Source organism: Mobula hypostoma, chromosome 10 (assembly GCF_963921235.1).
Source record: "Mobula hypostoma chromosome 10, sMobHyp1.1, whole genome shotgun sequence".
NCBI lineage: Eukaryota > Metazoa > Chordata > Chondrichthyes > Myliobatiformes > Myliobatidae > Mobula > Mobula hypostoma.
This window is the reverse complement of record NC_086106.1, coordinates 1,341,675-1,476,532: the sequence shown is the minus strand read 5'-3', so window position 1 is coordinate 1,476,532 and position 134,858 is coordinate 1,341,675. Positions and strand designations below refer to the sequence as shown.

General features: G+C 45.6%; 2 protein-coding genes and 1 long non-coding RNA gene across 4 annotated transcripts; 1 reads left to right on the top strand and 2 right to left on the bottom strand.

The window, feature by feature from the left end:
• Positions 1-18,011: 18,011 nt before the first annotated feature.
• Positions 18,012-35,843, bottom strand: LOC134352596 (cytochrome c oxidase subunit 7A2, mitochondrial). The gene is made up of 4 exons (XM_063059873.1): positions 35,690-35,843; positions 26,621-26,710; positions 22,425-22,509; positions 18,012-18,213 (listed from the first exon to the last, which is right to left on the bottom strand). Exons 1-4 carry the CDS (start codon positions 35,702-35,704, stop codon positions 18,155-18,157), a joined length of 249 nt encoding a protein of 82 aa, XP_062915943.1. The 5' UTR covers positions 35,705-35,843; the 3' UTR covers positions 18,012-18,154.
• LOC134352597 (uncharacterized) lies at positions 32,142-40,029 on the top strand. Its single transcript, XR_010019415.1, has 3 exons — positions 32,142-32,361; positions 38,904-39,282; positions 39,484-40,029. It is a non-coding gene; the product is annotated as an uncharacterized LOC134352597 (long non-coding RNA).
• A 201-nt stretch (positions 40,030-40,230) lies between these two features.
• Positions 40,231-119,788, bottom strand: LOC134352595 (synaptosomal-associated protein 25-like). Of its 2 annotated transcripts, none has more exons than XM_063059871.1 (8): positions 119,545-119,785; positions 86,150-86,288; positions 76,651-76,692; positions 70,988-71,036; positions 61,569-61,686; positions 52,338-52,472; positions 48,734-48,878; positions 40,231-47,295 (listed from the first exon to the last, which is right to left on the bottom strand). In XM_063059871.1, the coding sequence occupies exons 2-8, from the start codon at positions 86,219-86,221 to the stop codon at positions 47,227-47,229; spliced, it is 630 nt and encodes a 209-aa protein (XP_062915941.1). In that variant the 5' UTR covers positions 86,222-86,288; positions 119,545-119,785; the 3' UTR covers positions 40,231-47,226. The 2 variants fall into 2 exon arrangements, with proteins under 2 accessions (XP_062915941.1, XP_062915942.1); XM_063059872.1 differs by lacking the exon at positions 61,569-61,686 and adding an exon at positions 61,053-61,170 and having other exon boundaries at positions 41,115-47,295; positions 119,545-119,788.
• Between the last annotated feature and the right edge of the window lie 15,070 nt (positions 119,789-134,858).

Sequence of the window (134,858 nt, the reverse complement as noted above, 5' to 3'; positions counted from 1 at the left end):
GAATATTGAAAGGCCTAGATGGGATGGACATGGAGAGAATGTTTCCAATAGTGGGAGAGTCTAGAAACAGAGATGGCCATCACCATCATTATGTGCCATGGGCAGTCGTGGTCCTTCCATGACCATGATTGTTCTTGGCAAATTTTTCCACAGAAGAGCTTTGCCATTGCCTTCTTCTGGGCAGTGTCTTTACAAGATGGGCGACCCCAGCCATTATCAATACTCTTCAAAGATTGTCTGCCAGGCACAAGGGAGGCACAGTGTCAGAATATAAGGACATCACTTTAGAACAGGAATGAGGAGGAGATTCTTTAGCCAGAGCTTAGAATAATGAAGGAGGATCTCGTTGAAACCTATTGAATGTTGAAAGGAATAGACCAAATGTATGTAGAGAGCATGTTTTCAATAATGGGTGGATCTAGGACCAGAGGGAACAGCCTCAGAATAGAGGGATGTCCATTTGGAATGGAGATGAAAAGGAATTTCTTTAGTCAGAGGGTGTTGAATCTGTGGAATTCATTGCCACAGGCGGCTGTGGAGGCCAAGTCATTGAGTATATTTAAAGCAGAGTTCGACAGGTTTTTGGTTAGTCAGTTCATTGAAGGTTATGGGGAGAAGGCAGGAGAATGCGTTTGAGAGGGAAAATAAATCAGCCATGACTTATGAGCAGACTCAGTGGGCTGAATGGCCTAATTCTACGGCTATGTCTTATGGTCTTATGGTCTCAATAGGGATCTAATTAAAAACCTACTGAATATTGAAAGGCCTAGATGGAATGGATATGCAGAGGATGTTTCCAGTAGTGGAAGAATCTAGAACCAGAGAGGGGCAAGGCCTCAGAGTGGAAAGATGTCCCTTTAGGGCAGCGATGAGGAGGAATTTCTTTAGCCCGAGTTTAGAAGAATAAAGGAGGATTTCATTGAAACTATGGAATATTTAATACGCCAGACAGAGTGGATGTGGAGAGGATGTTTCCTAGGACCAGAGAGCAGAGCCTTAGAATAGTAGGTGTCACTTTAGATCAGAGAAGTGGGAAATTTCTTTTGCCAGAGGTGGTGAATCTGTGGAATTCATTCAACACACACAAAATGCTGGAGGAACTCAGCAGGTCAGGCAGCATCTAAGGAAATTAGTACAGTCGACATTTTGGGCCGGGACCCTCGGCAGGACTGGAGGGAAAAAGCTGAGGAGTAGATTTGAAAGGTGGGGCGAAGGGAGAGAGAACCATTAGGTGATAGGTGAAACCTGGAGGGAGATGGGTGAAGTAAAGAGCTAGGAAGTTGATTGGTGAGATGAGGTGAGAGAGGGAAAAGGGGATGGGAAATGTAGGAAATGGAGAAGGGGGTTGGGGGCATTACAGGTAGTTTGAGAAATCGATGTTCATGCCATCAGGTTGGAGGTTTCCCAAACGGAATACAAGGTGTTGTACCTCCAACCTAAGCGTGACCTCATCACAACAGTGGAGGAGGCCATGGATGGACATATCAGAAAGGGAATGGGAAGTGGAATTAAAATGGGAGATCCCACTTGTTCTGGCGGACGGAGTGTAGATGCTCAGCGAAGCGGTCTCCCAATCTATATCGGATTTCATTGATATACAGGAGGCCACACCGGGAATTGAAATTTTTTCAATTCCTCCATCTCTGCCGCATCTGCTCTCAGCATGAGGCTTTTCATTCTAGAACAAAGGAGATGTCCTCCTTTTTCAAAGAAAGGGGCCTTTCTTCCAGCACTATTAATACTGCCCTCAACTGCATCTCTTCCATTTCACAAACGTCTGCTCTTACCCCATCCTCCTGTACCTAGTAGGGTAATTGGTCATTGTAAATTGTCCCATGGTTTGTTTATGGTTAAATCAGGGTCTTCTGGGTGGTGCGGCACGGAGGGCCTGTTCTACACTAAATAAAAATAAAGGCAGGAGAATCGGGTTGAGAGGAAAAATAGATCACTTGGTCAGATGGTGGAACAGACTCAATGGGCTGAATGGCCTAATTCTGATCCTTTGTCTTATGGTTTGACTCTGTCAGATTCCTGGAAAACATATCCTCCTCACTGGGATGTGGCCATTCCATTCTCACTTTAAAGTAGACGCTTTTGTAAACCTGGCCACTGAATCTCATGTTTCCCTGAGCTCCCATTGTGGAGAGGTGTTTGATGGGATTACCTCTGGAGCTCTAATAGACAATGGCCTGAGTCATTTTTATCATAAAGGAAAGTAATGTATCAACCTTATATTCCCTCCATTATAGAAGAACAAGGAACAGCCTGGTGGTGTTTAAGAAGACCCCTCAAAGTTGCCGTGCAAGTTGAAAGGGTTGTTAAGAACAGGTATGGTGTGTTGGCCCTCATTAGTTGGGGGATCAAGTTCACGAGCCTCTAGGCAATGTTGCAGCTCTATAAAACTCTGGTTAGACCACACCTGGAGTGTTGAGTTTAGTTCTGGTTGCTTCATTATCAGAAGGACATAGAAGCTTTAGAGAGGGTGCAGAGGAGATTTACCAGGATGCTGCCTGCATTAGGGAACATTTCTTATAGGCTGAACGAGCTAGGGCTTTTCCCTTTGGAGCAGAGAAAGATGAGAAGTGACTTGATAGGAGGTGTATAAGATGACGAGAGGAGTAGATTGAGTGGACAGCCAGAGACTTTTTCCCGGGGTGAAAATGGCTAATACAGGGAAATAATTTTAGGTGACTGGAGGAAAGTATGGGTGGGATGTTAGAGGCAGGTTGTTTTTCAGCAGAGAGTGGTGAGTGTGTGGAACACCCTGCTTGGGTGATGTTAGAAGCAGATACATTGGGCATTTATAAAACTCGTAGTCGGGCACATGGAGGCTTATGTTGGATTGATCTCAGACTAAGTTAAAAGGTCAGCTGAACACCATGGGCAGGAGGACCTGTGCTGTGTTGTAACGTTCTAAGATGTGAGGGCTAAGTGTTTTACTCGGAGAGTGGTGGAATGCACATGGCGGTAGAGGCAAATATAACAGAGGCTTTTAACAGATGTTTAGATAGACTCATGGATGCGAAGAAGATGGAGGGAGATGGGCCATGTGTAGGTAGGACTGGTTTTCTTAGCCAGTTTGGCACAACGTTGTGGGATGAAGGGCCTGTTCCTGTGCTGACTGTTCTACGGTCTTCATGTTGTAAAGACCATTAGATGTAGGACCAGAATTAAGACATCTGACCCATCGTCTCTGCTCCTGTCATTTCATCATGGTTGTGCCATCTGTGACCACTGGCAAATGTACGGTATAGTGGACTGATATACTGAAGCTTTGACTATTGATCCCTGTCTGTCCCAATCTCCTGCCTTGTCCCTGTGTCCCTTCATGCTTTGACTAATCATGAATCTATCAACATCTGCCTTAAATATAGCAACACTCACAACACGCTGGAGGAACTCAGCAGGTCGGGCAGCATCCGTGGAAACGATGAGTCGAAGTTTCGGGCCGAAACCCTTCGTCAGGACTGACGAGGGAAGGGACAACCCTCCCTCCACCTTCTTTATAGGGCCTCTGCCCCCTCCCTCTACAGTCCTGACGAAGGGTTCTGGCCCGAAACGTCGACTCATCGTTTCCACGGATGCTGCCCGACCTGCTGAGTTCCTCCAGCGTGTTGTGAGTGTTGCTTTGACCCCAGCATCTGCAGATTATTTTGTGCCTTAAATATACCTAGTGACTTGGCCTCCACAGGAATTCTGGCTAAAGAAATACCTCTTTATCTCTGTTCAAAATGAAGGTCCCTCTATTCTGAGGCTGTGTCCTCTGGTCCTACACTCTCCCATCACAGGAAACATCCTCTCCACATTCACTCAATCAAGGCCTTTCACCATTTGATAGGTTTCAATGAGATCCCCTCTCATTCTTCAGAATTCCAGTGAGTTCAGGCCCAGAGCCATCAAGTGCTCCTCATATGGCATCCATTTCATTCCCAGACATGTATGCATTGGTAAAGAATGTGCAGGAGATTTGCCAAGATTTGCCTGGGATGCAACACTTTAGTAGCAAGGAGAGACTAGATAGACTGTGTTTGTTTCCCTTGCAGCGATGGAGGCTGAGGAATGCTGGAAAGGTGGTTACAAAATTATGAGGAGCAGAGATAGGATAGATAGCGAGAAACCATAAAGCTATAAGATATAGCAACAGAATTGGGCCATTCGGCCCATCAAGTCTGCTGCTCCATTTTGTCGTGGCTGATCCAATTTTCCTCTCACCCCCAATCTCCTGCCTTCTCCCTGTATCCCTTCATGTCCTGACCAATAAAGAATCTATCCACCTCTTCCTTAAATATACATAAAGATTTGGCCTCCACAGCTACCTTTGGCAAAGAATTCCACAGATTCACCACTCTCTGGCTAAAGAAATTCCTCCTCATCTCTGTTCTAAAAGAACACTCTTCTATTCTGAATCTGTGTCCTCTGGTCTTAGACTCCCCCACCACAGGAAACATTCTCTCCACATCCACTCCAGCAAGGCCTTTCACCATTCACTGGTCAAAGAACACTGAGGCTGTCTACAAGAAGGGTCAGAGCCGTCTCTATTTCCTGAGGAGACTGAGGTCCTTTAACATCTGCCGGACGATGCTGAGGATGTTCTACGAGTCTGTGGTGGCCAGTGCTATCATGTTTGCCGTTGTGTGCTGGGGCAGCAGGCTGAGGGTAGCAGACACCAACAGAATCAACAAACTTATTCGTAAGGCCAGTGATGTTGTGGGGATGGAACTGGACTCTCTCACAGTGGTGTCTGAAAAGAGGATGCTGTCCAAGTTGCATGCCATCTTGGACAATGTCTCCCATCCACTACATAAAGTACTGGGTGGGCACAGGAGTACATTCAGCCAGAGACTCATTCCTCCGAGATGCAACACAGAGCATCATAGGAAGTCATTCCTGCCTGTGGCCATCAAACTTTACAGCTCCTCCCTTGAAGGGTCAGACACCCTGAGCCAATAGGCTGGTCCTGGACTTATTTCCTGGCATAATTTACATATTACTATTTAACTATTTATGGTTCTATGACTATTTATAGAACTGTAACGAAAACCAATTTCCCCCTGGGATCAATAAAGTATGACTATGACTATGATAGATTTCTTTGAGGCCACCCTCATTCTTCTGAATTCTAGTGAATACAGAAACCGTCCACCTTGAGGGAAACCAGCGAGCACGCGATTAAAGGTGAGGAATAAAAGGATTAAAAGGAATCTGTGTGTATGTGGGGGGGAGGTGCAAAAATCAACCAGAGGATGCCTACAGTCTGGAGCACACTGCCAGAAGCTGTGGTGGAGGCAGACATTTAAACAGCATCTGAACGAACACTTGAGTTACAAAGATACCTGCAAGATGGCGCAGTGGGACGATGGATGCAGACTGGGCGCAGGCCTGCAGTGGGATAGCAGTGTGACGCTGAACTGACCACTAAACTGAATATTACTGGCCTGATGTTTGATGCTGTCCCCTCACTTTTTGTCGTTTGCGTGATTTGATCTCCGTCCGTGTGTTGGGTGCTTGATGTTTTCCTGAATAGGTTCCACGGTGTTTCCTTGTTTCCTGGCTGCCTGTGGGAGGACAGACCTCAGAGCTGTATTCTGTTTATATACTTCGATAATAAATGTACTTTGAACTTTGAACTATAGAAGGCTGTGGGTCAGTGCAGGTAAATGGGATGTGTAAGATGTGTACATGATGGATAGCACGGGCATGTTTGGGCTGAAAGGCCTGCTTCTGCCCTGTATGGTGTTTGGATTCCCTGTATTAGAACCAGGAATCAATTTTCCATTCCAAGACTACAGAAAACCTGAGATTCTGTCCCCCAAAGTGATCGGGGATCTACAAAACAATTAAATATTTGTTCAGCAAATCCATTTGGGATTTTAGAAGGTTCAAGTTAGGTATGATCTGATTGTATCAATTACATGGCACATTGCCAAAGTAAAGTATTGGTTTTGAAATTCTTCTACTGAAATATTCATGCCTGTTTTAACAAAGGAACATGAGAATATATTTTCTTACTATTCTGAGCTTTGAAGCAAGGTCACTGACTTGAAATGTTACCCTTATTTCTCTCCAGTGGTGCTGCAATCTAGTCTTTCCAGAATTTTGTGTTTTTATTTCACATTTACTGCATATGTGTTCTTGATTATTTTCCAAACTACCTCATGCTGTCTTTAAGATTTTAGTTTTAGACTTATTGGCCACGCACGGATTGAATATGAAATTCTATCTTATAATCACCCTTCCACAGAAGATCTGTTGTTAATATTTCATCAGAAGCCAGTTAGAACTTCTCAGAACTCTGAAACTTCTGTTTCTCTCTCCATAGATGCTGCCTGACCTGCTGAGTACTTCCGGCAATTTGGTTCAGAGTTTCTTAGTGATTATTGATTGGCTTCAACCAGACTAGATGTGGTTACTGAGCATTGGATTTGTTGAAATAAAAGAGAAATTTGTGGAAATTCTTACAAGGTTAGGCAGTAGCTGTCAAGAGATAAACTGAATTAACATTTCATAAAACCATAAGACAGAGGAACAGAATTAGGCCATTCAGCCCATTGAGTCTGCTACACCATTCCATCAGGCTGAGAATGACCTAAACCCATTCTCCTACCTTCTCCTTGTAATCTTTGATGCTCTGTCTAATCAAGAACCTATCAACCTTTGCTTTAAATACCCAATGACTTGGACTCCACAGCCATCAGTGGAAATGATTCCACAGATTCACCACCCATCGGGCTAAAGAAATTTCTCCTCATCTCTGTTCTAAAGGGACATCCTTGTATTCTGAGACTGTGCTCTCTGGTCCTAGACTCCCCCACTGTAGGAAATACGCTCTCCACGTCCACTCTATCTAGACCAGGGATTCCCAGCATTGACCCAACCATTAACTGAGGGGTTCAGGTTGGGAACCCTTGACCTAGGCATTTCAGTATTTGCTAGGTTTCGATGAGATCCCCCCTCATTCTTCTAGGTGTTGTGAATGTTCTAAGCGGTGGTGTGTAGGGGCAATGGCATTAACACGGGTGATGCCAGCAGGCTCAATAAACTGATTAGAAAGGCTGGCTCTGTTTTAGGACTCAAACGGGATACACCGGGGGCTGTGGTGGAACAAAGGACCCAACGGAAAATCTTGGAAATTCTGGACAATGTTTCTCGCCCTCTGCATGCCACCTTGGCTGAACAGAGGAGCACTTTTAGTAATAGACTAAAACCAATTGTGCTGCTCCAAAGAGCGCTGTATGAAGTCATACTTACCCTCAGCCATTAGGCTCTGTAGTGAGTCAACGTGTAGCCGGGAAAATGATGACTCCCATCCTGTCAGACTGTTTGAGGTAACTTATTTTTTACTCTTTCTTACTTCTCTTCTAATATTTGTATATCTGTGCACTTGTAATGGGGCTGTGACCTCTAACTTCCTTTGGGATCAATAAAGTATCTGTCTATCTAAACTGCCAGTGAGTACAGGCACAGAGAAATCAAATCCTCCTCCTACACTAACCCTTTCATTCCCTGGATCATTCTCGTGAACTTCCTGTGGTCCCTCTCCGATCCCAGCGCATCATTTCAGGCTAAAGTCGTTGCATAATTCCCAGGTAATGTGAGAAACCAAACATATTTGTACAGAAGAAGGAGGCGTTGAAGGGTACAGAGGTAATGTTTGTGGTAGGGTGGAGACCAAGGTGGTGCCAGTGGGGGCTGATATAACACAGAGGCAACTGGTTGGTGGAGATGAAGTCACAGAACATGGGGGTAAACTGCACTGACCAAAGCACCAAGTCATACTAATCCACACACTCCAGAGGCCAATTAATCTATCAACCAGAGGCACAACCTGAAGAAAGATCATTAAAGATCACCACTCCCTGCAGCAATAAATCTTCTCACTGCTACCACTGGGCAGGAGAAAAGGAGGCCTCAAGTTCCACACCAGTAGGTTCAAGAACAGATTCTTCCTTTCAACCATTCTGTTCTATAACCAGCTGGCACAACCCGGGTCACTAGAGTTTAGTAACACTGACACTACTTTGATTACTTTGCAATAAAAATATTCTTGTTTGTTCTAATGTGTTCTTTCTTGCAAAAATTGATGTTTATGTTTTTCTTGTGAACAATGAGTAACTAATACCCTGAGTCAGTGATGCTGCTACGAGTATGTTTTTCCTTGCACCTGTTCGTTCATATACTTGTGCAGATGGGGGCAAACTCTGCTTTGATTTTGACAACCTGAATGACCTGAATATCACAGATGACCTGACTTGGACCAACCAAGCAGAGTCCACTGCCAAGAAGGCCCACCAGCACCTTTACTTCCTGAGAAAACTAAAGAAATTGTCCCCTAAAACCCTCACTAATTTTTATAGATGCACCGTAGAAAGCATTCTTCTAGGGTGCATCACAACCTGGTATGGAAGTTGTCCTGTCCAAGACCAGAAGAAGCTGCAGAAGATCGTGAACACGGCGCAGCACATCACACAAACCAATCTTCCATCCTTGGTCTCACTTTACACCGCACGCTGTCGGAGCAGTGCTGCCAGGATAATCAAGGACACAACCCACCCAGCCAACACACTTTTCATCTCTCTTCCCTCCGGGAGAAGGCTCAGGAGCTTGAAGACTCGTACGGCCAGATTTGGGAACAGCTTCTTTCCAACTGTGATAAGACGGCTGAACGGATCCTGACCCGGATCTGGGCCGTACCCTCTAAATGTCCGGACCTGCTTCTCGGTTTTTTTTTTGCACTACCTTACTTTCCATTTTTCTATTTTCTATTTATGAATTATAATTTAAATTTTTAATATTTACTATCGATTTGTACTCCAGGGAGCGGGAAGCGCAGAATCAAATATTGCTGTGATGGTTGTACGTTCTAGTATCAATTGTTTGGCGATAATAAAGTATAAAGTATAAAGTATCTCTGAGATGTGGAAGAATTAGAATTAGACGAGTACAGCACAGGAACAGGCCATTCGGCCCACAGTGTTGTGCTGAACCAGCTAAAAAGCAAATCAAAGTCACCCAAACACTAATCCCTCCTACCTACATCATGTCCATATCCCTCCATCCCTCCATATGCCTATCCAAATGTCTTTTAAAATCCTCTAACGGATTTGTCTCCACCCACTATACCAGGCAGTACAATTCTCTGTATAAAAAACTTACCCCTCATATCCCTCCTGAACCTACCCCCTCTTATCGTCAATGCATGTCCTATGGTATTGGACATTTCAACTCTGGGACACAGATACTCTCTGTCCACTCTATCTATGCCTCTCATAATCCTGTAAATCTCTCTCAGATCTCCCCTCAGCCTCCGGCGCTCCAGAGCAAACAACCCGAGTTTATCCAGCCTCTCGTGTTAGCACATGCCCTCTAAACCTGGCAGCATCCCGGTAAACCTCCTCTGTACCCTCTCCAAAGCCTCCACATCCTTGCTATAGTGGGGCAACCAGCTCTGCATGCAATACTCCCGATGTGGCCTAATTAGAATTTTATAAAGTTGCGACATGACCTCTCAATTTTTAAACTCAATGCCTCAACTAATAAAAACAAGCCTTCTTAACCACCCTATCGACCTGTGTAGCCATTTTCAAGGAGCTTTGAACCTGGATCTCAAGATCTCTCTGCTCAGCAACCTTGTCCTTAACAGTGTACTATCTCCTTGCGTTTGCCCTACCGAAGTGCAAAAACTCACATTTATCTGAGTTAAGCGCCATCTGCCATTTCTCAGCCTATATCTGCAACTGATCTATACTGTGCTGCATTCCTTGCCAGTCTTCTACACCATCCACTACTCCACCAATATTGCTTTTAAATGCAAATTTACTAACCCACCCATTCCATTTTCATTCATGTTATTTATATACAGTACGTTACAAACAGCAGAGGCCCCAGCACAGATCCCTACAGAACTCCACTAATTACAGACCTCCGGCTCAAATAACCCCCTTCAGCCGCTACCCTCTGTCTCCTATGCACAGAGAAACCGGAATAACTCAGAGGAAACACGAGCAGTCACAGGGAGAACGTGCAAACCCAAACGGATAGCACCAGAGGTCGGGATCAAACCGGGATCACCAGAGCTGTGAAGATGCTGCTCTACCAGCTGCGTCAATGTGCCGTCCCGGCAGAAGAACCTACAAAAGCACAGCAGGGCAGAGGCTCATGCAGCCATCGGAGATGCTTTACCTCCTCCTGCCCTAAAGGCTAGGAACACAAGCATAATGTAATGCTTCACCTGTTCCAATCCAGCGTCCTGCTCACTCCAAGGTCTCCTTGGATTTGTCTGGGCAGGAGGTTATTTGGATTCACCTTCTATTTGGGAATTCTCCCATCTTTGCAACGTTACAGTCTGTACTCCCTCCCGTCTGCTTTAGTAGGAGTCCTGTTTTCTTACTGTTGGTTTCAGATGTATGTGCACCCCATCCAGTGACTCCTTTGGCAACAAAGAATTGGCTTCTGCAGCTTGCAAAGTAGATTTAAATGATGGCAGAGATGCAGTTGCTGCCCGTGCATCCACGTCTCTGCAAAATATCTGACATCTGACCACATTGGTCTTGGTGTTTGAGAGATGCATAAAGCCCAGATACTGTTAGAATCAGGAGAGATTACAGTTCCAGAAGAAAGGTCTCGGCTTGAAATGTAGACTATTTTCTCATTTCCATGGATGCTGCCTGACCTGCTGAGTTCCTCCAGCATTTTGTGTGTGTTGCTCTGTATTTCCAGCACCTGCAGAATCCCAGTTCCGCCCTTTTGCACAACTAGGAGCTAATGAAGCTGCAACAAAACAGAATTAACTGATTTCAGAAGCAACAGCAGTTTCGGAGAGCTGAGCTGACAGAGGAAAATGGGAATCTCATTCTCCTGTGACCTTGAATTAATTAGATTCACCGGAGAGAGGTTGGCTTTGTCAGTTTCCTGTCAATGTACACAGAAACCGTGACAATTCATCTGCAGTGAAGGGATGGTTATTCAGACACAGAGACAGACATTGAGATACCTGCCAGGACCAGTACACGTGTAAGTACTGAAATTATTATCTGTTCTGTTTACCGTAGAGTCATACAGTACAGTAGACCCTTCAGCCACTCGCTAGTTTACACTCCTGCTGGACAACCTCAGCTCAAAATGCAGACGATTTGTTGCCCTCTGGAGACACTGCCTGACTTGCTGGGTTCCTCCGTCATTTTGAGGGTGTTTCCAGCCTCAGCAGAACCTCCTGTTACTCCATTTATACCGACCCCACTTCGTTCTCCCTGTCATCTCCCCTTCGTTTCTGCCACCGGCCGACACACTCCGGAAAATTAGCCCAGCGGCCCACACCTCTGAGAGGTGGGAGGAAATTGGAGCATTCAGGGAAAACGTTGAAGAGAATGTTAGTTGTCGTTTCAAAAGGACTAGAATATAAAAAGAGGGATGCTTTGCTGAGGCTTTATAAAGCATTGGTAAGTATTGTGAGCAGTTTTGCAGCTACTACACTTTGCCCAAGGGTGACCTGCAGGTTAGTGAACAGAAGGAGTACCTCATTCCTCCCTTGGTAGAGATGTATTTTCACCCCACCACCAAATTTTGTGTACCTCTATCAAATCTCTCCTCATTCTTCTATGTCTTAGAGAGTAAAGTCCTAACCTATTCAGCCTTTCCCTATAACTCATGTCCTCGAGTACCCTTACAGGATCAAGGTCTCCCATTCTGCTGTACCTCATTGTGGCCCTTGTACCTCTTTCGTCCATCTGCACTCCATTTTCTCTGTAACATATCCTCTCGTACCTCTCCTCCTCTCCTCAAATGCCCATCTCCTCTCCCTGATGCCCCTCCACCTTCCCTTTCTCCCATGGTCCACTCTCCTCTCCCATCAGATTCTTCACCTTCATCTTTATACCTTTTCCACTTACCATCTCCCAGTTTCTCACTTCTAACCCCAGCCCCTACCCCACCCGCCTTGTTTCACCTATCAACTCCTAGCTCGTCCTCCTCCTCCTCCCCGACTTTATACTCTGGCATCTGCCCCCTTCCTTTCCAGTCCTGATGAAGGGTCTTAGTCCAAAATGCTGATGGTTTATTCCTCTCCGTGTGTGTGAGTGTTTGTGTTCTATGTGCATGCGTTTGTGTTTTGGGTATGGTGTGTGTGTGTGTGTGTGTGTGTGTGTGTGTGTGTGTGTGTGTGTGTGTGTGTCTGTGTTGTGGGTATTGTGTGTGAGTGTGTATGTGTGTAAGTGTCTTCTGTGTGTGACTGTGTGTTTGCGTTGTGGGTATGGTGTGTGAGTGTCTGTGTGTGTATGTGTTTTCTGTGTGTGTGTGTGTGTGTGTGTGTGTGTGTGTGTGTGTGTGTGTGTGTGTGAGGTCTGTGTGTTGTGAGTGGAGTGTGTGGGTGTGTGGAAGGTGTAAATAGTGATTGCTCTGTGGTAATCAGCAGCTACTCGGCAGTAACAGTATTGATTCCCTGCCCCTCAGCTCTCCCTTGTTCCTCACCACGGCTGTCGGCAGCTTACTCTCGTCCTTGACCCGTTGTAACCACAGATCCAGTTTAGAATCCGCTTTCACTGTTAAACGTATCAGGCCTTTCACTGAGTGCGATCCCTGCCTGCTCCAGTCCTCTTTGTCCTTGTTCACTGTTATTCAGTATTATTCCCATTTTTCCATCTCCAGTCAGAACAGTGTGGGCTCCTGTCTACCAGCATCTCTGTATCTTTAGATTAGATTATGAGGACACGCAGTCCTCTTTTATTGTCATTTAGAAATGCATGCATTAAGAAATGATACAATGTTTCTCCAGTGTGATATCACAGAAACACAGGACAGACCAAGACCAAAAAACTGACAAAAACCATGTAATTATAACAGTGCAAAGCAATACCGTAATTTGACAAAGAACAGACCATGGGCACTGTAAAAAAAAGTCTCAATGTCTCTCGAAAGTCCCATCATCTCATGCAGACAGAGAAGGAAGAAAAACTCTTCCTGCCATGTGCTTCCAGCGCCGCAAACTTGCCGATGCAGCATCCTGGAAGCACCCAATCACAGTCCGACTCTGAGTCCGTCCGAAAACTTCGAGCCTCCGACCAGACCTCCAACACCGAGCACCATCTCTGCTGAGTGACTCGACCCCACCTCTGGCTGCCAGCAACAGGCAAAGTTGAGAATTCAGGGCCTTCTCCTCCGGAGATTCCGGATCACACAGTAGCAGCGGCAGCCAAACGGGCATTTCAGACGTTTCTCCAGATGTTCCTCTGTGCTTCTCACGGCTGTCTCCATCAAATCCAAATTGTGCACGGCATCCTCCTTACAAATATTGATATCACCCAGCCATTCTGTGCATTAACATCTCACCCTCTGTCCTTGCCCACCTATCTTTCAATTCTCGCCATTTTCTTTGCTCTGTCTAGCAGCCTCTCCCACCTGATACCATTTACTCCCTCTCTGCCATATACTCTTTCTCTCTCTGTCGTATGCAATATCTTCCTATCACACACTTTTGTTCCCTCTCCATACTCCTTCTCTCCCACAACTTCACAAACTCCCCCTTTGTCCCAATGCTGTATATGCTACTCGGACGACAGAGTTGTAAACCCAGTCAGTTCCAAACGGGTGCTAACCTCCGCTGCATCGAGGACACGTTCAAAAGGTGATGCCTTGAAAGGGTGCCATCCATCATTAAGGACCCTCACCATCCAGGACATACCCTCTTCTCATTGCTACCACCAGGAGCCTGAAGGCACACACTCAATTATTCAGGAACAACTTCTTCCCTTCTCCCTTCCAATTTCTGAATGGACATTGAACCCATCAACACTACCTCAGTACTTTTCCCTCTTTTTTGCACTGTCACGTAATTTACTATATACACAATATATACTCACTGTAATTTACAGTTTTTAATATCATGTATTGCAATGTACTACTGCCACAAAACAACAAATTTCACAACATATGCCGGTGCTATTAAACCTGTTTCTGACTCTGACTCTGACTCTCATGTAAACATAGACATCTACGGCATATTACAGGCCCTTCGGCCCACACTGTTGTGCTGACCATGTAACCTAGAATTTCCCTAGCCCATAGCCCTCTATTTCTCTGAGCTCTCCCAAATCACTCACTCATTCTGTGCCTTTTTCCGTGTGTATGTATGTCTCTCCCTGCCCCTTTCTTTCTCTGAATATGTCTCTCTCTTGTCCGCCCTCTGAGACTGTCTTGCACTTGCTTTTTGTACGCCTGTCACTCTCTCTCTCTCACACACTCTGTGTAGGTTTCCTTCTCCCTCTCCAACCTTTGCTGACGAGTCCAACATCCCGCAATGCCCCTGTGAAGATGGTTGGAGAGGGAGATGCCAGCGAGACCGACCGCACTCTCTCCAGTGAGAATCTCCACAGGGCCTTTTCTCAGCACCAGTGAAGGAGCAGCAATGTAGGTCAGGTCCAGGTCAGGATGTGGGGGAACGTGTTGTTGGTGGTGGAGGTCTCGTGCACCAGCTGCTCTTGTCCTTGGATGTGGAGCTTACAGAATTTGGATGGTGTTATTGGAATAGCGAGGGCTGATAACCGCAGGGTATTTTGTTGGTGGTTTGCACTACAGACACTAGGCCAGTAGTGGAGGGAGTGAATGTTCAGGAAGATGGATGTGGTACCAATTAAATCATAGTATTATCCCGCTTTGAATTGAGTTGAGCATCGTGCAACCATCAATGGACATCTTCAGTTCCGACCTTCTGAAGGACAAAAGGTCATCAATAAAACAGCTGAAAATAGCTGGGCGTGGAACGCACTGGAGGATCTCCAGCGAGAACCTAATGCTGGCACAATTGTTCTTCAGCAACCACAACCTCTCTGAAAATTATTGCTATATTTCCCCCTCGACATCTATTAACTCCGTAGTAGCCTGAAGTCTTTGCTTGCACGTCTGAAGGTCTCGCACTCTCTATAGATTTGTCGGCAGGTCACTGACTTCATCGTTGGTGTTGGGACACCTCTCTCTCAATCTCTCTTTCAATATTACACAGATCTCTCCATGGGTGTCTGTGTATCTTGTTTTTGTGTGACCATTCTTTCCCTCATTTATTTATTTATTGAGGACAGCCTTTCCTGCCCTTCAAGCCATATAGCCCAGCAACCTTTCGATTTAACCCGAGCCTTGTCAAGGGACGCTTTACAATGACCAATTAACCTACTAACCGGTATGTCTTTGGACTGTGGGAGGAAACTGGAGCACCCGGAGGAAACCCACATGCACATGGGAAGGATGTATAAACTCCCTCCAGAGGATGCTGGAATTGAAATCTGAACTCTGACTCCGCAAGCTGTAATAGCATCACGCTAACCACTGCACTGTCATAGCACCTCGTCATGTTTAGCTGTCGCGTGTGTGTGTGTGTGAGAGAGTGACTGTGTCTGTGTGAGTGTGTGACTGTGTCTGTGTGTGAGTGAGTGAGTGAGTGTGTGAGTGTGTGTGTGTGTGTGTGACTGTGTCTGTGTGTGAGTGAGTGAGTGAGTGTGTGTGTGTAAGTGTTACTGTGTCTGTGTGAGTGTGTGACTGTGTCTGTGTGTGAGTGAGTGAGTGTGTGAGTGTGTGTGTGTGTGTGTGTGTGTGTGACTGTGTCTGTGTGTGAGTGAGTGAGTGAGTGTGTGTGTGTGTGTGAGTGAGTGAGTGTGAGTGTGTGTGTGTGTGTGTGTGTGTGACTGTGTCTGTGTGAGTGTGTGACTGTGTCTGTGTGTGAGTGAGTGAGTGTGTGAGTGTGTGTGTGTGTGTGAGTGAGTGAGTGAGTGTGTGAGTGTGTGTGTGAGTGAGTGTGAGTGTGTGAGTGAGTGTGTGAGTGTGTGTGTGAGTGTGTGTGTGTGTGACTGTGTCTGTGTGTGTGTGTGACTGTGTCTGTGTGTGAGTGAGTGTGTGTGTGTGTGTGTGTGTGCGTGCTCGCGCGCACACGCCTTTGCTTAATCAGTACACATCTCCAAGTTAATTTGCTTTCCACAGGCAGCTCCCCGTGACCAATCAGCCTGACTCTGGAGCTCAGAGGCCATGACCGGAGCCTGAGGTAGGCCGATGCTTGGTATCCAGGCAGAGGTGCCAGTGTTAGCAGCAACAGGGCCAGTTAACATCGAACTTTACAACACAGTACAGGCCCTTCAGCCCTCGATGTTGCAACAATCTTTTAACCTGTCTAAAATCAATCCAACTCTTCCCTCCCACATAACCTTACATTTTCCTATCATCCAAGTGCCTAAAAGACTCTTAAATGTCCCTGTACCTGCCTCTCCCACCATGCCTGGCACGGTGTTCCCAGCACCCCTCACTATGGGAAGAAGGGTTCTCCACCAGCGATGACACAAAGCTTTGCCATTTGCAAGCCACAACACAGTCGATATGTTCCTTTTACTTGGACACGTTTGAAAATCTCCCAATACCCTATTGTGATCGTCGACTTAAGACAATTATTCAAAAGGTATTGGGAGTAGTTTATTGGCTGGTGTTGGCCATCCTGTGACAGGACGTGGAAGGCAGGGGTTGGTTATGAGGCCACGCACTGGGAGCATAAAGAGTCTCACCATACTCGTGAAGCTACCTATCCTCCCATCAGACAGCCCGTGCCCTACTTGCAGACAGGTCTGCAATTCCCACATTGGCCCCCAAATCCACAAAACCAGAATGGAAGCAAGATATCTGTGATCCTGAGGGATGGGCTAAGAGGGGCAAAAGAGAAGATGTGAAGTTCCGCTAAAATAGCACTCAGGAAATCCCTCAGAGAAGGAAGTAGCTGATTGGTGTGCATTGTCCAATCCCAACCCACAGCCTTGTCCAGTGAGAGACCAGAACTGTGTGCATTGTCCATTCCCAACCCACAGCCTTGTCCAGTGAGAGACCAGAACTGTGTGCATTGTCTATTCCCAACCCAAACCACGTCCAGTGAGGGACCAGAACCCTGTGCATTGTCCATTCCCAACCCACAGCCTTGTCCAGTGAGAGACCAGAACTGTGTGCATTGTCCATTCCCAACCCAAACCACGTCCAGTGAGGGACCAGAACCCTGTGCATTGTCCATTCCCAACCCAAACCATGTCCAGTGAGGGACCAGAACTGTGTGCGTTGTCCAATCCCAACCCAAACCTTGTCCAGTGAGGGACCAGAACTGTGTGCATTGTCCATTCCCAACCCAAACCTTGTCCAGTGAGGGACCAGAACTGTGTGCATTGTCCATTCCCAACCCAAACCTTGTCCAGTGAGGGACCAGAGCTGTGTGCATTGTCTATTCCCACCCCAAACCACATCCAGTCAGGGACTAGAACTGTGTGCATTGTTCAATCCCAACCCAAACCTTGTCCAGTGAGGGACCAGAACTGTGTCCATTGTCCAATCCCAACCCACAGCCTTGTCCAGTGAGAGACCAGAACTGTGTGCATTGTCCATTCCTAACCTAAACCACGTCCAGTGAGGGACCAGAACCCTGTGCATTGTCCATTCCCAACCCAAACCATGTCCAGTGAGGGACCAGAACTGTGTGCATTGTCCAATCCCAACCCAAACCACGTCCAGTGAGGGACCAGAACTGTGTGCATTGTCCAATCCCAACCCACAGCCTTGTCCAGTGAGAGACCAGAACTGTGTGCATTGTCCATTCCCAACCCAAACCACGTCCAGTGAGGGACCAGAAAACAAACACGTGCAGCAGTACCAGCTCATCTAACCTCAATGCCAGCTGGTATGTACTGACCCTATGAGGCCTAGAACTGGAGGTGACAGGTTAAAGGTGAAATGTGAAATATTTAAGGGGGAACTTCTTCACTCAGAAGGTGGTTGACGTGCGGAATGAGCAGCCAGTGGACGTGGTGGATGCAGATTCAGTTGCAACATTTAAGAGAAGTTTGGATAGGTACGTGGATGGGAGGGGTTTGTAGGGCTATGGCCCAGGTGCAGGTTAATAGGACTAGGTAGAATAGCATTCCAGCATGGACTAGATGGGTCAAAGGGCCTGCCTCTGTGATGTAGCGACCTATGACCCAGTAAACACAAAAGACCTCAACCCATTATTTCTGAAAACATTTTAATAGTAGCTGGAAACACAAAGTACAAGAGACAGCATGGTGTCCCTCTCAAAGTCAATCATTTTTCACACACACTGTTGGTTTTCTCCATTTTCAGTAGAGTGACAGTGCGATGCCCAAAACTGGCTCCCTCATGCCTTTGGTCTGGGTAATGCAGCACGGAATAAATTATACAGGGAGAATATGGTTCCTGGGAAAAGAAGGAGAAGATGATGAGGAGGGAATCACAGGAAAGCTGTTGAACAACCGCTGGGGACAACGACAGGAGAGCACATTACATACGGAAGGAAAGGATGATCATTATTTGCAAGCAGGGCCACAATCATTAGACTGGTTTCAGGCGTGGTGCTGTTGCCACTGGGATGGACCTGCGTTTCTGGGACTTCAGAAGAATTAAAGGAGATTTTATTGAAATATGTAAATCCCCAGGAGTTTGAATTAGAATTGTAATCAGTTTATTATACAGTGAAAAGCTAGTCCTGGATGCTGTTTATACAGATCAGATCACTACACTGTGTATTGAGGTAGAACAAGGGAAAACAATAGCAATGCAGAATAACGTGTAACAGCTACAGGGAAAGTGCCGTGCAGGTAAACAACAAGGTACAAGATCAGAAGGAGGTAGATTGTGAGGGCAAGAAACCAATTTATTGTACTAGGGAACTATTTAGTCTGATATCAGTGGGTAGAAGCTGTGCTTAAGCCTGGCGTTTGACCTTTCAGTCGATTGTATCTTCTGCCCAATAGACGCTGTGAGCTTATTTCCTCAAGAATCTGAAGCTAAGAGGCTCTCACTTTGTGTAAGGTTAAGAGAGGGATGAGGAGGAATTTCTTTCTTTTCCAGAGGAGTTACACATTGATGAAAAGAGGAGAAGCAGACAGAAGGGAGTAGTAAGAGGTCCTTTTTGGATGGGAGAGGGGTGTTCAGCGGTCAGTACAGCAGACTGCTGCGACTTGATTGGGTGGCACACGATGTCCAAACTTGCAGAGGACAAGAAAAAGGCAGTGAATAATGAGAAGGGCAGCAGAAGACCAAGGAGATTTATATTTAGATTGGCTGAACTGATAGAACTCCGGTTGCACAGCTTTGACCCTGACATTGGGTTCTCTGTGTACAGAATGTTCGTTCTATGGTTCCCCCGAGTTCTCTGTCTCCTCCCACATCCCCAGGATGAGTACGCTGGCAGGTCAATTGATGATGATGATGGTCAAATGGCCGCTGCAAGTTGTGCCTCGTGTGTAGATATTTGGTAGAATCAAGGAAGAGCTGAAGGGAACATGGGGAGAGTAAAGCGGGAGTGGTTGATGTTTGAGTTTGAAACCCTTCACCTGGGCCTTTCATCCAGTCCACCTGAAGAGTCTCAAACCAAAACATCAGCAGCTGTGCATGGTGACATGTACCTACTTTGACAGCAAATTTACTTTGAACTTTGAATTAGATTATAGCTGTGTCAAGTCCATTAATGTTCCCCTCTCAATACCCTATGGTAACAAAAAATTCTCTGGGTGTCCCAGTGGCCCAGCCGATAGAGCCACTACCTAAAGAGAGATACAGCACAGAAACAGGACCTTCCCCTCTCCAAGTCCACCCCAAACATCAACCACATCCATCCTACGTGCTAATTCTCCACTCATTCTCATCCAGTCCCACCAGAGTCGAACAAAAGTTCAAGGGTTTAAAGGTTAATTTATTGTCAAAGTATACAACTCTGAAATGGATCCGTTCTCCAGGTAGCCACAAAAACAAGGAAGAAAAGACCGACAGCATGATCATCAACTCCCAAATCCCTCGTCCCGCACAAAAAAAAGAACAAAACGGATCGGGCACAGCGACCTCCCAAATCCCCCTTCCCGCACAAAAATAAAATGAGTACGGTCGAAAAAACATAGAATACGAAAACTATAAGTCTGAAAAAAAGAGTCTACAGTCCCAGTCCACATCCATGGATGCATGAATCTAAGGGGTAATCCATGGCCAAACTGCACACTTTAAGGAGAGGAAGGAAATGGGAGCACCCCAAAGGAGCTCGTGCGTTCACCGGGAGAACTACGGATTCTACCCAGACAGCAGCTGAGTTCCGGATCGAACCCGGGTGTCTGGAGCCATGAGTCAATGGCTCTACCAGCCGTGCCACTGTGACACCCAGAGAAATTATTGTTACCATAGGTATTGAGGGGGTATGGAACCAGGGTACATTAATGAACTTGGAACAGCCATTTTCTAATTCAAAGTTCCAAGTAAATTTTATTATCAAAATACAAATATGTCACCATGTACAACCCTGAGATTCATTTTCTGGCAGGGATTCACAGTTAATACAAGAAACACAATAGAATCAATGAAAGACCACACCCAATGAAGCAGAAAAACAATCAATGAGCAAAAGACAACAAACTATGCAAATACAAAAAGAAAAAAGATAGAAATAATAATAATAAACAAATACGCAATAATTATCAAGGACATGAGATAAAGAGTCCTTGAAAGTAAATCCATTGGTTGTCAGGACAGTTCAGTGTTGGGGTGAGTGAAGTTATCCGCACTGGTTCAAGAGCCTGATGGTTGAGGGGTAATAACTGTTCCTGAACGTTGTGGTGTGAGTCCTGAGGCTCCTGTACCTTCTTCCTGATGACTGCAGCGAGAAGTTCAAGAAATCGATGTTCATGGCATCAGGTTGGAGGCCACCCAGATGGAATATAAGATGTTGCTTCTCCAACCTGAGTGTGGCCTCATCATGACAGTAGACGAGGCCATGGAATGACATATCGGAATAGGAACGGGAAGAAGAATCGCAATTGGTGGCCACCAGGAGATCCTGATTTTTCTGGTGCCCAGCGTAGTGGTCTCCCGGTCTAAGTCAGGTCTCACCGATATACAGGAGGCCACACAGGAGCACTGGATACAATAGGTGACCCCAACAAATTTACAGGTGAAGTGTCACCTCACCTGGAAGGACTGTTTGGAGCCCTGATTGGTAATGAGGGAGGAGGTGTAGGGACAAGCATTGGCACTTGTTCCACTTGCAAGGATAAGTACCAGGAGGGAGATCAGTGGGGAGCGATGAATGGACAAGGATCCCAGCCAAAAGCAGAAACTGAGGGGAAGGGAAAGATGTGCTTGGTGGTGAGATCCTTTTGAAGATGATGGAAGTTATGGAGAATTGTGTGCTGGCTGCAGACGCTAGTGGGATAATAGGAGAGTACAAGAGGTACTTTACCCCTGGTGTGGTGGCAGGTGGATGGGGTGAGGGCAGACACACATGAAAAGGAAGAGGTACTGATGAAGGTAGTGTTGACGGTGGAAGAGCCTCTGCATCCAGCATATAGCTCTGGATTTGGCGTAGATTGGGAGACCACTTCACCCACCAGAAAAAGAAGGATCTCCCGGAGGCCACCCATTTCAATATCTACTTCCCATTCCCATTCTGATATGTCAGTCCATGGCCTCCACTACTCCTAATGATGCAACTACATTCAGGTTGGAGAAGCAACACCTTATATTCCATTTGAGTAGCCTCTAACTTGATGGCATGAATATCAGTTTCTCAAACCTCCAGTAATTGCTGCCCCCTTCACTATTCCTCCATTCCCATTTCCCTCCCTCACCTTATCTCTTCACCTGCCCATCACCTCCCCCTTGTGCTCCTCCCTCTTCCCTTTCTTCCATGGTCTTCTACCCTCTCCTATCAGATTCTCCCTTCTCCAGCCCTTTATCTCTTTCATCTTGTGGTAAACCATATATATGTTGTAACTGGGTTAACTGTCTGGACGCCCGTCTGCTGACTGCCCCTGTGGCTCCTCCTACAGACCCCTGAATAAAGGTGATTTTGCCTTGCCCCTCCTCGTCAGTCTGAGGGCAGACACTCAGCATGGAGGTGGTATTGTACAGCAAACAAAAGCCTTTCAGTATTTACCCGACTTCAGTCTTTTGGAGTTATTGAAGCTGCTTCACATCTATCAACTTCCCAGCTCTTTACCTCCCCCCTCCCCGCACCCAATTCCACCCATCACCTACCACCTTGTACTTTTTCCCCCACCTTCTTGCTTTAAATTCTCATCTCTTTTCCAGTCCTGGTGAAGGGCTTCGACCGGAAATGTCATATGTTTACTCTTTTCCCTTGATCCTACAGGCCTGCTGAGTTCCTCTAGCGTTTTGTGCGTGTTGCTGGGGTTTCCAGCATCTGCAGAATTTCTCATCTCAGAAGAGACCACGTCCTGGTTGGCAGGGATCCCTGATGATGGATGCTGCTTTCCTGCATCAATATTCGATGATGGGGAGGGCTTTACCAGTGATGGACTGGGTAAATGGTAGAGCAGGTTCAAGAGCTGAATTCCTGCGTCAGTATTCAGGGACCCTGTTAGAGAGGCGGGCGCAAGGTGGGCCCTGCTCACTAGTCCTACCTCCAATCGTGAGGGCCATGGTGAAACGATACATCAGAAGATCCACAGTACCGCCCTTCAGATGAACGGGAAGGTCGTTGTCTGCCTGCAGTTTGAAAGCAAAGTAACAACATCAAACTCTGAAATTCCCTGAAGGTTACTTGCTGTACACTTCCAACAGGTGGAATTCCTCTTTCTGTGATCCTCCTCTGTCCTCAGAACAACCCATGGTCATCAATGAGACCAGCGCGCCCGTGAAATACAGACACTGCATCAATACAGGCACGTCATTTGCATTAACATCAAAACGTACACTCAGTGGCCACTACATTAGGTACACCTGCTCAATAATGCAAGTATCCAATCAGCCAATCATGAGGCAGCAACTCAATGCATAGAAGCATGCAGACATGGTCACGAGGTTCACTTGCTGTTCAGACCAAACATCAGAATGGGGAAGAAATGTGATCTAAGTGGCTTTGACTTATAACCACATAATCATATAACAATTACAGCATGGAAACAGGCCATCTCAGCCCTTCTAGTCCATGCTGAACGCTTACTCTCACCTAGTCCCTCCGACCTGCACTCAGCCCATAACCCTCCATTCCCTTCCTGTCCATATATCTATCCAATTTAACTTTAAATGACAACATCGAACTTGTCTCAACCACTTCTGCTGGAAGCTCGTTCCACACAGCTACCACTCTCTGAGTAAAGAAGTTCCCCCTCATGTTACCCCTAAACTTTTGCCCTTTAACTCTCAACTCATGTCTTCTTCTTTGAATCTCCCCCACTCTCAATGGAAAAAGCCTATCCACGTCAACTCTATCTATTTCCCTCATAATTTTAAATACCTCTATCAAGTCCCCCCTCAACTTTCTACACTCCAAAGAATAAAGACCCAACTTGCTCAACCTTTCTCTGTAACTTAGGTGATGAAAGCCAGGTAACATTCTAGAAAATCTTCTCTGTACTCTATTTTGTTGACATCTTTCCTATAATTCGGTGACCAGAACTGTTCACAAGACTTGTGAAATAATTGTTGGTGCCAGACGGGGTGGTTTGATCTCCTGGGATTTTCATGCACAACAGTCTCTACAGTTTACCGAGAATGGTGAGAAAACAAAAAAAAACACGTCCAGTGAGCAGCAGTTCTGTGGGTGAAAATGCTTTGTTAATGAGAGAGGTCAGAGGAGAATGGCCAGACTCGTTCAAGCTGACGGGAAGGCGACAGTAACCCAAACAACCAGGTGCTACAACAGTGGTGTGTGGAAGAGCATCTCTGAACACACAACACGTCCAACCTTGAAGAGGATGGGCTACTGCAGCAGAAGGTCACACCAATTTCTACTCCTGTGGCCACTTTATTAGGTACATTCCTGTAAGGGACTGCCGATTGTACAGAGAAATGCATCATTTGCATTAACAACAAAAGATGATGATACCTTGATAACCTAACTTTAGCGGGAGGCCTGTGAGGTGTCAATCAGCGAGCAGAAAATAACAGACCCATCCTCCTACCTACCACTGACCTTTGCCCTGGTGATTCCATTCTCAGCTCCCTTTCCTATCAGAGTCTTTGCCCTTTGTGTTCCTGCTTCTCCTCCTCCAGCAACTATCTCCAACCTTCAGCCTCCCTTCTCCATACCTCGCTCCAGCCGTCTCTTGGTTTTTCTCTCTCTCTGTCTGCCTCTATTTATCGTCCACCTGCCTCTGTCTCCCAGCCCCATTCCCCCCTCCGCTTCTACACTTGGTGCCTCACCCTGCACCCCTCCTCAGTCCACACTCTGACTCCCCCTGTCTGGCCCACTCCTATCCCCCTCTCAATTCTGACGCAGGGTTTTGACCTGCAATATCGACAATTCCTTTGCTGCTCAACCCACTGAGTTCCTCCAGCAGATTGCTTACTGCACGGGGAAGAACTCTTCTCTTCAATGGACCCTTTTTTGCAAACCCAGGTGTCTTGACTTCCCAGGTGTCTTGACTTACTATAGGATCAAAAAGGTGGTGCCTCTGATGAAGCTGGACTTCACTCAAGTGACAATTAAAATTACTGTATGTGCACAAAGTTCCAGCAAAAGATTTCAAACATTGAATTGAATTGACTTTATTTCTTACATCCTTCACATACACAAGGAGTAAAAATCTTATTGTTACGTCTCTGTCTAAACGAGCAACATGCAATCATAGTAATTTATAATAATTGATAATAAATAGAACAGCCAATGTAACATAGAAATACACTCAAATCAGTGTGAGTTCATCAGTCTGATGGCCTGGTGGAAGAAGCTGTCCCGGAGCCTGTTGGTCCTGGCTTTTATGCTGCAGTACCATTTCCCGGATGGTAGCAGCTGGAACAGTTTGTGGTTGGGGTGACTTGGGTCCCCAATGATCCTTCAGGCCCTTTTTACACACCTGTCCTTGTAAATGTCCTGAATCATGGGAAGTTCACAACTGCAGATGCGCTGGGCTGTCCGCACCACTCTCTGCAGTTCCCATACCAGGCAGTGATGCAGCCAGTCAGGATGCTCTCAATTGTGCACCTGCAGAAAGCCCTTAGGATTTGGGGGGCCCATACCAAACTTCATCATCCGTTTGAGGTGAAAGAGGCGCTGTTGTGTGTTTTTCACCACACAGCAGGTGTGTACAGACCACGTGAGGTCCTCAGTGATGTGGATGCCAAGGAACTTAAAACTGCTTACCCTCTCAACCCCAGATCCATTGAAGTCAATAGGGATTAGTTCGTCTCCATTTCTCCTGTAATCCACAACCAGCTCCTTTGTCTTTGCGACATTGAGGGAAAGGTTGCTCTCTTGACACCACTGTGTCAGGGAGATGACTTCTTCCCTATAAAACACCTTGTTATTGTTTGAGATAAGGCCAGTCAATGTAGTGTCTTTGGCAAATTTAATTAGCAGATTAGAGCTGTGGGTGGCGACACAGTCATGGGTATACAGGGAATAAAGGAGGGGATTTAGTACACAGCCCTGAGGGGCTCCTGTGTTGAAAATCAGAGGGGCAGAGGTGAGGGAGCCCACTCTTACCACCTGCCGGCAATCTGACAGGAAGTCCAGGATCCAGCTGCACGAGGCAGGGTGAAGGCCGAGGTCTCTGAGCTTCTTGTCGAGCCTGGATGGAACTATGGTGTTGCATGCTGAACTGTAGTCCAAGAACAGCATTCTCACATAAGCATCCCTCTTCTCCAGATGTGTAAGGACGGTGTGTAGAGCAGTGCCTATTGCTCTACTGATGACCTGCTGTATGACCTACTGATTGAAAGCAGTGCCACGATCCCAGACGGAACCAAAGGAAATAGAGTGCAGAAAGGAAGTGCCTACCATCAAGTATTCCTCTGTGATCTTGTAGAAGGAATTAATGACCTCACTAGGACAGGTAAGGTCAGTTACCATATTCCCCCTATCATACACTAATTCAGCACCAAACAGTCTTGCAAATCTTTCCTGTTCCAATAATTTCTTGGCCTCAGTAGAGGAGACAACACTGGCCAACTGTTATGGGGTCTGCACCTCAACTTTGTGCTCCCACCTTCCTCAAAGGACTCTGGTCCACAGGTCACAGTGGGCATCCACCAGTGGAAGGTCTCAGAAGCCACTGCATTACTGGCTACCGCCCTGCCCACCCAGTCCTCAATAATACACTGGACCTCAGGGCATTCTCAATCAAACCAAGGGGTGCAGTTATCCTACTTTAAATTGTTCAGCATGGACTAGATGGCCCAAAGGGCCAGTTTCTGTGCTGTTCCCTATGTGACCCTATGGCTCTATTGGACAGCTTGGAGGGCATTCCCATGCTCTGTCCCTCCTGCTTCCTCGGGTAACAGTGGATCTTCTCTTCAGCACCCTGCAAACACAACCAGCTGAGGTGATGCTAGGCAAGCCCGGGTCTGCACACTCATTTCCTCCTGCCCGTTTTTGGAAGGGGTACTTTAAACCCTTAATGCACCTACAGAATGCTAAAGGATCACCAGACAGAGGGGGCTTGCGAGTTGGGTCCAGGAATCGGTTGAGGCATCCTTCGACCTGAAGCTAGTGCGTTCCAAGAGCAACAAGAACCCAAGAACAACACTGCCAACAAAAGAAAAAAAATCACCAGAAATGACTCAAACAATCCACGCTTCCCTTTTGTTCGCAGTGATTAATAACTCGGGCCCCGCAGTTCATGTGAGAGAAAATGTTGAATCACGTGGCTGATACCTGAAAGATTTTCTGATTCTCCAAGACTTTGTTCCTCAGCTGGTCTCGGACCGAGGTAGAGAAGGACCGAGATGCCAGGCGGTGCAGTGTCTGCGGGGAGAACAGAGGCACGAGCTGTAAGAGACACGGACACCGGGGGAACCTGGGTCCTAGTAGTCTCTGCAGTTGAGCTTATACTGAGCACAATGCGGCCAGGGCGAGCTGTAGGTATAATGATAAACTTGCATGCGGACACATAGGGAAAGAGAACACACAGCAGCGAGGTGGTGAGTGTAGCACTATTACAGCTCAGGGTGTCAGAGTTCAGAGTTCAGAGTTCAATTCCAGCATCATCTGTAAGGAGTCTGTACGTTCTCCCTGTGAAAGGTGCGTGGGTTTCCTCTGGGTATTCTGGTTTCCCTCCCCACTCCAAAGACATACCCGTTATGAGGCGGATTGGTCATTGTAAATTGTCCCGTGATTAGGTTAGGGTTAAATCGAGGGTTGCTGGTTGACGTGCCTTGAAGCGCCGAAAGGGGCTGTTCCGCAGTGTATCTCTGAGTAATAAATGCAAATTATACAAGGACACAGAGAGAGAGAAAAGAGTCAATCTGTAATCCTAATCCCCACCCCCACTGAGTTAACAATGACGTATTATAAACAGGAGTGGACCATTTCAGACCCTCAACTCTGGTCTGCCATTCTACCTGATCACAGCTGATCATCCAATTCAGCAGCCTGCCCTAACTTTCTCCTCATATCAGCATAACGTAAGGGACGTTTGAGAAACTTGATAGAAATATGGAGGGCTATGTAGGAGAAATGGGGTTGGATTGGTCTAGGAATGGTTTAAAGGGTCAGCACAACATCGTGGGCCGAAGGGCTTGTACTGTGTGTAATGTTCTATGTTCTATAAACTCAGAGACACTGCTCAACCTAGGCATTCTCTCTCCTCCACTCTCCCATCAGGCAGAAAGTACATTTATCCCGCTGTTAACAGAGCTCTTGCATGAGATGGACTCGTGACGTCACAATCTGCCTCGTAAAGATTGTTGATTACCTGCACGGCACTTTCCCTGTGGTTGTGACCTCATTGTGCTGTGCAATGATGTGATCTGTATGAACAGAATGGGAGAGGGAGAGAGAGGGCATGATTGTGAAGGGAACCTGAAGGGATTATCACTATACAATCCAAATGAGAAGGTGCAAAAGCCCAGAATTGGAGAGGTGCAGGTACGTGGGAGAAGTACAGGGGTGGAGCAAGCTCCTGAGATGGAGGCGAGGGGGTGGAATTTATGAGGTCATGGAGGGGTCTTCAAAAAACAGGATGAGAATATTAAAACTACTCATCTCAAAGAAAGCACGGGAATCCTAGAGCCGCAGAGCAAAATGCAGAGATACGAGCCCTTTTGCCCAACGTCCAGTAGACGGCCAGCGACCCTTCCTCAGGGAGAGAATGGCTCACACGAGGGGGCATAACCTTAAGGTGATTGGAGGAAAGTATAGGGGGTAGTCAGCGGTAGGTTTTTAACACAGAAAGTGGAGGGTGCATGGAACTCACTGCCAGGGGTGGTGCTGGAGGCAGATGCTTTAGGAGCATTTAAGAGACTTCAGACACATGGATGATAGAAAAATGGAGGGCTCTGTAGGAGGGAAGGGTTACACTCATCTTAGAGAGGTTAAAATGTTGGCACAACATTGTGGGCTGAAGGGCCTGCATTGTGCTGCAGTGTTCTATGTTCTTTAAGTCCATATCGACCACAGTTCTCAACCAGCTAGCTGCACTTTCCTGCGTTCAGTCCTCTAAGCTCTATCCCTCAAAGAGTTATGGGTGAACAGGATATGCTGCAGATTAGGCTGAGTTCAGGAGTGTGGAGGGTGAGAGGATGTGGAAGGTGGTGGGTTGTGAAATGATGGAACAGTCATCTCTGGAGATCGGTGAAACTGGGCCATAGTTGAGTTGGGCAGTGTCACTGGGGTAAATAAGGGAGGCCTACAGGCAGCACCTAGACTCTTCAACAGCTCAGAATCTACTCCTTCAATGTCACTGTTGGTATCTCGAGTCTAGGCCTGACACAGCTTTCCTGTCTTAGCCAGTTCTCCGCCATTCCTGACCCCGATCTGAACTGCCAGGCCTTGCCCAGGACCAACCTGTCACCATTCTCCTGCCCAATCCTCAAGATAAGTCCACACCCAATGATACACTGAACTGTCACACTTCAAACTCTTCTCACATTCCCGTCCTGCATAGGATGCCATTCTGTCTATCAATTCTATGCCGTCTCTCAGAGCAATCCCATCAATCTACTTCTCCTCTTATTCCCTGAACCTATTCCCTCTCATACATCCAAAATTCTCCAAATGTCCATCTCCACTAGGGGTAAGTAACGGTAGCCAACTAACCTGCAGTACGTAACTCAAAGTCCACCATGGGCACAGGCCTCCCCACAAATGACAGCATCTACAGGAGGTGCTGCTTAATGAAGGTGGAATCTATCACTAAGGATCCCCACCGTCTGGGTCATACCCTCTTCTCAATGCTACTAACAGACAGGAGGTCCGGGAGTCTGAAGTCCCACACCAACTTCAGGTACAAATACTTCCCTAAAACTGTCAGCTTCTTCAAATGAACAGAGAAATCTACAGCACATTACAGGCCCTTCAGCCCACAATTTTGAGCTAACCATGTAACCTACTCTAGAAACTGTCTAGAATTTCCCTACCACATAGCCCTCTATTTTTCTAAGCTCCATTTACCTATCTAAGGACCCTATTGTATCCACCTCTACCACCTTGTTGGCAGTGTATTCCACACACCTACCACTCTCTGTGTGAAAAACTTACTCCTGGCATCCCCTCTGTACCTACTTCCAAGCACTTTAAAACTATGCCCCTTTGTGTTAGCCATTTCAGCCCTGGGAAAAAGCCTCTGGCTATCCACACGATCAATACCTCTCATCATCTTAAACAGCTCTATCAGGTCACCTCTCATCCTCCGTCACTCCGAGGAGAAAAGGCCAAGTTCGCTCAACCTATTTTCATAAGGCAACATTTTTGTATATCTCCTCTGCACTCTCTCTATAGTATCCACATCCTTCCTGTAGTGAGATGGGCAGAACTGAACACAGTACTCCAAGTGAGGTCTGACCAGGATCTCATATAGCTGAAACATTACCTCTCAGCTCTTAAACTCAATCCCACAGTTGATGAATGCCAACACACCTTATGCTTTCTCAACATGCGGAGCAGCTTTGAGTGTCCTATGGACATGGACCCCAAGATCTCTCAGATCTTCCACACTGCCAAGAGTCTTACCTGTAATACTATATTCTGACTTCAAATTTGACCTCCCAAAATGAACTGACCTGCACAACCGTAACCCAACCTTAGCAACAGAACACTATGGACCACCGATTGCACTATCATGAGCTTGTAACTGATTGTGCTTTCTTTGCACAATTGTCTTGATTTACATCATCTTTTTTCTCTTCACCATCTAGTATAAGTTATATTCTCTGTGGTGTCTGAACCTTCGTCTCCCTGACGCTGCACCAAGTGAGTTTCTCATTGCACCTCTACCTCACTACAGCGCATGTGACACTAATTCGACATGATTAGTAATGCATCTTTGGCTGATGGGAGCATTCAAGTTAAATTCAAGTTAAGTTCAAGTTTAATTGTCATTCAAGCATACATGAATACCCATGAATACAGCCAAACAGTGTTACTTTAGGGCCAAGGTGCCAAAATATCGTACACAGTACAAGGCACATATACCATACGTATATAGGCCACAAACTTATCAATCACCCATGCTGTGGACACTTTATGGAAGTCCAAGATCCGTATGCTCCACGACCGCTGGACTAAGTGTGTAACTGTAGGAGGGGACTATGTTGAAAAATAAATGTGCTAGGTTTTCTAAAATTGACTCCTTTTACCTTGGGCCACCAACTTATGATCTTACCCCTCGTAAGATATCAGTTAAATACAGTCACACTAAAAAATATATTGTCCAAGTCCCTGACTCCATGAATATTGCAGCAGTCTGCAGTTGAACACAACACAGCTTGTCTTCCGCTGAGCAAATACTAGAGGGCAGCACCGACACAAGCCTGGACACCACACCACACCACTTCCGTCACCTCTCTCCTGGACGGCTGCAAACAGGTTGAGGCCAGGTCCTCATTACAGCCGAGGGCACGCAGTTTCCCACCAGTAAACAAGTGAATTCATTTGGGAGAAATGCGGTCACAGGGAGAATGTGGAGACTCCACTCTGTTGACACGGTGGTCAGAATCAAACCCAAGTAGCAGAATCTCTGTGCTCTCCTATCGCGAACTGGTCCAGATTGGCCTCAGAGCCTTGCACCGTCCTAGTCATACCCTGCATCAAGTGACTGTTAGCCTTCCTGCCAGTCCCTGCTTCTTAGCCCAGTTTTAATTTGTTTTTCCTTTCCTTACTTCCTGCTTACTCAAACAACAAACTGCAGAACAAAGGTCAGCTCTGTCCATTTATAATTGTAATCAGAGAACTTTGACGTTAAACAGCACAGTGTCAGTGACACAGGAACTCAAAGGTAATATCTACCCATGTGGATAGATTAAATTCCCAGTATTCCCTGATTATATTCCAAATATTTCCAGATTAAATTCTGATTGCACTTATCAAAGCATACAACTTCTGATGCTGGAAATATGAAATAAAAAATGGAAATTCTGGGAACTCTCAGAAGTGATATTGCTCCCCCTGCAGCCAAATTCTCTGCAATTTAACACCTAAATTGCAAAAGTATTCAATTTTGCTGTAAATGCCTTCCTTGTTGGGAATGTCAACCAATTCTGTGTAATTCAGAGAGTCATCATCAGCATTATGATATTCCGTATGATGTGGGCAATCATAGTCTGTCCATGGCCATGATTGTTCTTAACAAATGTTTCTACAGAAGTGGTTTGCCATTGCCACCTTCTGGGCAGTGTCTTTACAAGACGGGTGACCCCAGCCATTATCAATACTCTTCAGAGACTGTCTGCCTGGTGTCGGTGGTCACATAACCAGGACTTGTGATCCGCACCGGCTGCTCATACGACCGTCCACCACCTGCCCCCATGGGTTCACATGACCCTGATGGTTGGGGTGGGGCTCCGCCTTGCTCAAGGGTGACTTTCAGGCTAGTAGAAGGAAGGAGCATCAGCCACTTCCTGTGGTAGGGACGTATCTCCGTCCCACCACTCTACACAGAGAGCAGGGGGCTCGAAAGTCAGGACAGTGTGTGCACTGGCAAAAGAAAGCTAATGTAAAAGTATCAACGAGCACAGACCAAGCCTGCCAGCACCACATGAGTGGTGAGCAAGGTCGCCCCTCTCCCTGGGAAATAACGTCCAGTACAGTTAAACTGTTGCTCTGTAGATTTATTATTTTACTTTTTTCCTGATTTCTTAATTTAACCTTTATTATTTTTGTCCGTTTTGCTCAACTGCCAATGTGCAGTAGTATAGTTCAAAGTTCAAAGTCAAATTATTATCAAAGTCCACATATGCCACCATATACCACCCCGAAATTCATTTTCTTGCAGACATACACAGTAAATGCAAAGGAACACAGTAGATCCGTCGTGAAAAGCAATGAAATGGACTTTCTAACATCGCCCCGCTCGCTGTGAAAATGGGGGACACCTTCCCCTCCCTCGCCAGGCAGAGAGAGAGAACCTGTGGGTTGCCGAATGCCGGATGAATTGCGATAGTCTTTGGGGTAACTGCCAGGTCTGTGTCTTTGCTATCGCTTAGCGCACGCTTGTGCACGGTAGCGGGTACGCTTTTTATTCTTGTCGGTGGGGGGAGAGGGGATTGTTGCTTGCCACCGCTTAGGCGTGGGAGGGGGAGCCGGGGGAGGGCTTTGGGGTTCTCACATTTTAAGTGTCATTCATTCTTTGGGGCACTCCTCTGTTTTCGTGAATGCTTTGCGAAGGAAAAGCATTTTCAGGATGTATATTGTATACATTTCTCCGACGTTAAATTGAGCCACTGAAACTACACTCAACGAAGATGGGCAACCAACCGGTGTGCAAAAGGCAACGCACCGCAAATACAAAACAGAAAAGAAAGCACAGGAGAGAGTCGTAGCCTCCGCTAGCTCCATCACAGGCACAACCGTCTGTCACAGAGGACATCTCCAAGAAAAGGAGGCATCAAAATATACAAGCACAAGAGATTCTGCAGAGGCTGGAAATGCAAAGCAGCACACACAAAATGCTGGATGAACTCAGCAGGTCAGGCAGCGTCTACGGAGGATGTTTTGGGCTGAGACTCCTCATCAGAGCTGGAGAAGAAGGGGGAAGATATCAGAATAAGAAGCTGGGGAGAGAGGAAGGTGGGATGATAGGTGAAGCCAGATGCGGGCGGGGGGGGGGAGGGAGGATGAGAGGTGATGGGTGGAAAAGGCAAAGGGTGGAGAAGAAGGAATTTGACAGGAGAGGAGAGTGGACCATGGGAGGAAGGGAAGGAGGAGGGACACCAGAGAGAAGTGATGGGCATGCGAGGACAAGGACAGGGCGAGAGGGCAGTCGAATGGGGAATGGAAAATGTGAGAAGAGGGAGGGGGAAGAAATTACCAGAAGCTAGAGAAATTAATGTTCGAGCACAGTTGAGCCTTGGGGTCGAGACCCTTCTTCAGGAGGGGAAAGATGGCCGAATGAAAAGGAGGGGGAAGCAAAGGAGGGTAGCTGGAAGGTGACAGGTGAAGCCAGCTGGGTGGGGAAGGTCAAGGGCTGGAGAGGGAGAGCAAGGAATCTGATAGGAGAGGAGAGTGGACCATAGGAGAAAGGGAAGAAGGAGGGGACCCGGGGGAGTTGATAGACGGGTGAGGAAAAGCAGTAAGAGGCCAGGAGTGCAATAGGGAGTAGGAAGTGCAGGAGCCTGAACACACACACTCGATATTTCAAGAACAGTTTCTTCCCATCAAATTTCTGAACGGACCATGAACCCATGATCTGTATGTCAGGCTTTGTCTTTCCCATTATTGATTTATTTTTGTAACTGAGGATATTTTACGCATTGCACCGCACTGCTGCCGCAGAACAACAGATTTCAGGACATATGTAATAATATGATAATAGACTGGATTCTCATCCCGATTCTGACTTTAGTTCTGAGCCCCAAGTACGCTGTAGTTTTCAATTGCTCAGTTTCCAAAATAATCCTATGATTTCTCTTTGTGTTCGGATAAGTTGAAACTTATTTAAAGTCAGATAAACATTCCTGCCAGGCACATTCAGAACAGAAACCGAGTGGATGTGGAGAGGATGTTTCCGTTATTAGTCCTGGATCTGAAGGTGCAGCTCAGAAGGAACATCCCTCTAAAACTGAGAAAAGGAGATATTTCTTCAGCCGGGGGTACTGAAATCTGTGGAATTTGTTGCCACAGAGGGCTATAGATGCCAAGTTACTGGATGTATTCAAGGCAGAGCATGATAGATTTTTCACTGGTAAGGAAGTTACGGGTCACAGCAAGAAGGCAGGAGAGCAGAGTCGAAAAAAGTCATGATTTTGTAGAGGACTCTGGCCAAATTGAATAATTTTTAGACACAAGAGATTCTGCAGATGCTTGAAATCCAGAAAAAAACACACACAAAGTTCTGGAGGAACTCAGCAGCCCACGCAGCGTCTGTGGAAATGAATAAACAGTCAAAGTTTTGGGCTGAGACCCCCCTTCGGGACTGAAAAATTGGGAAGATGCCAAAATAAGAAGGTGGGGAAAGGGAAAGGAGGATGGCTGGCGGTGAAGCCAGGTGGGTAGGAAAGGTAAAGGGCCGAAGAGCAAGGAATTTGATAAGAGAGGAGAGTGGACCATCGGAGAAAGGGAACGAGGAGGGGACCCGGGGGACGGATTTTTTTACTGGACGGAGAAATCAATGTTCATGCCATCAGGTTGAAGGCTACTCAGAGGAATATAAAGTGTTGCTCCTTCACCCTGAGGATGGCCTCATTTTAGCACAGGAGGCCATGGACCGACACATCTGAACGGGATAGGAATCAAATTAAAATGCTTGGCCACTGGGAAGTTCCGCTTGCGGCGGATGGAGCGAAGATGGAACAATTCTGCTCCTGTATGTTAAGATTTCATGGAAACGCAGACAACTTCCACAAATCGATGCCCATGTTTTCGCCAGAAGGAGAATGGCAAGCAAGGAGATGTAGTTTTTAAGATAAAAGATCAGTCTTAACTCAAAGTACCCAGAAATGTCTCCTTGCCGAGAATGAGAATCGGCTTCATTACCATTGATTTGTGTTGTGAAGTTTGTTTTGTGGCAGCGGTACTTTGCAAGACAAGAAATACTGTAAAGTCAGAATAAAAATTAAAATGAATATCTGGTGCAAAAAGGGCGGCGTTCAAGGTTGAACAGTCAGTTCAGAATGAATCTCTAGAAATCCGTATCCCGATCACGGGGAGAATATAAGGCTGAAGGGGATAGATTTTCGAAAGATTGGGGAAAGGAGGGTTTTAGGGAACCTGCGCCACGGAGGGGGTGAGGCCTTGGATAGATCGGCAAGATCGTACTGAATGACAGGGTCAGGAGGCCTGCGGCTGCTGCCATGTTCCTGTGTTCTCTTGATCTTGCCCTCATTTCAGTTCTACAGTTCCGATCTTTACTGAGGCCTCTCTCACTCGTATTTCAATGTTAGTTCTCTCCGTCCGTAATACCGCGCCCGACTCTTGCCAATTCTCCCACTCAAGGTCAACGGACCTATGATTGACGCGAGCAGTGGCCACTCAAGCAGCGGAGCTCCGAACATTGACCAATCAATGCAGCCGGAGGGCGGACTCACCGCCGGCGGAGAAAGTGTTTAAATATCTGAACGTTTGTGTTAAAATATTTGAGTTTTTAAAGAATTAGACTTGAGGTTAAAAAGCTCAAATCAACAAGAGTCTTTGAGGTAAAGGTCAGGTCATGCAAGAAGCAGGCTTTTCTAAACATCTGCACACAAAGGTGGATTTTAATATTAGGAAAAGTTTAGCAAACTTTTACAAAAGTTAGTTTCCTAATTTGATTCAAAGGACGTGGGTTAGGGAACGGTGAGTCTGAGGTTTTACCAGAAGGTGCTTCATGTTGCGTGGTTCTGGCCTGTTGCTTTCTCTTGCACGGATCTGACTGCTGACAAGGACACTGAGACCGTGATTCAGGGAATCGCGTATCAGCTCCGTGTCAAATCACACGGCTGCAGGCAGCTGCGCAGACCGCCCCTCTCTCCTCCAATGGCACCGGTGTCCCTGAACTTGGCCAGACCGGGAAGCGTTGCAGCGGCTGGGGCAGGTCCAAGCAAATCGTGCGCGGCAAGATCCCAGAAACAGGAATGAGGATGAGAAATGGGCGCAGGGTGAGGCCATCAGCCCCCAGAACAATGAAAGCAGATTGCTGGGGGAGCTGATCAGAAATACGAGGAAGTCTGCACTTGTCACGATGAAGGGTCTCGGCCCGAAACGTCAACTGTTTACTTTTTTCCATAGATGCTGCCTGGCCTCCTGAGTTTCTCGAGCGTTTTGTGGGTGTTGCCTTGACTTCAAACATCTGCAGACTTTCTCTGTTTGAGATTCTGCTGGAAATCGAGAGCAACACACACAGGACTGTGTGGCAGGTCTGTGGAAATAAACAGACAGTCGACGTTTCGGGCTGAGAGCCCTCGTCTGGACTGGAGAGGAAGGGGAAAGACGCCAGAATAAAACAGGTTGGGGAGAGGGGAAGGATGATAGCTAGAAGGTGATAGGTGAAGCCAGGTGGTGGAAAAGATGAAGGGCTGGAGAAGAATGAATCGGACAGGAGAGGAGAGTGGACCAGAGGAGAGAGGGGAGAAGGAGGGGACCCAGGGGGAAGTGTCAGGCAGGTGAGGAGAAGAGGTATGAGGCCAGAGTGGGGGTAAAAGAAGAGTGAAGGAGGAGGGGAAAGGGAAAAAAAATACCGCAAGGAGAAACCGATGAGGTTTGTTGGGGGAACTTGGGAAGATGCCAGAATGAAGATGTAGGTGAGGGGAAGAAGAACAAGATAGAAGGTTGAAGCACAACAGCGCCTCTTTCACCTTGGACGGTTGAGGAAGTTTGGTATGGGCCCCCAAATCCTAAGAACTTTCTACAGGGGCACAATTGAGAGCATCTTGACTGGCTGCATCTCTGCCTAGTATGGGAACTGTACTTCCCTCAAATGCAGGACTCTGCAGAGAGTGTCATAAGGTGGGGGGGGGCGCACTGGGAGCAGACCCAAATGCAAGACACAGACACTGAAGTACTAGGAACAGGACAGGACTAGAGACTAGAGTTAGGGACGTGACTGGATGCAGACTAGGAGCTGAGACAAGAACACAGACTTGGGCTAGTACATTGCCTAGGCAAGCAGGACCAGGACTGAGAACTGGGAACTAAGAGCTTGGGCTTGGACTCCGAGCCAGAGACTGGACAAGGACCCAGAACCTGGGTCTTGAGTCAGGCTCGGACCCCGGAACTAGGCGAGGAAATGATGTGGCTACAGGAATGGACATGGCTTGGGTTCTTCGATGCGAGTGTATGATGAGGCTTGGGTTCGAACTCTGAGCCAGAGACTGGACAAGGACCCAGAACCTGGGTCTTGACTCGGGCTCAGACTCCGGAACTAGGTGAAGGCATGATGTGGTCTTGGGAGACAGGACTAGGCAAGGCTACAGGACAGAATGAGAGACTCCTGGGCAAGATGAGGGAACTCCAGTACAGGATGAGGGAACTCCAGTACAGGGCGAAGCAAATGGACAGGACGAGGCACATGGACAGAATGAGAACACAAAGCCTTGACTTGGTACTCAGGACCATCCCAGCCTTGGACTTGGGACGACAGGAATGCAGAACACAGAACCTTGGTCTTGGGGAGGACAGGAACACAGAGCCTTGGACTTGAGAGAGAGGAACACAGGGACATGGAACACAGAGCCAGGACCCCTCCTTGGGAATAGGACGTAGGGCCGGGACTCATACACAGAACACAAAGAGACAGTTCCCAACACAAGGTAGCAGCAAATAGCTGGACCTACCTAGCGAAGGCGTGGACATAGACACGGTTCCTAATACAAGGTAGCAGCAAATAGCTGGACCTACCTAGCGAAGGCATGGACATAGACACGGTTCCCAACACAAGGTGGCAGCAAGCGGCCAGGTCTACCTAGTGAAGGCATGGACACAGAGACGGCAATACAGGTGAGGACACAAGTGAGGATGCAGACAAAGGCTTGAGGCAAAGGTTTCCAGCAAAGGCTTCAGGAGGAAGGTGAAGGGAAGGGAAGGGAACAGTCCAGCCTCAGGGTAACAGCAAAGATGGCCTGGCTTACTCAACAGAGGCAAGGACAGGAAGGGACAGATCCAACTGCAGGGTAATGGCAAAGACGGCCTGACTTATCCCAAAGAGGCAAGGACGGGATACTGACAAGACAAACCAGCAACCACACTCAAACCCAGGGCCGCTTATATTCCCACCCCAAGATGAGCATCAAGTGCCTATGATTAAGCCCAAATGACAAGGGACAGCCGGAAGACCCAGAGTCCGGAGTCCACGAACCGGACTGTGAATCAGAACACAGATTTCACGGACCAGTCTATGACAGAGAGTGGTGCGAACAGCCCAGAGCATCTGTATATGAACTTCCCACTATTCAGGACATTTACAAAGACAGGTGCTTAAAAAGGGCCTGAAGGATCACTGGGGACCTGAGTCACCCCAACCACAAAGTATTCCATCTGCTACCATCCAGGAAATGGTAGCGCAGCATACAAGCCAGGAGCAACAGGCTCTGAGACAGCTTCTTCCACGAGGCCATCAGACTGATTAATTCACACTGATACAATTATATTTCTGTTATATAGACTGTCCTGTTGTACATACTATTTATTACAAATTACTATAAATTGCACATTGCACATTTAGATGGAGATGTTTTTCTTGACACCCAGGCACTTGGTATGAGCATTATGCCAACTCGTTCTCTCAGCCTGTGTCAACTTCACCATAAAGTTTCTGTGGGTCTGGCCATATTGCAAATGGATGGCTGTGTTCCTCCACAGGGGGCAGGAGCAAGCAGTCGGTAGTCATGGTGAATACATTTCCTAAACATTTCTTTCTGTTAAGGCGTAAATACAACTTCTCAAGCAGCCAGATTACTGGTTGACTGATGTAGTCACATAATCGTTACAGCGTGTACCAGACCCCATGCCAGCTGGCATTTTGTGTGCAAAGTGTACATTTATTATCAAAGTGTGTATAGAAGTTACAGCCTTGAAGTTTGTCTCCTTACAGGCAACCGCAAAACACAGAAACCCAGAAGAACCCATAACAAAGAGAAGAGCATTAAACACCCAACGTGCAGAGAAAATAAAACAAATCATGTAAACAACAGACCCCGCAAATGTCATTCTGAGCTGAAGTCCACAAAGAGAGTCCGTCCGCAGTGCCTTCGATTAACACAGAGCCTCAGGCCCCAACACCCTGACCTTAGTGTTATTAACTAAGGAGCTTCATGGCAGCGTCGCAGATAGCTTCATGCTATTACAGCCCAGTGATCAGTGATTTGGGTTTAGTTCCTGCCACTGTCCATCAGGAGTTCGTACATTCTACTTGTGACAGTGTTGGTTTCCCCTGGTGCTCTGGTTTCCTCCCACATTCCACAGACGTACGGGTAAGTTGTTGACATGCTATGTTGGCACCGTAAGCGTCTCTGCAATGCCTCTCATATCTCAAGGCAGGTTAAACCGCCGTTGTAAACGACTGCTCGTGTGTGGATGAGTGGCACAATGCATGGGGAGAGTAAGAAGGGCTCAGTGACCTTAGAAAAGAGCATAACATTGCAAATCACCTTTTCCTTATGTCTTTTCACCAGCTGATGGAGAGGATTGGCCCATCTGTGGAAAGTGTTTTCAATAGTGAGCAGAAGCTGTGAACCGGACATCAAACCTGTCATCTTCTCACTGGGTCCCAGAGCTTGGATGAAAGCAACTATTTTAAAATTAATTACATGACTGAGGGAAACGACGACTGTGTGAAGATTCAAGGACCTCCACCATCCAGGCTTTTGCCCTCTTCTGGCTGCTGCCACCAAGGAGAAGGTATAGGAGACTTAAGTGTTGCACCACCAGGTTCAGGAAGTTATTACCCCTCAACGCATCAGGCTCCTGAACCAGTGTGGATAACTTCACTCACCCCAACTCTGAACTGATTCAACAACCTGTGGACTCACTTTCAAGGACTCTGCACTCTTGTTCTTAGCATGTTTTATTTATGAATATTATTATTTTTTTTGTATTTGCACAGTGCATTTTGCTTGGTTGTCTATCTTCGTGTGTAGATTTTCATTCACTCTATAGTGTTTCTTTGTAAATACAGTGAATGCCCGCAAGAAAATGAATCTCGGGTTGAAAATGATGACTTCTATAGTACGTACTTTATTAAGAAATTTACTTTGAACTGAGAAACAGTGAGCCCTGAAGGAACAGGGTGTCACATGGTGTAGCGGGTAGAGCAACATAATTACAGCTCAGGGCATTTGGAGTGTGGAGTTCAATTTTGGTGTTGTTTGTGAGGAGTTTGCACGTTCTCCCTGTGACGCATACGTTTCCTCCGGGTTTCCTCCCCCAGTCCAAAGACAGGCCATTTAGTAGGTTGATTAGTCACTGTAAATTGTCCTGTGATTAGGCAAGGGTTAAATGGATGGGTTGCAGGGCACTGTGGCTCGTTGGGCTGGAAAGGCCCGGTCCATGCTGTATCTATAAATAAATAAATTCCACAAACTTCCACAGTAGTTAGAGGGCACCAAAAGTAAGGTAACAGAAAAAGGATTTCAACAAACTAGGTTTAATTTTCTCATTGCTCATCAAAGTTGCTGCATATTCCTGATACAAAATGTAAGGCATGCATCACCCCAGATTTAATAAATGGCATCGTAACGTCTTCAAAACAAGTTCATAACGAAACATTCAAGTCAGGCAAAAACAAGACACGATCGACATTTCACCTGTGCCTGTGCAATTGTTGAAATGACAGTGCTGGTTACTTAACCTACATATCATCAAGACAATTAATTCACACATTTTTATTACAAAATGTTGGGGAACTAAACTTAATGAAGAAGCTTGCCATCGTTATCAACGTACTATGACAATGGTTCTTCCTGTTCTTGGAATTTTTCAGAGATATCAATGTACGTACTTTGTCCATCGTTCTTCCTGTTCTCATATTTCTGACATTATTACAAGATTAAACCATGACGTTTTATCGTTGGGGTGATACCAAGTTGCCTGCTGATAGCCGTGGTTATCGGAGATTCAACAAACAGCACATTGAAACCCCCTGATTGATAGCATTACACAACTTTCTAAACTGTTCCTTCTCATCTGAGAGCTGGCAATATTAAAGACAACTTCTTGATTTTATATATTCAATCCCACCCATGGTGACTACTACTTGTAGCAGGCTCTTAATAATAAGACCATAAGATGTAGGTGCAGGGTGAGGCCGTCTGGTCCATTGAATCTGCTCTGTCATTTATTGATTCTGATTTCTTCTGCAACCCCCATTTTCCTGTTTTTCCTCATAATCCTTAACCCCTCCCCCCACCTTTACCAGTAGAGACTCTATCAATCTCTGCCTTAAATACATCCAATGTTTTGGTCTCGGCTATGCTTTATGACAAATTCCTCAAATTGACAGATATTCCTCTTCATCACAGTTTTTAAGGGGTGTCTCTATATTCTGAAGCTGTGCCCTTGGATCCTGGACTCTCATACTAATGGAGACATCCTCTCTACTCCCACTCTATCCAGGCCTTTCAGTATTTGGTGGGTTTCAATGAAATCCACCCTCATTGTTCTGAACTCGATTGAGTACAGGCACAGAGACGTCAAATACTCCTTGTGGCAGGGGTTCCCATTTTTTTTATGCCAGTAAGCAAGAGGTCCGATGATCGCAGGAGTGGAGAGCCCTTGCGTTACAGGTTAAGTCTTTCATTCCTGGGATCTCTTTTGTGAACCTCAGTGGTAGGCAGTTTAAATAGTTCAGCACAGACTAGATGGGCCGAGGGGCCTGTTTCCGTGCTGTATTTTACTATCACTCTGTGACTTTTTAACTCCTCTGGACCCTCTCTAGGGCCAGCATATTCTTCCTTTGATACGGGTCAAATAATGCTGCGTCTTACTCCCCTGAGCCACTCAAAGCTAAACTGAGTGAATCTTTCTCATTGCAATAAGCAATTCAACATGCAGATCTCACTTCAGGGTACTTGGAGGCACATCATTGTGGCAGAGGGGGAAACGGATTAGCCATGATGAAATGACAGAACAGACTTGATGGGCCAAATGGCCTAATTCTGCTCCTATATCTTATGGTCTTATGGGATGAAAGCTTTCATGGACGTAATGTTTTTTTTCTCTCTGGTGTTGTGGAGACAAGGAGCTAAATCTCAGCCTATTGCCAAGTGACTTGAAGAGGTGCATTTTGGTGTACCTTGGGATGCTGGTGTGGAAACCAATATCCATCTGAGGATTAACCCTCTATCTCCCATATGGGATTATAACCAGAGTCCAAAAAAATCGCACTGTTAACCCTTGGGTTTGCAGCACAACTTAACAGGAGAGTGTGAGCCAGCGGGCAAAGCAACAGACAAGGCAGAGATAATTAGTAACCAACAATAAAATGAAGAAAGAGTCCTCATTAACGGCCCTCAGCATCCGGACATGCTCTCTTCTCAGTGCTACCATCCCAAGGAGGTACAGCAGCCTGAAGCCACACACTCAGTATTTTAGGAACAGCTTCTTCCCCTTTGCCTTCAGGTTCCTGTAGGGTCTGTGAACCCATGAACACTACCTCACCATTCCTCTTTTGAAGTTTTTTTTATTATAAAATCATTTCTTACGTCTGCTAGCACAGAACAACAAATTACACGACATTGGTCAGTGATAATAAACCTGATTCTAAGGTAGAATTAGAGGCAAACTCCCTCTAAGTTTAGTTTCAAGGGTATCGTTACAGGTCACGGCTGAGTGAAGACAGGGGTGGTGTGGCTCTGGGCTTACGTGCAGCAGAGGGGTGTGACAGACACAGACACTGACATGCACCATCTACAAACACACGGTCTTGGTTGGTGGAAGAGGAGCTGGGGGGGTGTGGGGGGAGCAGAAACAAGCAGCCTGCTCACCACCACGTGACTGGCAGCAATACTCTGGGTAGATGGTGGGTGGGTGAGGTGGTGCAGAACAAGGAAAGCCTTTTAAACTTTCACACCCATCGCATGCAGACGTTGGGCCGGGCCAGGCCAGCGAGCTGTGTGAGTGGGCTGGGGTTCGGGGCTCAGAGCCCGATGAGTTCGCAGGGAAGATTCCGTCACTGCAGAAACTATCGGGTCGCAGTAAGACAGCCCACAACTCATTAAGCACTTAAAGAGACTCTCTCTCCGTCTTATCACACAAGATTCACCTTCACTTCCCCAAAGCCCTGCTCCACTGCATGCAGGTGAGGCTGGGACTGAAGGGGTTAATTGGCATAGAAGGCCTTTTGTGCTCCGTTTATCTCTCAGAATTGGTTTGCTGTTCTCTAATATCGGAAACATTTCTTAAAGGGGCAGCGTCAATTGATTTCCTCTGGATGTGTTCCTCCCCCACTGACATGCGGCTCCCCACTACCCAGAGCAGAAACAATACTAGTGAGAGGGAGATATAGGGAAGAGGATTTTCCTTAAGGGAGGCATCCAAGATTGGCTCCTAAATCTTTGGGATTAGCACAAGACACATTATTCCCAGTGAGATGTTTACCTGGAGGTAGGGGGCACTAGGACAGAGTGTCAGTGGGGGAGAGGCCAGGTAATAAAGGAATGTGTCTTTTGAGAGGAGAGGGTGTGCTGAGTCAAGCAAGTGGAAGTCATCACATCTGTCCAGAAGCTCCAATTACCCTCTCACCCCCAGGTACGCAGAAAATTTGGATGGAATGTCTTGAGTTGCGGTTCTGTGACTTACAGGATATAAAGCACAAAAGAAAAAAGCCTTGGATTTCGTCGCTTATTTACTGGAAAGCACACAAGGATTCAGAAAACCCCCATCCCTCATCAAAGGGCGGACAGTGAGGGAAAAGGCTCTCTCTTTCACATCAAACTCTGAAGTTGAATCCTGATAAACCTTCACCCAGATCCAGATTTTGGAATCTTCTAAAGAAACTAATCTTCTGGCATCAAACAAGGAATTGTTCAATACAACACGGTATTTATGGCATAAGTCACTAAGGTTTAACAGGGAGAGTACACAAGGCAAACAGTTCTGGAATGGCAGAGTAGAAATCTTGGGCACCTGCCAAAGGCAGACATCCCGGAGGAACACAGCACTGCAGCTCAGCGCTACAGCTGGTATCTATGGAGTTGATGCTTCAGGCTGTGACTCTTCACCTGGCTGGAAGGAAGGGGCAGACTGGCAGAATTAAAAAGGTGGAGGCAAGGGGTGGAGCATGAACTACCAGGTGACAGGTGAATCCAGGTGAGGGTGTGATTGATTTCAGACACTGGGAGGTGACGGGTGGATGCAGGTGAGGGTGTGAATGATGTCAGACACTGGGAGGTGACGGGTGGATCCAGGTGAGGGTGTGAATGATGTCAGACACTGGGAGGTGACGGGTGGATGCAGGTGAGGGTGTGAATGATGTCAGACACTGCGAGGTGACGGGTGGATCCAGGTGAGGGTGTGAATGATCTCAGACACTGGGAGGTGACGGGTGAATCCAGGTGAGGGTGTGAATGATCTCAGACACTGGGAGGTGACGGGTGGATCCAGGTGAGGGTGTGAATGATGTCGGACACTGCGAGGTGACGGGTGGATGCAGGTGAGGGTGTGATTGATCTCAGACACTGGGAGGTGATGGGTGAATCCAGGTGAGGGTGTGAATGATCTCAGACACTGGGAGGTGACGGGTGGATCCAGGTGAGGGTGTGAATGATGTCGGACACTGCGAGGTGACGGGTGGATGCAGGTGAGGGTGTGATTGATCTCAGACACTGGGAGGTGATGGGTGAATCCAGGTGAGGGTGTGAATGATGTCAGACACTGGGAGGTGACAGGTGGATCCAGGTGAGGGTGTGAATGATCTCAGACACTGGGAGGTGACAGGTGAATCCAGGTGAGGGTGTGAATGATGTCAGACACTGGGAGTTGACAGATGGATGCAGGTGAGGGTGTGAGTGATGTCAGACACTGGGAGGTGACGGGTGGATCCAGGTGAGGGTGTGAATGATGTCAGACACTAGGAGGTGACGGGTGGATCCAGGTGAGGGTGTGAGTGATGTCAGACACTGGGAGGTGACGGGTGGATGCAGGTGAGGGTGTGAATGACGTCAGATACGGGGAGGTGATGGGTGGATGCAGGTGAGGGTGTGAGTGACGTCAGACACTGGGAGGTGACGGGTGGATGCAGGTGAGGGTGTGAATGATGTCAGACACTGGGAGGTGACGGGTGGATGCAGGTGAGGGTGTGATTGATGTCAGACACTGGGAGGTGACGGGTGGATCCAGGTGAGGGTGTGAATGATGTCGGACACTGGGAGGAGACGGGTGGATCCAGGTGAGGGTGTGATTGATCTCAGACACTGGGAGGTGACGAGTGGATGCAGGTGAGGGTGTGAGTGATCTCAGACACTGGGAGGCGATGGGTGAATCCAGGTGAGGGTGTGAATGATGTCAGACACTGGGAGGTGACGGGTGGATGCAGGTGAGGGTGTGAGTGATCTCAGACACTGGGAGGTGACAGGTGGATCCAGGTGAGGGTGTCATTGATCTCAGACACTGGGAGGTGATGGGTGGATGCAGGTGAGGGTGTGATTGATTTCAGACACTGGGAGGCGATGGGTGGATGCAGGTGAGGGTGTGAGTGATCTCAGACACTGGGAGGCGATGGGTGGATCCAGGTGAGGGTGTGAATGATGTCGGACACTGGGAGGTGATGGGTAAATGATCTCAGACACTGGGAGGTGACACGTGGAGATAACAAAGGGTTGAAGATGATGGAATCTGATAGGAGGAGGTAAATGGAATAACAGGAAGGAGTTGGGGAGGGGAACCGCTGGGAACAGCGTGTGGGAGATGGGCAATTGGAGAGGGTGGAGGAGGGGAAGACGATAAGGTAATGGTTGGGGTGGGAGGGGGAGGGCTGGTGGATCAAGAGGCGAGAGAAGAAAAGGAAATAGAGTGAGCGCTTACTAGAAATTTAAGAATTCCACACCCATGCACCTAGGCTGAAGACTGCCCAGGCAGTCCCACTAACTCAGGGCTTCTCAACCTTGTTTGATGGTATTGGTGCACACGGTTGGGGAGCACTGCTCTACTTTTGTTTGGCCCTGATCCGACAATGGAGGCGGCCATGGACAGATATGTCGGTGAGGGAACGGGAAATGGAATTAGGATGACTGGTCAGTTGAAATCAAGGAGAAGGCATGGACACTCAATAAGCCAAATGGCCTTATCCTGCATTGAAACTATTTTACCATTCCCTGTGATCGTTTTAATTGGATAAATACCAGCAAATTGAGCTGGAGGTACTCCAGTTACCGAGACAGTTTTGCAGAGTTGTGACAGTAGGAAAGCTACATCTCATTCTCAACCAGGTCCATGGCTTATTTGGTTAATAGATCATAAGTGGCAAAATCTGACATTCAACACACACAGAATGCTGAAGGAATTCAGCAGGACTGGCAGTGTCTGTGGAGAAAAATAAGCAGTCGACGTTTCAGGCCAAGACCCTTCCTCAGGACTGGAAAGGAAGGGGGAAGGAGAGAGAAGAACAAGGTGGGAGGAGGGGGAAGGAGCAGAAGCTGAGAGGTGTGTGGGGATGAAGTGAGAAGCTGGGATGTGACAGGTACCAAGGTGAAGGGCTGAAAAAGACCGTAAGATATAGGAGCAGAATTTTGCCACGTGGCCCATCGAAGCTGCTCTGCCGAGAAAGGAATCTAATTGAAAACAGAGGACGATGGGAGAGAGGGAATGAGGAGAGGCAACAAACGGAGGTGGTGGGCAGGTGAGGAGAAGGGGTAAGAGGGGAGCCAGAATGGGGAATGGAAAAGAAAGAGAAGGGGTTGAGAAATTACCAGAAGTTAGAGAAATCAATGTTCATGTCGTCAGGCTGGAGGCTACCCAGACGGAATATGTGGTGTTGCTCCTCCAACCTGAGACTGGTCTCAGATCTGAAAGTCTGAGATTGAAGCCCTCTGGTTAGAGAGGGACGCTGGACCTGGCTTGTGTTTATTGAGATTCAACCGTACACACAGAGAGCTCACATTTCATTTGACTATCAACACTTTATATTATAATATTACATAGAAAGACTCAAACAGGAAAACTGCAGACAAGTACAAAGATTAAAAAACTAAATACACAATTTACTCTTTCAACAGGCAATAATACAAATCCACACTTAAAAAAATACACTTCCACAACTGGAACATCTTGCTACACTGAGAAATTACAAAATAAATTATAATGTACAGAGATGTTGAACCTCTCACTGCACAGGGACTTGCCCTCCCGGGCCTCGTAGATGCTGCAATGGATGATGGATGAATTTGGCGGTGTGACAGGGTGGCCGAAGTTTCCTTTTCCCTTCAGCCACTCTCCAACATCTTGTTGGCATGTTTGTTGGCCTCATCAATACGAGCTTTGTTCATGTCACCCTGAGAACAGCAACACAGAGAGTTTAGCGCACATCGTGTGTACTCACACAATCTCTCCTCTCCTCAATTATCTCCTCCATCTCTTGGCCCGCCTCCGAAATTCCCTCAAAAGTGGTCAACTGCTTAAGTTTTGGCCAAAGTTCACTCTCCTCCACCTTCCTATGGGCCAGTTTGGAGAGTTTTACCATATTAAATCAGTCATAAAGGCTTTTCTATGTAGCTTGAGGTTATCCTTGTAGGGCAAGGATATGTCACATGATAGGACAGTTTTCAGGCCCCTGATTATTCTATGCCTGGGGTTACCAACCTGGGGTCAACTGGCCCCTTGCTTAATGGTATATAAAAAAAAAGGTTCTATAGAATAAGGCCATTCATCCCATCAAGGGGATGCTGCCTAGATTTAGAGGGGATGAGCTACAAAGATTCTGACTGTCTACTCTCTCTACCTCTCGCTATTTTATAAACTTCTCTCAGGCAGTGGGTATTAGTTGTATTTGTGTTTAATTGACGTTTCTCTTGTGAATGCTGTTTATCTGTTGCTATGTGCCTGGGATGCAGCTGCATCAGTATTCCTGTGGCTAAGGGTTTATTACCACCACATGTACTGAGATACCAGTCCATCTCAGGAAAAGCTCTCCTCACCACTGAGCACATCTACAGGGAGCGTTGTCACAGGAAAGCAGCATCCATCATCAGGGACGCCCACCACCCAGGCCATGCTCTCTTCTCACTGCTGAGAAGAAGGAGGTACAGGAGCCTCTAGTCCCACACTACCAGATTCAGGAGCAGTTATTACTCTTCAACCATCAGGCTCAGGAACCAACATGGACAACACTGAATTGATTCTACAACCTTTGGACTCGCTTTCCAGGGCTCTACAACTCATGTTCTTGATACTTATTAATTATTAATCTAGAAATAAAAGTTCCTGAAAAGTTTGAAGTATTTTGCAGATGATGTACATGGGTTAATTAGTTTTATTTGAACACACAAATGCACCTCTCATCCACTACAGGATGAACTCTTGACCTGATAACCTACCTTATCATGACTCCTGTGCTTACCTGACTACCTGCACTGCACTTCCTCTATATCTGTGATGATATTCTGCATTCTGCTTTCTGTTTACTGCCTCAGTGTACTTATGCATGGAATGGTCTGTCTGTGTAGTTCACCAAGACAAGCTTTTCACTGTGTCTCATTACACGGGACAACAATAAACCAGTTCCAATCGACCTCAGTTATAGTTACTGCCGGGCCAACCGTATGATATTCTTGTGGTCCTTCTGAAGTTCTCAAGCAGTCCACTGATACTACCTCTAAAAAGACAGCCATTTGAGATCTTCCAGCCTATGTTAGGTTTCTACGGTGTGGTGGAGGGCATATCCTGTACACTGAATGCAGGACGCTCGGCCGGAAGAGAAGCGTCTACACTTACCTTGGTGACAATCCTGTCAATCTGAGCATTCTGGGAGCTGATCTCGTTGCCCATGTCAAGTGCCATGTGTCGTAGGTTACCAATGATGCTGCCCACCTGATCCAGGTTCTCCTCCATCTCATTCTCCCGAGCGTCATCTGTGACTCTGAGGTCAGAAAAATTGCGTAAGGTAAACTGAAAATGCCTTTCAAATTCTAACCCTACGTCCTCGTCGTGAGAGGTGGAAATGGGCATGGCCGGCCAACAGGGCTCTGGTCAAGCTGTATGGGTCCATCCCCTATACAGTAGATGCAATGGATTGCAAAAGCATTGAGCAGTTCCAACCATACCACCCACTTCAGAGGACGAAGGCGACGGGAGGTCATCGATGACTATGCTCTACTTGGGAGCTAAGGGCCCAAGTAAGTAAACTGAAAATGGGTCTTTACCAACAAGTGACTTCACCCAAATTACAGGCAATTCAAGGGAAGAATGGAAATCCCAACAGTGGTAAACTGGGCTAAGAGTTCAGGAGACTAACTGCTTTCAGATTTTTATTAAGCATTACTTTATTCAATAAGAAAACTCCTTTAGTAACTAGAAACTGGATAACCAACATTTTCATTGCATTCATCAAATTCAAGATACTCATTTCTTATACACTCAGCTTATTAGGTACAACTGTACCTAATACGCCTTCCCCACCATGAGCACATCTACATGGAGCATCATCCACGAGCAGGGACCCCCTCTCCCCCACCACCCAGGCCATGCTCTCTTCTCACTGATGGCATCAGGAAGAAGGTATAGAAGCCTCAGGATCCACACCACCAGGTTCAGGAACAGTTACTACCCCTCAACCATCCGGCTCCTGAACCAGCAGGGATAACTTCACTCAACTTCACTCACCCCGACACCAAACTGTTCCCACAACCTATGGACTCACTTTCAAGGATCTTTCATCTCATGTTCTCAATATTTATGGCTTACTTATTATTATTATTATTACTTCTTTTTTCCCCTCTTTCTTTTTGTACTTGCACAGTTCGTTGCCTTTTTAACCAATTCCCCCGGGATCAATAAAGTATGACTATGACTATGACTTTTGCACACTGGTTGTTGTCCGTCTTGTTGGGTGCGATTTTTCATTGATTCTATTGTGCTCCTTGGATTTGTTGTGTATGCCAGCAAGAAAATTAATCTCAGGGTTGTACATGATGACATATATATACTTTGAACTGTAAACATGCTCATTAATGCCAATCATGTGGCAGCAGCTCGATGCATAAAAGCATACATACATGGTCAAGAGGTTCAGTTGTTGTTCAGACCAAACATCAGAATGGGGAAGAAAAGTGATCTAGGTGGTTTTGACCAAGGAATGATTGTTGATGCCAGATGGGGTAGTGTGTAGAAGAGCATTTCTGAACACACAACACGTTGAACTTTGAAGTGATGGGCTACTTCAGACCATGAACATACACCCAGTGGCCACTTTATTAGGTACAGGAGACATCAAATAAAGTGGCCACTGAGACCCATCAAAAGGACTGGAAAGGAAGAGGGAAGAATGCCCTCTCTTCTTCACAGTTGTCTATCACCTCCGCTGGATCCCCTCCTCCTTCCCTTCCACTCATGATCCACTCTCCTTTCCTATCAGATATCTTCTTCTCCAGCCATTTACCTTTTCCGCCTATCACCTCTCTGCTGCTCGCTTCAGCCCCCTTCCGCACCCACCTACTTTTCCCCCCCTCACCTGTCACCTGCCAGCTTGTACTCCTTCCGCTCCCCTCACCACCTTATTCTGGCACCTTGCCCTTTCCTTTCCAGCCCACTGATGCTGCCTGACCTCCTGAGCTCCTCCAGCATTTTGTGTATGTTACTCTGGCCAAGAAAGTTCTCCACCCATGCCCTACTCCTTCAGTGTCACCAAGAGGACATGGCCTCAATCATCAGGAGAAGATATTGGGGATGGATTAGGCACGTGATGAGAAGGGAGCCTAACCCCATCAACAAGATTACACTTCAGTGGACCCCTGGAGGGCAGAGAAGACAACTTGGTGCCATACCATAGAGGCAGAAAGGACCCTGAACCACACCTGGTGCACAATAAAGATGGCCAAAGACATACAGAGATGGAGGACCGTCATTGCTGACCTAATCACCATAGAAACATAGAAAATAGGTGCAGGAGTAGGCCAGTCGGCCCTTCGAACTTGCACCGCCATTCAGTACAATCATGGCTGATCATCCAACTCAGAACCCTGTACCTGCCTTCTCTCCATACCCCCGATCCCTTTAGCCACAAGGGCCATATCTGACTCCCTCTTAAATATAGCCAATGAACTGGCCTCAACTGTTTCCTGTGGCAGAGAATTCCACAGATTCACCACTCTCTGTGTGAAGAAGTTTTTCCTAATCTCGGTCCTAAAAGGCTTCGCCTTTATCCGTAAACTGTGGCCCCTCGTTCTGGACTTCCCCAACATCGGGAACAATCTTCCTGCATCTAGCCTGTCCAATCCCTTTAGGATTTTATACGTTTCAATCAGATCCCCCCTCAATCTTCTAAACTCCAACGAGTATAAGCCTAGTTCATCCAGTCTTTCATCATATGAAAGTCCTGCCATCCCAGGAATCAATCAATCAATGACCAGCAGCGTCATTGGCAGTAAGTACGTACTTTGGATTTACTGCATCTACAGAACCCCTTGTGTTTATGATAGCGATTTCTTACGGGATTTCAGAGAAGTAACTGAAGCTGGGACAGTTGTATATTGAGACGGTAAGTAGGAGTGAGGTTTAGTTCAGGGAGGAGCTTCCAGAAGCTGTGCCTGGAGACATCTAAATGGTTGCATCTCATTGACACAATTCAGAGTTTTGAAGTCAGTGGTCAGCATGACGCTTTACAGTACCCGTGACCCGGGTTCATTTCCCGCCACTGTCTGTAAGGAGTTTGTATGTTCTCCCCGTGATTGCGTGGGTTTCCTCTGAGTTCTCCAGCTTTCTTCCACAGTCCAAAGGCTTACTGTTGGTAGACTGACTGGACATTGTAAATTATCCTGTGACTCGGCTAGGGTTTAGTCAGGGGTTGCTGGCAGAGGCTGCTCCGTGCTATATCTCAATAAATAAATAAATTTGAATAAACTAAACAGTTGTCAAAGTAAATAAGAGTTGTGAAAATAAAGAGTTAATGATTCAGACTCTGGAGCATCTTTGAGTTACTTGAATCAATGACAACTAATCAATAATTATAATTGTCAGGCAACATCATTGCCTGATGTGTTCTTATCACCCACTTAATTTAATTCAAAGTTCAATGTAAATTTATTATCAATGTACACGTGTACCACCATATACAACCCTGAGATTTGTTTTCCTACAGGCGTTTACAGGAAAATAAAGAATTGCATTAGAATTTATGAAAAAAACATACCAAAACAAAGACAAATTGTGCAATAACTGAATGAATGAATAGACAATTAAATAAATAATGCCGAGAACGCAAGCTGTAAATTCCTTGAAAGTGAGCCTGAAGATTTTTAGAATCAGTTCAGAGCTGAGGCGAGTAAAGCCAACTTCTCTGCCAGTAACATCCAGTCTTGGCCCTGTTTCCGAACCACCTTACCTGCGGATGTATCCACCACTCATGGCCATCTGCTCCCGGTCGTCCATCACTCGAGCTGGCTGGCTGGCTACCACACCATCCTGGTTATTCCCCCACACCTTCTTGTAGGCTCCTCCAGCCTCAAAGTTCTTCAACCTTGAAGGAGGAAAGGGAAATTCAAAGAGCTGTTTGTCATGAGCCAGAACTGTTTGAAGCCAGTGCATGGCACATCTAATCTAGACACACAGGAGCTGGTTACACAAGACATCAGATACAGACACAATATCGAGCTGCTCTCTGTGCAACACCTTTCCACAAACACATCCAAGACATCTTCCTCTTTCATACGTTACGCCTGATGGTGTTGCGATGATGAAGCAGTTTGTTCAGCCCATATGGTTGTTTAATTAATAAATTATTACTTGCATGCGATGAGATGGCCATCTGGTTAAGGCGATGGGCTGTTAATACACTGTGCTCAGCACACATGGACTCAAATCCAACCCTCGTCGATCAAGGTCGTTTCAATTTCTGCTTATCGGAGTCAGTAAAATCAATGTTTTCGATCGGCACGGTAGCCCAGTAGATAGCGTAGTGCTTTACAGTGCCAGTGACCCAGGTTCAATTCCCACTGCTGCCAGTAAGGAGTTTGTACATTCTCGTCGTGACCGCGTAGGTTTCCCCCAGTTGCCCTGGTTTCTTCCCACATTCCAAGGTCATACGGGTTGGCTGATTAAGTGTTGATTTGCGTGTATTCGGGTTAGTGCAGGCTCAGTGGGACAGAAAGGCTTATGAATGTGCTGCATCTCTAAATAATAAAAATTAATTTTAAAATATGTTCTCGTTCATGCAAGTATCTAATCAGCCAATCATATAAGACTATAAGACCACAAGATATAGGAGGAGAATTAGGCTATTTGGCCCATCGAGTCTGCTCTGCCATTTCATCATGGCTGATCCAGTCATCCTTTCAGCCCCAATCTTCTGTCTTCTCCCTGTATCCCTACATGCCCTGAACAATCAAGAATCTGTCAACTTCTGCCTTAAATATACATAAAGACTTGACTTCCACAGCTGCCTGTGACAATTAATTCCACAGATTCACCACTCCCTGACTAAAGAAATTCCTCTTCATCTCTGTTCTTAAAGGACACCCCTCTATTCTGAGATTGTGTCCTCTGGTTTTAGACTCTCCCACCTCAGGGAACACCCTCTCCACATCCACTCTATCAAGGCCTTTCACCACTGGATAGGTTTCAATGAGGTCACCCCTCATTCTTCTGAATTCCAGTGAGTACAGGCCCAGAGCCATCAAACACTCCTTGAGAATACAAGCCATTCAATCCTGGAATCATTTTCATAAACCTTCTTTGAACCCTCTTCAGTTTCAGTACATCCTTTCTAAGATTAAAAGCCCAAATCTGCTCACAATACTCCAAGTGAGGCTTCACCAGTGCTTTATAGAGAGTCTCAACATCATATGCTTTGTATTATATTCTAGACCTCTTGAAATGAATGCTAACATCGCATTTGTCTTTCTCACCACAGACTAAACCTGCAAATTAACCTTTTGGGAATCCTGCACAAGGACTCCTAAATCCCTTTGCATTTCAGTTTTTTTAATATTTTCTCTCCATTTAGAAAATAGTCAACCCTTTCATTTCTTCTACCAAAGTGCATGACCATACACTTCCCAACACTGCATTTGATCTGCCATTTCTTTGCCCATTCTCCTAATCTTTCTAAGTCTTTCCCCTCTACTTCCTCAAAACTACCTACCCCTATAGTTACCTTCATATCTTCTGCAAACTTTGCAACAAAGCCATCAATTCCATTATCCAAATCGTTGACATATAACATAAAAAGAATCGGTCCCAACAAAGACCCCTGCGGAACACCATTAGTCATCGGCAGCTAGTCAGAAAAAGCTGCCTTTATTCCCACTCTTTGCCTCCTGCCAATCAGCCACTGCTTTATCCATGCCAGAACCTTTCCTGTAATACCATGAGCCCAAGCATGTTAAGCAGCCTCATGTGTGGCACCTTGTCAAAGGCCTTCTGAAAATATGGCAGCAACTCAATGCAAAAAAGCACGTGGACATGGTCAAGAGGTTCAGTTGTTTTTCAGACCAAACATCAGAATGGGGAAGAAATGTGATCTCAGTGAGTTGACCGTGGAATGATTGTTGGTACCAGATAGGGTGGTTTGAGAATCTCAGAAACTGCTGATCTCCTGGGATTTTAAACACACAACAGTCTCTAGAATTTAAAGAGAATCGTGCGAAAAACAAAAAAAAAATCCAGTGAGCGGGAGTTCTGTGGAGGAAGATGCCTTGTTAATGAGAGAGGTCATAGGAGAATAGCCAGACTGGTTCAAGCTGACAGGAAGGCAATTGTAACTCAACCAACCACACATTACAACAGTGGTGTGCAGAAGAGCATCTCTAAATGCACAACATGTCAGACCTTGAAGTGGATGGGCTACAGCAGCAGAAGACCATGAACATACACACACCGGTCATTTATTAGGTAGCTTCTATACCTAATAAAATGCCACTGGGCATATATCCCAGCTTTACAGTGGTTTAAATTGGTACAAGGCAATTATTGGTGGGTGGTATTCATTGGCTACATTGCCGGTGTAACAGGGACTACAGTCAACAGGCTAGAGAGTGGAGGACCGATCACCATTCCGACTAGAAAGAGGGGAGTGTTGGGAAGTCGGGACAGTCTGTGCAAGTGCTCACACATGATCACGTTGCAGAAGGTGCAGGGAACCTATAAACCTTAGCCAACACGGACAAACATCAGGGGAGAAATGGTGGAAGGGGGAGGAGAATACCTCCGTTTGCCTCTTTCAAGCAGAGTGGAAGAGGTCCTTACTCTGTGAGTTAGGGCCTCCCACCCGTCCTTGTTAAGTGCAATTCCTGAGAACACTAATGTTATGGAGTGAAGCAACACACAAAATGATGGATACTTCTATGGAGGTAAACGGACAGTTAACAGTTCAGATCAAAACTCTTCATCTGGTCTGACCCATCGGACTCAGTCCAGGCAAAGAATCCTGGCCCAAATGATCAACAGTCCACGTCCCTCCATAGATGCTGCCCGACTTGCTGAGTTCTTCCAGTTTTGTGTTTTGCTGTAAATTCTGGACACTGCGGTCTCATGTGTCGGCCCTTGAGCGAACATGGATTTGATTAGTAGTACAGGACGCCGTTCCTTGGATTTCCTACAGTTATCCCGCTGCTCTGCTCTCCAGTTTACTGAAGAGTGTCCCAACCAGGGTCAGCGTGGATAACAGAGGGAGCACCAGCTGACCCTGTTCCCTGGAGTAGGTTTAGATAGGTCAGCACAATATTGTGGGCCGAAGGGCATGTACTGTTCTGGGTTCTATATTAAGAAAAATCTCATTATTTAAAAGGACATTGTGCTGACGAGGTGATGACGCCTACAATCTACAAGAGCTGGCATCTCTGAAAGATAACACAGCGGAATTCTCTTGTCCACAGGGGCTGGGATTGAGTATACCTCTGAAACGTGGGACGCACCATGAGGAAATCTTTCACATAACCCACAAGCTGCACAAGAAGCTCTTCTGGCTGAGGGAAAGGACTGGGATCTTCCTCCAGGAGCAGTCAATGGCTGCCTGCCCTCAACAGGAGGCAGCATTGCTGCAAAAACCAGTCAGAGACGACACTGCAGTTCAGCAACACTTTGACCACTTTGCACTAAAATGTTCTAATTGTGTCCTTGCTTGTAAAAACTGCACATAATGAATGTTTTTATTTGTGAATACTGCCTCTTTGATGTGTGTTGCCTGTGATGCTGCGTCACGTTGGCAGGAGGCTAGCAGCATTGGCAATCGGCAGTGATGTTTATCTGCTTCCGAAGTCAGAGCTGTATCAGCTCCCTCACTCCTGTAGTTGTAGCATTGCCCAGAAATATCCAACCCTTGCCTGAACCCCGATCATACACAAAATCAGATCAGACAGAGATAACCCAGTTTCCACATCCACAGTCCAGCTAACTCCAGGCATCCAGCTGTTACTTGGATGGTCCTGGGTGAACCAATGGGTTGAGATACATCTTCTGTAAGACCTTCTAAGACAGGCTGTATCTTTACAGGACATCAACAGCAGGGTGTATGAGGCCAACTCTGTAGTAGCTGTACCCTCTGTAGCACATAGAGCTCCTTCCTCACCACATTGTAAATCCCCTCCCCCAGCCAACCCTGACCTCTGCTTCTCGCTGTGATGAACTTGCCTGCTCTGCTCTTCCCGTGACCGCATGTGTTTTCACCAGGAGCTCCTATTAACCCGCACATTCCAAAGGCACGTGGATCGGCAGGTTAACTGGCTGTTGTAAATTGCTCCTAATGTGTGTGGGGGAGTCCCAGGATCTGTGGGGATGTTGGGAGAATGAAGTGGAATTGGAGCAGGGTTACTGTAAGATAGATGCTAGAAGCTGGCTGTATGACTAGGACCTGCCCACCCTTCATGTTCCAAGGGCTCTTCACAATGCACAAGTCACTACACTGCCTTCCAGACTGCAGCAGGCAGATGGCCAACTCAATCATCACGCAGGCCAAAGCACCAACCACGCAGAGAAACCATCTGCATTACCTGGAACCTTCAGCCGGGAGGAGCTGAGGAGACAGACTTCAGGTACACATAGAAATAACTCACCGAGTTCATCATAGGGGCCAATTACAGGACGTCAACACCAGAGTGGGGAGGACGCATGAAATGTTTTGACTCTAGAAAGGATGATACAGAGAGTTGGTTACCCTTCTACTCCATGGGTCTAGAAGTGTTACCAACCCTCTAGATCACCCTGGAATCTCTCAGGTTTAATGATTCCTCTGTTGAGTTGCTTCTGGGAGGACAACTGAGGGATGTGTATTTTTCACATCTCTAAGCATTTCCATTTCATTGATCTAAAATGATACCAGATTGGGGCAGGGGTTGACTTGGGTGATGGCCAAGATTGTTTCTGCCGGGACTATTCACATACTGGAAGGGAAATCAATTATGGATAGGGCCAAGGTAGCCTTGTGAAGAGGGCAGCTCAAGCCTGAGGTTCTTGTGTGGAGATCTCCAAGGTTAATCCCAGGCAATCCTGCCAATCAGTTTACTCCTGCCTCAATCCCAATCTAATAACTCACCCTTTTCCCCTCTCTTCTCTCCTTGGCTTCCCTCTATCTTCTCCCTGCTACCTTTCCCAAGCCATTAACCCCCATCTCCCTGGCTGTCTACCTCACTGCCCATGTCCTCCAGCAATCTTCTCACATACTTTCCCACCAATTTAACCACTATATTTCCAATATGCTTCATTATTTTGGATAACACATACATATGTAAACAAAAATAATTCCTAACCAGATATGGTTAAGCGATTTGGATCAAAACTTGAGCCAATTGCTTGTCCATTCTTCATGAATGAGATGCTTCATGCACCTGAGGATGTTACATAAACAGGCCCAGACACTGCTCTTCTGCAGCAATGAGCACTGTACTGTTAGAAGACAGCAACTGAGAAGTGAAATGTGAAAGAACTGGGTTGTAAATAAGCAAAGAGTGGAGGATGCAAAAGGACCTGTAAAATTAGGGTTAGACCATAGAGAAAGGAGCAGAATTCAGCCAAGTAGCCTACTGAGAATGCGCCAACAATCATGGCTCTTTTTATTTTTGAATCCCACTTTCTCCCTTAACAATCATTAACCTATCAATCTCTACCTTAAATAAACCAAATGACTTGGCATCCATAGCTGTCTGTATCAATGAATTCCACAGATTCATCAACTCAGTTCTAAAGGGACATCCCTTGATTCAGAGTCTGTGCCCTCAGATCCTACACTTCTGTGCTAATGGAAACTGTCCTCTCCACACCCACTGTAACCAGTCCTTTCAGCATCCAGTGAGATCCCCTTTCTTTCTTCTAAACTCCAGCAAGTACAGGCCCAGAGACATCTAACACTTTCCAAAGATTAAACCATTCATTCCTGGGATCATTCTTGTAAACCTCCTCTGGACCCTCTCCGAGGCCAGCACATCTTTCCCTAGATGGGGTGGAGGGGGGGTGCTAAAACAGCTTTCAATGCTCCAAGTGAGGCCTGACAAACACCTTATAAAGCCTCAGTAATACTTCTTTGCTTTCATTCTGACTCTTTCAGAATTCAAGACTTGGAAGTATCTCCTAGGCACCCTTGCAAGAATGATAAACTAACATGTAGTACTCTGGATTGCGCCTTGAAAGAGTCTCTGCTCTGTAATCTACAAAATTGAGACCATGGTGACTCTCCATATCCCATGCCAGCTGGTAAGTTGTGTATACCCCGCCGGGACAATGAAATAATTCATGTTACTATATTTTACCACTGAATCTCTTTGCCTGTGAAGAATCGTGATATCATTTTGGCATTAAATATTACTCAATGTTCAAGCTTTGACTGGTGGAGCGAAATTTGGAAATTAATGTAACTTCAAAAACAGGCTCCCTCAGTTGTCTCAGTGTGACTCTCCAGAGTTGACAGGGCAAAGAAAAATCTGAAGGTACCTTCAGTTTGTAGCCTCTCTGTTGAAGGTCACATCTTCTGGTACTAACATATTCCTAGGTGGTTCTCACTGAGTGGGGCTATAACAGACTATCGTGCCAATGATTATGGGCACGTGGACAAGTGGTTAAGGCATTCAACTCGCGATCTGAAGGTCGTGAGTTCGAGCCCCAGCCGAGGCAACGTGTTGTGTCCTTGAGCAAGGCACTTAACCACACATTGCTCTGCGACAACACTGGTGCCAAGCTGTATGGATCCTAATGCCCTTCCCTTAGACAACATTGGTGTCGTGGAGAGGGGAGACTTGCAGCATGGGCAACTGCTGATCTTCCATACAACCTTACCCAGGCCTGCGCCCTGGAGAGTGAAGATTTTCCAGGCACAGATCCATGGTCTCGCAAGATTATTGATTACTGAATACAAAGCCCACCTCTCTCTCTCTCGCTTTCATTCCTCTAATAAATCAGTAAGGGCAAACGCCTGAATGTTTTGTGTGGCTCCAGAACCTGGGGGTGGGGGGTGGGGGGCCCACACAATGCGCAATTTCTAGGCAAACGGGGCCCGAGGTCAGGATTGAATGCACGTCTCTGGAGCTGTGCATCACGGTGCTGCCCAAGAGAGGGGGAAATGTGACCTGGGGCTCCAAGAAGGCTTCGATCTGCAGAGCACAGTCATGGGTTCTGTGGCTTACCTTGTGCATGGCAACAAAGCTGCATATCTCTGCAATTCCCATTTGCCTGAATTGGGCTCACCTCCCTCTTTTCCTCCAGGTGCTGCTTCGTAAAGCCCCCTTTAAATTGTGCCATTATTAAAGTGTTGTCTTCTGAAGGTGCCTAACAACAGGGGCATCTCAATACCCCTGAACAACTTTCCCCAGCAACTCTTGGAAAAAAAAAGCACAGTCGTGGTCATTGTCGACCCCAGGTCCCACCTGGAAAACACACCTAACGTAAACACAATTCAGGCCATCTGAGTTTCCAGTGCCATTATCTAGCCCAGGAGTAACCATCGCTGGGATGCCAACAGACAGGAATAGTTTCATATCCATAACAGTGGGACAGTCAACACAACTCAACATTTCTAAACTCAATGATTCGCTCCTTTAACGATTTGAATCAGAAAGTCAGCTCCAAAAGCTAACTAAATTCAGATGAATTTAGAACTGTAAAGGATAGTACAGGCTGTAAGGAGTTTGTACATGTGGATTATGTGGATATGTGAGGTTTCCTCCAGGTGTTCTGGTTTCTTCTCACAGTCTAAAGATGTATGGGTTAGTTGGTTAACTGGTCACATGGGTATAATGAGGGTGGGGAAGAGCAGCTCATTGAGTCAAAAGGGCCTGTTACCATGATGTATCTCTGAGTAAATCAATACAGTACAGTGAGAAAGTCTTGGGCACACTAGTTTTTTTGATATGGTTTCAAATGGTACGGCCTCCACAGAGCCCTGATCTCAACGTCATCAAGGCTGCCTGGGATTACCTGGAGAGACGGCCAAAATCTGCAGAAGAACTGTGGCAAGTTCTCCAAGTTGCTTGGAACAACCCACCAGCAAATTTTCTAATAAAACTGCACCACAGTGTACCGAAGAGAATTGATACAGTTTTAAAGGTGAATGGTGTTCAAACCAAATGTTGATTTGATTTAGTTTTTTTTACTGTTTACTGCTCTTTATAGTGATTTTTTGTGATATTTAGAAATGTTTCATTTCATTATTTTTGAAAGCATCTTTCACCTTACAAATATTTTTAACATTTTTACTTCTGCACAGTACTGTAAATAAATTTAGTCCAATGACCTCTTGTCCTCGACCTCTCTTCCAACACAAAATAGCCTTCTATAATCCAGTTTATCATTTTAAATACTTCTATCCAAACCTCCTCATTCTCCTATAGAGAGTGACAGCCCACCTAATCTTTAGGGAACCTTGGATGAGTGTCTTGGGGAACGAGGGAGCCACCAGCCTTGGTGGTATTGATGTTCGTCCCTACATTGGGTGGGTGTTCTATGAGTTTATATCAGGGGTTCCCAACCTTTTATTTTCATGCCTTGGACCAATACCATTAAGCAAGGGCTCTATGGACTGCAGGCTGGGAACCCCTGGTGTAGATGGAACCGTGCTCTCTCAGCAAGCAGCATGCAGGCAGGCAGGCGGCCTCTGGGACCGACAGTTGGCACCTACTTATTGCAGGGGCAGGAACAAAGACCACAGCATTTGCCCAGATCCGACAGATTTTTTTCTGCTTCTTTCATGTCCTTATTGATCTGATCCATTCCCTCTTCAATCCTCTCCAATTGCTCTGAATGAGGAAGATAGTTAGTTTCCACAGACAATGACAACATACAAGCAAGGGGTTGCTGGAGCCCCAGACTGATTGGGATTGAACTGGCTCTCGCAATGTGGCTACAGTTGGGTTTTGGGCCATTAGAGATTTATAGCACTTTAGACCGCTCCCAATCAGCGTGGGACACCCTCAACCCTCTAAAGCAGGGATTCCCAACAGCCCCCTTGCTCATGGTATTGATCCATGGCATGAAAAAGTTTGGGAACCCCTGCTCTAAAGAAACAGTGAAGCCAAAGGAGAACCAGACACACGAAAAACCCAGCGAGACATTGACACAGGAATTTGTCACATAACCCTGAACTCAATGCGCCCCAGTGCCAGCCCAGAAATGCCTTTACTCTGCCAGTACCTACTTGGCGCAGGGGCAAACGCAAAGGCCACAGCATTTTGCCATGTCTGATAAATTTTTCTCTGCCTCCTTCATGTCTTGGTTGATCTGGTCCATGCCTTCCTCAACACGGTCAAGTTGTTCTGGTTAGAACAGAAGCAAAGGATTTGAGTTCAGGAGAGAGAATCATCATAAACGTGGTCGGAGAGGTTTTGCAAATTCACCGAGACAGATGCAGGGAGTTTGCTGAGGCTGGTGAAGAACTATTTGTTATCCTTTAAACCTGAGTGTCTTGGAGAGATGATTAATGTGCGGCTCATCCATATAGGGACAAGAGCAACATCATTTCACCTGGAGCAGCACACTGCAGGGAATCAGAAACTCAGGCAGCATCTGCAGATGGGAATAAATAGCTGACACAGATCAGGGAGCTGCTTTGTCGAGTCCCTTCGCTGAGTCTGCCCGCAAAAGGCAGAGCTCCTGATGGCCATTCATCCATCCATTCCCATTCCGACACATCCATCCATTCCCATTCCGACACGCCCATCCATTCCCATTCCGACACGCCCATCCATTCCCGTTCCGACACGCCTATCCATTCCCGTTCCGACACGTCCATCCATTCCCGTTCCGACACGCCCATCCATTCCCATTCCGACACGCCCATCCATTCCCGTTCCGACACGTCCATCCATTCCCATTCTGACATGCCCATCCATTCCCATTCCGACACGCCCATCCATTCCCGTTCCGACACGCCCATCCATTCCCGTTCCGACACGTCCATCCATTCCCATTCTGACATGCCCATCCATTCCCATTCCGACACGTCTATCCACTGCCTCCTCCACCACAATGAAGTCAAACTCAGCTTGGAGGAGCAACACCTCGTATTCCATCTGGGTAGCCTCCAACCTGGTATGAACATCAATTACTCCAACTTCTGGTATTCCCTCCTCTCTCTCTCTCTCTATTCCCCTCTCTGGTTACCCACTCACTTATCCCTCATCAAAGTTCAATGTAAATTTATCATCAGAGTATGTATATGTCACTATATACTACATTGAGATTTAATTTCTTGCAGGTTTTTACAGGAAAATAAAGAAATACAACAGAATTTATGAAAAACTATAGATAGCAAATGCTGAAAGTTATTGGCATGCTGGCCTTCATAACAAGGGGAATTGAGTATAAGAGCAAAGAGGTCCTTCTGCAGCTGTACAGGGCCCTGGTGGGACCACACCTGGAGTATTGTGTGCAGTTTTGGTCTCCAAATTTGAGGAAGGACATTCTTGCTATTGAGGGAGTGCAGCATAGGTTCACAAGGTTAATTCCCGGGATAGCGGGACTGTCATATATATCGAAAGATTGGAGCATCTGGGCTTGTATACTCTGGAATTTAGAAGGCTGAGAGGGGATCTTATTGAAACATATAAGATTATTAAGGGATTGGACACACTGGAGGCAGGAAGCATGTTCCCGCTGATGGGCGAGTCCAGAACCAGAGGCCACAGTTTAAGAATAAGGGGTAGGCCATTTAGAACGGTGTTGAGGAAAAACTTTTTCTGCTTTAGATTTATTAGCACAATTTAGTCTTTTTTCAGGTTATAAGTTAAATCTCAGTAAGAGTGAACTTTTCCCGATTAATAAGCAAGTTCCCTTATATCAGAACCTCCCGTTTAAATTGGTTAATAACCATTTTTCATATCTTGGGATTAAAATTACCTGTAAACATAAGGATTTATTTAAGACTAATTTCCTACCCTTAATTGATCACATTACTCAACTTTCATTTAAATGGTCTCCACTTTATTTAACTTTGATTGGTCGTATTAATGCTGTTAAGATGTTTATTCTGCCAAAATTTTTATATGTATTTCAGGCACTACCGATTTTTGTTCCCAAATCCTTTTTTGATAAAGTTGACTCTAAAATTTCTTCATTTATTTGGCAAAATAAAAAGCCGAGATTGGGTAAAATACATCTACAGAAAGTTAAGAGAGATGGAGGTTTCGCATTACCTAACTTTAGATTCTACTATTGGGCAATTAATATTCAACATATGAAATTTTGGTTACTTGATCAAGATACACTATCCATTCCTAAATGGGTAGCATTGGAATTACAATCTGCTCAAGGTTATGCACTTGGCTCCATTTTAGGTTCTTCTCTTCCTTTCGATTTGAAACGCCACAAACAGGTTTGTAACCCGATAGTTAAATATACCTTACGTATTTGGTTTCAATTCCGAAAATTTTTCGATCTTAACCAATTTGGGCTTGCGATTCCTATTTTAGGCAACATATTCTTTCCTCCCTCTTCCACGGACCGTGCCTTTCAAATTTGGAAGACTAATGGTATATCACGGTTTTTGGATTTATTTTTAGATGGTTCCCTTATGTCTTTTGAGCAATTATCTAACAAATATAGCTTACCAAGAATACATTTTTTTAGATATCTCCAAGTTAGAAATTTCCTAAGTACTATACTCTCTTCTTTTCCGACGTTACCTCCTACATATATTTTAGATACTATAATTAACCTTAATCCATGTCAGAAAGGTGTAACGGCTATTATTTATAATACTATTATGAAACTTAGGAAAGCTCCATTCGATAAGATTAGGTCAGATTGGGAAAAGGAATTGGGCTTTATTATCTCGGCGGATGACTGGGCACATATTTTACAACTAGTCAATACTTCCTCTATCTGTTCCAAACATTCCCTAATTCTATTTAAAGTTGTTCATAGAGCACATATGTCTAAAGATAAATTAGCTCGTTTTTATTCTCATATTAACCCTCTTTGTGACAGATGTCATGGGGAGATAGCCTCCTTAACTCATATGTTTTGGTCCTGTCCTACTTTGGAAACTTTTTGGAAAGACATTTTTAATATTATTTCAAAGGTATTGAATATAGATATTTTTCCCCATCCTAATGGTATACTGCTATCTTTGGATTACCTAAAATTTCCAGTAATCTTTCCCCTTCAGCCCGTAGAATGATTGCATTTCTTACTTTAATGGCGAAAAGATGTATTTTACAACATTGGAAGGAGATTAATGCCCCAATTATGTTCTTTTGGTTTTCTCAGATGATACTATGCTTAAATTTGGAGAAAATCAGAATTTGAACAGACCTGGAGATCTTTTATTCAACATTTTCATTGAATGTATTTTTTCTTTCTCTTTGCCCATATTTACATTCCCTTCTTGCTTTTTTAACTGTTTTTAATGGAGGTCAGGTTTGAGGACGTGATTGTTTTAAGTTGTTTTAAGTCTACTTGATACCTAGTTAGCCCATTGCTTTGCTTTGCTTTTTAGATTAGTTGCACAGTGGGTTTTTTTGGGGGTTTTTTCTTCTCTTTATTGATATGTATGGAAAATTAGTATACTATTATATTACCTTGTTATTTTATATCTAAACTGCACTGTTTGTACTAACTTTTTATTGTGTATTAATATCTCTTGCAGATTTATATTGCAACAGTGTATTAGTGTCTACATGGTTTACCTTTTGTGTACTAATCTAATAAAAAGATTTAAAAAGAAAAGAGGAAAAACTTTTTCACCCAGAGAGTGGTGGATATATGGAATGCTCTGCCCCGAAAGGCTGTGGAGGCCAAGTCTCTGGATGCTTTCAAGAAAGAGATGGATAGAATGCTTAAAGATAGTGGAATCAACGGTTATGAGGAGAAGGCAGGAACTGGATATTGATTGTGGATGATCAGCCATGATCACAGTGAATGGTGATGCTGGCTCAAAGGGTCGAATGGCCTACTCCTGCACCTATTGTCTATTGTCTATTGATGACCAACCAATCTGCCCATCACCTCCCTCTGCTGCACCTCTTTGCCCTTCTTCCATGGTCCTCGTTCCTCTCCAATCAGATTCCTCCTTCTTCAGCCCTTTATCTCTTCCACCTACCCCCTCCCAGCTTCTTACTTCATTCTCTCTTTGCCCACCCACCCACCTTCCCCCTGACCTGATCTCACCCCCACCTTCTTATTTTGGCTTCTGCCCCCTTCCTTTCCAGTCCCGATGAAGGGTTTAACCGCCCAGAACGTCGACTGTTCATTCCCCTCTACAGATGGTGCTTGACCTGCTGAGTTCCTCCAGCACTTTGTGAGTGTTGATCTGCTGAATCTCCTGTGATTAGAATTTCATCTGGGTCTGTCCTGTTCTCCATTTCAGATACACACAGTCTGGCCAGACTCCAGAACGTGCCTCATGTCAGTATTTTACCTGACTCTCCCAGATCCAATTTTCATTACTCTAGTCACCACCCTTGATTTTTTTATGTCATTTGTTCAGCCTTGTTGTCCACCTTCACCCATTCATTCTCTCAGCCTCAAACTACCGTCAGTTTTCACTCTAGTTTCAGTGAAACATTACAGACCCCAGGAGCGATCTCCAGGAGGAGCTCAGCGGGTCGGGCAGCCCCTGGTGGGGGTCAGGAACTGGCAACATCCTACCGCAGGTTTAAACGCCTGACCCACCCACACATACCTACAGACAAGTTTGGGATACCAGTGGGATGGATACTGATGGACTTCTCGGCTTCTGTGGAGCTTCTGTCTGGGAAGAAAGAGGCATTTCTGCGAGCCTATTCCCCATTCGCTCCCCCGCCCTGAGCTACAGTTGGGGTGGTGTTGAGTCCGGCAGAGCTGGGAGCTCTGAGCGGACCCATTCACGGAGTCAGTGACACCAGCCAGAGGCTGCTCTCTCTGTGCCTGCTCGTTCTTCCAACACCGCTGTTTCTGTAATCGTCTTCCACACGCTGCTTGTATAGGCTTTGTAATTGATGAGAAATTCTCAGGAAGGGAACACCGTTTTATCTGGGGACTGCCTGCAATCCTTTCTCTACTGCCTCGACTACTAAGTATCTCCAGCATATCCTCCTTTATTTAAGACTTCCAACACCTGCAGTATGCTGCTTCATCTCCTTCTTCATGGAGGGTCTTTGCATGGAAGTCACCTACAGCTGGTCAGGACTGGGTGGTCAGTGCAGGCCCCTGCGATTGGCCTCGGCCTCCGCCATCCATTTCAGCTAGTGACAGACACTCAGAGGATCTACAATCTAATTACAAACACACACAGCTCCAGCGACCGGAGTCTGATCCTAACCTCCGATTTTGTCTGTGCAGAGTTTGCACGTTTGCCCTCTGGGTTTCAGAGTTCCTCCCACATCTCAAAGGCACACAGTTCAATAGCTTAATGCAATTTGCTCTTAGTAGGCAGGTGGTTGAATCTGGGAGGGGTTCGTGAGGATGTGGAGCACACACAAAATGCTGGAGGAACTCAGCAGGTCAGGCAGCATCTATGGAAATGATTCAACAGCCGAGACCCTTCATCTGGACTGGAATGGCAGGGGATGGTGCCAGAATAAAAAAGGTGGGGGGAGGGGAAGGAAGGTAGTTAGAAGGTGATAGGTGAAGCCACTTACTTGGGTTGAAAAGGTCAAAGGACTGGAGAGGAAGGAATCTGACAGGAGAGGAGCGTGGACCAAAGGAGAAAGGGACCCAGTGGGAGGGGAGAGGAAGGGGAGGAGAGTAAGAGGCCAGGGTGCGGAATAGATGAAGAGAGGAGGGGGAAGGGGGAAGGGCTGAAAGGCCTGTTTCTATGCTGCTTTAGTCCCAAGTGCTCCAGTTTCCTTCTGCACCCCACCGACATGGGGTCGGGAAGCTGGCTGGCGGTGACAGGAGAGTCAGTGCGGAGCTGATGAGTGTGTGAGAGAGGATCTGCTACAGGAGGGTGAAATGGAGAAATGCAGGTGACGGAATGACTGTGGGTTGGCATCGATTCAATGGGACAAACAGTCACCATATAGGTGACAAGACAGCACAACGTTGGGTACAACACTTCATACCGTGCCAGCAATTGTGACCGGGGATCAGGTCCCACCACTGCCTGTAAGGAGTCTGTACATTCCCCCTGTGACCGAATGGGTTTCCTCGAGGTGTACTGGTTTCCCCACAGACCAAGACATGTGGGTTAGCGTCAGTAAACTGTATGCATGCTATGGTGACACTTGTGGGCTGCCCCCAGACTGTGTTGGTCATTGATGTAAACAACGTATTTCACACATGTTCTGATGTACGTGTGATGGATAAAGTTAATCTTTCATCTTTCTGTTTAAAATACAGAGTGCTGGACAACTGGCTTTGCATTGTTCAGGTTAAACTCACAATCTGAACTGCGCCGTCATGGGTGATATTGAATACTGTCCGTGGGGAGAGAGTTACCCTTCAACACAAGAGATTCTGCAGATGCTGGAAATTCCGAGGAACACACACAAAATGCTGGAGGAACTCAGCAGGTCAGGCAGCATCTATGGAGAGGAGTAAAGAGGTGATGTTTCAAGCCAAGACCCTTCATTAGGACTAATCCTACAAAAAGGCGTGGATTCAGCCCAGTAGATCACAGGTAAAGCCCTCCCAACCATTGAGCACATCTACATGAAACACTGTCATAGGAAAGCAGCATCCATCATCAAAGATCCTCACCACCCGGGCCATGCTCTTTTCTTACGGCTTCCAATCAGGTAAAACGTACAAGAGCCTCAGGACTCGCACCACCAAGTTCAGGAACAGTTACTACCCCACAACCATCAGGCTGTTGAACAAAAAGAATAACTACACTCATCTATTGAGAAGTTCCCACAACAAATGATCGTACTTTAAGGACTCTTTATCTTGTATTTCATGCTCTCGTTATTTATTGCTGTTTATTTATATTTTCATTTACACGGTGGCATTGGACGATAATTTTGAAATCCTTCATTTTAATCTGTCTGTTATATTTTTATTAATAGTAAAACAACGATTAATGCAAATATACAAAACTCATAGGAAGAAGCACGGTTGATGTTTCAGGCTGAGACCTGAAAAATCAACTTTGCTTCTTCCTAGAGATGCTGCCTGGCCTGCTGTGTTCCACCAGCATTTTATGTGTGTTGCTTGAACTTCCAGCATCTGCAGATTTCCTCGTTTGCATACAAAACTCAGCCTTTTCCTTAAAGAAGTCCATAGTTATTGTTACTAATTCATTCATCAATAATAATCTCTGCTCAAAGTTACTATGACACAGGAGAAATTTTTTTAGAAGATGATTAATTTGAGCACACATTCTCAAAAAAGTTCACCATCCCTGCTCTAGACTAGAGTTTAAATTTCAATAAGCACCCTTGGGATTGGCAGATTTTTCCAAATCGCTGGGTGCTACTCCTATCAGTCACCAGGCATACGATGATTCACTTCTGATGAGGCATCTTTGACCTGAAATGTTAACTCGTCTTCTCTATCCACAGGTGCTGCCTGACCTGCTGAACATGTCCACCACATTCTATTCATATTTTTGGTCTCTATCAAAGTGAATGAAGACCTAATGAAGATGTAAATAAGATTGAAAGGGTACAGAGAAAATTTACAAGAATGTTGCTGGAACTGGAGGACCTGAGTTATAAGGAAAGACTGAACATGTTAGGACCTTGCCCCCTCGAACATAGTAAATTGAGGGAAGATTTGATAGAGGTATACAAAATTATGAGGGGTACAGATAGGCTAAATGCAAGCAAGCCATTTCTACTGAGGTTAGGAGGGACTGCAACTACAGGTCATGGGTTAAGGGTGAAAGGTGAAAAGCTTCAGGGGAACATGGAGGGAAACTTCTTCACTCAGAGGGTGGTGAAATTGTGAAACATGCCGCCAGCACAAGTGGTAGAGGGTGGAAGGATTAGCTGGGGATCCCATTTTGACACTCTGTAGCTCGTGTGAAGAAGATTGGATATGCACAGAGCTTACTGGACCAGGATTTCAAGGAATGAATAATTCTGTGACATGGGTTCAAATCCCACAGTGGCAACTTAAACTGAACTAATACTGGAATTAAAAACAAGACAACATTCATAAAAGGTGGCCATAAAACTATGGAATTAAAACAAAGGCCTCTGCTTAACTTTAGGGGATTAAGTCTATTGCCTTCACCAGTCTGTAATGCAACATAAAGCTGACATCAGCAAAAGTGATCATGAATCAGTCAGATTTTCACGAGCACCAGCCAGACCTCACTTGGAGTTTTGGGCCCCTTATCTATGAAAAGATATGCTGGCACTGAAGAGGGTCCGGACAAGGTTCATGAGAATGATCCTGGGAATGCAAGGGTTAATGTGTACAAAGTGTTTGATGGCTCTGGACCTGTACTCGCTGGAGTTTAGAAGAATGAGGGGGCATCTCATTGAAACCTATCAAATATTGAAAGGCCCTGATAGAGTGGATGTGGAGAGGATGCTTCCTATATTAGAGGAATCTAGGACCAGAGGACACAGCCTCAGAATAGAGGGATATCCATTTAGAACAGAGATAAAGGAAAGTTTCTTTAGCAAGTAGTAGGAGATTCTGTGCCATTCATTGCCACAGATGACTGTGCAGTCCAAGTCATTGGGTATAAGGGTATATGGCAGAGGTTGATAGGTTCTTGATTGGTCAGTGTGGCAAAGGTTATGGGCAGAAGGCAGGAGAATGGGTTGAGAGCAAATAATGGAATGGCAGAACACACTTGATGGGCCGAATTATCTAATTCTGCTCCTATGTCTTATGGTCTAGAATCCATTTTGCTTACTTATGTCCTTTGGGCAAAGCCCTTACTGTATCTACCCTGTTGGTCATCCTGTTATAGGAAAGACATTATTAAACTAGAAAGTGTGCAGAAAAGATTTACCAGGATCTTGGGGGCCTGAGTTATGGGAAGAGGCTGGACAGACTAGAACTTTATTCTAAGGAATGTAGGAGGTTGAGAAGTGACTTTCATGTTTTTGCTTTGTTTCGTGGCTATCTGGAGAAGACAATTCTCAGAGTTGTATACAGATACATACTTTAATAATAAATGAACCGTTGAGAGGTATATGTATATGATCATGAGAGGCATGGACAGGGTGAAAGCACACAGCCTTTTTCCCCAGGGAGGGGGTGCTATCAACAAGAGGGCATTGACAAAATCAGAGGGGAGAGATTTAAAAAGGACACCAGGGGCAGCTTCTTCTTGTAAAGGATATTTGAAATGAACTGCCAGAACTAATAACTGAGGCAGGCACGCTTGCAACATTTTAAAGCCAAGGACAGGTAAATAATGGCTAGGAGGGGTTTAGAGGACCAGGACCAAATGCAGGGAGATGGGACTAGCTTGCTGGGCGAGACAACCATCATGGGCAAGTTGGGCCAAGTGGCTTGTCCCTGTACTGTATGTCTCCGCAACTCTTGTCTACATCACCTTTGGTCTTTTGAAGTGGGTCACGATTCCCTCATTTCAGATCACTACACACACCCACTTACAGTTACCCACTTAACGGCTCCGCGGTTTCACTCTAGGCTCTGAGAGAACAAGCATTCCCAATATGGCTGCACCAACTCCTCTCCAACCCCAAGTGCTCCCGAAAATTCACTCACCTCCTTGCTCGTCCAGCATGACCAAGGTCCTGATCCCCGCATCTTTGCTCTGTTCGAGGTGAGAAGGAAAAAAGAATTATGGTGGCTGGGAACCAAACAGGTACATTGCTAGATCTCAACTGCAAATTCATAATCCAACCCCTTCTATATCCATGTTCAGAAAACTCCTGAGAAATATACAAGTGGCTCATGCAAGGATAATACACAGTAGCCACTAGCCACACAAATAATGCCCCCATGTTTCAAGAATGAAGTTCAATTAAGTTTACTTCACAAACATTCAATTTGTATTTTCATCACAGAGCTTATATTAACAAGTTTGTTCGTTATGTGCTGGGTCGTATGGCGTGGGTGAACGTGGTCCCAGGACTATGAATGTTCTGTTCTACAGAAGTGGCTTGCCATTGCCTTCACCTGGGCAGCATCTTTTTACAAGATGGGTGAGCCCAGCCATTACCATGATTGTCTGCCTGGTGTCAGTGGTCACATAACCAGGACTTGTGATCTGCACCGGCTGCTCATACGACCAACCACCACCTGCTCCCATGGCTTCACATGACCCTGATGGGGGACTAAGCAGATCAGATGCTACACCTTGCCCAAGGGTGACCTGAAGGCTAGCGAAGGGAAAGAGTGCCTTACACCTCATTTGGTAGAGATACATCTCCACCCTGCCACCCAAATTACCAGCTTAGTCTCCACAATAGGCCGGCTCTCTCCATTTTGACACATGTGCATATCATCACTTGGTGACTCTCCGATTCAAAGCTATCAAGATGTTGACAGAGGTGGACTCATTTTCCCTGACATGTGGCTTAGGCTCTGCACAGAGAAGTAATCACTTACCTAACTTTGTGCCCCAGCCTTAGTGCAAGGAGTTTAAGCGTATTAACAACAAGGCAGGTTTTTTATCGTTGCAGACCCAACTACAATCACCTAAGTTGGCAGGGTTAGACAGCCTGCAATCTGTTCAGTGGAGGGCATACTCATTTTCGAAAATGGTTGCATCTACAGTATACACACAGAGAGCCCCTACTCTGCTCTGCCCTCTGCCTGTACAATCTGCAAGTCTGTACAAGTGAAGTCGAGTTTATTGTTGTGTGCACACGTTGGGTGAGGTACAGCTACAATGAAACCTTTATTGCTGCAGCAACACAGGTACGTAGGTACAGACAACACAAAACATAAATTATTCATAAATTATATAAAACAGCATTTCCTTAAGGTTGTTTTAGCCGGGGGTGGTAGTGGGGATAAGTTCCCACCACCTATTAAATGTTCCCAATGGTGTGCATCTCAAATAGCCTCTGACAACCAAGTCCAGCTCCTGGCCTTCATGTGTGGCTTCGCTACTACACCCAGTGGAACCATTTCTACCAACAGGAAAAGGAGCAAAGGCAGGTTACCAGCACCTTAAAACCAGTCACTTCAGGCACATGGGGCTTGTCAGCTGTGGCTGGCAGTTTGATTTTTGACGCACCTAGCAAACACCTTTGCACTAAGCGACTCCAGCCATTTTTTTTTTTCTTTGGTCATAACCCACGTGTCTAACACAATTGGCTGCCAGCTCCAGCTTGGCCCTCCCCCTCACTTGTTTGTACTGGCGATCTCCTCTTTTCCTCTGGCCACACTCAGTTCCGAAACATATCCAACTTTTGCATCCATAAATGCTGCCTGACCCACTGAGTTCCTTCAGCGTCGTGCCTCCTGCGGTTAGAATCTGTAACCGGCCGTGTGAGTGGCTGGCGGAAGCGGAAACTCGCCACACTTATCTAGGTGAGCATTTGGATTATGAAGGCATTAAAGCATCCAGACCAAGTGCTAAGAAATGATGGAGTCAGAGGCCAAAGCTTTGGGTATATTTAAGGCAGAGGTTGATAGATTCTTACTTAGTCAGGGTGTGAAGGGATACAGGGAGATTGGGTCAGAGGGAAATGGATCAGCCATGATGAAATGGCAAAGCAGATCGATGAGCTAAACGGCATAATTCTGCTCCTATATCTCATGGTCTGTCTTGAGCTCAACACATTGATACAATCATTAAGAAGGCATGGCAGTACCTGTACTTCAGTGGGAGTTTGAGGAGATTGGTCATGTCAGCAAAGACTCTTGCAAGCTTTACGGTATATGCTATGGATTATGGTATAGAGCTTCCTGACTGGTGTGGAGGCTCCAACTCACAGGGTGACAAGGGGCTGCAGATGGCTGTAGCCTCAGCCGGTTTCATCACAGGCACAACCCTCCCCACCGTAGAGGACATCCTCAAGAGGTGGAGTCTCCAGAACGCGGCATCACTAACAACCCTGAGCCCCTCCCATTACTATCGTCGGGGAGGAGGCACAGGAGCCTGAAGGGACACACTCAACTCGCACAACTCTGGAATGTGGTAACGCATGCGAGGCTCCATCATCACCTTGGCTCTGTTCGGCAGTGACAGGGCTCCAAGGCAACGCACGAGCACTGTAGTCTCACTCCAATGATCGGAACACAGCTACATTCTCTGTAACACTACAAGATGCAGCCACTAATATCACTGACATTTTTAAATGACTGCTTCTCAGCAAGACTCAATCCCACATTTGCTTGTAACCACGCAGGGTGCCAATAGGAAGGCTGAGATTGATAAGGAAATTAATTCAGCACAAAGAAAGTTATAAATTCAATGTTCCTTCTCCTCAATTCCTAACCCCTCCTGGCAAGTGGCTGTCAAATGCACTGTTATTGCTTCAATTAAACGTTTTGTTTTCATTGAATTAAGGAACTACGGGGCAAGCATATACCTTGTTGCTGTGCAAAGCCATTTCTCACTGTAGTATTAGGCTTGGTGGATTTTGTATTGATCCCTTTTTGGGTGCATAATCGTGACATGCTTTGCAAATTGCTGACGAAATTCAGCTCAGAGAACCATGGATCCGGGCAAGACAGAATCAGAAAAGTACATTTCGAGACATTTTGCAGGGAAAGGTGATATTTGCGTCAGCCAGAAATGTCGACTGTTTATTCATTTCCATAGACACTGCCTGACCTGCTGAGTTCCTCCAGCACTTTTTGTGTGTTGCTCTGGATTTCCAGCATCTGCAGAATCTCCTGTGTTTATATTTTTGGCTGTAGTTAACTCCAATAAGGAGCGCATACCCCACAACTGTTAGTACTTTCCTGCCGAGAGTGCAGAATTCCTGCCTTTCATCCCCCTCCCGACATCCTGCACTGCTACCGCAACCTTGTAAAAGCTTTTACAGATATGTGAAAAGAAAAAGATTGGTTAAGACAAATGTAGGTCCCCTACAGACAGAAACAGGTGAATTGATTATGGGGAGCAAAGACATGGCAGACCAATTGAATAATTACTTTGGTTCTGTCTTCACTAAGGAGGACATAAATAATCTTCCGGAAATAGTAGGGGACAGAGGGTCCAGTGAGATGGAGGAACTGAGGGAAATACATGTTAGTAGGGAAGTGGTGTTAGGTAAATTGAAGGGATTAAAGACAGATAAATCCCCAGGGCCAGATGGTCTGCATCCCAGAGTGCTTAAGGAAGTAGCCCAAGAAATAGTGGATGCATTAGTGATAATTTTTCAAAACTCTTTAGATTCCGGACTAGTTCCTGAGGATTGGAGGGTGGCTAATGTAACCCCACTTTTTAAAAAAGGAGGGAGAGAGAAACCGGGGAATTATAGACCGGTTAGCCTAACATCGGTGGTGGGGAAACTGCTAGAGTCAGTTATCAAAGATGTGATAACAGCACATTTGGAAAGCGGTGAAATCATCGGACAAAGTCAGCATGGATTTGTGAAAGGAAAATCATGTCTGACGAATCTCATAGAATTTTTTGAGGATGTAACTAGTAGAGTGGATAGGGGAGAACCAGTGGATGTGGTATATTTGGATTTTCAAAAGGCTTTTGACAAGGTCCCACACAGGAGATTAGTGTGCAAACTTAAAGCACACGGTATTGGGGATAAGGTATTGATGTGGATAGAGAATTGGTTGGCAGACAGGAAGCAAAGAGTGGGAATAAATGGGACCTTTTCAGAATGGCAGGCGGTGACTAGTGGGGTACCGCAAGGCTCAGTGCTGGGACCCCAGTTGCTTACAATATATATTAATGACTTGGATGAGGGAATTAAATGCAGCATCTCCAATTCTGCGGATGACATGAAGCTGGGCGGCAGTGTTAGCTGTGAGGAGGATGCTAAGAGGATGCAGGGTGACTTGGATAGGTTAGGTGAGTGGGCAAATTCATGGCAGATGCAATTTAATGTGGATAAATGTGAAGTTATCCACTTTGGTGGCAAAAACAGGAAAACAGATTATTATCTGAATGGTGGCCGATTAGGAAAAGGGGAGGTGCAACGAGACCTGGGTGTCATTATACACCAGTCATTGAAAGTGGGCATGCAGGTACAGCAGGCGGTGAAAAAGGCGAATGGTATGCTGGCATTTATAGCGAGAGGATTCGAGTACAGGAGCAGGGAGGTACAACTGCAGTTGTACTAAGTCTTGGTGAGACCACACCTGGAGTACTGTGTGCAGTTTTGGTCCCCTAATCTGAGGAAAGGCATCCTTGCCATAGAGGGAGTACAAAGAAGGTTCACCAGATTGATTCCTGGGATGGCAGGACTTTCATATGATGAAAGACTGGATGAACTAGGCTTATACTCGTTGGAATTTAGAAGATTGAGGGGGGATCTGATTGAAACGTATAAAATCCTAAAGGGATTGGACAGGCTAGATGCAGGAAGATTGTTCCCAATGTTGGGGAAGTCAAGAACGAAGGGTCACAGTTTGAGGATAAAGGGGAAGCCTTTTAGGACCGAGATTAGGAAAAGCTCCTTCACACATAGAGTGGTGAATCTGTGGAATTCTCTGCCACAGGAAACAGCTGAGGCCAGTTCATTGGCTATATTTAAGAGGGAGTTAGATATGGCCCTTGTGGCTAAAGGGATCAGGGGGTATGGAGGGAAGGCTGGTGCAGGGTTCTGAGTTGGATGATCAGCCATGATCATACTGAATGGCGGTGCAGGCTCGAAGGGCCGAATGGCCTACTCCCGCACTTATTTTCTATGTTTCTATGTTTCTTGTATCTCTCAATACACATCCCAAACTTTGCAATTCCCTTCCTAAATCTCTCCATGGGACAGAGGGGGACGTGGTCACCTGAAGTTTGACAATTCAACATTCATATCACGGGGTTGGAGACTTGCCCAGCGGAATACGAGCCGCTGTTCCTCTAATTCAAGTTAAGCCTTGGCCCTGTGGAAGACAGACATGTTGCTATGGAAATGGGAAGTGGAGTTAAAATGGCCACAGTTGTTGTTGTCCCATGTGAATGATGTGCAAGAAGATGAATTTGCCCCAGTATTTGAAGAACCCAGAAACAGTGAGTTTGGGACGCAAGGACCCAGCCAACCTCCCCAGCCACCACCCCAGCCCATCTATCCAGTGAGGTTGGGTCGTACGGACCCAGCCATTCTCCCCAAACCCCCACCCCTTATCTCTCTGTAACTAACTGCAATGTTACAACAAGACCAAACATCAGTTTGAAAAGTACCACCTCATCTGCCTGGAATACAGGAATGTGTTTATTCCAAACCGGAGCCAAACCATCCCGGAACATTTGATTAAAAGTTGATGAACAAAGGATGCTGATGAAGAAACTATACCTCCTCCACCAGCTGAAGCATACGGCGAGTGCTTTCCAGGGACTGTGGGCAGAGGAGAGAGAGAGAGGCAGGGTTAGATCTCTGAGAACAAACCAGTACTTCATTTTACCACAGCTTCTAACTTATGCATAAGCACACGTGACTGATCACCTGACCGACTGATCACCGAGATCAGAACCAGAATTATTATCACCAGCATGTGACGTGATATTTGTTAACTTAGTAGTAGCAGTTCAATGCAATACATAATCTAGCAGAAATAATAAAAATAACAATAGGTAAGCAAGTAAATCAATTACAGTATACATATATTGAATAGATTAAAAACACATGCAAAAAACAAAAATACTGTATATTAAAAAAAAGTGAGGTAGTGTGGCTCAGAAGGAAAGAGGGAGCAGAGAGGAGTGGTAGTGACAGGGGACTCAGTCGTCAGAGGAACAGACAGAAGATTCTGTGGACGTGAACAGGACTCCCGGATGGTGTTGGCTCCCAAGTGCCAAGGACAGGGATATTTAGTATCATGTTCACAACATTTTGGAGGGGAAGGGAGAGCAGCCAGATGTCTTGGTACTAATGACAGAGGAAGGAAAAGCAAAGAGGTCCCGGAGAGAATTTAGAGAGCTAGGTAGAAAACTGAGAAACAGGACCTCCAGGGTAATAATTTCAGACTGCTGCCTGTGCCACGCAATGGTGAGGGTAGAAACAGAATAATTTGGCAGATAAATGCATGGCTGAATGGACCATGAACATATACTCAGTGGCCACTTTATTAGGTACAGGCCTGACCTACTGAGTTCCTCCACCATTTTGTGAGAGTTGCTTTGGCTTTCCAGCATCTGCAGACTTCCTTGATTTTACATTTTTCCTAATATCACTCAACAACATTTGAACTACTAGTTGTGCATGAAAGAGGAACTTTAGCTTCAGAATAAACCCAGCACGGGCCATGAATAAAGATCTTTTTTTAAACGTTCTGGACAACTTGTATAATACATCTCTGTTCAGGGTGTAACAGACATTGACGAGGCCGTTTCTTTTAGAATGTTTAAACTCTGTCACCACCTGGTTTGGCATCACATAATAAATCTGAACTAGAGTTTCAAGTAAGCTACTCAAGAATTTGGATCCATCAATACTATGCAAGAGTATAAGATTATCAGTTCAAAAGTTACTGCTAAGGTATCTGAGGCTGCAATAACGACTGGGTGGGAATACATCATCCCTTGGTATCAATTGTCCCATCTGATCTCATTTGTTCCAGTTCAAGCAACTTCGGTTCCTTGGTCAACACAGTTTTGTTATGAACGTTAACAAGGCCCAAGAACAATTAATAGAAGTTGTTTACCTGTGAATTATGAAACTCTGTTCCTTCCCTATGGTCAGGTAAACCTTGTCACTGCATACTTGCAGATAACAAGAATCTATACATTTTAACATCAGATTTAAAGAATTCTCAAGCAGTTCATCATTGTAATCAAGTCACTTTGCACATTGTGCATATGCTCAGTGGCCACTTCATTACCTACCTCCTGTAGCTAATAAAGTGGCCACTGAGTGTGTGTTCATGGCCTTCTGCTGCTGTAACCCATCCACTTCCAGGGTCGATGTGTTGTGCATTCAGAGATGCTCTTCTGCACACCACTGTTGTAACGTGTGGTTACTTGAGTTACTGTCACCTTCCAGTCCGCTTGAACCAGTCTAGCCATTCTCCTCTGACCTCTCTCATTAACAAGGTGTTTTCGCCCACAAAACCGCCACTCACTGGATGTTTTCTTGTTTATCGCACAATGCTCTGTAAACTTTAGACACTGTTGTGACTGGAAAAAATCTCAGGAGATCAGCAATTCCTGAGATACTCAAATCACCCCATCTGGCATCAACAATCATTCCATGGTCAAAGTCACTTAGATTGCATTTCTTCCCAATTCTGCGAATACATGGCTCCTTCGTAGAGATAGTTAAGTGCACCAAGTTCTTGGTGTTCATATCATGAATGATCTCATCTGGTCCCTTAATATCACCTCCCTGAACAAGGAGGCACAGCTTTCCCTCATTTTCCCAAGGAGATTGAAGCAAGCAAGGCTCCCCACTCCCATTATAACTAAATTTTACAGCAGCACTGTTGAGAGCATCCGGAGAGGTTGCATCTCCATCTGGTATGGAAGCAGTCGAGTATGGGACTGAAGTCCCTACAAAGGGCTGTAAGATAGACTGAGAGGATCATAGGGGTCTCCCTACAACCCATTGGGGACATTTATCAGGAGCGCTGTGTACGCAGGGCCCTTAGTATTATCAAGGATCCCACCCATCCAAACAGTATCCTCTTTGACTTTCTACCATCAGGCAGGAGACCCCGATGCACAAAGACAAGAACAGTCAGAATGGGAAACAGTTTCTTCCCTCAGGCCATTGAGCTTCTGAATTCCCTGTCATATGGTGGTCAAAGTGTCACCGGATAATCTGTTCTGTACCTGACAAAATTTATGCACTTTGTTTATTTATGTGTAACTCATTTGTGGATTTTATCCTCACTTTCCCAAGTTATTGTGTGTTATGTGTACTACTGTGCGTTACATAACCCTGGTCCAGACAAACATCTGTCTCATTTAACCGTATACATGCACATAGTTAAATGACAATAAACTTGACTTGACATTTCTTCCCCATTCTGATGTTTGGTTTGAACAACTGAAACTCTTGTCCACGTCTGAATGTTTTTTACGCATTGAGTTGCTGCCGCTGATTGGCTGACTGGTATTTGCATCAACGAGCACATGTACAGCTGTACCTAATAAAGTGGCCACTGAGTGTGCATTCAGAGATCTACATTAAATGTAATCTTACATGCATATTTATTTTCAGAGTGTATGCTTTGATTTGTGTATTAATTACATAATTTTAACTGCATAATTATATATTCATAGAATAATTATATACTTGTTCAATTTTATTTCATATACAAGGAGTGTTACAAAACCCGACTGCATGAAAATAAATGCAAACATTGTGACCGTCAGCAGAATGAATCAAGCAAGGCAAGTACAACAACCTATCTGAAATAAAGGTGAAAATACTGGAAACACTCAGCAGGTCAGGCAGCGTCCGAGGAGAGAGAAACCGAGCCGAGGCTTCAATGCTGACTCCTCGTCAGAACTGGATTTTACCATTGCTGATGGACGTGCTCCCAGCCGGATGCACAGCGTACACAACCACCTCCCAGATGGTGAGGGGTGTGGGTCACACTCAGGGGTTAATGTATGGAACATTGCACAGAGAGTGTAAACATGGCTTAGGGAAATTAGTACTATCAGTATTGCAACCGTCTGTTTTAATTTCCTATGTTGTAATAGCTAATGCAAATAGATTTTATTGCACAGCATTCTGTGTATTCAAGAATACTGCGACAAAGTTCCTCCTCCTGCTCTGCTGGACCTGGGATTTCTCCTGCACCAGCCTCTTTGGCTACTGTGAATTTCCCTCATATCTCCGACGCTGGGCTATTATACAGTTTCATTCCAGCCTGCAGAAGATTTCATGCATTATACAAGTCCACTCTATAGTTTATAGAGGGAAAGTTTACATGGACCAAATATCATTCTAATATGTTTGCATCTTAACAATAAGACCACAAGACACGGGAACAGAACTAGGCCATTCAGCCCATCAATTCTGCTCTGACATTCTGTCATGGCTGATTTCTTTTCCCTCAGTCCCATTCCCCTGCCATCTCCCTGTAGCCTTTGACACCCTGAGGAATTGCTTTAGCCAGAGGGTGGTGAATCTGTGGAATTCACTGCCACAGACAGCTGTGGAAGCCAAGTCATTGGGTACATTTAAAGTGAATGGGTTCTTGATTAGTCAGGGCATGAAGGGATACAGGGAGAAGGCAGGAGACTGGGGTTGAGAGGAAAATGGATCAGCAGAATTGATGGGCCAGATAGCCTAATTCTGCTCCTATATGCTATGATATTCTGGTATAGCGCAGAACACACCTGTGGAAGTGTCCAGAAACTTAAATTGATGTACATTCTTGGCCCCGTTATTAGGTACACTTGTACACCTGCTCATTAATGCAAATATCATATGGCAGCAACTCAATGTATAAAAGCATGCAGACCTGGTCAAGAGGTTCAGTTGGTGTTCAGACCAGAATGGGGAAGAAATGTGACTTGCAGTAAGTGTCTTTAACCGTGGAATGATTGCTGGTGCCAGATAGGGTGGTTTGAGTATCTCAGAAATTAGTGATCTCCTGGGGTTTTCCACACACAACAGTTCCTAGAGTTTACAGAGAATGTGGCAAGGAATAAAAAATCTCCAGTGAGTGGTAGTTCAGTGGATGAAAACGACTTGTTAATGAGAGAGGTCAGAGGAGAATGGCCAGACTGGTTCAAGCCAACAGGAAGGTGACAGTAACTCATATAACCACGTGTTATAACAGTGGTGTGCTGAAGAACATCTCTGAATACACGACATATTGAACCTTGAGGTGAGGGGCTGCAGCAGCAGGGATAATTTGATTAGGTTATTTAGTAATCTAATAACTTGGCTAATGAGTGTAAGTGCAGGTTGGCTAACACATGGGGTAACACTCATACAAAGTCTCCCTTAGAACATCCCTTCTTCTGCGCCATTACCCAGTTTTATTGCCTGGAAATTAACTGCAGCATTCAGTTCACCAGAAAACTGCTGCCAAGCTTTAATCTGTGGTTTGATTTAATCCACCCTGCACCCCACCGGTATCTCATTTGTCGAGGCCGCTCATTCTGAAGGTCACCTCTGCTTTATGCGGCCTCAGACCCTCACAACCACCGTTAATTATTCAACGCTACACCTCCGTGCCGGCTCCCACCTCCACGGCCTCCTCCTTTCTCAAGGTCGAACCTGCCCCCATCTGCCCGTATCCACCACTACCCGTCTCACAGCTCCGTGGCCTATTGAGCTCACTGGCCGTTGCTGCCAGTGTGGTCATCCTTCGCTCCCTCACAGCCGTACAGTGCCTACAGTGCCACGGGAAACAGCCTGCCCATGAAAATACATGGCCATTCCAGTCGCCTCTGTTCGACCTGAATACGCCTCTCACAAACCCCTCAAAGTAGATCTGATACAGCTAGAACAATAAAGAACAGGAACACTCCTTCCAACCACCTTGTCCGTGCTGAACACGATGCAAAGTTAAATTATATCCGTTCCGCCTGCACGTGATCCCAAGTTACGTCCCTATCTAATATCATCATCGTGATCATGGTCATGGGTGCTCATGGTCTTTCCATCACCATGATTGTTCCTGGCAATTTTTTCTACAGAAGTGGTTTGCCATTGCCTTCTTCTGGGCAGTGTCTTTACAAGACGGGTGACCCCAGCCATTATCAATACTCTTCAGAGACTGCCTGCCCATTGTCAGTGGTCACCTAACCAGGACTTGTGATCTGCACCAGCTGCTCATATGACCATCCACCACTTGCCCTCATGCTCCCATGGTTTCACGTGACCCTGATCGGGGGGGGGGGGGGCGGGGTGCGCTAAGGTCTGGGTGTAGGCTGGCAGGGGAAAGGAGCACCTTACATCTTCCTTGATAGAGATGTATTTCCACCCTGCTACCCACATCCCTACCTAACAGCCTCCTTAATGCTACTATCACAGAGTCATGATAATACAACACAAAGGCCATTCAGCCCATCTGTTCCATGCTGGCCTGGCTTTTTACCCAGTCCCATCTACCTACACCCACATATAGCCCTCCACACCCCATCCATTTAGACAGATAGACAGATACTTTATTGATCCCAAAGGAAATTACAGTGTCACCTATTAGAACTTCCTTTATACGTTACTATTGAACCTGCATCTTCCACTTCTGCTGGCAGCTCGTTCCACACTCACATCACCGTCTGAGTGAAGATAATCCCCCTCAGATTCCCCTTAAATATTTTACCTTTCACCCTTAACCCATGACCTGTTTCTGGTCTCATCCAACCTGGGGGGAAATAACATATCCACTTCCACCACTACCCCGGCATCCCGTTACAGGAATCTACCATTCTGTGTGTTTAAAAAAAAACTTGCACTGCACATCGCCTCTCACCCTAAATTCATGCGAGATAATGTTTAATGTTTCAACTCTGGGAAAAAGATTCTGACTGTTTACCTCATCCTCCAAGAGGACGACAAGCTTGTCATGGGCTTGGAGGCTAGCGTGCCTCATTGTCCTGGGGAGCTATGTTGGCTGGAGTCAAGGCTTTATATTTTGGCTCTTGGTAGGGTCACCCATGCCACATAGGTCAAAGGGTAAGAGTGGTCCACCGGTTCTCCAGGTTCGGGGGTTCAGCTCAGGGCTAACAATCTTCACTACTAAAATAAAACAGTTACGGAAGCAGCAATGAAGAACCCTTCCACACCTGAGTGTGACGGTATTCCTGAGTCTCCACCCGGGACTTGCATGGCTGACAGTAGAGAAAACTGAGAGGAAGCTACTGACACGATGAACACTGCCAGAGATGAAGGATCTTCACTGCTGCCCTGAACGCCAGTGTTGTAACAGTCAGTAAGTAGGGAGGTAAATTCCACCTCATCTATGACTCGAGTGCCTCGACTGTTGCTTTAACGACCAGTATCGCCTACTTCCACCTCTGAAAGGTTCCTGATGCGTTAGCATCATCCATGGGCACTCAAGTTGTCACTGTTCTCACCCTTTTGTCTGAACATACAAAGCAAGTTCACTCCCATCCAATATAGAGGTACCCCTACTCTAACTCACCCATCATCCATATAGTGACTGCAAATTCAATCTCTCAAGCTTACTGGTTAAACCCAAGGGCAGAAAAAAAACAGGAATAGGCCCCTCGGAATTCCCCTACCATTCAATCTGGTTCTTTTTAATACTATGGATTCCAGTTAATTGGGACGCATTGGGACCAGTACATTTTGGCCCAATTAACCGACTGTCCCAAGTAGCCAAAGTTTCATGGAAATAAAAAAAAGACAAACTACCATTTGAGTAACAAATGATGTATTCAGATGAAACACAGAACAAAGTAGAACACTACTCCAGGGGAATTCATTCTGTGTATCTGTATGCTGCCATGTTCTTTTGATTGACTGTAAATGAACAATTTCAGCACAGACACCTAGAGCAGATAATGGACTGCCTTCATAAAATGTTTTTGATGATTTCATCCTTCAAATCTTCATTTTCATTGTAACCTTCAAGATGTTTGTCAATACCTTCAGATTTTTTGTAGTTCCTAACTTGTTGAAGTAGTGAAATCATTTCACTTTCACCGTTTCTGGCACCTCCAAGTCCAAATGCTCGAAACCACAGTCAACAGAACGGTTCCAAATTGCCTTACTGCTCATTTCTCACCATCTATTAGTGACAAAAGTCACTGCTTTTGAACACAAACACATGCACAGATTTATTTAAAAACTGTTCACTCTAAGCACGGTGTAGTGTCTAACGACCACACAAGTGCACGCGACTGACGCTAGTTAGAAGCTGTTTGGCAACAGTTTCCTGTCCCAGTTAAGCAGCAGAGTGTCCCAAATAAACAAAGGGGCTCCCGGGTACTTTCTCGATTAGTTTTTGTTCTTTAAGAGTTGTCGCAAATGTTACATGCTCAAGGAGATCTGGGTTTTTTTTTGTGAGAATGATGTAATGGTCTTTTGGAGGTCACCTGATGTGATTTTCCCGCCGGTGAGGTCACGTGATGACATGTGCACCATGACTATATAAGGGTCGACCCAGATGACGCAGTAGGTTTCTAGTTTGTAGATTTCCAGGTAGAATGTACTGTATCTCCGTTTCTGTTGCGTGTTTGTTTTTGTGACGCAGTTTCATTTTTAAAACGGTTTTGCATTCTATTGCAAGTTACCATATTATTGGACTGGAAATTTTTGCTAGATGTGTTGATTTACCCAATTCCAGCAGTAAAAGGGAGAGTGAAGACTTTATCAAAGTACAGGACCAAAGGATCGAGAGGAGCTGGCATCGTTTGGCAGTTTAACAAAGGATCGACCTTACTGAGTCTTCGTTGGCGGAGTAGCAACCTGCATCGAGGATAACTCTTGCCAAAAAGAGAAAGCAGTTCATGCAACGGTTTGCGCTCTCTCTCTAAAAGAATTTAAGGTCAGTTGTTTTAAACTGTTTATTTACCTCCACGTGGATTCTGTGGACAGAACCAGCAGGAAAGTCGCATCTGTGAAGAAATCCTTCTCAAGAGAAGTCTCTCCCAATTGAACGTATAGATCTGTTGGACTTTCGAATTTATCGCTTTAAGAACTATATCTGACTTTATCTCTTTAAGAACTGTTTTAGCATTTAACGCTTTAAGAACCAGTGCCGAGTGTTGATTTGTTGAACGGCTGCATTATCGGTTAACTTCGGGTTAAAGTTTTCGTCTGTTTTTTTTTACCTTATCGTTTATCCATGTTTAATAAATGTTTGGTTGTTTTTATATAACCTGTCTCGATTGATATTCATTGTTGCCGTTTACGTAACACAAATGAGAAGCGGCTGCCCCGATTAACCGATACCCCAATTAACCAGTATCCACCGCACAGATTCTTTGAACCTTTCGCACATTATATAAGGCTGCTGCCACAAAGTAACAAATTTCACAACATCTTTCAACGTAATAAAGCTGATTCTGACGTGATCTGACCCATTCACTATCTCATATTTCATGCCAAATCTCCGACCCCACAATTCTCTTTTAGAAATGCATCTACCTCCTCTAAATACCCTAATGATCCAGCCTCTCCTCCAGGGCACCAAGCTAGCACCATCCTTCATTTCTACATCTTGGGAATACCAAGCACAAAATTCTCCATTCATTTGGCAGGCATGATCCCAAACTAGTGGCCATTCCCAAATCCCATCATTCCCATATAACCATATATCACTTACAGCATGGAAACAGGCCAACTCGGCCCTTCTAGTCCCTGCCGAACTCTTACTCTCACCTAGTCCCACCGACCTGCACTCAGCCCATAACCCTCCATTCCTTTCCTGTCCATATATCTATCCAATTTAACTTTAAATGACAACATCGAACCTGACTCAACCACTTCTGCTGGAAGCTCGTTCCACACAGCTACCATTCTCTGAGTAATCCCCCATTTCCTCAGTCATTCGCTCTTTTGAATGAAGCCCTAGTGGGGTGGACTTTCATTGATTCTGTTATAGTTACTATTTTATAGAATTATTGAGATACCAACAAGAAAATAAATCTCAAGGTTGTATATGGTGACATATACTGTAAGTACTGTGATAATACATTTACATTTGACATTTTTTGAAACCCATTTTCTTTGGATAGGCACTGTACAACTCTCCGAGACAATGCCAAGTTCCTCAGTTTCAGACTATAAACATTACAATTTATTTTTTCCAGGCAGCAGCTGTTGATACCAACCCTGCTGCTCTCCATTTCACCTCTTGCTCCATCTGGCTAGAGGGTAATTACAAAGAAGCGCTCTCCTGCCCTCCATTTATACTCACCTCATCAGTGATCTGATCAGCGCATCGCTGCATCTCCTCCAGCTCTGACCTCATGTCCACGTTTCCATCCATGGTCCTCCTGGCGGTTGACTGCGATGGCGCAGCGCGTCACGTTGAAGGACTTGTGGCCACACGGGGGCTGTAAAGCAGAGGATGGCAGGATTTAGCGCAGGTACTGTACAAGATGATGACAATGATGACTGTACAACATACCTCGGATTATGAACAGCTGACTTCCCGGACATCCCCACAAATACATGAGCTCCCATAATGTCATCAAATTCAAAAGTCTAACACATTAATTCCCACGACCAGAGTTGGTAAAGTGGTCTTCCACAGGTCCAGGCAGTGGCCGTTTGAGGGTTTGCCCGAGGTGATAGTGTTATGTACTGTAGAGTCATAGAGCACTACAACACAGAAACAGGTCATTCAGCCCATCTACTCCATAGCGTCCTGGTCCCATCTACCTGCACCTGTACCATAGCTCTCCATAACAACACACACACACAAAATACTGGAGGAAATCAGCAGGTCAGGCAGCATCTATGGAGATGAATAAATAGGCCACTTTTCAGGCCGAGGCCCTTCACCAGGACTGGAAAGGAAGGGGGAAGGCACCATATAAGATGGTGGGGGGTGGGGAGGGAAGGAAGCTAGATAGAAGGTGATAGCTGAAGCCAGGTGGGTGGGAAAGGCTGGAGAGAAAGGAATTTGATAACTCTACAAATCCTTGTCATCTATTTCCCCAGCCAAACTTGTTAAATATTGGAGATGTTGTGGGCGCTGGAACCATGGCGACGCTAGCTGGCATCTCCCAGCACCTCCTCAGATGGTATTGGTTGTTGATGCAAACAACGCATTTCACTGTATTTTTGACTTTTCAATGTACATGTGACAAAAATAAAGCAAAACTCAATCATCCACTTCCTGATTTTTTTTTGGGGGGGGGAATCCTGATGGTTTGGCATGTGGCTCACAAGGTCCCTTAAACCAGGGGTTCCCAAACCTTTATTTATGCCATGGACTCCTACCATTAACCAAGGGATGCTTGGACCCCAGATTGTGAACTCAACACATGCTCACTTTAAAAATCACTGGGGTCCCTTTCCCTCTATTCTCAATCCAAACTAAACGATTCCACCTAAAACTCCCATTATCCATTCACCTCCCCAGACACTGCCCGACCGGCTGAGATCCTCCAGCAGGTTGTATTTCACTCCAGACTCCAGCATCTGCAGTCTCGTATCTTCAAACTCAGGCTCACTAGAAAATGCATTATATCGCCATATAATATCTGGTTCCTTAAGGCTTTTATAGCTGGGGGTGTTAGTGGGAAATATCTCCAGCCTCCTATTAAATGCTCCCATTGGCATGTAGCCTCAGACAATCAAGTCTAGCTCTTGGTGTTCACGTGTGGTCAGCTACTAAGCATGGCCAAAATGATTCCACTGGCAGAAGGGACAAAGGCAGGTAACTGGAGCCATAAAGCCAGTCATTTCCGGCAGATGGGGCTCGTCAGCCGTGGTTGACAGCTCATCTAGAAGGGAAACTCTGAACTCGAACTCTGCTGTCTTGGGGCTATACCCACTTGTGGAGATGGCTTCGAGAGTAAGCCTCGAGGTAAAAATCCAGAGCTGGAGTCCCTAAGGCAGTCCTACATTGAGTTCAACGCTGACTGGTAACAAACTGTATCGGTCTCTGCCATTCCTTTGCTACTTCAGCTACTTAGTGGGGGGAGCCTGTTACATGGGCAACAGCTTGCTCTCCACATCGTACTGCCCAGGCTTGCGTATGGCAGCTAGGACGTGACCCAGACCAATGGAAGTCTCAACAATATCTAAAAATCTGTATTAAAAGTATGTTTCTGCATCGACAGGAGTAACATCCAAGACTTCCAGAAAATCAGACAACACCCCAGATGCCGTCTCTCCAGGTCCCCACATAATTGGAGCGAGACACAGTATGTCTAATCTTGTACACAAATCCTCTTGGAATAAAAGCCACACACCGTTTGCCTGTTCATCTGAGCTTTGCATGGTAACTGTCAGTGATTTCAGCACGAAGGACCCACAACCTTATTAATATCAAAACCTTTCAATCTCTCAGCTTTGAAGAAAAATGACTCTGCCTTTCTTATTTTCGCTATTGAAGTGGATGAGTTCACAATCAGAATAAAAAATCAGGTTTAATAATACCGGCATATGTCGTGAAATTTGTTAACTTTAGGGAATGGCGGCGTAAGGAAAAGGTCTCTCAAAAAAGAAGGTAAACTGCCCCAAAATCGAAATTAGACAAATACTTAATATTGTATAACTATATTAATAAAAGGGGCAAGGATGATGTCTAAGAACAAGAATAAAAAGTCCGCTCCGAAGGCTGATAAACATAAAGAGACGCAGCAAGGCGACGGGCCTAGCTCCCCCACGGCAAGCCAGGACGGAGAGAATGAGGGGGAATCGGTGACTCTGTCTTTGATTCTCAGAAAGATTCGCGAGTTCCAACAAGATAACAGCAAACAGCTGGAAGATATTAAAGAAGAAATAGTAAAAACAAACTCGCGGATAGATGAAGCCGAAGCGAGGATTGTTGGAATTGAAGAGAAGCTACAAAACGCCGAGGAAGTGAAAGCAGAAATGCTGAAGCTACAAGACCAGCTCCAGTGGAAACTAATAGATCAAGAAGGCCGCTCGAGAAGGGAAAATGTGAGGATTTACGGAGTTCCCGAAGGAACTGAAGGTAAACCCGGATTGATGATTCCCTTCGTGGAGAAGCTGCTGAGAGAGAACCTTGATATACCGGCCGCAAAAGACCTACAGATTGAAAGGGCTCACCGCGCGTTGGCACCACAGCCTCCGGCAGGCGCCCAGCCCAGATCGATTCTGGTCAGATTTCTCAGTTACAGAACAAAGGAAGAGGTGCTTAAAAGAGCATGGCAAAAGAAAGGTTTCATGTGGAACAACTGTAAAATCAGTTTAGACCACGACTACGCACCGGGGATCCTTGCCAGACGGAAGCAATATACGGAAACACGGAGAGTCCCAAAGGAAAACAACATCAGATTCCAGACCCTGTATCCAGCTCGGCTGAGAGTCTTTTACGACGAAGGGACAAAAACTTACGCTATGGTGGAGGAGGCAACGTCGGACCTGGCGGACCGGGGACTATCTATTAAAGTTATCACCCAACCGGAGTCGCTACTGGAGAGGATTCGGCAGAAGTCGTGGCAGTTAGTGGGGCGAGGACGTTCCACACGAACCAGAGTGTCAACCTACAAGGAAAAGCTGCAAATACTCAGACGCGAATGTACAGAGAATACAGATTAATTAAGAGAAATGACTGAAAAGAGTAAATCGGACTTAAAGGTAAAATGAAAGCTGGTAATTGAAAATAAACTAGACGGAATAACTTGAATGATAGCAATATGGTGGAGACATAAATAGGAGAAAATTCTCTATGATTATTCAAACTGCTGAGGGCCCTCTAACACAGGGTGAAGATAGAGGTTATCCCTCTGAACTGAGGCGGGTCGGTGCTCAGGCCTCACTGTGGGAAGTCGGGAAAAATTTTCAAATGTTATACGTTCAAAAATGTCTAGGCTGTGGTTATATGTCTTGGTTTACTGTTGAGAAGGGATTGCTTACTGTTTGGTTAGAAAAGGAGAGTGTTTTTTTCTACTAGAGAAAAATGCAAACTGAATTGGTAAAAATAATTTCCTATAATGTTAATGGGGTTTTGAATCCAATTAAAAGAAATAAGATTATGTCTAAATTGAAAAAAGAGAGGGCACAAATACCTTTCCTCCAGGAAACACATATGAGCCAATCTGAACATAGAAAATTAAAAAGAATGGGCTTTAAGCATGTATTTTATTCATCATATAAATTGAGTCACAAAAGAGGGGTAGCTACTTTAATATCAAGTGCTCCTAATTATGAACATATTTCAGAGACTAAAGACAAAGATGGAGGATTTGTAAAAATCACAGGAAGAATAGAAGGTACAGAAATAACATTGCTGAATGTTTATGCTCCTCCAGGTTGTGAATGGTCATTCTATAGACACATTTTTGACCTAACGATCAGTTCTCAAGAGGTAGTAATCTGTGGAGGGGATTTTAATATTAGATTAAATCCTGCATTAGATTCTTCAAGAATAGTTACTCAGAATAAACCTCTGACTCGGAAAATGAATTTATTGATGGAGGAGTTGGGAATTATAGATGTGTGGAGGGAATTACACCCCACTAGTAAAGATTATACACATTATTCTTTCCCTCATTCAGCCTATTCAAGGATAGACTATTTCTTTATCTTTAATACAGATAGACTCAGGATAAAAAACTGTAATATTGCAACAATTGATCTGTCGGATCATAGCCCAGTCTCTATGTCTCTAATCCTGGAAGGGAAAATGAGGAAAACACTATGGAGGTTAAATTCACATATACTCAAAAACCTGAAAGTAATGGAGAGATTAAGGGGAGAAATCAAAGAATACCTAGATCTTAATGACACGGGAGAAACATCACCAGTGACCTTATGGGATACATTGAAAGCTGTACTGAGAGGGAAAATTATTTCCATTACCACTCACATGAAAAAAATCAATGCACAAAAATTAGCAGACCTTCAAGGAAAATTAAAACAACTTCAAGTTGTAGATAGCAACAAAAGTAATTCTAATTTAAAACAGGAAATTAGGAAATTGCAAGGTGAAATTGATGATATTTATACATTGGAAACTCAAAGAAATTTTCTTTACCTGAGACAAAAGAATTATGAAGTAGGAGGTAAATCAGCTAGATTATTAGCATATAAATTACAAAAACAACAAGCAGACAATACAATACATAAAATAAAGAATCCAAAGACAAAGTTTGTGGAGAGTACAATAGGGAAAATTCAGGAGAGTTTTGAAACATATTATCGAGAGCTGTACTCTCAACCCCGGGCCTCCAATGAGCCCTATATAAACACTTTATTGAATTCTTTAGATCTACCCAAGCTTACAGATTTACAAAATTAATGCCTATTAGAACCAGTAACTGTCAAAGAACTGAATGTGGCCATCTCTAGATTAAAGGCTGGAAAGTCTCCAGGTTCTGATGGGTTTACCTCAGAGTGGTACAAGTCCCTGAAGTCACAGTTAGCCCCATTACTACTTAACACCTTTAATTGGATCTTGCAGAGAGGAGAAACTTCCTGGAGAGAAGCGATTATTTCAGTTATTCCTAAAGAGGGTAAAGATAAACCAGAACGTGGTAATTATCGGCCAATTAGCGTTCTTAATTTAGATTACAAATTATTTACATCTATATTAGCGCGCAGATTGGAAAAGCTTTTACCTGGCCTAATCCATTTAGACCAGACTGGATTTATTCAACAAAGACAAACACAGGACAACATAAGGAGAACTCTACACATACTAGAACAGGTTATTAAGAACGGGACAGAGACAATGGTAGTAGGATTAGACGCTGAGAAAGCTTTTGATTCAGTTAGTTGGGCATTCCTATACAGAGTGTTAGGAAGATGTGGCTTTCAAGAAAAGTTTATTAAAGTAATTCAGACTCTATATGACAGCCCTACAGCCCGAATTAAGATAAATGGGGACCTCTCTGACTCCTTCATCTTAGAGAGAGGCACTAGACAGGGATGCCCAATTTCTCCTCTCCTTTCTGCGCTATATATTGAACCGCTTGCCCAACTAATGAGACAGAGCGAAATTGTAAAAGGTATCAAGGTGGCAGGGATTGAACAGAAAGTGGCGTTATTCGCATAGTCTGTCTGAGTGAACCAGAAAAATCATTTATAGGATTGTTTACACTGTTGGATGACTTTGGGAAAATATCAGGTTATAAAATAAATGTAAAGAAAACACAGGTTATGTCCCTAAATTATACACCATCCAAAAAACTGCAGGATAAATATGATCTTAAGTGGGAAACGAAATCATTAAAATATTTAGGAATAACCCTGCCGAAGGATCTTTCAACGCTGTCACAGGTAAATTATCGGCCATTAATCTCAGAGATAAAAGCAGATATGCATAGATGGAATCTTATCCCCTTTTTAAGTTTAAATTCAAGGACAAATACCATAAAAATGAATATTCTCCCTCGGTTACTCTATCTTTTCCGGACTTTACCTGTGGAGGTGGATGATAGTCAATTCAGGGAATGGGACAAATGGATTTCCCGTTTTATCTGGCAAGGAAAGAAACCTAGAATTCGATATAACACCTTACAGTTAGGAAAGGAAGGAGGAGGTATGGTACTTCCTTGTCTGAGAAATTATTTTTATGCTTCACAGATAACCCCTCTGTTATATTGGTGCAATAGGGAATATAAGGCTAGATGGAAGGAAATAGAATTTGGATTGGTTGACAGTTTTCCTCTACAGGCCTCAATAGCTGACAAAGGATTGATGGCCCAGTTGGAAAAATTTAAAAACAGCTGGATAAATCTTACATTACATTATGGCAGAAGGTGGTTAATTCATGTGGAATCAATAACATGTTAAAACTCTTCAGATGGTGTGCATATGATACCGAATTCCTTCCCAACAGAGGAGATAAAAGATTTGAACTATGGATAAAGAAAGGTCTTACAACGTACCTCTCATTTATACATAAAAGAGTATTACAAAGTTTCCAAATCGTGCAGGACAAACATGGCCTAGAACACAATGACTTTTTTAGGTACCTTCAAGTACGACACTATGTTAACCAGAGTTGTAGATATACAGACCAATCAACAGTAGAATTAGAATTTTTCAAGATTCTGAATTCGGCTTACAGTTCAATACCAAGTAAATCAGTTTCTCGATTATATAATGCACTCTCCCATGCTAAAAATGTAAACACATTGCATATTAAAGAGAAGTGGGAGAAAGAAGCGGGGTTGGTACTTTCAGAGGAGGCCTGGGGGAAAATATGCAGCTTTCAGTGGTCTCCGACTAACTCTTTGACTTGGAGAGAACATTGTTGGAAAAATATTATAAGATACTTCAAGACCCCATATCAGAAAAAATATAAAGATACAAACGTGAGGTGTTGGAGAAGGTGTGGCTCCAAGGAGGCAAATAATTTCCATATTTTCTGGGATTGCCCTAAATTAAGTTTATATTGGGAAGGTATTCATAGAACATTAGTTAAGGTACTTAAGACCCAGATACCTCTGAACTTTGAGACACTCTATTTGGGGCATGTATTGTTTCTTGAACAGAAGGAAGATATAAAGCTGCTGCAGGCCCTCTTAGCGGCAAGTAAGAAATCAATCACTAGAAAGTGGCTAAATCCAATATCACCTACATTAGAAGATTGGCACAAAATTATCTTGGAATTATTTAAAATGGAAAAGATGACTTACTCCTTGAGAATTCAAAAAGAAAAATTTTATCAAATTTGGAATAAATGGATTGAATATATAACCCCAAAGCGAGCAGACTTTAGATGACTCTTCTAATGATTTATACTGCTCTTCTCATCAACACAGTAATATTGCTAACGTAAGCACCCTTGGTCCAAATGTTTACTGTTTTTGTTTTTTTTGGGAAAATGGAGAATTAACACAAGTAAAGGAAAAGATTTGGGGAAGGGATAAAAAATGATAAAATTAAGTAAATAAGTACATAGGGATTGGATAATTATGTTTGGGGGTAGGAGCAAACATGAACAAGTTAGGATATAAGCACCTACAATCGTAGTTACATAGGCTTACAGACAACATTTTGGACCAGAAGAGATGATCCAGAAGAGATATATGGAAATCATTATTAATCCGCTATTATTACTATTTTTCTTAACAACTAATATCATTACTTAGCCTAGTAGAGTAGAATTTCAACTGCACATAATTATCTATTTAAGTGCCTAATTTCTTTTTATTTCATCTTAATGTGTACTTAGGAATGTATAAATAATTATAGTTTTATACATATATTAAAAAAATGGAAAAGGTTACACTTGTGAAAAAAGTTCATGATACTTGTGAATTCCTTATCCAAATAAAAATAAAAAATTTATTAAAAAAAAGAAATTTGTTAACTTTGCAGCAGTAGTACAACACAATACATAATAATAGGAAAAAACTGTGGCTCGTTTTTTATATATATATATATATATTTAAATAAGTAGTGAGGTAATGTTCATGGGTTCAATGTCCATTTTGGAATCGGATGGCAGAGGGGAAGAAGCTGTTCCTGAATCGCTGAGTGTGTGCCTTCAGGCTTCTGTACCTCCTTCCCAATGGTAACAGTGAGAAAAGGGCATGTCCTGGGTGCTGGAGGTCCTTAATAATGGACGCTACCTTTCTGACCCACACTCACTTTGTAGGTTAGTACCCAAGATGGAGCCGACTAAATCTACAACCCTCTGCAGCTTCTTTTGGTCCCGTGCGGTAGCCCCCCCCACCACCATACCAGACAGTGATGCAGCCTGTCAGAATGCTCTCAACGGTACATCTATAGAAGGTTTGAGTGTATTTGTTGACATACAAAATCTCTTCAAACTCCAAACGAAGAATAGTCGGCACATCGGCAGAAATTTGCGGCTGCTTTTGATGACGTACCAAACCTTCTCAAACTTGTAATGAAACATAGACACTGTCTTGCCTTCTTTATAGCTGCATGAACATTTTGGGTCCCGGTACGGTCCTCGGAGATTTGACACCTAGAAACTTGAAGTTGCTCACTCTCTGCTTTTGATGCCTTTAAGGTAACTGCTGTGTGTTCTCCCTTTCCGAAGTCCACAATCAGCTCTTTGGTCTTAACTGACATTAAGTGCAAGATTGTTGCTACAACACCACTTTATTGGCTTTATATCTTGCTCCTGTATGCCCTCTCATCACCATCTGACATTGTTTTTCTCCTGCCATGTTCTTACCAATCATTCAGCTTGTCCCTGTCCCCCACAAGCCCTTCCAAGTCCTCCTCACGGCCTATACTGCCAGCCAGCGCCCTGATTAAAACCTTGATTCCTTCTTTCATTACGTGCCATGTTGTATGACATGAGCGATCATGGTCTTTCCATGACCATGTTTGTTCTTGGCAAATTTTTCTACAGAAGTGGTTTGCCATTGACTTCTTCTGGGCAGTGTCTTACAAGATGGGTGACCCCAGCCATTACCAATACTCTTCAGAGATGGTCTGCCTGGCGTCAGTGGTCGCATAACCAGGACTTGCAACATGCACCAGCTGCTCGTACGACCATCCACCACCTGCTCCCATGACTTCACATGATCCCGAACAGGGGTTGGGATGGGGTGAGGGGTAAGCAGGGGCTATACCTTGCCTAAGGGTGACCTCTAAGAGTGGCTAATAGCTAGTCAGAGGGGTGGAAGCATTTAAAGAACAATTGCTGTCCATAGACGACCTTGTCGCCCCATTCCCAGATTTGGGGATGGATTCACTGGCTGTACATCCCGCAGAGATCAATGCTAACTCATGATTATTGTTTTTTTAATTTAGAGATAGAGCATGCTAACAGGGCCTTGTGGTCCAATGAGCCCACGCTGCCCAGTTCCAGCCACATGACCAATTAACCTACTAATCCACACATTTTTGGAATGTGGGAGGAAACTGGAGCACCCAGAGGCAACCAGGGAGAATGTAACATTTCCTTAAAAGGGAGCAGCAGGAATTGAACCCAGGATGCTGGTACTGTTATAGCATTACACCACCATGCTGTTGACATACATATGCTGAGAGATTTATTGTTTTGTGGTAGCACAGTGCAAGACATAAAAATGGATTTCTATAAGTTACAATAAATAAACAAATAGTACAAAAGGAGGAATTGTGTGGAAGTGTTCAATGTCCATTCAGAAATTGGCTGGCAGAGGTGAAGAAGCTGTTCCTGAATTGTTGAGTGTGTGTCTTCAGGCTTCTGTACCTCCTCCCTGATGGTAGCAACGAGAAGAGGGCATGACCTGGGTGATGGGGATGATGGATGCTACCTTTCTGAGCCATCTCTTCTTGAAGGTGTTCTGGATGCTGGGGAGGTCAGTGCCCATGATGGAGCTGACTGAGTTTACAACCCTCTGTAGCTTATTTCGATCCTGCGTAGTGACACATCCCACCACACCACTACCTTACCAGACGGTGACGCAGCCAGTTAGAATGCTCTCCACGGTACATCTGTAGAAATTTATAAGCGTCTTTGGTGGCATACCAAATCTCCCCAAACTCCTAATGAAATACGGCCACCATCGTGCCTTCAGAAAGCACTTTGACAGTTATGTGGATTGGAAGGATTTAGAGCAGGGGCTTGCAACCTTTGTTATGCCCTGGAGCCTTACCATTCACCGAGGGGTTCGCAGACCCCAGGTTGGGAACCCGATTTAGACAAGTGCACAGAAAAAAATTAGCTGACGTAGGCAACTGGGTCAGCATGGATAAGTTAAATGAAGGGCCTGTATGACCGTGGTGGTGGTGTTGGTCTGGATTTCATGGGCATAAACTTCACAGTACCTCTCCTGGTCTGACAAAACTCTAGATGGTGATGTTCCTGTAGGTTTCATCCTCTGACCATGCATAGCCCTCACACTGGCCTGCTCTTCACTCTCCCCAGCAGGTTTACCGGGGGCGGGGGGGGGGGTCCGCCCAGTGCCAGCCTTCAACAACCCCGTAAATGACTCGGAAAGCACAAAGGTCTCGTTATGGTTGTGTCCATTTCAAAGACAGGTCACAATACAAGTGACCACAACGAGAATGCACTAGGGATAAAGATAGTTTCTGAGCAAAGATGTTGCAAGTGAGGAATAATATGGGAAAATGTGGAATTGTTTGTTTTGGCAGCAATTTTTTTTTAAATGGCACGGTATCTAAATGGTGAGAAGTCAGACAGCTCCAAGGTGAAGAGGGAGCTGGGAATTATTCACAGGCACTGCAAATGGTTAGAAAAGCTAACAAAATGATAACATTTCTAGATTTGGACTGATTTACTTGTTAATCACATGTACATTGAAACAAACAGTGACACCACAAACATAGCATGCCCACAATGTTCACAAACACAAGAGATCCGGCAGATGCTGGAAATCCAGAGCAACACACTCAAAATGCTGGAGGAACTCAACAGGTCAGGCAGCATCTGTGGAAAGGATTAAATAGTCGATGTTTCGGGCCGAGACCCTTCGTCAGGACAGAAAAGGAAGGGGGGGTGGAAGAAGCCAGAATAAAGAGGGAGGGGAAGGAGTATCAGCAGGAAAGGGATAGTCAAAGACAGGTGAGGAGGAAGATAGGTGGGTGGGGGGAGGGGAAATGAAGTGAGAAGAAGGGAGGTGATTGGTGGAGAAGGAGGAATCTGACAGGAGAGGAAAATGGACCATGGGAGACAGGGAAGGTGGAGGGGCACCAAGGGGTGGGGGGGGCAATAGACAGGTGAGGTGAACAGAAGGGGTAAGGTGACAGCCAGAATAACATAAAGAGGGAAGGGGAGGGAGAAGATGATTGGAGGCTACCCAATATGAGGTGTTGCTCCTCCAACCTGAGAGTGGCCTCACTGAGGCATCGGAGGAAGCCGTACACCAGCATGTCAGAATGTGAGTGGGGCGTAGAATTAAAATGGGTGGCCGCGGGGAAATCCTCCCCGTGCGGGAGGAGTGGAGGTGTTCGACGATGTGGTTCTCCAATCGACGCCGGATCTCACCAGGGTAGATGAGGCCACACCAGGAACACCAGATACAGTAAATGACCCCGAAAGACTTGCAGGTGAAGTGTTGCCTCACCAGGAAGGGCTGTTTGGGGTCCTAAATGATGGTGAGGGAGAAGGTGAATTGGCAGAAGTGTTAGTAAGATCATTTGATACTGGAGCAGATTTGGGCTATTCAATCCATCGAGTCTGCTCCACCATTCAGTCATGGCTGATTATTCAAATCAACTCCACTCTCACACTTTCTCCCTCCTTAACCCCTTACCAATTCAGAACCAATCAATCCCTGCCTTAAACACACCCAAAAACCTGGGCTCCATTGTCCTCTGTGGCAACAAATTCCACAGACTCACCACTCTGTTGCCTAAAGAAATTCCTCAAGTCACTTTTAAGGGACATCGCTTTATTCTGAGGCTGAGCCCCTGGATCCTGGACTCTTCTACTAATGGAAACATCCTCTCCATGTCCAAAAGACCCAATAAACTTAAGAGACAAAGATATACGGCATAGGAGGAGGTCCTTCAGGCCATCATTCATGCTGACCATCAAGCACGTTGATACTTGCAAGACCAGAAGAAATAAGAGCAGAATTAGGCCATTCAGCCCATCGAGACTGCTCTGCCATTTGATCATGGCCAATTTATTTTGCCTCTCAACCACATTCTCCCCATAACCTTTGACACACTTAATCAAGAACCTATCAACCTCCATTTTAAATGTACCCAATGACTTATCCTGCTATGTTCTGCCCCGGCTGCTCCAGGCTTCAGGGCTATGGACTCAATCTGGTTCTGAACGCTGCTGCTTGCTTTTATTGTTTAAATGATTTGTGTATTTTCCCCTCTCTCTGCGCATTGGGTGTTCATTTTGTTTTTAATTGGGCTCTTTCAGGTTTCTTGTTTTGTGGCTGCCTGTAAGCAGACAAATCTCAAGCTTGTATAATGAATACATACTTTGATAATAAATGTACTTTGAACTTTGACTTGCCACAGATTCACTGTAAATTCCTCTGGCTAAAGAAATTCCTCCTTACCTCAGTTCTGATTCTGGTACTAGAGTCCCCCCCCCCCCCCCCCCCCACTATTCTTCCCAATGTTCATTCTTTCTCGGCCTTTCAATAATCAGTAGGTTTCAATGAGATTTCCATATAACAATTACAGGACGGAAACAGGCTATCTCAGCCCTTCTAGTCCATGCTGAACTCTTACTCTCACCTAGTCCCACTGACCTGCACTCAGCCAATAACCCTCCATTCCTTTCCTGTCCATATATCTGTCCAATTTAACCTTAAACGACAACATTGAACCTGCCTCAACCACTTCTGCTGGAAGCTCGTTCCTCACAGCTACCACTCTCTGAGTAAAGAAATTCCCCCTCATGTTACCCCTAAACTTTTGCCCTTTAACTCTCAACTCATGTCCTCTTCTTTGAATCTCCCCCACTCTCAATGGAAAAAGCCTATCCACGTCAATTCTATCTATCCCCCTCATAATTTTAAATACCTCTATCAAGTCCCCCCTCAACCTTCTACACTCCAAAGAATAAAGACCCAACTTGTTCAATCTTTCTCTGTAACTTAGGCGATGAAACCCAGGTAACATTTTAGTAAATCTCCTCTGTACTCTCTCAATTTTATTGACATCTTTCCTATTTCACCTCCACTCCACCCCATTCTTCTCATGCTTTAACACTTTCATTCCCAGGATGTTTCCTATAAACCTCCTCTGGACTCTGTAATTAATCTAGTTCAATACTCCCCACACTCCCAATGTCCTCTACACTCATCTGCACACTAGTGACCACTTAGGCTATCCATTGCACATCTTTGGGGTGTGGGAGGGAACCAGAGCACCTGGAAAAACCCACCCGGTCACAAGGAGAACCTGCAAACTCCACACAGACAGCACCAAAGGTCAAAACTGAACCCAGGTCATTGGAGTTGTGAGGCAGAAGATCTACCAGTCATGGCACAGGGACGATGGCCTTACTTCATTCAGTAACAGTTCTATGATGCACCTTCACGGCCTGTCCAACACATTCCAGCCACCTGCATGTTAGCGTAAGCATGCACTGCACCCGCCTGTAACGCATGACTACCATTCTGGTCTCAGAGAAAGTTCTAGCCTGATTGGCTTTCCAAAATGCAACTCCTTTCCACCTTGCACATAGACACAAGAGGTTCTGCAGATGCTAGAAATCTCGAGCAACACACGAAATACTGAGGAAGATGCTTGAACTCACTGGAGTTTAGAAGAATGGGGGGGGGGCGTGGAATCTCATTGAAACCTATCAAATATTGAAAGTAAACAACAGGAATTCTGCAGATGCTGGAAATTCAAGCAACATACATCAAAGTTGCTGGTGAACGCAGCAGGCCAAGCAGCATCTATAGGAAGAGGCGCAGTCGACGTTTCAGGCCGAGACCCTTCGTCAGGACTAACTCAATATTGAAAGACCTGGATAGGATGGAAATGGAGTTGATGTTTCCTGTATTGGAAGAGTCTAGGACCAGAGGGCATAGCCTCAGAGTATAAAAGTGTCCCTTTAGAACAGAGAAAAGGAGGAATTTCTTTAGCCAATGGGTGACAAATCTGTAGAATTGATTGCTACAGACAGCTGTGGAGGCCGTCATTGAGTATTTAAAGGTTGATAGGTTCTTGATTAATGAGGCAACAAAGGTATGTGCAGAAAGCATAAGAATATGGTTGAGAGAGAAAAATAAATCCACCATGACGGAATGAAGGAGCAGATTTGATGGGCTGAATGGGCTAATTCTGCTCCTATGTCTTTTGGACTTATTATCTCCCTCTTGAGGAGGAACAAGAAACAGACAACACAAGTGCTCACAAACAAAAGAAAATCTGCAGATGTTGGAAATCCAGGCAACACACACAGAATACTGGAGGAACTCAGCAGGTTAGGCAGCATCTATGGGAAAGAGTATAGTCAACATTTTGGACCGAGACCCTTCATCAGGACTGGAAAAAAAAGATGAGAAGTCGGAGTAAGAAAGTTTGGAGGAGAGGAAGAACCATGAGGTGAGAAGAGTTGGAAGGCAGCAGTGAGAGATGGTTTCACTGAACTCCCATCGAAGGGAAGATTTAAACTTCTTCAGGCCCCACGAGTTACAAATGCCTGCACTGTAGTGTAACATTTAGCATGACCCTTTACAACGCCAGCGGTAAGATCACGGTTCAGTTCCTGCCACTGTCTGAAAGGAGTTTGTACGTTCTCCCTGTGACAAGTGGGTAACCTCCACGTGCCCTGGATTCCTCCCAAATTCCAGACACGTACGGTTAGGGTCGGTAAGTTGTGAGCGTGCTATGTTGATGCAGGAAGCATGGCGACACTTGGGGGCTACCCAGGACATCTCAGACGGTGTCGCTCATTAACGGAAACCAACATATTTCATAGTATGTTTCGCTACACATGTGACAAATACAACTAATCTTTCCATGAATACTCCATACATACAAGCGAGCGTTTCGGAGACCAGTGGGGTGGATGTGGAGCCATTTACCAGCCGCTGCAGTGCTGCAGCCATCTTCTGCCGGATGGGAACGGGGCATTTCCAAGGCCGTCTTCCCCCACCGTCCTTCCTCCCTGAGCTGCAACACTCGGGGATTACAGGGAGCTCCGCAGAGCGGGCAGCCCTGACTAGTCTCACTCACTGAGTCGGTGCGGACGGCTGGCGGCCGCTCTCCCTGCGCCTGTTCACTCTCTCATCAACCTTGCTTCTGTGACCCGCCTCGTCCTCACTCTGTCGTTCAACTCCTACGTTTGAACCACTGTCAGGAACAGAACCCCTGTCGTAAGCGGGGCAGCTGCCTATAATCCAAAGTTCAAACTACATTTATTCTCAAACTACGTATATGTCACCATATACTACCCCGAGATTCATCTTCTTACAGGCATTCTCAGTAGAACAATGAAAGACAATAGAACCAATGAAAAACTACACACAAAGACTGACAAACAACCAACGTGCAAAAGACAAACTGCATATAAAATAAATAGATAGACAGAAATAGATAGATAGAACAACAGATAGATTTCTTTTTAGACTGAGAACATGAGATGTAGAGTCCTTGAAAATGAGTCCATAGGTTGTGGAATCAGTTCAGTGCTGTGGTAAGTGAAGTTGTCCATTCCAGTTCAAGAGCTTGAAGGTTGAAGGATAATAGTTATTACCTTGGTTACCAGGTTCCTGAAGCTGGTGGTGTGGTACCACCTTCCCAATGGCAACAGTGAGGAGAGTATGAGGCCTGGATGGTGGGGGTCCTTCATACTGGATACCTGAGGCAGCGCTCCTTGTCGATATGTTCAATAGTGGGGAGGGTTTTTCCTGTGATGGACTGGACTGCATCCTCTCCTTCCTGTAGGCCTTTTTTTAGACCTAGTACAATTTTGTGTGGGGGGGGGTGAAATAGGTGAGTGACGAGTCGGGTGAGGGGGAGGGGCAGAGAAAATTCCCTGATCTGAACCATTTAGCCGGAAGTTTGATTGTCTTGTCAGAGGGCAATTCATGCAGTTTAAAAAAGACTGGAGCCTCTATGCATCTGACCTCATTCACCATGCCCACAAAGTTCCTGGTGTGCCTAATCAGCCTTGGCCTACCTCAGGCTCTGCCAACCTTAGTGTAATACGCGTTACCCACACCAACTAACTACCTGCTCAGTCAAGGAATATCATTCTAGATACTCCAAGCTGTCAAATCTGTTGTAAGGTTGTTTTGTGACACTCTAGAAAAGTATAATCTCCAGAGCCACGTAGCCAGGAAGAAAAGGTCGAGTCTAAGGTCCCACTGAGGGGATAGCTTTCTATCAGAGGGGTTTTCTCTTTCTTGGACTGAGGGCAAAGGGGATCTGGCATAGCAGAGGTGCAGAGGCCTGGGGTAGATCACATTTGGGGCTATAGTAAACACAAGAGATTCTGCAGATGCTGGAAGTCCAGAGTAACACACACAAAATGCTGGAGGAACTCAGCAGCTCAGGCAGCATCTATGGAGAGGAAGAAACAGTTGACATTTCGGGCTGAGATCCATCTGGATGCTGCCTGACCTGCTGAGTTCCTCCAGGTGTGCGTGTGTGTGTCTGTGTGTCTGCGTGTGTGCGTGTGTGCGTTCGTTCAGTTTCAGTCACCCTGCTATCGGAAAGATGCCATTAGGCTGCAACGTGTGCAGGTGAGATTTACGGGGATGTTATTTGTACTTGAGGGACTGAGTTATGGGGATAGGTTGAGCAGGTTGGGAATGTTTTCACAGGAGTGTCAGAGAATGAGGAATGATTTTACAGAGGTGTATAAAATCAGAAGGCACATTGATAGGGTGAATAGTCTTTATCCTGGGGTTGGAGAATTAAGAACTACCAGAGGGGAGAGAATTACTAGGAAACTGAGGAGCAATTTTACCACCCAGAGGGTGATCAGTATATAGAATGAACTGCTAGAGGAAGTTGTTGAAACAACATTTAAATAACATCTAAACCTTTGACAAACTTCTGTAGATGTGTGATTGACTGGCTGCATCATAGCCTAGTTATGGAAACACCAATACCCTTGAAAGGATGATCCTACAAAAAGGTAGTAGATACAGCCCATCATGGGTAAAGCACTCCCCAGCACTGCGCACACCTACATGAAACATGCTGCAGGAAAGCAGCATCCATCATCAGGGACACCCACCACCCAGGGCATGGTCTCTTCCCATTGCTGCCATCAGGAAGGTGCAGGAGCCTCAGGACTCACACCACCAGATTCAGGAGCAGTTATTACCCCACAACCATCAGGCTCTTGAACTAGAGGGGTCAACTTCAATCAACTTCACTTGCCCCATTATTGAAATGTTTCTGCAACCAAAGGACTCACTTGCAAGGAGTCATCATCTCGTTCTTGATGTCTATTGTTTATTATTACCTTCTTTTTGTACTTGCAGAGTTTGTTGTCTTTTCACACTGGCTGACCGCCTTTTTGGTACAGTCTTTCACTGATTCCATCATCGTAATTATATTTATTGAGCATGCAAGATAAGGCGGCGAGACAGCAACTATACATTAGGAGTTTGAAGAGATTTGGCATGTCAACAAATACACTCAAAAACTTCTATAGTTGTACCATGGAGAGCATTCTGACAGGCTGCATCACTGTCTGGTATGGAGGGGCTACTGCACAGGACTGAAAGAAGCTGCAAAGGGTCAAAAACAAAGGCGGGAGGAGAAGATGGCAGCACGCCACGCATGCGCAGCTCTTCGGTGAAAAATGATATTGTATCTGTTAAATAGGGGCCGTGGACAATTCTGATTTTGATGGAGAATGGACTTGAAAGCACAGAGGAACATCTGGAGAAATTTCTGAAATGCCCGTTCGCTGCTGTCGTTACTGTGCGGTCGTGAATCTTTCGGAGGGTAGGTCTCAAAATCCCCAGCCTTGCCTGCTTTTGGCAACCGAGAAGGAGGTCGAATTGTTCGGACAGAGATGGCGCCCAGTACTCGGTGTCGGAGAGCTGATCAGAGCTCGAAGTTTTTGGATGACCCAGAGTCGGATTGTGGTCGGCATGGCAGGGAGAGTTTTTCTTCCTTCTCCTGTCTGAATGAGATGTGGGACTTTTGAGAAACTTTGAACTTTACTGTGCTCAAGGACTTCTTCATCAAGTTATGGTATTGTGCACTGTTGTAACTATATGTATAATTATGTGGTTTTGTCAGTTTTTTCAGGTTTGTCCTGTGTTTTGTGATATCACACCGGAGGAAATAATGTATCATTTCTTAGTGCATGCATTACTAAATGACAATAGAAGAGGACTGCGTATCTTCATCATCATAAATCAGTCGGCTCCATCTTGGGCACTAGCCTACAAAGTACCTAGAACATCTTCAAGAAGTGGTGTCTCAGAAAGACAGCGTCCATTATTAAAGACCTCCAGCACCCAGGACATGCCCTTTTCTCACTGTTACCATCAGGATGGGGGTACAGAAGTCTGAAGGCACACACTCAGCGATTCAGGAACAGCTTCTTCCCCTCTGCCATCCGATTCCTAAATGGACATTGAACCCATGAACACTACCTCACTTTTTAAATATATATTATTTCTGTTGTTGCATGATTTTAATCTATTCAATATTCATATACTATAATTGATTTACTTATTATTTATTCTTTCTTCTCTATTTTGTATTGTATTTAACTGATGCTGTTAAGTTAACAAATTTCAAGGCACATGGCAGTGATAATAAACCTGATTCTGATGATGATTCTCAGGGTTGTTCAGTACTGTACATATATAGTTGTACATGGATGGCATCCGTTAGTCCCGCAAGACCATGGATCTGCGCCTGGAATGTCTTGCTTCAGTCTCTCCAAGGCACAGGCCTGGGCAAGGTTGTATGGAAGACCAGCAGTTGCCCATGCTGCAAGTCTCCCCTCTCCACTTATGTTGTCCAAGGGAAGGGCAAGGGCTGATACAGCTTGGCACCAGTGTCATCGCAGGAGTTGCCAGAACAAGGTTGAAGGCAGTGTCGGATTGCCTTAGGGACTCCAGCTCCGGATTTGTCCTCAGGGTTTACTCCCGAAGCCTTTCCCATCAGTGGGTATGGCCGCAAGGCAGCTGAGGTTTGAAATCAGAGTTTTCCCTCTCTTAGATGGACTGCCTTCAAGGCTGACGAGCTCCATCAACCCAATGAGTATCTATCTCACTAGGGTGCCCAAGACTTTTTCAGGGTATTGTATTTGTCAACGTGGAGCGGACAGCGTGTCTGTAAATCTGACGGGAGCAAAGGATGTCGGGAATGGCGAGGGTGGAGAGCTGCAGGAAGAGTGTGGGACAGGTGGCAGAGAAAGAGTGCCAGCCCTGAGACACCAGGCAAGGTCATTCGATCCCTAACAATTGGTTTATTGATCATTACAGAATTTCTCTCTGGTGCTTCCCGCTCCCTCCCTTCTCCCTTCCCCTTTTCCCAACCATGATTCCCCTCTCCCTGCTCCCTTCCCGCTCTCAGTCCACGATAGAGACCCAGATCAGAATCAGGTTTATCATCACTCACATCTGTCCTGAAATTTGTTTTTGTGGCAGCAGTACCGTGCAATACATAAAATTACTACAGTACTGTGCAAAAGTCTTAGGCTTTAATGTGTGCTTTAATACTTTTGCACAGTACTGTGTATGGTGACATACATGCACATTGATAATAAATTTACTTTGAACTCTGAACACCCGAATACTGCGGGGAAGTAACTTCATTGATAAGTGTTGCCCCTGTTACTCTGGCCAGAAACCACTGCCTCTTCATGTCCCCCTGGAGAATTGCAACAATCCATTTCAAGGCAGCCAGCAACAATCTGAGTCACAGCTCCACCAGGAGATGGCGTCAAGATGCGTCACGTTTCCCTCACACCATTCTCACTTCAAGCAGCCAGAGATGAGAATTTAATCTTAACGAGGCCAAGCAATGTCCCAGTTCACACCTAACGATAAGGTTTAAATCCCTCTTCCTCTCAATTTACAGAAATCCCACGCTGCTGATACTAATGAATCTCCGTGTTCCAGTTCCAACCACCTCTCCGAAAATAGCTCTTCCTGAACTTCGTAAACTAAAAAAAAACTTAGTGGGTGAGCAAGCCTGAGAATTATTTCATGCCTTCAATGATAACATTATGGGTTACAGAAGACCATTCGGCCCATGTCTCCACGCTAGGATTTCAACAGAAACATCGAAGCACTCCCACTCCCCTATTCTATTCTCATAGCCTCATGGACAGCTCTTTTCCGCACATTTAATCAACTCTCTTTAAATTCAAAGGGTAAGGTTAACCTAAACACGAGGAAATCTGCAGATGCTGGAAATTCAAGCAACACACACAAAATGCTGGTGGAACGCAGCAGGCCAGGCAGCATCTCTAGGAAGCAGCACAGTCGACGTTTCCGGCTGACACCCTTTGGAGACCCATCCTGATGAAGGGTCTCAGCCCGAAATGTCAACCGTGCTTCTTCCTGTGGATGCTGTCTGGCCTGCTGCGTTCCACCAGCATTTTGTGGGAGGTTAACCTAGTCTGCTTCACTTTCGGAATTCAACCAGATGCCTTGTAAACATTTGTTCGTTGTCTGCCATGTTGTATGAAAAGGGAATAGCATTTTTACAGGAGACAGGGTGGGAAGCGGTACAGTTGAGATAGCAGTGGACAGTGTTAGGTATACAAGCAGAATTAAACTATTCGGCCCATCGAGTCTACTCTGCCATATCATCATGGCCGATCCATTTTCCCTCTCAACCCCAATCTCCTGCCTTCTCCCCATAAGCCTTTACATCCTGACTAATTAACAACCTATTAATCTCTGTCTTAAATATACCCAAATGAATTGGCCTCCACTGCCACCTGTGGCAACAAATTCCACAGATTCCCCACCCTCTGGCTAAAGAAATTCCCCCTCATCTCCATTCTAAATGGACGTCCCTCTATTCTGAGGCTGTGCCCTCTGTTCCTCGACTACCCCACTACAGGAAACATCCTCTCCATGTCCACTCTACTGAGGCTTTTCAACAGAAAAGGCAGGCATAACAGGGGCCCATGCAGGTGCCCATGGCTACACCGAGTTTGGAAGAAGTGGGATAAGCCAAAAGTGAAATTATAGGGAAATAATATTTTGCTATTCTTGATTTGACTAGGAGCACGATAACATAGCAATTAGAGTAACACTTTGTAGTGCCAGCTGTAAGATCAGGTTTTGATTCCCATCACTGACTGTCAGGAGTTTGCATGTTCTCCCTGTGAGGACATGGATGTCCTCCCACAGTCCAAAGACGTATGGGTTAGGGTTATTAAGTTGTGGGCGTTCAATGCTGGTGCCGGCAGTATGGAGACACTTGTCGGCTGCCTCCAGCACATCTCAGACTCAGGTCTTTGATGCAAACAATGCAATTCAGACTATGTTTCCATGTACATGTGACAAATTAAGCTAATCTTTAAAATAAAAATCTTTAATCTTTCCATGTCAGTCACACAAAGCAGATGTCAGTCCCAGTGATCTGCTGCTACTGAAGCAGAGCCGGGGAAATCACAACTAATAACTTGGTTTATTATTGTCAGATGTGCCAATGTACAGTAAAAACTGTTTTGCACGCCATCCGTAAGAATTATTTCACTCACACCTCGGCACTGAGGTAGTACAAGGGAAAATGATAATAGAATGTCGAATATAAACACAGGAGATTCTACAGATGCTGGAAATCCAGAGCAACGCACACTCAGCAGGTCGGGCAGCATCTATGGAGAGGAATAAAGAGTTGACATTTCGGGCCCAGACCCTTCATCAAGAACAGTGGCCCAGTTTTGCTTGACACCGCACTGCTTTAATAACAGATCTGCTGTGAACTTTGTGAAGAACATTACTCACACGCAGATGTACAACAGAGACATTCCTTAGAGAGAAAGATGTAATACAGTTCCTCTTAATTGGAATGAACCAAAGGCTCGCGGGAGACCATGGATGGCGATTGGTGCTGTTCTCTGGAACTGTCACACAGTGAAGATCAAGTCCATTGGCAGAATTCGTATTGTGATTTGAGGAGCTGATTTGGGACCATGGTGTGAAGGTATTTGTTCAGGATCCTGACAGTGACTTTCCCTGTCCAGTATGGTGGTGCGGTGGGATGGCCTGATCGCGTGGAATTCAGCACAACACTTTACAGTGATGGCGATCCAGGGTCCATTTCCACTGCAGTCAATAAGTAGTTTGTACGTTCTCCCGATGACCACATGGATTTTCTCCGGCTGCTCCAATTTCCACCCACGTTCCAGACATACGGGTTAAGGTAGATGAGCTGTGGGCAGACTATGTCGATGCCAGAAGCACGTGGGATGCCCCCTGCACGATCCTCGTACTGACACAAACAGAGCATTTCACTGTATGTTTTCATGGTCTTCAAAGATTCAAAGTACATTTATTATCAAAGTATATCTGCAGTATACAACCCTGAGATTCATCTTCTCAGTTAGCCGTGAAACAAGAAACATCATGCAGCCCGTTTGAAGAAAAACGTCAAACCTCCGATGTGCAAAAAAAGAGAGAAAAACACAGAATACAAAACACCAATTCACAAAGGCATTGAAAAAGAGTCAGGGCATATTCATGTAAACACAAGGAATTCTGCAGATGCTGGAAATTCAAGCAACACATATCAAAGTTGCTGGTGAACGCAGCAGGCCAGGCAGCATCTCTAGGAAGAGGTACAGTTGACGTTTCGGGCCGAGACCCTTCGTCCAGCAACTTTGATGTGTGTTGCAGGGCATATTCAGTTCAGTTCAAAATCATACCAAATAGCAACGAAAAAAAAGATACAACCTGAAGCCAGAAACACATCATAACGTGAACTACAGAGTCCAATTTACAAACCGCATCGATTAAACCTTGCCCAAGAACCACGACTCTGGCACCATCGAGTGAGGGGGAGACAAAGGTTTTTTTGCTGTTTGCATGATTTGTTCTTTTTTTTTTGCACACCGGGGCAAAGAGAATAATAAGGAATGGCTGCTTAGAAGGCTGAGAAATGATTGGATGTGCCATCTCCTGAGACGGGAAGATTAATTGGGATCTAGGAGATTGCCTTCCGTAGATACCTTGTTCACGTTCCGATTCACATTTCTGCATGGTCATGTGCGTTTATTAATACCCCTGTTACACATAACTCCTGCTTCTCACTGAGGAAGCTCACAGATGAAGTATGACCACGTAAAGCTCGATAGTGAGGCACTGTAGCCCCAAAGCCAGCAACCACTTTCCCCAGCCTCCAGATAGACCCCTCCTTTTGGAGGGGAAGAAGAAACTTTGCGAAAAACCAGTGAATAGACTTTGTTTTAATAATTGAATTGGACGCAGTTGAGTAGAGTAATTCCCTGTTGCCAAACAGGAGCTAGAATGCCAAATACCTTCCCGCCTGTTCTCAGGGAGACACTCACCACATTATTGAATTTTTAGGCTTGCCATGACAAAGAGTGCAAAAAGACACCAGGTATGGCGGCTTAGAAGGTGGATGTGAGTCAGGGCAAGATTAACTGGGACGTAGGGTTGTTTTGCATTGATATCTCGTCCTTGTTCCAATTCGCATTTCTCCTGTCATTTATTGAACATACCGTTACACACAACCGAAACCCTCCTTTCTGGTCAGTACAGAGCAGCGTCTGTAGAGAGTAGTGGGAGTGCTTCACTCTCTTCCTCAATGGTTTTGACTTTAGCTGCTGCCTTTCCCGACACAACAGAACACTGGTGCAGATATTCCACGAAGCAATTTGCAATGGTGACTGCACTTTAAACATCCTTAATTGCCCATAAAATGCCTCGAGATTATGCAGCATCTGTAAACCTCCTACAATCTGGCACATCTGGGATCCTGGTGATGTTGGACTGGCCAATTTTCCGGACTATTGAATATCATCTCTCTTAATACCTCAATACATTTAATTTAATTTCTTGTGGACATTACGCAGTAGTATAACAAGTTTCCTAGTGAACCTGCTTTAAGGGGAGAATGGGAGCCCACTGTTTCCATAGGAAGGTGTCTGCATTTGACCCTCCTCTGTCTCCCTCGCTCAGTGCTGCTGGAGGAGGGTGTGGGGGCCATGGGTTTTGGGCAAGGTTTAACCCATGCAGTCTGTGGATTGAACTCTGCAGTTCATGTTATACGTGTTTCTGGCAGGGGTGCAGTGTTAATTTTTTTAATGTGCTGGAGCTGCACGTGGAAATGCCTGCCATTTCCTATATCTTCTCTATATATATGTCACACCCAATTTGTGTACCTGCTCATTTCATGTACTGGGCAACTTCCTTGCCCCATTCATGTAATCAGCAGGTACACAAATTGGGTGTGACATATATATGTGTGTGAATAGGGCTTCTTACAATGTCAAGCACTAAACCAAGATGAAAGAAATGTACGAATTCCAGAGCTCCACAGAAATATAGTGATAGTTAAGACATTAATAAGATTATAGCCTATCACTACATTTCAGTGTATAACTGGTACAATAAAACATATAATACTTAATTTGATAATATGACAAAGGATGATTACCTTGAATATTTCATCAAAATCAGGCCGAAGATAAGCGAGCAGTGAATTTTTCTTTCATTAGTTTTGACTCTTAACCTTAGGTTTCGATGTTCATTCCTTGCTTAATGTAACTCCTACCTGGAATCCAATGATACCCATTGGAAAGAGCGGGAAAATGCTGACAGTTGTGTACAGTCGTCCCTCAGTATCTGCAGGGGATTGGTTCCAGGACCTCTCGTGGATACCAAAATCCGCGGATGCTCAGGTCTCTTATAGATAAAATGGCGTAGTATTTGCATATAACCTACGCACATCCTCCCATATACTTTCAGTCATCTCACGATTACTTATAATACCTAATACAATGTAAATACTGTGTAAATAGTACCTATACTGTATTGTTTCGGGAACAATGCTCAAACAACGAGTGCTGGAGTGACACTGAGGATCTGTGAAATTGCGGGAGGCTACAGCAGGGTATTCTGGGACAACGGGTCAAGTGAGGAGGAATTTCACAAATACCTAAATAAAAAACAATCACAGCTCCAGGATTTCACCAAAAATGATCAAATATCCTAATGTTATTAGTGGTATTTTCCCCACCAGCCACCACCCAGTCTCCCCAACCCCCGCTTCCGTAAAATTCCCTCTATTTAATATGCAGCCGCTGTTAAATTCCCAGCTTTTTTTAAACAGAGGTACCGGAGCGGTGCTGTGGGGAGCTCTGGCAGCATTGCACCCCTGGTTTCTGGTTTCTGGTTTCCCTTTTCTTTATTGCCATTTTGTGCGATTTTGATCGAGGCAGACCGCTCCGCAGTCAACGAAAGAGGCAGCGCTAAGTTGATCTGAACTGATCTAAGCTGAACATTTGTTTCAATGACTCTGTGGCTTGATGGTTTATGGTCTGTTTTTTTTTGCTATTTGCATGATTTGTTCATTTTTGTGTGTGTTCGGTGTCTGATGTTTTCTTCAAACGGATTCCGTGGTTTTCCTTTGTTTCGTGGCTGTCTGTGAGAAGACAAATCTCAGACTTGTATACTACATTAAATACTTTGATAATAAATGTACTTTGAATCTTTGAAATCTCACCTGCTGAGCCAAGTGCCAAACTATAAACACAAGAGATTCTGCAGATGCTGGAAATCAAGAGCAAAACACACAAAATGCAAGAGGAACTCAGCAAGTCAGGCAGTGTCTATGTAAATGAGTTAAAACAGTTGACATCTTGGACCAAAACCTTTCATCAGGACTGTAAAGGCAAAGGAACTTTCAGAAAATAGACTATTGGCTTTACTGTTAATGGAAGTTTTTCTTGGACCTTGGCCCCTGGGATGAGGTGAGTGAAGGAAAATCAGATCCAGGTTAATTATCATGAACGTAGGATGCGAAATTTGTTGTCCTCCGGCAGCAGAATAGTTTGAAGGCATATAATTACTATAAATTACAAAAGAGTGCAAAAACAAGATGGCGTTCATGGGTTCAAGAACAGGCATACAGAAACCAAGTTATGAAGAGAGAGAGAGAGAGAGAGAGAGAGAGAGAGAGAGAGAAAGACGTGATGAATCGTTGCTGACAATACAACTATTGTTGCCAGGATTTCAGATGGTGATGAGAGGGCATACAGGAGTGAGATATATCAGCTAGTTGAGTGGTGTCGCTGCAACAACGTCAGCAAGACCAAAGAACTGATTGTGGACTTCAGAAAGGGTAGGACGAAGGAACACACACCAGTTCTCATTGAGGGATCTGGTGGAGAGACAGTGAACAATTTCAAATTCCTGGATGTCAATATCTCTGAGGATCTGTCCTGGACCCAACATATCAATACCGTTATTAGGAGTTTGAGGAGATTTGGTATGTCAAAGGCACTTGTAAACTTCTCCACGTATACCGTGGAGAACATTCTAACTGGCTGCATCAGTATTGATGGGGGAGGTGGGGGGGGGAGCTACTGCACGGGGTGGTGTTAACTTGCAGAGAGTTGTAAACTCAGGCAGCTCCATCATGGGCACCAGCCTCCATAGTATCCAGGACAACTACAGGAAGCGATGCCTCAAAAAGGCAGCGTCCATCGGTAAGGACCCTCATCACCCAGAACATGCCCTCTTTTCATTGTTACAATCAGGAAGGAGGCACAGGAGCCTGAAGACTCACACTCAGCAATTCAAGGACAGCTTCTTCCCCTCTGCTATCGATTTCTGAATGAACAATGAATCCATGAACACTACCTCACTACTTTTTTTGCACTGTTTGTTTAACTGTTAAACATATACTGTATATACTTACTGTAATTCAGTTTTTTCTCTCTATTAGCATTGTACTGCAGCTGCAAAACCAACAAATTTCACCACGTATGCCAATGATATTAAACCTGACTCTGATTCTGAAGAAGACCGTCTCCAGGTGAAGACTCTATATTCTTGCTGCAGAACAGAACACAGAATGCAAGACGGAATGGGTCATTGTTTAACACCCAGGGAAGCCCACATATGATACAAATGAAGAAGATTTTTTATTTTCTCTTGGATGTACACCAGTCTTTAGAAGTCTCTACCTCAAAGGGTAGTCAAAGCAGAATCTTCGAATATTCTCAAAACGGAAGTGAGCCAATTCTTAATAGGTGCTGGTGTAAGATTTCCCTGGACAGACAAGAGTCAGAATCAGTTTAGTATCACTGGTGCGTGTCCTGAAATTTGTTGTCTTTCGGCAGTACAGTGTAATACATAATCATACACGATAAATTACAATAGGTATATATAGAAATTTCAATAAGTAGTGCAAAAGAGAGGGCAATAAAGTGAGGTATCATTCGTGGATTCATTGTCCGTTCAGAAATCTAATGACACAGTCAAATAGTCATACAGCAGGGAAACAGGCCCTCTGGCCCATCAATTCCACGCTCATATTTTATTCTCACCCCATCCCCACACCAACACGCTTGGGGCAATTTACAGCGGCCAGTTAACCTACCCTGGGTGGCAGGGTGGAGATACGTCTCTACCACAGGAGGTGTAAAGTACTCCTTCCCTCCGCTAGCCTGCAGGTCACCCTTGGGCAAGGTGTAGCACCTGCTGAGCCCCCCAATGAAGGTCACGTGAAGCTATGGGAGCAGGTGGTGGATGGTCGTACGAGCAGCTGGTGCATATCACAAGTCCTGGTTATGTGATCACTGACACCAGGCAGACAATCTTTGACAGATGGGTCACCCGTCTTGTAAAGTCACTGCCCAGAAGAAGAAATCGCAAACCACTTCTGTAAAAAAATTTGCCAAGAACAATCATGGTCATGGAAAGACCATGATCGCCCATGTCATATGATATGGCACACGATGACGATGTCATACAACATGGCACATAATGATGAATTAACCCACCAGCCTACACATCTTTCGGACGTGGGAGGAAACAGGAGCACTCAGAGAAACCCACAGAGTCACTGGGAGAACTTGCAAACTCCACACGGACAGCACGGAGATCAGGATGGAATCAGGTCACTGAAGCCATGGGGTGGTGGCACTAACTGCTGTGACCAATATCTACAGACAGAGGCAGTCACTGCTCCCGGCTATTGACTTCCTCTTGATTTATTAACCCTGCCCTTACCACCAATACAGCTCCTGATTTCACCACCAGTTCTCTCCTAACTCAGTAACCTCCCCGTTGCCCGCGAATATCCTTCAGATTCAAATGCCAATCTCTTCCACCTCCCATCCCCACGACCCCCATGACCGTGTCAGTTTCCTCCAGACGCTCCAGTTCCCTCTTACATTCCAAAGATGTCCGGGTTAGTAAGCAGTGGGCATGTTATGCTGGTGCTAGAAGCGTGGTGACACTTGCACGCTCTCCCTAGCGCTACCTCAGACCGTGTCGGTTATTGACGCAAATGATGCATTTCACCGAATGTTTCGACTGTCGTGTGACAAAAAAAATCTTTCATCTTTATCCCTGGCATCCCAACCTCAGCCCTACTCATTATTCAGTGCCAGCCCCAAGCTTCTAATCCTGTGTTCATACATCCGGCCTGACCACATTCTAGAAAAACAATCTGTGGGGTTAACAAGCTGATTTATCTGCCCTACAAAGGCCTGGCACAGAGTCAATGGGCCAAATGGCATCGAGTGACTCACTACTGAGAGCTTCTTTACCTTCATTGCCACCTTCCTAGCGTGTCTAGCAACCATCTCTGCAGAAATGCGTCAAAATATCACTCACTGGCAATATTGTCAGAAAAGAAGCTATTAGCTGAGCGGTAGCCATGTCAACAGGGAGTCAGGGGTAAGGATGGCAAATGCAATGTTAGACTCGTTTCGAGAGGACTGGAATATAGAAGCAAGGATATATTGATGAGTCTTTATAAGGCATTGGTCTGACCGCACTTGGAATATTGTGAGCAGTTTTGGGTGCCTATCTATGGAAGGATGTGCTGGCATTGGCGAGAGTCCAGAGGCGGTTGTCGAAAATTATTCTGAAAAGGAAAGGGTTAATGTATGAAGTGTTTGATGGTTCCAGACCTGAACTCACCGGAGTTTAGAAGAATGAGGGGGCATCTCATTGGAACCTATCGAATATTGAAAGGGCTCGATAGAGTGGAAGCAGAGACAAAGTTTCCTGTTGTGGGGGAGTTTAAGACCAGAGGACACAGCCTCAGAATAGAAGAGTGTCCCTTTAGAACAGAGAAGAGGAGGAATTTCTTTGCCAGTGAGTGGTGAATCTGGTGGGATTCATTGTCACAGACAGCTATGGGGGCCAAGTCGTTGGGTATACTTAAAGTGGAGGTTGATAGGTTCCTGATTAGAACACAGAAATCTACAGCACATCTCTTTCAAATCTCTTACCAACTCTTCTTTCAGTTAGTCCTGACGAAGGGTCTCACCCTGAAATGTCGACTGTACCTCTTCCTATAGATGCTGCCTGGCCTGCTGCGTTCACCAGCAACTTTGATGTGTGTTGCTTGAATTTCCAGCATCTGCAGAATTCCTCGTGTTTGCGTAATCTACAGCACATTACAGGCCCTTTGGCCCACAATGTTGACTCACTCTGATTAGTCAGGGTGTCAAAGGTTACAGGGAGAAGGCAGGAGAATCGTGTTGAGGGGATAGTAAATGGTGGAGAAGACTGGCCTAATTCTGCTCCTGTGTCTTACAATGGAATTTGTTTTTAGCAATCTGGCATTACAATATGTTTTCCTGAGTCAATCAACCTTTGATTAGCCAGCACAGAGCTCGAGTGATTTCAGCTTTAAGTAGCTGTATTTCATTTAGTGTTTAGAAGCAGCACCTCTAAGTAGGATCTTCACAGCCCAAGATGCCTCCAAAGCACTTAGCCTCCAATCATTTGGTTTTGAAGGGCAAGAACTGTTGTCGTGTGGGATTAATCATGTAGCCAGTAGCACCGAAACACATAGCTGTGTGGTGAAGCACGCAGCATCATGTCGTCAAACGAAGGACACAATAAAACCTGCAGCAACATGGTTAAATATAGGAGCAGAATCAGGCCATTCAGCCCATCGAGGCTCTCCGCCATTCAATCATGGCTGATTTATCATCCCTCTCAGGCGCAGAGTGGAATCAGTTTTGAGATGCAAGAGTCAAGTTTTACTTATCACATGTACATTGAAACATGCAGTGAAATTTATCCTTTGTGTTAACAACACAACTGAGTGTGCCGAAGGCAGATTGCTGTGTCACCACACATTCCAGCACCAACGTAGAATACACCCCCCGACAATGTTCAGCAGAACAACAGTGAACACAGTAAACAACAAAACTCTGCTCCTCCCTCTCTCAAACAAACACACACAGACACACGCACACTCACACACACAGACACAGTCCTCTAATACAAAAAATTATTACATTATTACAGGAAAGGTTTTAGCATGGAACAAGCAGTGGCTGTTTGCCAGGAGGCAAAGAGTGGGAATAAAGGGAGCCTTTTCCGGTTGGCTGCCGGTGACTAGTGGTGTTCCAAAGGGGTCTGTGTTCGGGCCACTTCTTTCTACATTATATGTCAATGATTTGGATGCTGGAATCGATGGCTTTGTTGTAAAGTTTGCAGACTATACAAAGATCAGTGGACAGCAAGGTAGTTTTGAGAAAGTAGTGAGGCTACAGAAAGACAGATGAGGAAAATGAGCAAAGAAATTGCAGATGGAATAGTGTCAGGAAGTGTACGGTCATGTGCTGTGGCCCACACTGCATGTTCCCCCTCTCCACGTCACTGCTGTAGTCCAAGGGAAGGGCAAGCACCAATACAGCTCGGCATCAGTGTTGTGGCAGAAGTTGCCAAACTGCCTTAGGGACCCCGGCTTCGGATTTCTTCCTCGGGGTTTACTCCCGAGGCCTTTCCCACAGGTGGGTATGGCCGTAAAGCAGCGGAGCTGTAAAATCAATTTTCCTTCTCCTAGGCGGGCTGCCATCCAAGGCCCACGTGAAGAGCCCCACCTGCCCAAAAGGCTCAATAACACTCTGTATAGATCGATCAGTACATTCAAACCAAGAGCGCACAGTAACGTAGTGGCTCACGTAATACTGTTACAGAGCTTGAGACCGGGGTCAATTCTACAGTTGTCTGCAAGGTGTTTGTATGTTCTCCCCTTGACCATGTGAGTTTCCTCCCACATTCCAAAGACCCACAGGTTGATAAGTTACACTTACTCCTCGTGTGGTTATATTTGGGCAGGGAGGGCTCCTTGGATCCAATACCACGTTACATCTTGAAATATATACTAATCTGATATCAAACCAAGCCTGGAGTCACCCAGGCCTAGGAGCACAGAAACTGGCAGTTTGGCCCAACGAGTCTATGCTAACCCTTTTACACAAACATTATATTCATCCTATACTTCAATTCTTCCCACATTCCTATCAATTCCACTCCCAACACCAGAGTCTACCATTCACTGAGACAACTAGGTGCAATTAACCCACCGACTAGGCCATCTTTAGGATGTGGGTGGAAACGGGAATGGGGGTGTGGACTACAGTGAGAACGTGCAGTCTGAGTTTGGGTCTGTAGAGGAAGGGAGGCTGAGGGGAGAGCGGGACTGGAAAGAACGGGAGAAGAAGTTGGTGGGGGAGGCGGATATTAGGTAGGACAGTGTCTTTTTTTACATATGATAGAGAGTGATTCAATACCGTCTAACAAGACCACGTCGACCCAGAGGCAAATGGTACTCACCACTAGTCCCTTTATTCCCACTCATTTACATTAACGGTATGTCATTTTCACTCCTTCTTAACTACTGATCTAGGTTGTAGCGCTCGCCCACACCGCAGGAACTCACCGGCCCACTCGCTGTGGGAGGAACACTCACGGTTACAGTTAGCGCCGGAGGTGAGCATCGAACTCGTGCCTCAAGGTGGGAAGCAATTGCTCTACCTGTTGAGTCACTGTGCCACCCACGGCGAGACCCGCTGTGACGCGGTGCAGACACCGACCGGGAGGATTGTGGAGAAGCTCCCCTGCCACCGACCTCCAAGCGGATGTCCCGGGTGGGTTCCTCGCCCCTTCCCCTGGACACACCCGGGCACCCCCGCCCGATTTTCACTCCAAGCGCTAAACAAGATTTTAAAACCCGATCCCACTGTAATCCCGGTGAGAACCAGACCGCGGGGTCGTTCGTGAGTGAGGGAGGGTCCGTCGCCGCCTCACAACTCAACAGCGGCTGCCGGACCAGCTCGATCGCGTCAATTGAGTAATTACCAGACCCGGCAGCCCAGAATTAATCCGAGTCTGGTTTAATATCACCGGCATATGTCGTGAAATTTGTATTTGCGGCAGGAGTACAATGCAATACATCATAATACAAACTACAATATAAATAAGGACAGGGGGAAGTAGTGAGGTGGTGTTCATGGGTTCAATGTCCATTCAGAAATCTGACGGCAGAGGGGAAGAAGCTCTTCCTGAATCATTGAGCGAGTCTTCAGGCCCCTGTACCTCCTCTCGGATGGTAGCGATGAGAAGAGGGCATATCCTGGGAGATGGGGCTCCTTAATGATGGATGCCGTCTTCCTGAGGCTTCACCTTTCGAAGATGTCCACGATTCTGGGGAGGCTGGTGCCCGTGATGGAACTGGCTGAGTTTGGAACTTTCTCCATTTTGTGCAGAAGTCACCAACCCCCCCCCCCCCGCCCCATACGAGACGGTGATGCAACCAGTTAGAATGCTCTTTCAAATTTCCCAGTGTTTCGTGGTAACCGCAGCCAGGGTCTCCGCTGTGAACCCGGACACGCCGCTGAAGTTGTGAGCTTGTGACCATTTAGTATTTTTAACGCAACCGTTGCAATTTCGCTGTAATTCACAATCTACAGCGCAAACCAAAATCGGGCGATCCGCGCACCGAACTTTCCGAGCCGGCCTTTCAACGACCGGACACGGGCGCTCGGTAAGTGCAAACCCCGCTCCAGATGGCGTGGGGTGTGTGGCATCCCAACTCTCCCCACATCATCCCGCCACCAAGTCAGTGTCAACGCCTTCCCCCCTACCGTGCAACAGAATCCCCCTCTCCGTATACAAAGCATCCCGAGACGGCGGAGCCTGTCACTGAACCGTGCTTATCAATATTATTTGTTCTTCTCTGAAAAACAACATTCGCGTTGTTTGCATTTCTGCCAGTCCAGGCAAAATTGGCACTCCCTTAAGTAATTAGCCATTATTACGAACATATAGTAAAGTAACAAGCATTTTAAAAATCATGACTGACCGTGAATTCCTCTCGGTGCCTGGATGAAGAAGCGTAAATCCGAACTCTGTTCACCGCCTCTGCTTTTTATTGTGTCTCCGGATGAATCAGTGTGAAGAACCCTCGGCGAGCGAGAGGCTGCCGAGTAACTCCCACAATTCCTAATCCGGAGCCAGACTCAATGCAGTCAATTCACTGGCAGCCTTTGACTGACACTGCTGTCTGGATTCAGACCCCACCCTCACACCGGATCGACCCCACCCCACCCTACCCTACCCTAGAGTCCGCGTCCACCCAGACAAAGGAGCCGCTCGAATCCGCCTCGTTTATTCAATCCGCTGCTTTACAGGGCGGGTGCAAGACAGCCCGAGCTGAAAATGATTTCCCCTCCTATGCAAACAAAAACATCACCGCTTCCTCCGTGCAGGAACTCAGGTCGCTGGCAACTGTGTGCAATTCCGATCATTGTGGTTGTCGCTAGTTCTGGGACCAGGTGCCCCCACCCCCATGATAACGGACGATTTAAACAATAATGCAGATATCTGAACCTTCCACTACCCATAGTCATAGTCATACTTTATTGATCCCGGGGGAAATTGGTTTTCGTTACAGTTGCACCATAAATAATTAAATAGTAATAAAACCGTAAATAGTTAAATAGTAATATGTAAATTATGCCAGGAAATTATGAAATAAGTCCAGGACCAGCCTATTGGCTCAGGGTGTCTGACCCTCCAAGGGAGGAGTTGTAAAGTTTGATGGCCACAGGCAGGAATGACTTCCTATGACGCTCTGTGTTGCATCTCGGAGGAATGAGTCTCTGGCTGAATGTACTCCTGTGCCCACCCAGTACATTATGTAGTGGATGGGAGACATTGTCCAAGATGGCATGCAACTTGGACAGCATCCTCTTTTCAGACACCACCGTCAGAGAGTCCAGTTCCATCCCCACAATATCACTGGCCTTACGAATGAGTTTGTTGATTCTGTTGGTGTCTGCTACCCTCAGCCTGCTGCCCCAGCACACAACAGCAAACATGATAGCACTGGCCACCACAGACTCGTAGAACATCCTCAGCATCATCCGGCAGATGTTAAAGGACCTCAGTCTCCTCAGGAAATAGAGACGGCTCATGAGACGGCAATGAGAAGTATTAAAGGTTTTCACACATGCAGGGTTAACCTTGGTCCAAATTTCCACCACTCTCTGTTTCAGGGGCCATCGTTTTTTCCTAACTGCCCATTGTGCCACTGTTGTTTAGGGCAGCAATGAACTTCCTCTATCTCTGTCTGCCCCAGCTGTGGTTCCGGGTCCTCAGGAATCCCATCCCACCAAGATGTAGAAGGATTCTTCGTTGCTGTTTCTGTAACAGTTTTGTTTGACCAGTCAGGGTTGTTAGCCCTGAGCTGAACCCCCAAACCCGGAGGACTGGTGGACCACTCTTAATCTGGCCTCTACCCTTTGACCTGTTTGGCATGAGAGACCCTACCAAGAGCCAAAGCATAAAGCCTGGCTTCAGCCAACATCGCTCTCCGGGTCATTGAAGCATGCAACCTTCCAAACCCAACGACAAGGTTGTGGTCCACATGGAGGCTTATACACTCCCAGGATATGCGTGTTGAGGGGGTTATGGATTCCTCTGTAGCAGTGTTCTTGGCTTCCTTCGCCATGTCAGTAGCTTCCTCTCGGTTTTCAAGACTGTCTGTCATGCAAGTCCAGGGTGGAGGCTCAGGAATACCGTTGCACCCAGATGTAGAAAGATACTTCATTGCCAAGAGCCAAAGCATAAAGCCCTGACTCCAGTCAACGTAGCTCTCCTGGTCATTGAGGCACAAGCCTCCAAACCCTGTGAGAAGGTTGTGATCTTCTTGAAGGATGGATCACATTATCTGCAGTACTCTTTGCTTTCAGTAACTCAGTACGACATGGTGACAATTGTGCGCTCATTTTTAAATTGCCCTGTTTATCATTCTGACAAACAGTCTGGGAAAATATCTCGCAGTGTGAGAGCTTTAATTGGAAAGCTGCTGTATACATTTTGCATTTTGCAGCACTTCATGGTCTCATGGGGCGATGTGAATGTAATAGGTACAGCGACACAAAGCCGTCACTTTAGCTACCCCAGGGTTAAGAATGTGGGCAGTAAGGGTATAAACTCAGTGATGCGTTGATTACATCCACGTTATATAATTATTGGCACTGTTGCAAAGACTTTCAATGTGTGTTTGAGAATGTTTACTGCACTGGGGAATTCAGAGACACACTAAAATGAAGGGTCATATGGAGTCAAAGCGTGCCATGGGAATGTTGGTGCAGTTCCTGCTTCTGTGCAGTGTGCTTACTGTAATCCAGACTCTCAGAGCCTCCAACAGTTGATTTGGGCACCACCAAGGTGCCTTTCTATTTTGGCTTGTGCTTGCCCGAAGATTGATCGGACATCAGGGCCTGATGGCCGCAGACCCAACTCTGTGAATCTCTGCAGGTCTGCTAGAGAAGTCGGGGGCCAGTGAGTCTGAATCTCGGTGGGTCAGTTGGGGAAGTCAGGTCCTAGTGTCTGTGAATCTCTGCGGGTCTGCTGGGGAAGTCAGGTCCTAGTGTCTGTGAATCTTTGCGGGTCTGCTGGGGAAGTCAGACACAAGTGAGTCTGTGAATCTCTGCGAGTCTGCTGGGGAAGTCAGGGACAAGTGAGTCTGTGAATCTCTGCGGGTCTGCTGGGGAAGCCAGGCCCCATTGTCTGTGAAGCCATGAGTTCTCTGGAGGCCCCCAACCCACCTTTGGGTACATTGGATTTTTAATGCAGGCGACACATCCTACTGTATGTTTCAATGTTCTTGTTTAGTCGAAGCGTCGAAGGTTACGGGGAACAAGCAGGAGAATGGAACTGAGAGGGATAATAAATCACCCATGAATGACTGGTGGAGATTCGAGGGGCTGAATGGCCTAATTCAGCTATCCTGTCTTACACTCTTTCACTGGGAGAAACGAGTAAATAAACTTTGTTTCCCGTAATGGTTGTTAAACTGTCCACCTGATTCAGAGATACATTCATAAATTCTGTAGCCAAAGATCATTTGTGCAATGCTGTATAAATGCTCGAATGTTCCCTCACCCTCCTCTCTCCAGAGGGATAGTCACACAGCGGTAAAACAGGCCACCAGCAATCATCAATGAACCAATTATATTGATCTGACATAAATCCCACTTTACTCTTCCGCATCCTCATCAACTCCCCCCCTCCACTATTTGCTTGCATCATACACTGGGGTGCATTCTACGGTTATCTGACGCGGTAACTGGCCAGGGGCAGATGCTGTCAGGTGGTGCCCAACCTTCATGGAGTGTTTTGACCTTTAACCTCTACACTCTCCAGCTGGTGGCCAAGTTGCTGCCTGTCCGCTCCTGACCTCCAGCTCAGCTCCTCTCACCTGCTCCATACCCAGCAAGAGGATCTTTCTGCTCCCTCCCCCATCCTGCGAGCTGTTTGGCTCTTGCTCTTTTTATCAAGGCCCAGCGCAGACAGCAACCTCCATACCGACCTTGCCGGGAACCCACAAAAGTCGATCTCCACGGGGAGCAGTCACGTCTGCCGTCCTTTGCCCCTGCACTCCCAGACTAAGGACTGGTACTTCAGGGCCTTCCTCTGGTGAGCGCTGTCTTCGGTGGAGCACAGTACAGCGTCCGGTCCGAGTGTGGTTTGTACCACCTCTGGAAACTACAGCTTCCTCTCCACACCAACCCTCATCTCCCGTGATTGGGCAGTTTGCAGGAGAGTGGATTTAGGCCTCTCTGCCAGCTGGCCTCCTTTTACACCTCTCCCGCCCCTAACAGATCCTACCAGCCACCCACACGCTGAAATCAATCCACCAACCCCACATGGCCATAGGGAGTACGTGAAAACTCCACATAGTCAGCACTAGAGGTCAGGATTGAACCTGGCTGCCTGGAGCTACAAGCCAAAGGCTCTTTGGTTGTAACACTGCACTGCTGTCCATCGTAACATGAGCTACACTCAGTGGGCATGTTGTCATATACTCCCTGGACCTAATGAAGTGGCCACTGAGTGAATGTTCATGATCTTCTGCTGCTGCGGGCCATCCACTTCAAGGTTCAAAGTCTTGTGCATTCAGAGAAACTTTTCAGTAAACTACTGTTGTAACACATGGCTATTTGAGATACTGCTGCCTTCCTGTCAGCTTGAACCAGTCTGGCCATTCTCCTCTGACCTCTGTCACTAACAAGGTGTTTTTGCCCACAGAAATGCCTTTCACTAGGTTTTTTTTTGTTTTTTGCACCATCCTCTGTAAACTCTAGAGTCTGTTGTGCATGAAAATCCCAGGAGATACTCAAATTGCCCCGTCTGGCAACAACAATCATTCCACAGTCAAAGTCACTTAGATCACATTTCACTGTACCTCTTCCTAGAGAGCTGCCTGGCCTCCTGCGTTCACCAGCAACTTTGATGTGTGTTGCTTGAATTTCCAACATCTGCAGAATTCCTCGTGTCCCCCATTCTGATGTTTGGTCTGAACAACAACTAAACCTCTTGACCATGTCTGCGTGCTTTTGTGCATTGAGTTGCTCCAACATGATTGGCTGATTCAACATTAGCATTAATGTGCAGGCGGATGTATAGGTACACTGAATAAAGTGGCCACTGGGTATATGTAAATTGAACTGCCAGAGGAAGTGGGTGAGTCAGGAACATTAACAGCTTTTAAAAGACACTTGGACGAGAACATGGATAGGAAATGTATAAACACAAGAGATTCTGCAGATGCTGGAAATCCAGAGCAACACACACAAAATGCTGGAGGAACTCAGCAGGGTCTTGACCCGAAACACTGTTTATTCTTCCCCACAGATGCTGCCTGACCTACTGAGTTCTAGCATTTTGTAGGAAATGTTTATAAGGTTACCGGCCAATAGGAAATGTTTAGAAAGTTACTAGCTTGGATGAGCATATTGTTTGGTGTGGGCAAGTTGGTCCAAAGTGTCTGTTTCCATGGTGTAGGACTCTACGAATCTGTATGGTAACTCTTACACAGAGAGGGTTACCTCCCGTGTCTAAAGATGTGCAGGGGGTTGGTAGATAAATCTGCCACTATCAACGGCTCCTAATGTGTGGGTGTGGGTTAGAACCTAGTGGGAATTATTGGGAATACTTGCACATTAAGATCAGATTAGTACAGGATTCGTATAAATGTACGATTACTGCTTTAAAGTTCAAAGTAATTTATTATCAAAGTACATGTATGCCACCCTATACAGCCCTGAGATTCATTTATTTGCAGGCATACTTAGGAAATCCAAGAAACACAATAGAATCAATGGAAGACCGCATCCAATAGGATGGACAAACAACCAATGTGAAAAAGGCAACAAACTGCAAATACGAAAGAAAAGAAATAATAATAATAATAATAATAATAATGATAATAAATAAGCAATACATATTGAGAAGATGAGGAGAGTCCCTGGAAGTGAGAGCATGGGTTGTGGGAATAGTTCAGTGTTGGAGTGAGTGAAATTGAGTGAAATTATCCCCTTTGGTTCAAGAGCCTGATGTTGGAGAGGTAATAATGGTTCCTGAACCTGGTGGTATGAGTCCTAAGGCTCGTGTACCTTCTTCCTGATGGCAGCAGCAAGGCCTGGGTGGTGGGGGTCCATAATGATGGATGCTGCTTTCCTGAGATAGTGCTCCATGTGGATATACTCAAAGGTGGGGAGGGCTTTACCCATGAGGGACTGGGCTGCATCCATTACTTTTTGAAGGATTTTCCATCGGTGGATGCAGACCTGATGGGTTTAGGGCTGCATCACACTAAGTGACTATATAAGTCAAAGTAAATTCATTATCAAGGTCACTAAACACTACCTTGAGATTTACTTTTTGTGGGGATTTAGAGGAAAATAAAGAAATGCAGAAGGATTTATGAAAATCTATACATAAAGATAGACAAACAGACAAACTAAAGATACTGTATATATAAAGGTAGTAATTGGGTGATCATTTGAGTTGAGTACGATGTTCTCCTAAGGCTGTCTATTGTTGAGTCCTCAGGTGGCTGTAGAGGCTGATCCAAGATCCACATAACCCGTTTTGGGTGGATTCCCTTAATGGAGAATACAAGTGTGTGACTTTGTTTAACGTGGGGAGGCATCAGGTCAGGGTCAGGCTCCAGTGACATGGAATGCAAGAGGACTTCATTGTTGCAGTCTCCCTCCATCTTCACTGCCGTTGTGAAGTTCAGCATCTTCCGTCATCTCCACCGTTGAGGTGCTGGTTGGATCGCTTTTAGTCTGGAAACTCCTCATTGACCTTCTCACCATGGGTGATCCTACCAGGAGCTAAGCTCCAGGTGATAAAACTCTAGATGGCACAGCTCTGGAATTTCAGAAACTCATAACCAAAGGGAAACCAACAGATCCACAAACATCTGAAAGTCAAGGCCCAACAAAATACCTGTGACCGAAGAGGAAGCCGACGTGCTCATGGAGAGAATGTACAAACTCCTCACAGAGCAGGGTCACTGGCGCTGCAGTGGTGTTAGGCTACCGTGCTGCCACAACTATGGCGTGAGTAAATTCTTCAGTTCTGAGAAGATCACCTACAACCCAGGTAACCAAGGACACATCCTTCTGGAAACAGAGAACGGTGGAGAGCTTATCAAAGACAGGGTGACAGTCAATGCCACAAGAGAAAGCACTTCAAAAATCTCTTCAACCAAGATTTTGGCTTTGATGTATGTGTCCTTGACTTCAATCCACAACTGCAATCATCACACCATCCCAGCCATGTAAAGTCATCCAAATCACTATATGCTGATGTTAACTTTGTGGATGACAGCAAAATTGGGCAATGAGGAAAGATTACGACAGAATCTAAGTGAACTGGAACAGTGGCCAAGGAATGGTAGAAGGAATTTAATTGGGTTAACTCGTTTGATGCATCTTACTCAAATGGATCACGACAGGACCTTAGAGAGTGTTACCTGAACAGAGAGACCTAGAGGTACAAGTACATTATTCCCTGACATCTGCTCAAGAGCCTGCTAACAGTGTCCTTCAGCCTGAAGGTACGGCGCTTTGAAGCTTTTGTATCTTCTGCCTGATGGGAGAGGGGAGAAGAGAGAGTGGCTGGACTGTGCGGGTGGATACAGCAGCTCTACTGACAGAACGAGCAGGGAAATCCTTCCCAGTGGTATAGACAGCACTCCTTCCTCCTTTAGCTCCTTCATTAAGAAGACCACTAGAAGACTATTAAGAAGACTACTTTATGAAGACAACAGTCATCTCAGAAAATAAGGTCATGTGACTATCTCTCATTAGCTCAGACATCCCTCATCATGGAGGGCTTAGAGAAGCTGGTCATGACACATATTAACTCCAACCTCCCGGCCATCCTTGACCTAATATAATTTGCCTACCACCGGAACAGGTGCACAGCAGATGCCATCTCCCTCACCTTACACTCACCTCTGGAACACCTGGACAGTAAAGATACCTACAGGATATTAAGCTATTGTGTATTGACGACAGCTCTGCCTTCAATTCCCAGTAAGCTCATCTCCAAACACCTTGACCTGGGACTCCATCGCCCCTGTTGCAGGTGGATGCTTGATTTCCTTCCCAACAGACCACGATCAGTAAAGATTCAAAGATTCAAAGTACATTTATTATCAAAGTATGTATGCAATATTCAACCCTGAGATTCATCTTCCCCACAGACTGCCACAAAACAATGAAAACCAAGGAACCCGTTCAAAGGAAAACATCAACCCACCCCCACATGCATAAACAATTGTGCAAACGGAAAAAAGAGCAAAACACACAGAATACTCAGTTTAGCTTAGCTCAGTTCAATCCAGCCCCGTGTCACTCGTTACCTGCAGGCTGCCGCAACCAAAATCACACCAAACGGCAACCAAGAAGCAACTAGAAACAAAAACAACATCATAACGTGAACTACAGAGTCCAATCCACAAACCACATTGATCAATCCCTGCCCAAGACTCAGGGTCCCAACACCATCCTCCGAAAGCATTAAGAGCGAGAGAGAGAGAGAGAGAGAGAGAGAGAGAGAGAAATAGAGATAGAGAGATAGAGATATAAAGATACAGATATAGAGATAGAGATAAAAAGATATAGAGATAGGGAGAGCGAGAGAGAGAGAATTTGAGGCAGCAATACCTCCACCACTACGATTATTCTCAAAATTGGTGTCCCATGAGGCTGCATCCTCAGCCCTCAACTCTACTTCTATACATTCACAACTGAGTGGCCAGATTCTGCTTGAATTCCATCTACAAGCTTATAGATCACACCAATGTAGTGGACTGAATCTCAGATAGTGATGAGTCAGAGTACAGGAAGGGGACAGAGAGCCTAGTTACATGGTGTCATAACAACACCCTTTCCTTCCATGTCAGTAAAGCCAAAGAGCAGGTCATTGACTTTAGGAAGGGGAGTGGTGACATGCTCCTGTTTATATCCATTGTGCTGAGGCCAGGAGAGTTGAGAGCTTCATGATCCACAGAACGCTCATTGCCAATAGCCCATCCTAGTCCAGCCATGCAGTCAGTGTTTCTGGCTGAGACCCTTCTTCAGGACTGGAAAGGAAGGGGGAAGATGCCAGAATAAAAACATAGGGGGAGTGACGAAAGAAGCACAAATTGGTAGGTGATAGGTGAGACCAGGAGAGGGGAAGGGGTGGTAAAGAGCAGGGAAGCTGATTGGTAAAGGAGATAAAGGGCTGGAGAAGGGGGAGTCTGATAGGAGAGGACAGAAGACAATAGAAGAAAGAGAAGAGAGAGGAGCACCGGAGGGAGGTGATAAGGAGATAAGGTGAGAGAGGAAGAGGGAATGGGGGAATAATGAAGGGCGGGCAATTACTGGAAGTTAGAGAAGTCGATGTTCATGTCATCAGGTTGGAGGCTACCCAGGTGGAATACAAGGTGTTGCTCCTCCAGCCTGAGCGTGACCTCATCATGGCAGTAGAGGAGGCCATGGACTGACATGTCAAAATGGGAATGGGAAGTAGAATCGAAATGGGTGGCCACCAGGAGACCCCACTTTTTCTGGCAGACGGAGCATAGGTACTCAGTGAAGTGGTTTCTCAATCTACTTCAGGTCTCACCAATATACAGGAGGCCACATCAGGAGTACCAGATGCAGTAGATGACCCCAACAGACTCACAAGTGAAGTAGTCCCCTCTCCTGGAAGGACTGTTTGGGGGCCTGAATGGTAGTGAGGGGGGAGGTGTAGGTGTAGCACTTGTTCCACTTGCAAGGAGGGAGATCAATGGGGAGGGATGAATAGACAAGGGAGTCGCACAGAGAGAGATCCCTGCGGAAAGCAGAAAGTGGGAGGGTTGGGGGGGGGGAGGAAAGACGTGCTTGGTGGTGGGCTCCAGTTGGATATGGTGGAAGTGCCAGAGAATTATGTGCTGGATGCGGAGGCTAGTGTGGTGGTAGATGAGGACAAGAGGAACGCTACCCCTGGTATGGCGGCAGGAGGATGGGGTGAGGGCAGATGTGCACGAAATGAAAGAGGGCAGCATTGATGGAAGCCCCTTTCTTTGAAGGAGGACATCTCAGGAGTTCCAGAATGAAAAACCTCATCTTGAGAGCAGATGCAGCAGAGACTTTGGAATTGAGAGAATGGGATGGCATTTTTACAAGAGTCAGGGTGGGAAGAGGTATAGACCAGGTAGCTATGAGAGTCAGTGGGTTTATAAAAGATATCAGCAGATAAACTGTCTCCAGAAATAGAGACAGAGAGAGCGAGAAAGGGAAATGAGGAGTTGGAAATGGACCAGGTGAATTTGAGGGCAGGGTGGAAGTTGGAGGCAAAGTTGATGAAGTCGAAGAGCTCTGTATTGGTGCAGGAAGCAGCACCAATGCAGTCATCAATGTATCATAAGAAGAGTTGGGGAACGATGTCGATGTAGGCATTGCATATAGTTCCACATAGTTGACGAAAAGGCAGGTGTAACTGGGACCCATGCGAGTGCCCATGGCTACACCTGTGTTTGGAGAAAATGGGAGGAGCTGAAGGACAAATTATTGAGAGTGAGGACCAGTTCCACCGGATGGAGGAGAGCGGTGGTGGAGAGGACAGGTTTGGTCTGTCTGCTTCTTTCTAGATTACAGAGCAAGATAGCAGAGTTTTAAGGCCCACCTGATCGGAGATGGCGGTGTTAAGAACTGGACATCCACAGTGAAAATGAGACAGTTGGGTCCAAGGAACTTGAAGTCTTTGAAAAGTTCCAGAGAGTCATGAATGTCGGTAGGAAGGGAGGATAAAACAGAGTCGAGGTACACAGACATGAATTTAGTGTGGTAGGAACAAGCAGAAACAATAGGCCTACCTGGACAGGTTTATGGATCTTGGGTAGGAGGTAGAAACGGGAGGTGCGGGGTGCAGGAACAAGAGATTGGTGGCAGTGGATGGGAGATCCCCAGAGTTAGTAAGGTCAGTGATGGTGAGGGAGACAATGGCCTGGTGCTCCTCAGTGTGATTCGGTTCGAGGAGTCAATTAAGAGGAGGTGTTTGAGAGTTGTCGCTGGGCCTCAACAAGGGAGAGGCGGTACGCCAGACTACAGCACCTGCAGAGAGTTGTGGGCACAGCTCAGCACATCACCAAAACAGCCTCCCCTCCAAAACCTCCATCAACACTTCTCGTTCTTATTCCTCTCAATGCCTTGTGGCGCATCAGGAGGCAACCTTGCCATTTCTGTTGTTTACGAGGCCGAGTTGCCAGCTCGACGCTCAACCCAGCACGGATGGAAAGCGTGCAAGGAGCCGGCCAGATTCCAACCTGGTACCGCTCACCTCGAAGTCCAATGCCGATGCCAATACACCACCGGCCAGCATCTATATCAGCCAACGTGATCAAAGACCTGTCACATTCCATACATTTCCTCTCCCCCCCCCACCCCACGTGGAAAACAGAAACCTCCAGAAGCCCCTCCCACCAGACTCAAGCACGGCTTCTACTCCGCTGTTCGAAGACTATCGAACGGTCCCCGAGTGGCCTCACAATCTACCTCATGGTGGCCTTGCACCTTCTCGTCTACCTACACTAAACCTTCTCTGTACTGCGACACTTTACTCTGCATTCTGCTGTTCCTTTGCCCTTGTACAACCTCAGTGCACTGATCTGATGAAATGATTTGTATGGAAGGCATACAACACAAAGTTTTTCACTGTCCGTCGGTGTATGTGCTGATTGAAAAACAATTTACCAATTTAACTTGTCGTGCTACTTGCGTAAGAGGAAGATCAAAACAGCCCCAAGGGCATTGAAGATACTATGTAAGTGCCCATTTGTCTCCTGGACTAAGATTTGCTCGAGTCGTGGTGTAAGTAACTTCACTGACTGGGTCCTACCTCACTGAGCCAGGGCTGGAAATAGCAACCTTTCCATTGCCTTGCCTGATGAGTACACGACTGACAAAGGCACTCAGGAGAGGCTGACACATCATATTCCTACTCTCTTCCAACAGTCCTTTTATCAGCGTGATTTATTCAGCCTCCTCACTGGTGAGTAATCACAGGATTACTCACCCGATCAGCCCAGCACACGGAGTCGGTTCTTTGCATCTTTGCATCTCGCAAGGGGACTGTGTGGAAGATTTTATCTCTGTTAAAAATGAGTTCCCAGTTCAGTATGGCTCCCTAAAGAAGGGCTTTCACCAGAGAAACAGGCCATTGCTTCTCAGAGTTAACTCTAAGGGTTTGAGATTCTCAGTTCTTATTTTTGGGACCCTTTTGGTCCTTGTTAGTATTCCTCAGATTCTAAATTAGAGTTACGCAAATCATAAAAAGGTACAGCACAGAAACAAGCTCTTCGGCCCATCTAGTTCATGCCTGAACATTTAAACTACGTGCTCCCATCGACCTGCACCAGGACCATCACCCTCCATACCCCTACCATCCATGTAGAGAAAGGGAAGCGAGAACGTCAGATAGTGGAGAACACCCCTGTGGTTGTCCCCTTCAACAATAAGTACTCCATTTTGAGCGCTGTTGCGAGGGAACGATCTACCCGTTTGAAGCAACAGTGGCTGTACCTCTGGCACCGAGTCTGGCCCTGTGGCTCAGAAAGGTGAGGAACTGAAGAGGAAGGCAGCAGTGATAGGGGACTCTATAGTCAGGGGGACAGGTAGGCGATTCTGCAGACATGAAAAGGAAACATGGATGGTAGCTTGTCTTCCAGTGCCAGAGTCTGAACGCGTACGCAATATCCTGCAAAGGGAGGGTGAACAGCCAGAAGTTGTAGTGCATATTGGTACCAATGACTTAGGTAGAAAAAGGGAGGAGGTCCTGAGAACAGAATACAGGGAGTTGGGAAGGAACCTGAAAAGCAGGACCCCAAGGGAAGTAATCTCGGGATTGCTGCTTGTGCCACGCGACAGCGAGGATAGGTATAGAATGAGGTGGCAGAGAAGTGTGTGGCTGAAGAATTGGAGCGGGGGCAGGGTTTCAGATTTCTCGATAATTAGGACCTTTTCTGGGGCAGTCGTAACCTGCACAAAAGGGACGGGTTGCACTTGAATCCAAGGGGGACCAATAGTCTTCTGGGCAGGTTTACTAGAGCTGCTGGGAGTTTTAAACTAAAACGGCAGGAGGATGGAACCAGTACGATAGAGCTGAGGATGAGCCAGCAGGTTCACAAGTAGATGATGGGTGTAACATGAATGTAAGGAAGGACAGGCCAATGACTGGGTACAAATGCAGATAAGGCAAAGAGTTAAATTGTACCATATAGTCATAGTCATACTTTATTGATCCCGGGGGAAATTGGTTTTCGTTACAGTTGCACCATAAATAATAAATAGTAATAGAACCATAAATAGTTAAATAGTAATATGTAAATTATGCCAGTAAATTATGAAATAAATCCAGGACCAGCCTATTGGCACAGGGTGTCTGACCCTCCAAGGGAGGAGTTGTAAAGTTTGATGGCCACAGGCAGGAATGACTTCCTATGACGCTCTGTGCTGCTTCTCGGAGGAATGAGTCTCTGGCTGAATGTACTCCTGTGCCCACCCAGTACATTATGTAGTGGATGGGAGACATTGTCCAAGATGGCATGCAACTTAGACAGCATCCTCTTTTCAGACACCACCGTCAGAGAGTCCAGTTCCATCTCCACAACATCACTGGCCTTGCGAATGAGTTTGTTGATTCTGTTGGTGTCTGCTACCCTCAGCCTGCTGCCCCAGCACACAACAGCAAACATGATAGCACTGGCCACCACAGACTCGTAGAACATCCTCAGCATCGTCCGGCAGATGTTAAAGGACCTCAGTCTCCTCAGGAAGTAGAGACGGCTCTGACCCTTCTTGTAGACAGCCTCAGTGTTCTTTGACCTGTCCAGTTTATTGTCAATTCGTATCCCCAGGTATTTGTAATCCTCCACCATGTCCACACTGACCCCCTGGATGGAAACAGGGGTCACCGGTGCCTTAGCTCTCCTCAGGTCTACCACCAGCTCCTTAGTCTTTTTCACATTAAGCTGCAGATAATTCTGCTCACACCATGTGACAAAGTTTCCTACCGTAGCCCTGTACTCAGCCTCATCTCCCTTGCTGATGCATCCAACTAAGGCAGAGCCATCCGAAAACTTCAAAATTCAAAAAATCCGAAAACACAGAGGCAAAATTCAAAAGGGCAAAAAATGCAGGACTGAATGTGTTGTATTTAAGTGTGTGTAGCATTCGGAATAAGGTGGACGAACTCATGGTGCAATTAGAGATTGGTCAGTATGACGTTGTGGGCATCACTGAGTTGTGGCTGAAAGAGGCCATAGTTGGGAGCTTAACATCAAAGGATGTACTTTGTTTCAAAAGGACAGACAGGAAAGCATAGGTAATGGTGTGGATCTATTGGTAAGAGATGGAGTTACATCTTTAGAAAGAGATGACATATGATCAGAATATGTTGAATCTTTGTGGATGGAATTAAGAAACTGCAAGGGGGAAAAAAAACATATATAGGCCTCCAAATAGTAGCCAAGATGGGGGGGGGGGGCTGAGATTTTAAAGGGAGCTGGAAAAGGCATGTAATAAGGCTGATGTTACAATTATAAGGGGGCCTTCAATATGCAAGGGGATTGGGAAAATCAGGATGGTGTCAGATCTCAAGAGAGGGCAATTTTTGAATGCCTACAAGATGGCATTTAGAGCAGCTTGTGCTTGAGCCTACTGGGGGAAAGGCTGTCTTAGATTGGATGTTGTGCAATAACCCAGATCTTATTAGGGAGCTTAATGTAAAGGAACCCTTAGGAGACAGTGATTGAATTCATACTGCAATTTGAAGGGAGAAGTATCGCAATGGAATAAAGGGAATTACAGAGGCACGAGGGAGAAGCTTGCGCAGGTGGATTGGGGGAGGATACGAGTAGGGATGATGGCAGAGCAGAGATGGCTGAAGTTTCTGGGAATAGTTCACAAGGCACAGGATAGCTATGTCCCACAGAAGAAGTTGTTCTCGAATGGCAGGGGTAGGCACCCAATCCTGACAAGGGATGTTAAGGACTGCATAAAAGCCAAGGAAGGGGCATATAAGGTAGCAAAACTGAGTGGGAAGTTGGATGATTGGGAAGCTTTTAAAATCCAACAAAAGGCAACAAAAAAGTTATAAGGAAGGAAAAGTTGAAATATGAGGACAAACTAGACAATAATATAAAGCAGGATACCAAAAGTTTTTTCAGTTATATAAAGAGCAAAAGGGAGGTGAGAGTTGATACTGGACCACTGGAAAATGATGCTGGTGAGGTAGTAATGGGGGACAAAGAAATGGCAGATGAACTTAATGGCACTTTGCATCTGTCTTCACTGTGGAAGACATGAGCAGTGTGCCAGAGGTCCGTGAGTGTCAGGGAGCAGCAGTGAGTGTCATTGCTATTATAAAGGAAAATGTGCTAGACAAGCTCAAAGATCTAGAGGTGGATAAGTGACAGGCAAAGAAACAACAGAGGTGCAGTTTGTTTAACTTTATAGGCTCTTTTTTGTCATTCTTTTTATTAATTATTTTGATTTATTTTAAAGGATTTATTTTCAATGTCAGAAATGACCAGCAGTTCTCCCATTGCATTTTTATATGATATACTTATTACAGACAATTGCAAATTTTCCTGAAGACGTTTCTCAGTGCGAAACATCGACTCTTTATTCTTTACCATAGATGCTGCCTGACCTGCTGAGTTCCTCCAGCATTTCCAGCAGCTGCAGATTTTCTGCTGTTTGGAATTTACCAAAAGTTCTTGTTGTTCTCCTTTTAAAAGATGACTTCATGGTGATCAGGAAATATTGCTATGAGACAATT

Excerpts from the sequence above, each read along its gene's own strand:
- LOC134352595 (XM_063059872.1), bottom strand. The coding sequence starts at position 86,221 with ATGGATGGAAACGTGGACATGAGGTCAGAGCTGGAGGAGATGCAGCGA. Across the intron at positions 76,693-86,149 it reads CTGATCAGATCACTGATGAG|TCCCTGGAAAGCACTCGCCG; the intron begins GTGAGTATAAAT and ends CTCTGCCCACAG. Across the intron at positions 71,037-76,650 it reads TGCTTCAGCTGGTGGAGGAG|AGCAAAGATGCGGGGATCAG; the intron begins GTATAGTTTCTT and ends CACCTCGAACAG.
- LOC134352596 (XM_063059873.1), bottom strand. Across the intron at positions 22,510-26,620 it reads AGAATCAGAAAATCTTTCAG|GCAGACAACGACCTTCCCGT; the intron begins GTATCAGCCACG and ends TTCAAACTGCAG. Across the intron at positions 18,214-22,424 it reads CATGGCCCTCACGATTGGAG|GAACCATATTCTCCCTGTAT; the intron begins GTAGGACTAGTG and ends TTCTTTTCCCAG.